Here is a 143,327-nt window from a genome sequence, read left to right on the forward strand (position 1 = left end):
TGTAATCTTAGTGGCAGGATAGTAGGGCATGATGTTGTTTCTAAGCCATGTATCTGCATTGGATTGAAATTGGGAGAATGGCAGCAAATCTGAATTTGGAATCCCTATCATTAGTTCAACCCCAGTATTGGCAAAGGCCTTGAGAACCTGAATGTTGGAGTCGTATATCCTTACATATTTGATATTGTGCAGATGAACCAATCGGGCTACTTTATCAGGGGTGGGAAGATCATCAGCATTTCTTCCATAGCAGACTCCAATTGTGACTGCCCTGCAGAGCTCTGTAATAAAAAATGACAACTTTAGCAGCTTAGGGCAATATTGTAGGAGCAATTTCAACATTTCATGGAAGCAAAATTTTTTCAACTTTTGAAGCAATGAATCCTGTTTAGAATAAACACAAATGTCACAGATTATTGGTAAGAAAAATTAACTCTTGAAAAAATATGCTTTAAGAAAAATTGATCTCTTAATTTCTGTAGGCTGTAGGCACAAAGATAAAAAATTTAAAAAGGCAACGAGTTCTTTGTACTATACCTGTACAATTTATATTGAAGTTTATACCTTGGCTTGCATTGCCACTTGGGACTAAGGGCATACACCACTTAAGTTGCAAAATATGTAATTGTGGCCTAGGAATCAAAGCAAAATCTTGGAGCCTTGCTTTGAAGCTACATCATTTAAAGCCATACAACAAAGATGGTAGGCTTAAACACTGAAAAGAGCAAACCTATCAATCATAACAAAGCATGGGGAATCACAGGTCTCTGAATCACAATGTAAGCAGAGGTTTTGAATGTAGAGACTACCTAGTTCTCAAAAGTCAAAAACACAATACAGCAAACCACTTCAGTTTGACTAGCTTTACAACGGATTGATTAAATAGAGACCTGGCAGACAGCCACCACAAAGCCAACAGAACATAAATATGACCATCAGAACACATGGTAAAAACCAAGTTGGCCTGACTTTCCAAGTCCCAACCATCTTGGGATAACAAATTAACATGAGGACACACAGATTTGATCATTTGAGTCTGAGAGAAGCCACATTGTGCAAGAAAACGATGAAGGTTTGGCCTGTATCCAGTCCACTCCTATCAATTCTGGACAGCTGGGCCCAGCACTGGGTAATGGCCCTTTTATCAGTTCCCACAAGACATCATGATCAGCCACCCCAACCAACATACACAAACCTAAATGTCTCCAATGTTGTCAAGGCTGTTTGGTGAAGTAACATTAATTTTGGCACCATCACCAGATGACAAGATGAAGGAAACCTACGCTTCTGACCACTTAGTTGCGTGATTAATCAAGTGATTCAAACTATTATTTCTATTTCTATTATTCTAGACATTATGCGTCTAGATGAATCCGATGGAAATATGGAATAATAAATTCAAAACACTATTATAAAACTGCATTGCCAGACCATTATCAAATTTCTCATCAGAGTAGTTAGCACCTACTCTCTGACTACATTTTCATAATCTGCACGCTAACTTTTGTTCAGTAACCATTTGAATGAGGTCATACACATCAATCTCCCAAGAAATATTATCTAACTCTTCACCATCAATAAATGTTGAGGTAATCATCTTTCATAAGACACATTAAATGGTTGTTGTATCTTTATCCACAGAATGTGTTACTCTAAATTTAATATCTTCGTTGGAGAAGGTTACAACGTTTCTCATCTACCTATCCATCTCATAGCTGTAATCTAGTAGGGCGCCTCTCTCTCCCAACTCCTCTGTAATTTCTTCTTTGTAGGACTCACTACCACATTTATCATCCAATCATATTTGATGCTCGCTAATCCAGCTTCCATGTCAGTTGAACCAAACCTCTAAGGCTCTAATACTGCAGTTCAAAGGATGGCTATAGGAGTTAATGGCAAAAATAACTGCTTTAAGTACTTCCCTAAAAGCTTAAATGCTTCATAAACTCAACACTGGTCATTACGTTGGAGACGCTGTCACAGTGCAATTGTTCAGTGTGACATATTGCACCAAGTTGAAATGTATACTTAGCATGGATAAAATCCAGGAATTGCACGCATAAAATAAGTACAGATAAGGAAGCCAGGGAAATAATAGATAAATAAAATCCCATGTTATTCTTGCTCAGTCCTCCACAACAAACAACAAGCAACAACCTCAAAGTCGCAGTAAAGATGGAACAACAGAGAAGCCAAACTTGGCATTAATAATCTCAAAGTAATGTACAAAAGCTATTAATTTCCGAAACCATCAACAACCAACATCTAGCAATAAGTAGCAAATCAACTTAGAAAAACTAGGGGAGGAAAAACACAAACACTTCCTTGTTACAAACACTTCCTTGCTAAGCATTTCTGAAGGAAAAAACAAAAAAACAAAAAAAGGCCTTCCTCCCTGTCCAAGTCTTGGCATTATGGGAAAGAAAGGAGGGTTTTGCTCCAAGTTACAAGATTTACAGAAGAGAGAACTGTACGAATGAAAACGATATTTGAACGGACAGAAGTTAAAGTAAACATCAAGGGAAGACCATACCCAAAAAAAAAGTGTTCGCACGGTTACACCCAACAAACAAAAATGAAAGATATCATGGAAGTATGATAACAGTAGCCCAAATCAGAGAGAAAACACCCAAGACAAACTGCAGATGAAGATTAGCTTAAAATGCTCTAAGATATTAAGCAATGCAAAAATGGGAGCAAGAAAAAAGAAAAGTAAAAAAATAAAAAGTCGGACTAAGTAACAGAAACTGAAGATTTTATGATGAGTGAAAAGAAAGTAGAAGGAAAAAAACAAAATGTAGTCAAATAACATTAAGAAGAGAGGTATGGAAGCTCAAAACCATAAGAGAAAATGATCTGAAGGGCGATTAATGCAAGACGGACCTGTATAGAAAGAAAGTAGCATTAACAGCAATGGAGTCGCAGTCACAAATGCTCTCGCCATTCTTCCCCCTTGCCACCACTAACTTTACTTCCCACCTTCTTTTTCTTTTTCTCCTTTTACTTTAACACCTCTCTCCCCCTTCACCAACCTTTTTCTTTTCTGTGTCCTGAAATTCCGATTGTAACGTTGGATTTGGCGTTGCCGAGGAGATACCTTCTCTCCCTTTCTTTACACTTGCACAGTTCCACTCACTCTCTCTCCCTCTCTCGAGCTCCGAGTGCGAGACAGAGAAAGAGAGAGAGTGGTCAGTAGGGGAGGGAAAAAAAGAGTTTGGAGGGGGAAGGAAATGGACGAGCTGGTACGGGTGCTTCTGTTGGTGTCAGCATTCGAAGCGGACTTGAGGCAGTTTTCTCAAATATGGTTTAGTGAGAGCATGTCGATCCCGTAGCTGTAGTATGTATGTCTGTTGCCTGTTGGACTTGAGACACAGATATGCATCGAAACAACGAAACACACTGACACTACACGCCATTTCAACGGTAAAATAAAAAGAAATAAAGCGAGAAATTCTTGGTTGGTTCGGTTGGCGATTTAGGTCTATTGTATCCAAAGTTCCAAATCTATAATAGTATCCAAGTGTTGAACGGGAGGACATGAAGCCTCCGTCACACCCTTACATCAACCCCATCAAGATCAAGCACACGAGTCATGACCCCCATGAACGGAGTTTGTTTTGTGATGTAGGCAGAGGGCAGGCCCCACCAGCATTCCGTGAAAGACAGTTGACAGCGAAGATGAGAAGACAGCTGGATTCTGACCATTTGATTCTTTCCTTTTGTTTCATCTGGGAGAGTAGCCTGTAGACGTATGGCTTGACGTGGACCTGGCTAAGAATTGAGGGCTAAGTTCACGTGGACCTGGCTAAACCCCATGAACGGGGTTTGTTTTGTGATGATGTACGATCTGGAAGCTCCTAGCTGGAGAATTGCTTGGATGTATTTGCATAGTGAGTTGGATCAATCTGTAAAACAGTGGTCAAAGTGACCAGGATGGAAAACCCAGTGAGGTCGCCTCGTTGCTTAAATCAGTATTTTGTGTATTTGCGAGCTAGTATGGATGTTAGAGAGTTTGAATGTGAGTAATTGCGCGTACCTGGACCCTGGAGGGGTTGATGCTCCTATATAGTTGAGTTATTGTGTCTCATGAAACTATTTCGAGATATTCAGTTTGAGTGGATGAGATTTGTTTCCGCTTTAGTTGGGGGGTAACGTACCAATCAATGAAGTTTACCGTCGCCGTCTAATCCGGGCAGGGAGAGGATAAGGCCTACCGTTACGCAGCATGATTCCGTGATGTTCAGAGTTTGTTGGGAAGCTTTTGGAATCGATTACATGTCACCTCAGTTCCTAGGCCCCGAACTGACTTAGGCACCAACGTACCTTTATGCCGAGATGACTCTATGCTTAGGTGACTCTATGCTGAGATTACCAAACATCCGAACTTTGAAAATCACTGACTAGGCTCCCCTTGCTGAGTTGTCATTATACAGGTAGATCGCGTCCACGCGACCTTTACTTACTAGGTGTGCCAAATTACCCCTCATCAGATTGCTTCATAAAAATTTAGTCAAGTTTGTAGTTAATAAAGTATCTTCTTTTTGGAAAAAAAAAATCATTTAAAAACAAACATGGTTTATGGTAATCTTTTAATAGGTCCCACGTTTGTATTTAATAGGCTATGAATAAACATGTATTAAGCTAATAAGTAAATAATCTATTGAAAATGTTTAGGAGTGAAATTACCCACTTTTTGAATCATATTTCTTGAATTAATAAAATGCCACGTGTCGGAATGATGGTAATGGGTTGTGAGCTTTAGTAATAATTGCTTAGAAAATGCCACATGTTTAGCGTTTCAGAAAATTGAGAAGGTCACATGTTTGAATGATGAGAGGTGTATTCTCATAGTGGATTATGGGCTTTAGCAGAAATTTCTCAAAAATTATCATATATTTATCTTTTCAAAAAATGAGAAAGCTACTTGTCTTAATAGTGATAGTGGACTGTTAGTTTTGACATCAACTTCTGGAAAAATACCATGTATCTAGATTTCCAAAAAATAAAAAAAACCACGTGTGTGAATAATGAGGGATATAACCCAAAAACCTTCTTTTAATAATATAAATAATATACATATATATAGGATTTCCACCAAAGGGGGTAATGGGTAAAAAGGGATGGGCAATGATGTTTTTTTACAGTCCAAGACTCCATAGTCCACCAGCTGAGATTTGAGTTTCCTCCCCCACCCCCCGCTATGAGACGACAAGTTTAGCCTTCCCCAAGTTAGGTGGTTGGTGGATGATTGATGGGCAATGGGGGGAGCACATAGTAAAAAGCGACGCAACTTACCTGGGTGAGGGTGCCTGATGAGTGGAGGGTAGAGGCATAGCCACTACCGATCTACTTACTAATCCCCAAGGACGCTCAAACCTCCCCCACTAGGTAACGAACTGAACACCACCTCATAGAGACTAGAGAGTGGTTGTGGTTCCCACTGGATAACGGTTCAAGACTTCAACCCGGGGGCGGGATGAGGAGATTTACGGCAGCAATGGAATGGATCACTACCGGTTTATCGTTTGTCTTGTATCACTGGCAAGTTGCAGCTTGCAGGGATGGTGGCATGTGAAGTTGCAGCAAAAAGCGACTCAAAAACCCTCGTTTCGCATTCTCAATCACTTCTCTACCCCATATCAAGTTCTTGCATCACTAATTCTAAGGCTTGCTTGTCAACTATTTTTATTTCAATATTATATATCGGATTAGACTATTCTTTTGGATCGGATAGGAATGATCCAAATTCAACCCCATTTTTAATCAAAACCTATAATCTGGTCCCAAGGAGATATCCGAATCTAACAAGATAGGATTGGATCATCATCCAAAGTTCCAAACCATTTGCACCCCTATTGTTGTAACATCTGCAGTCCCATATCCACATTAATTGTTTATGGTGAAAGTAGTAAAGATGCAGCAGATCGATGCATAGGGTCTAAAATGAAGAGACATCTAAGATGACGTCTGTCACTATCATCAATTAATCTGCTCCAAAACCCATGGCTGCCATTGTATAAGGAGTTTGAACCTATATTATCAAGAGAAGCTAAACATACTGCTTAGTTGCCATTAATTTCCTTTAGTTTTAAACCTCAATAAACTGAATGCACTCTTGTCCATGAGCTTGCTTGGAGAAGCATCAAAAGGCATTTTCAAGTGTTGGTGAAATTTTAGGGTTTATGATTTAGAGTTTAAATTTTAGGTTTTAGGGATTAAGATTTAAGATTAAGGCTTAGGATTTAGGCATTAGGAATTTAGAATTTAAATAAGAAATAAAGAGGTTGGAGGTGGTATAATGCATGTCCTCCAATGTGTTAAGAGGCAAAGTATTTTACCCTTATGGGGGAGGGTTTGCAGTTAGCTTGGCATGTTAGGAGCTTCCCATGTTTATATTGTCTATTGAGGGAGATGTACAACTGATTGTTAATATCTTTTTCAGAGGACACGAAGCCTGTACGGTGAATAAAAACCAATCTCAATTGGAAGTATTTACTAAGGAGGTGTTTGATACATTGGCACTGCATTGTTATTATGTTTTGAGCTGGTCAATATAAATTTTTGTAAGTGAGATTTTTCTACTTGAAATGATTTGAAAATGTTTTGAGTTGAATTGATATTTTTATCTAAAATGTCAAAATCTCATATTTCTCACACATACATTTTTTTAGTTGAAATGACAATCATATGGGATGTGTTAATGCATATTTCTCACAAAATTGTATTTATCAACCCAAATCACAATCATAAGGCAATGTCATTATACCAAACACTCCATAATTAAGAAAGTTCTCCCACCACTCAATTCACTATCTTACTCAAGAGGGTAACAATGCAGCACATTGCATGGCCATAAAAGCTCTTTATAGTTTTATCTTGTATATTTTTGCATCCTCTCTCCACTTTTTTGAGGATGTTATTTCTCATGAGATGTATTTTAAGTAGGATCAATAAATTTATCATATTGGCTTAAAAACATGAAAAAAAAGGAATGTATTCAATTGAACGCCCTAACCCTCAAAGAGTTTTATTTTATTATGATAAACATGTAGGAATGACAACGGGGCAAGGTGGGGCTGAGTTTTGTATGCCCCATCCCTGAAGTCAAATTCCCCACCTATCCTTGTCCTATACCCCAAAAGAGCTAGAAATCCCAATCCCATATTCATTTCCCCATGGGGAATAGGAATCCTCAAATTTGCCTTGCCCCACCCCACTCATTCCTACTTGCAAATCTATTTTTTTTTTTCTTTTTTTTTTGAAACCTACTGATGAAGGAAGATTTGGCCCGACTTCACAGTTATGCGACACGTGGCAAAAACAACAGTTCGGCAAAAAAAACAAGCCTAAGGCGTGAACACCAAAGGGACACCAGCGGACCGAACTCCCTACTGGGGGCCCGAACTCACCCTTTGGCCCAAAACCAGAAAGTAATCCGAACTGGCCTACCTTCAGTTCGGGATATACCTCACCGAACTGGCCAACCTTGTAACAGCTCGGGATATACCTTGCCGAACTGGCCAACCTTGTAACAGCTCATGGTATACCTCGCCGAACTGGCCAACTTTGTAACAGTTCGAGATACACCTCGCCGAACTGACCCGCCCTATAGATACCTCCGAACTCAAGACTTCGCCTCGCTCACCACTCCGCATCACCTTCTGGGCACCAAAACCAAACAAGTCGTACCATGCCTGACACTGAGGAAGTCCGTGCCCGAGGACGCCGCACCTGACTAACTTGGGATCTGACGCTTGGCGGCCGCACTCTAAACGACCACTTGCCACCGCCACTGACACCGCCATCTCCAGTTAGAGAGATAGTTAAGTAGTGACAGTTCTGTCCCAGCAGAAAGGACGACGGCCGAATTGACAAGCACAAGGGTAATCATACCCGACCTGACAAGGGCCTCGGAGCGAGTGTGCAAAGTGATTATAAGAGCCCCCTGCCCCCAACAAACAAGGTATGCAAACTTTGCGCTATCTGGTTTTATCTTGCTTTTGAAGGATTCTAACTTAAGCTTCGGAGCCGTTACACCGGGTTCCCCCCAGAGCTTCCTCATCTCCTCCGTTTCAGGTTCCCTGCTACTCAGTTCAGAAGCAAGGTCGTTGATAGCTAAGACCGGCCGGATCGCGCATCATCAACTGGCGCCGTCTGTGGGAACGCTTCAAAAAGCTTCCCTCCAAACTTCCATAACCCCTTTTCTTCAAAAAACCCAACACTCATGGCCTCCTCCAACAACGTTGGACGTGGCACGGAGACAAACACCACCGGGGAACAACTTCAAGTCCCCGTGGTGTGTGTTGGACAAGTCACAACAACATGAGAACTGTGTACATAGAGGACTTACCTCGGCCTAGTATTCTCGGGGGGACAGAGGAGGTTGCTCCCGTCCTGGAAGCAGAGTCGAGCTGGATCGACCCACTCGCGAGCTTCTTGATAGACGGAACCCTCCCTGCAGAATGCAATGTGGCCAAGAGGGTGCAGCGGCAGGCAGCCAAATACGTCATAATAGACGAACGGTTATACCGACGGTCCTACATGCTCCCCTACTTGCGTTGCCTGCGACCTGCCGAAGCCGAGTTCGTACTCCGCGACACTCATGAAGACCTATGCGGCGGACACTTGGGAGGCAGAGCACTCGCCCAAAAAGCACTTCGACAAGGATACTACTGGCCAACGATGAAGGCAGAAGCTGTCAAGCTCGTCAGAAAATGCGACAAGTGTTAGAAGCACGCCAATATCCACCATCAACCTGCCTCCGACCTCAAATACCTCGCCAGCCCGTGGCCCTTTGCACAATGAGGAATCGACCTCCTGGGGCCATTCCCACCAGCAACAGGTGGAAGAAAATTCCTAGTCGTTGCTGTAGATTACTTTACGAAGTGGATAGAAGTTGAACCTCTGGCAACTGTTACGGCCCGAAACATACAAAACTTCTTTGGGAAGAACATAGTATGTTGCTTCGGGTTACCTCGGGTACTAATCTTCGACAACGGCAAGCAGTTCGAGGATATCAAGTTCCAAGAGTGGTGACAGAACATGGGGATTCGGCAAAACTTCACATCAGTCGTGCACCCGTAGGCAAATGGTTAGACGGAAGTAATGAATAGAGCCATCCTGCGCGGACTGAAAGCACGTCTGGATCGAGCTAAGGGATTGTGGGCCGAAGAGCTACCAAGTGTCTTGTGGGCTCACCGAACTACAAAAAAAAACTACCATGGGAGAAACTCCCTTCAACCTCACCTACGGCACTGAAGCAGTGATCCCGGCGGAAATCGAAGTACCAACATTGCGACTAGAAACATACGACGATCGGACAAACGGAGATGAGTTACGTACCAACCTTGACCTATTGGACGAGGTAAGGGACCTCGCGCACATCTGGACAGTGGCATACCAGTAGCAGGTAGCTCGCTACTACAATGCCAGAGTAAAGCAACGAAGCTTCCGAGTCAGCGACCTAGTCCTTCGTAAGATTATGGTGCCCGAACCCGGCGTGGGCAAACTTGGACCAAATTGGGAAGGGCCCTATAAAGTAAAGAGAGCGCTCGGGGGGGCATACAAACTCGAAACCTTGGATGGCAAACAAGTACCTCGAGCGTGGAACATCGTGACCTTAAGGCGATACTACCTATAAACCGCTAAGCAAAGTGGACGAAATCAGGTCCTATGGGCCACGATGCAGAGCCAAGAGGAACCTCGGCATAAACAAGCAAAGAAAAGTCAGGCATATTATCAGTTCGGCAAAAAATCAGTTCACTGCAAAAGCCTTCGCGGAAAAACAGGTCGCGGAAGTATAATAACCCGGACAAGAAAGTGGCGTATTCAGTTCGACAAAGAATCAGTTCTTGGAAAAGGAACACAGGCAAAAAGATTATCTATTCCGTTGCAAGAAACAGGGGTACATTGGCCATCAGAAGGAACTAAAATAATATATATATCTTTACATGCCCGAAGCTACTTCTTCGCCATCAGAAGACACTTCAACAACACCCGAAGGCCCTGTCTCTCCTTCAGAGTCCGGCTCGCCATCGGCAGCATTGGCCATTTCCTGAGTTATACGCGAAGTGGATATGGCACTAACATCGAGGTTGTGGTACGTGTTCCGGATCATCCACCTGCTCAGTTTGAACCCCCTTCTATAAGAATCCACCATCAGATCGTCAAAACGCGGAGAGGCAATGTAGTCTTCAACGGCCTTCTTCTTGGCGTCTTCAATGCCTTGGGAAAAAATCTGTGTTCTCTCCCTGATGTTCTCTTGAAGATATTCGACTTGATGCTGCAAATCCAACTTCAAGTCCGCCATGTGCTTGACAACTACCCCCACGGCCTCGGCGTCACGCTGAGATCTTGCCTGCCTGGCCATTGCGACGCGAGCAGCCTCTCCGGAAGCATAAGCGGCCGCCTCAACAGCTCTGGTATTCGCCTCTGCAGCACGGAAAGCTTCTTCAGCAGCATGAGCGGCTGCCTTAGCAGCTCGTGCCTGTCGTGAGCTCCTCTCCACTTGGGCTGCTAAGGCATGAATCGAAGAATTCACCTACCAAAAGAAACAAGTGAGCAATAATAGCAAAAGCGACAGAAAATGAAAAAGGCAGACGGAATCTAACTTACCACCATAGCATGTGTTACGGTGCGGCAGGCAACCTGATTCAAAGGAAGATCGGTTCACACCGCAATCTCCTCAGGGAAAGTAGCCTCCCTACTCTTCTGAAGAGCGTGGTTTTGCGTCAACACGCTCCTAAACTCCCCTTGAGCTCCTAAACTCGAGGGCCCAGCCCGCGTGTGAGCGGACCCAGAGTGAGCAGGAGCACTTGAGTATGCAAGAGCGCCCGTATGAGTGGTCTCAGCGTAAGGCGCCCCAATAGTTTCATGCATCGGTGGAGTCACCTCGGGCTCCCTGGGCAGATCCTCCAGCGTGTGGTCTGGAACTTGGGGCTCCTCATCCAGGGGCAGCTCGATACGAGTTCGCTTGACGACCCGCTTCCTCCTCTTCATACCTTGGAACAGACGCCCCCACGAGTTCTCTCCGCGTCCATCACACCTGCAGAAATGAGTTTGACATCAGAAAAAATGAAGGAACAAAGCAAGCAAGAAACCGCATAGCTAGAAACCTACCCGAACTCAGGCCGACCGCAATAAGCTTGGCCTCCATTAAGTAGTGATGGCACTTTAAACCTTGTCGTGCCCATTGCCGGAGGCCCTTCACCGTCTCTTTATCGAGAGTAACACCTAAATTAGGAGCGGCCTCACCCCACCCGGTCTGAAAGGGCGATCCTTGTGCACTTCGCACACCGAAGTAGTCCCGCTTCCACGCCGGGACCTTATTAGGAAGATCGTGTAGAAGCTTAAAGCCCTGGCGAGGAGAAAGGTAATACGCCCATCTTCCCCCAGGAAGAGAACCCGCCTGTCTCTTGAGCATCAAGATGGAGGAGAATATCTCTAAGTCTAAGGAGAAATTCTGCTCGCAAAAAAGGAAAACTGTCCCCACCAGGTTCTGAATAGAGTTCGGATGAAGTTGGCCAATGGTGACACCGAAGTGGTTTATGACTTCGACGAGAAGGGGGTGGAAAGGAAGTCGCAACCCCGCAGCGAGCTGCTCTCGAAAAATCATGATCTCATCAGGACCGTGTTCCCAAGGAAAGCTACCCGAAGGAATAAAATATGTATACCCTTCAGGAAGGTTGTAAGACATAAGTATAGATTGAAGCCCCTCAGGCGTAATGGTCAAGGGACCAAACCTGTCTAGCATCCGACCTCGGCGAGAGGTAAACGCCAAACTGCCCGAAGCGGCTCGGCCTACTGCTTCATAGTCCTCGAGTTCCACCTCAGGATCACTGAGGCAGTCGGGGGGTACGGCTCGGTTTGTAAAACCTATGTCAGCCCTACTTGAAGAGTCGTCTGAGCTATCAAAGCTAGACATTGAGGAAAAGAGGTGGATTCAGGAAGGTATTCACCGGAAGAAAGTTTTGAAGGCTTTGGAGACGGGAACAAGCAAAAAAAAAACCTTGGAGGCTATGTAACCAGCCTAGACGCGAGCTCAGTAAGCAAACCGCAGAAGTGAAAAATCGACTGGGGTCCCCCACTATTTATAGCTACAGTAACCAAGAACCGACCGTGCAGATCAAAGACGATTCGACGGCCCACATTTGCGCTGACCGCACATTCCATGAGGTCGAGACGTGATTGGCACACGTCTTTCCGAAAAGAGCGAAACGTCAGCGCACGTCTTCTTGAAACCGACGTCGCGCCGACTGCGCCGCACGTCTCTCTGACAGCCGCTCGCACACGTACATCAGTGGCACACTTTTTTCAAGTTTGAATTACCCGCTGTCACGTCCCAGAGGCGTGAATTTTTGAAATTCAAAATGCGCGGTCACAACTATCAACATCTATGAGTAGTAGGCACGTTTCCCGCCTTCTCGGAAACCGAAGAACCCTGGCAAAAGCAACTCGCGCAGTCAAGATTCGAAGGACGGGACAAATCCACCTACCACCTCGCGAAACTCCCCGCACCAGGGCAAGACCCTTATTGTGAGGAGTGGGGGGCAATTGATGAAGGAAGATTTGGGCCGACCTCACAGTTATTAGACACGTGGCAAAAACAACAGCTTGGCAAAAAAAGCAAGCCTAAGGCATGAACACCAAAGGGACACTAGCGGACCGAACTCCCTACTGGGGGCCCGAACTCACCCTTGGCCCAAAACCAGAAAGTAATCCGAACTGGCCTACCTTCAGTTCGGGATATACCTCGCCGAACTGGCCAACTTTGTAACAGCTCGGGATATAATTTGTCGAACTGGCCAACCTTGTAACAGCTCGGGGTATACCTCGCCGAACTGGCCAACCTTGTAACAGTTCGGGATACACCTCGCCGAACTGACCTGCCCTATAGATACCTCCAAACTTAAGACTTCGCCTCGCTCACCACTTCGCATCACCTTCTGGGCACCAAAACCAAACAAGTCGTACCATGCCTGACACTGAGGAAGTCCGTGCCCGAGGGCGCCGCACCTAACTGACTTGGGATCTGATGCTTGGCGGCCGCACTCTAAACGGCCACCTGCCACCGCCACTGACACCGCCATCTCCAGTTAGAGAGACGGTTAAGCAGTGACGGTTTTGTCCCAGCAGAAAGGACGACGACCGAATTGACAAGCGCAAGGGTAATCATACCCGACCTGACAAGGGCTTCGGAGCGAGTGCGCGAAGTGATTATAAGAGCCCCCTGCCCCCAACAAACAATGTATGCAAACTTTGTGTTATCTGGTTTTATCTTGCTTTTGAAGGATTCTAACTTAAGCTTCGGAGCCGTTACACCGGGTTCCCCCCAGAGCTTCCTCATCTCCTCCATTTCAGGTTCCCTGCTACTCAGTTCAGAAGCAAGGTCGTTGACAGCTAAGGCCGGCCGGATCGTGCATCATCAACTGGCGTCGTCTGTGGGAACGCTTCAAAAAGCCTCCCTCCAAACTTCCATAACCCCTTTTCTTCAAAAAACCCAACACTCATGGCCTCTTCCAGCAACGTCGGACGTGGCACGGAGACAAACACCACCGGGGAACAACTTCAAGTCCCCGTGGTGTGCGTTGGACAGTTCACCATCCCCCTTTCGGTGAATGGGATCCCCAGCTTGAATGCGCCACAAGCATCCCCTTTCCTCCCCCTATTGAGACAACATTTACTGAACCGACTATCGTCCCCCTGGCAGCCAGCCAAAACCGGTTGGACGACCTGATGTAGTGCACGCGGGCAATGCAATCCCAAATGCAACAGTTCCAGCAGCACCAGCTTCACCAGCACCAAGTGCTACACAACATCTCCCAGTATCACTATCAACAACAGTTCCCCCAACTGCCATTGAACCAACCACTACTTCCACCTCGCCACCTCGCTCCGAGGCCGGTCAAGGCCTCCCCGCAGGATGGACGCCCCCACCAGGCTTGAACCCGACTCAATTAACAAACGAAATAGCTTGTATATCAGAATTGAAGCTTGGTTTTTACAAGCCAAATTCAAATAACTCGTAAAAAGCTCGGCTCATAACCACCCTTATTCACCTTTACTTAACGGAATTTCATTTATTACCAAAAAAATCAAAGTTAAGTTAAGTTTATACTTTTCAACCCCTGTCCTAATCCTAATTTCAACCCAACCCAACCACGGGATGGATTCAGGCTAACATATCCCAAGTTGCAGCTCTACGCAATGTTATTATCTAAACATAGTCTTTATTGGAAGTTTTTAAATTGTCAACATCCAACAGCTAATATAGGCTGTTGATCCAGAAGCCTAATTCGGTTTGACCCATCCCACAATCATCCTTCGGCTAATATTAGTTTCATCATACGGCATTGTATGGCAGAAACCCATGAGTAGTGAGTTTATCTGATTAAGGTTGTGTTCGAGTGCGTTGGGTGTGCTATTGAAATCAAGAAGAAACCCTATTGGTCTCTTCTCCTATAGTTCTATTCACCGTTTCTTTATATTTATTTAATTAGTTAATTTATTGTTTTCATTTTTTTTAAATTAGTTACCATTTTTATCTATTTTTAATAATTAAACTGATTTTTAATGCATTTCATTATTTCATTGTTATTTGATATCTATATTTGAAAATGTACATATTACTTATATTTTTATTATTTAATTAATTTTTATAATAAATTTATTTATTATTTAACGTTTTCATAATTTAGAAAATAGATGCCTTTGTTAACATTTTATAGGACTGAGATATATACTAAACTGAATAGTGGGGGAGGGATTGAAAAATAGCTCTGCAATATGTGATGATCATAAAAAAAAGATTCATTTATAGGATTAAACTATAAAATATTCATTTATCGGAGGTTAAACATTTAAATCACTATCGCTTTAGGCTCTGTTTGGAAGGAGTATAAATGCAAATATGTAGAGTGCAAAACCTTGAAATTTGTATTATTTTATATGTATTTATACTGTACATATTTGTATTTGTACTCTATCCAAGCTGAGCCTTACTACTTTTAAAGATAAAAAATGTAACAAACAAATTTTCATGCTTAATACTAGGGTGTGGGCAAGGATTGGTTCAAATCAGTTCTAAAACATAATCTAGAATTGACCCTGTTCTAGGTTTTTGGATTAGAACCAAGGTTCAAAGTTTCGATACCGGATGATACGCCAATAGGGCATATCAGCTTGTATTGGTACTCTTTTTTTTTTTTTTTTTTTTTTTTTTCAAATTTGGTTCGGAGGGGCCAGTTTAAGGCCAGTCTACCCCCTGAACTACTTGCCGACCCGAAACACTCTTGTAGGGGTGTATCGGGAAGTCTCCAATACAATACATATCAGTCGATACGGCCAGATACATATTGATACTTTGAACCTTGATTAGAACAACAACAACATCAACAACAACAATAATAATAATAATATAGTTCCAAACTTATATTATCATTATTGATTAAATTGAGTATTGTAATCTATAAGTTGTCATAATATATTGATATATAGTTCAAAACTTATAATTGTAATTTAAATATTGTAAATATTTCATTTTGTATCACTTAATATATACATTCAAATAATAAATTGAATAAAAATGACCAAACCATTTAAGTGACTCAATGGTCAAATGAGACCATGTTCTTTGTAACTATTAGTGCTTGGGTTCAAATATTCACACCATTAATGTATTTTGAAATTTATTTTAAGACAACTTTTGCTCCAAAGTTAATTCCACCAAGGCCAACCAACAAAAGCTTGTTCTTTGGATTAGTTAGGTATGGGTAAACCCCTAGACCCTAGAACTAGTTTGGGTAGGGGTTAGTTCCAAGAATTTAGAAATAGACCCTACATAGTAACTGACTGGGTAAGGTTAGTTCAATTTGGTTTCAAGTAAAACCTACCCATTTGGTCACCCATACCAGTTACTTGGAGCTATTCTCAAAATTTCTTAATTTTTCATTGATTAGAATTGAGATTTATTAAACAGACCACCTAATACATTGTACTCCAGTCAAAGATGCCATTGCAATACAGAGCTATTTACTTAAGCTTGCTTCTGAACCAAACATAGGCTAGTTCAGTTTTGGTTTGAGTAAGCTTCAATTATCTAATAATCATGGAGTAGGGGGCCCAAAAGTTAATAAACATGGATGGGGAGCTAAAATATAAGTGGGATATTAATGGGGAATGTGGGGATTTTAAGACATATGAGGGGTCCCCTCTAGCAACCCTGGCTCCACCCCTATTCACCAAGGTTGGGGAGTCTTACCCAATAAGAACAAGAGGAGAAAGAAGAAGGAAAAGAAGACCACCCCTAATCCAACAAATAAACGAATAGTAAAGCTCTTCAAATGTAACATAGAGCATGGAAGCCCAAATTTCATACCCAAAAAAGCTTTTTGCACATTTGACATTTATTTAGACATTAGAAATATCTCCCATACATATGTATTTAATTTAGAGGGAGATATTTTTTATGTGAATAAATGCTAGCGCTTTTAGAGTGCACAGAGTTTTTGTGGGCAGGAAGCATGCAGGATGTAAGTTCTAGTGGATCACCAAAAAATGAGTTGTGAAAGAGGAGCAATGCTAGTTTAACATGAATGAAGGCCATGAAAGTTCTTAATAAATCATAAAGTGACTAAAAATGGTATTATTATTGTTGTTGTTGGCTTTTTGCTTCATGAAACTACACAAATAGAGGTTAGCCCTATCTCCCATCCCCTTAACCCCAAATCAGGTTGCATCAATTAAAAATGGTTTTACCAATTGAACCATCATTAATTGATTAAAAATGGTCTGAAAGAAAATAAGAGAATGGGATCTGCCACAACAATAAATTTTACCAACATGCCCACACATTGCAAATATGATGGATCCCACCCTCATGGTGAGATGTGTGGACACAAACCATGTTAAAATATGTTGGGACAATTGTTTGTTATGAGCAGATCTGGCAAATAAGACATTGGATTTTACCAATGGATGATATTCAACATTTGTGATTTCAAAGCCCAAAGATATGAAGTCCCAAATTTTAAGCTTTGTGTGATTTTAGAGGCATAAAATTGTTTTGCTTTTCGCATATTATATTTTCCAAAACAACTCTTATCAATTCATATTTATCTTCCACAATCAAAACCCAAAAATAAGAGCTTACCTGCTTGCTCCCTCTAAAAAAAGCTTAATGCTAAAAAAGATGCAAACTTATTCAAACGGAGCCTAGTTTTTTATTAGGGAAAATTCTCGATCAGTATCATATACTTTGGCTCAAGTTACGATGTGGTTTCCAAACTTTAAAATGCGATAATTCAGTGCCCGAATTTTTGAAACGCAACAATGCCGTTAACCAACCACCATAAAGTGTCATATAAAAAGGCACAAATGTCTTTCAAGTGTCATATAATTTTCTTTATCAACCATCCACTAAAATCAGAAGAGACTGTCAAATTTTCATCCCTTTTAATTTTTCCCTCTAAGAGATAATCAACTGAATAGCAAACCGAACAAGAATAATGATTTGTTGAAAGAGAGGAGGGGGAGTATAGACTGAAACACCATAGTACTACACCGAGAAAATAACTCCCATTGTCGGAAAAATCAGAGATACAAAGAGAAGAAAACGATGTAGAGAGAAAGAGAGAAGTTAGGTGAGAAGGAGTGGGTGGTAAGGAGCTCCAGAGTTAAAGTTAATGGGAGTGGAAGAAGAGGCAGGTAATTGCGACGACAACAGCCACTATCATTTTCCTTGGTCTTCACTGCACACCCATCAGCTACCCTGACTTGGTGGCGTTGGTGGTAGTCTTGTTTTTGGTCCTGGTTACCAATTTTCCCAGCTCCGTAGCTTTACCTAAAGTTCACAGGTACTGGCACGTCGCATGCCTCCGCTTCGCTAACTCTCTATACTAATTATTTTACACTGTGGGAATGAAGAAATTTTCAATATCAACGCAAGTAGATGGGATTATGTAATTCCTATGTCCATAATGGGGATTTATTCGACACAGTTATCATTAGAATATAAAAAAAAGAAAACAAGATTTGGAACAATTCCAACCATGCAATGAGTGAGTTTATGACATAGAGTTGGGGCTTTATTTCATCTTCACGAGAAAGAAGATAAGAAATGTGTATTTTATTTTTAAAGATAATTTTGATATTTTAAAAAAATGCATATAAATAGGACCTATTTAATACATCTTTTTAAAAAGATCTTTGATATTGAGCTTTTAATATAAAATCTGAACAGTTTGGTAGTATCTGTATGCGTTTTTCTACGTGAGATTAAAACTCAAAAGACTTGAAAAACTTCATTTAGTGGCAGCCTAAAATCTAACTAAACAAAAATAGATAAAAAATCGATGTACCAGACCGCGCAGAAATACCCACCAAACGAGGCCACATAATTGACGATCCATTAAAGCATATACCAAACTGTCGTGTTTTGAAATTTCTGAGAGTAAATTATCGCGTTTTAAAATTCGTGACCAAATTGTCACTCGAACCAAAATGCAGAGTATTGATCGAAAATTTTCCATTTTTTTATTACCGCTTACGTCCATCATGACGTCACGGTAGAATAATAAAGAGAGTACCGGCTACCCGCTACCGCATTTTAGGCTTAAAGACAGCTCTTATCGTCGTGCTACGACTTGCGAGTTACGACCGCTTGGGAATTAGCCAGCTCGTCCAAATCCAAATGTACGTGGCAATCCGCGACGCGACGGACTTCTCGGCCCATCCATCCATCCATACGCACCTTTTTTTTTTTGACGCCTCGATAGTCCACAGTTCCATCCCTACGCACTTTGGACAATTTTTTTTTCTTAAAAAAAGAAAAATTTCGATTAATACATGTAATTTGGGTTTAAAGTCTTCAAACTTATAATTGATACTTGAATTTTTAAAATATATTAATTTAATATCTGTCATTAACTAATTGGTTAATTAATCATTAAGTAATATTTGAAAAGACCAAAATATATTTTGATTGTCATTTAATTTTTTTATATCAACCATTCATATATACATTAAAAATTACTATCTCAAATATTTGTCTTTTCTATTTAAAAAAATGGAGATTATGTTTTCGTGGACATTTGGATGATTCCAACTTTATTAAATAAAAGAAATAAAAATTTATAATTATTTATTTTTTATCAGCGTTTGAATAATTATAAAGAGAATTAGATGATATTTAAAAGATTTATATATCTTTTTAAATAATAATTAACGACTGATTAATAATAAATATTAAATTGTCATATCCATCATTTTAATGTACGGAGACCAAAATGACACTAGACCCAAATTACAGTATACTAATGTAGAATTTTCCCTAAAAAATGCTCTCGAGTCTCAAGGCGAGGTTTCCGCACGAGAAGAGAAAGCCGGCACGATTCTCTTCCTCAGATCTTCTTCTTCTTCTTCAAGTGGCAGGATCCTGAACCCCGATCTTATGACCTTTTGTTCTCATTTTCTTTTCCTCTGAACACTCTGGATAGAAGAAACAAAGCAAATATCAACATGGGGATCCCGGCAGATTTGAGAGATGCCTGGGTAAATAGAAGGAAATCAATTTTGATTGCTTCTCCTGCTGAAGAACAAAAAATACTCCGATCTAAACGTTGTACTGAAGGTCATTCAACATCTTATTTAAACCCAAAATTTCATTTTCTTTCATTTCCGTTTGTTTTTTTGGTCTTCTACTTTGATTTATATATATATATTTTTTGGCTTTATACATGATTAAGATTCGAATGCCTGTAATGAAGCTATAAAGTTCATCTTATTTCCTCTCTTAACTTCTTTCTTTTGAAATAAATCATTAATTGATTCTTTAGTCGAAAGTTTGGAATGCCTGTAAGGGATCCTCTTTCATTATTTCGTATTTATAAAAAAATTCCTTTTTAATCAGAATTATCAATAGATGCTAATCTTTCCCTTTCATTATCAATAGATTCTAATCTCTTAACTTCTTCTTCCATTTTCCACGATATTTTTATAACTTCCTGTTGGTTGTGCTCATCTGAACTACAGAAGGGGTTCGTGCCGGAGCCAAGGCAGCAGCAGTTGCATGTGTCGTCAGTGCGGTGCCAACGGTATTGCTGTCTTCCTTTTTCTTCTTTCATCTTCTATGCTGGAAATGTTCTTGGATTTTTGGTCATAGGTGTTTTTAGCTTAATATTTTATGTTTGGAGATCATGAATCCATCTACATTTATACGAAATGTTATGTGTTGTTCATTCCTGCCAAAGGGGTTGGAACTTTTATTCAATTCTGGTTGCACCTTAACCATGATTCTTCGAGACCAGCCTAAGTAACTAATACATGGATTCCATTTACAATGGCTTCCACATTTTGCTTCACATGAAGCCACCTTTTTCAGCATATATATACTTTAATGTATAAAGGTGGTGCATTCAATATTGAAGGATCTAAATTATTGAATAATCTCACTGTTTCACAGTTCACATTGTACATTCTGTAATTCATGGTCCTGTTGATGGAAGCAATGCATTTTTTGTTACTTTAAATGACGTAGAACAATCATAGATGAGTTTTGGATCAGCAAGAAAGGCACAATGCAAAAGAAGAAGGTTAGATCCCAAGTGATCCTTAATCAAATTTTGACAAAGGATTTTGATTTAATGTGGACTCTTTTCATATTTTGTAGTAAACTTCTTGTTCAGGAATTTAAGGATATTATTGAGGTAGAATAAGAATAAGTGGGGCTGAGGCTTATATTTCAAGGAATGCTATTTGAGTTATAAATAATTATTGCTCATATTATGTTATTAAAATTTAGCTCCATTTATCTTATTCTCAAGTTTATTTCTTTTGGTTCAACTATACTATGTTGTTTATAAATTTGTACTCCTGCAAATAAAGCATAGGTTTTGATGGTACGAGGTCCTCTGTAAGGAAAATAATCATGACATGATATACAAGCTTATACAAATGCCATGTTTGTCGGGTTATTAAAGAGTTTGTTCTGTTTATCTTGGGCATGACTAAGTTTGTTTTCTCTTGTGGTCCTATCATTATACATTTATCATAGCCTCCTCCAAAATAAATAAATAAATAAAACTAGTTGATTGGAATATCTTGTTTTTGTACTCCTACGATATGGTTTTTTTGTGGTGCTCAATGGCCTCTATCTCTATGAGGAAAACAATTGATAAAAGAGATGCTAACTATTGCTCAGTTGACCAAGTCTCCAGATTGTAACCATTTCTGTAATAGCACCCTTTATTGTTGTAAAGGCTTATACTAAACCATTTCATGATCCAAGGTTTTTGTCAAAACATAGATTGTGAAGTTACAGTTGCAAATTTACCAGCACCACATTCTCTGATCAGGCAAGTGGAGTTTGGGCTTAATTTTGGAACTCTTGGACCATCTTCATTTTCATATTCAGCTAAACAAACGTGAGCTGATGTTGAGAGGGCTGGGCTTGGCCTATTCTCAACTCTTTTAAGTATTTCTTATGGAGGTACTAATGACCACAGCTCTCGTTGTCATGGTGCTATACTAGCTGGTAATGCAAATAACCTTGGTGGTAGATTGGTCCAGATTTATATGCACATGCACCCATTATTTTTTACTGTTTTTGTTGTTATGTTCTTAGTGAAATTCAAATTACTTATTTTGAATCTGTCTAATGTTTTACTGGGTAAGTAGAGGATGATATGTGGGAGTTTGCAGCTTCTTGTAATTACTGTTGTTCACTGGATAGACGTGGTCAATTAGGGGGAGTTGGGCCATGTCAAGGGACAATAGCCAATGTTCCAATTTGTTAGGAAATCCCTGAAAGATTCTTAAGTAAAGTTGAATTGGAGAAGTGTAGGTGTTAACATCCTAAACACTAGGCAAAGTTAATTAGAGTATCTATTCTTATTTGTTATAGAACAAAGAGATATTGACAAAAAAATACTAAAATCGAATCCTATATAGTATTTCTTCCTTATGGAAGGCAAGATGTCTGGTTTTGATTGGAATTTTTCTTGGAATTTACAATTTCAAGGTCATAAAGCACGGTTCAGAACACAAGAGGCATAGACCTCCTCGGGGGGGAGTAATACAAGCTAAAATTGGTCCTTTCTTTTTTCCATATGAGGCATTCATGAAGTGTATGCCTCCTGTAAAAAGCATCTGAGAGGCATTAATGCGTCTCGCCTAGAGGCGTGCCTCCATGCATACACCTTCCACACCATTTAAAACATTGGGTATTAGAACCACCTTTTTGGGGTGTTGGTGTGCCACATCATATGATCAAGGCAAGGTTCAAAGTATCAATACATATGCCCCGTATCGGGTGTATTGCATTGTACCTTTTGGGGTCTGAAACACCTGTTTACAGGTTTTTTGTGAACCCCTTTTTTACAAAAAATGTATATAAATACCAAATTTTGAAAAAAAAAACTAAATAAACATTAAAAGTGCATGGTTTAATTTACTGATACACCTCTGCCAATACACAGAGGTGTATTGATATTTGAACCTTGGATCAAGGTTCTTGAAGTGGTGGGTGTCCAAGGTGATGGGACTAATTGGCTTGATATCTTTGATGGTTGCATGCCTCTGGGAAATATATTTAAATTGTTTGCTTGGTCAGCACTTCTGTTTCAGGACAAGGGAGGTGGTTGCTGTGGATGTAAACTAAACTTTGTTAGTGGAAACTGATACTCACTCTGTCTGTGTTGTTTTGATGCTGTTGTGTTTTGAGATGGTTGGTCTTTGGATTTATTCTTCTTTGGTCAGCCTCTGGTTTCTCTCATTAGGGTATGTGCGGATCTTATATTTTGTCAGAGGTTTCTTTTATCCCATTCCTTTTGGCTGCTTGTGGTTGGCTCCTCATGGAATTAGATAGTTAGTTATCTGGTTACATATTAAAGATGTTGGGTGCTGGTGTATGTGGGATATATTGGCATTGTTCTAAGTTTTGTGCTCTCTCATGCTTTTATTTTAGGGTAAGAGACTTAAACATGCCCTGAATTTTTGGAAAATGACTTAAACATACGTTGACTTTTCAGATTGGACTTAAATATACCTTTTTGCCGGTATGTTAAATAGATACAACAAGAAGACTTTTTTTTCCCTCAATTATTATATGAAATCGAAAGGTGTTCTGCATTTGTCTTTAAGCTCATGAGAGAATGATATGGAAGAAAAAAACTAGGAACTCAGAGGGATAAGATTAAAATTTTCATTTGGTATTACAGTTGGCATTGAAGTACAAAGTGTAACAAATCCTTCTTTCTAAATTCCAGAGAGAAGTAATTTTGGTGTAATTAACTCCCCCGGAAAAGAAACCCAGTTTTTATTCCTATGGTGGTGGAAGGTTGATGCCTTCTAATCTGAATAGCTCATCTATCAAAATTCTGAAGGCGTCTGAATCATACAAGTATACATCATTGATTTTTCAACCTAATAAGTCAATATGAAACAAAGATACTGATATCTTGGCAGCATTCCGAGTAACTCCTCAACCTGGAGTTCCACCTGAGGAAGCAGGGGCCGTGGTAGCTGCCAAGGTTTTTTTCTTCAAGTGCGGAAACCCCAGGACCAGAAGTAGTAGGATTCATTCTCATAATATAATAAAAATAAAATATGTCGAAATTTTTTGCAAAAACTACTGAAAAGCCTTCAAATTTCTGCTTCCAAACCAATAAAACAATGGATGGATGATGTTTTGCCTCAGGCAAAATTTCAAAGTAGCAGCAATTAAAATCAGTGGGTCCAGCATCCATCCTCACAAGAAACAAGGCCTTTTTTTCCATGATGTCAGATCAAAATCTAAACAAACAATAATTTCATATGGAATATGTTTAGTCGATCGTGATCCATTGCAAGATAGTTCTATTCAATTCAATAGGCACCACCAACAGCATCTGCAAGAATGGTAGCTGTGGAAACATAGTATTACCAGCGTTGGGGCATCTTGGCGTTGTCTCCAGTCAATGTATACATGATCCACTTCAATTCAAGAATTAGAAGGACAAAATAGGTTTTTTCAAAATTTAAATGGGTGAGTTGGCGTTAGATACAAATGTAATGCAACTTTTACTGATAGAGGGTATATTTAAGTCTATTTGAAAAACACAGGGTATGTTTAACTCTTTTACCCTTTATTTAACCTGCTACTGGTCTTCGTACAGAGTGAGTCTTTTAGTTTGTTGGGTTGCTGGTAATGTTGATTGTATTTTTGGTTGGCTTGGGGAGCGTGCATATGTTCAAGTCAAGATAGCATATGTACACATTTCTATACATACTCTGAATTTTGTGTCATTGCTTAAGATGAATATAGTAGCAGACATTTATCACAATCCAATCACAATGGATTGCTGGGTGTATGGTTAAAGATTCTGCAAAGCCACTCAAAGAAAATTGCTTTTGAATCACTTGGTTCCTTTTAGATATGCTAATTACCTTTTTTTTAATGTCTTTAGTAAGGAATTTTCTCATTACAGATTCTCTTACTTCCTCATTTGTATGTTTATAATTTTTTTTTTTTTTTTTCAGTTGGTTGCGGTTCGTGTAATCCCTTGGGCAAAGGCAAACCTCAATTATACTGCTCAAACACTTATTATATCTGCAGGTACTGTCATGGCTCAATTTGTATGTATTGAGTTTACACTTTACACTACTTTTCCATTATCTAATAAATTGTTTTTTAGATATTATGGGTATTCAATGTTCTTTCATCATAATACTTATAAAAAAAGGTGCTTTCATTACAATTCCAGACGCATGAACGAGACATAACTTGATTGTTGTCTGAGTCATGCATAGATGACTAAGAAGTTTACTTCGTTAATTTTGTCTGTTCTATAAATTCAGAAACTAAGATGATTATGTAGGTTGTTCTTGGACAGGAGGTTTAGAGCTAATTGGTCTCTATCCCTTTTGTACTTTGAAACCAATTCATCAGATGATCAGAGGTACAAGTAATTCAAGTTACCATACAATAGAAAGTATCATGTATTCTAGTCATTTTTTTTTCTTTAGATTTACACCAGGTGGGTAGCCTGTTCCCCAACCTGGGTGAAGGCAGGTATTGATCCCAAGTCTCTGTTACAACCAGCTAGAAACCTTACCAATTGAGCCATTTGGCACCTTCATATTCTAGTTGTTTAAATTCCTTGAAAGACTACCTCGTTTTCAAATTCTAGTCCTCTTTATTTCTTTTAACCAACAAAGCATTATTAGTTGAGGCAGTTCACTTATCTAAAGTGTTTAAGCATACGCCTCTTTATCATGCATTTAGAAACAAAACATATTGTAGACTCCTTTTCTTTTTTCTGTGTGGGGAGTGTGTAGAGCCTTTTTGTGTTTAGTACTTCATTTAAAGAGCTAGAGCCTAGAGGTGACTTTTATTAATCTTTCTTAACCCTAATTGGATTTAAGAGGCTAATTGATTACCGAGTTTGCTTATATTGATACTTTTATCATTACAAGGTGGTAGTTGAGAAGTCCATGTAGAGCCTATTTGGATGTGAGACACTTCCATGTAAGTATTGTTTTCAATACGAAGGATATTTTGTGATTAGAGAGTTTCCAGGTACTCGAGCACCCTTCATTATCCTATGTGTAGGGACCAAATACTCTCGAGAGCATGCATGTTGGATCCCGACTGATTATGCAGATGCTTCTTGTGGAGACCCAAATATGTAATTTGCATGTATTCATTATCTTTCTCTTTGTCATTTTGATTATCATGCCATGATTATAAACTAGGAAGTGCTTTTCTGGAAGTCACTTTCTTGGTGTTATATTATATGTGGTTTAGGAAGAAATTGTCACCTGATGCTCGTGAGTGTGTGGCATTAGTTTTTAGCACTCAAAAGTTTTTGTTTGTTTTCTTTATTATTATTATTATTATTATTATTATTATTATTATTATTATTATTATCATCACTATCATTCAAAACTTGGAGGTACACTAGACCAACCTAAGTGCCCAACCTGGATAGGGGCCAATCTCCCACCCTTCAAAACTAAATGTCCTTTGACTTTAGAAAGAAAAGGTATTAATTGAAAATGGTAAGCTGAACTTACCCTGGTGCTTTCTCTGTTGATGATTTTTTTTGGTCTTTTTGGATCAGTAAAGTACACATCATGGCTTGCACGTAATATGCTCAAAATAACTTCTTACTTCTGTTGCAATTTTTCTTTGTTCATATTTGTTATGGCAAGATGCTGTTGATGCAAAATTCCCTGTTTATGAATGCACACTTTTTTAATTACATTAAATTATAGCAGTCAGCCTACATGTTGGACTTGTTTGGAGGTAATGTTAATAATTGTTTGTATTCGTTCTTGGATACCTTGGCATCTTTGTCTCTTGCCCTTTTTGTCTGAATAAAGTTTACCATCAACCATTGGGATTTGGGAGTTCAAAACTGTCCCCCCTCCTTGTCTGAACAAAGTTTGTAGTATTAACCATTGATGGTCAAAAATCTCATTTTCAATATGAATACCTAACTTTTTGGCCATTTGTAAACAGCTTCAATTGCCGCCTACTTCATTACTGCTGATAAAACCATTTTGGAGTGTGCAAGGAGAAATAGCGTTGCAGAGTTGGAGAAAACAGCTTAACAGGTTGGAATGGATGTAACAATGTTCCTGGATCACAATGAACAGATCTGACTAATGTTTTCTTTTGGTTCTGAAAATGGAAAATGCTTATCTAAGTCATCCGTTCTACTCCCATCTTAATGTATTTATTTTCAGTTTTCTGTGTAACAAACAGGAATTGTTGTTGTGCTTTACTTTTTTTTTAACATCACTTCTTTGGTTCAGACTCTCTCTCTCTCTCTCACACACATACATGTTTGGCTAAGCTTGCAAGTCTGCAGCCTTTGAGAGTCGTAGCATCTCCATTGGAGTTTGACCTTGTTTCCTTTGGTCCTCCACCTATTGAAAGCATAAGGGGTTACCGATAATATATATTGCTAAAACTGGGTTTTTGACCTCTGACCTGTCTCATTGGAGGTCACTCAGGATATAGATGTGCACCTACAGAAAATTGGACAAAAGGCTCAAGGCCAAGGGAAGCTGAATTCGGAGGGTCGGTTTAGTTTACAGTCAGAATTGGAATGGCCTATTCCCTCCGTTTATTTGTTGAATTGGAATTAGATTTCATAAGGTATGCATATTCCTAAGAATGATTGGTATTGGGTAAAGAAAAATAAGGTTTGGGGAGGCCGGAATGGGCTATTCCCTCAAATGCGAAAATGTTACTCTGCTGGAAATGGGAATGGGAAATCCTATTCCGCCCAGTCAAACAGTTTGGCTTATTCTTATTCTGATTTAGATTCCGATTCCAAACACCTGTTCCCGTGAAGTAAATAGATCTTAAGGTCTTGTTCATTTTTGGTAAGTTATTTACCCGGGTAAATGTAGTTATCTGTGTAAATTTTTTTTTTGGGAAACACTTACCTGGATAAATGCATTTATTCATGTTCTTTTATTTTTCATGTAAATAAGGCAATGGCCATTTTAACCATAAAAATCCATTATTAAAAAGGACATTTTTGTTTCATTTAAGTGTTGGCAATTTTTCTCTTAGGTTGGAAAGTTATTTACCCATTTAGTTGCTAGTAGATGAGTATATCCGGGTTATCTAGGAAAATAAACTTTCCCTTATCCTTACATAAATCTGAAAAAATAACAATGAGATTTAGACCAATGTGATTGTCTCAACTCTTTAACATGTCATAATATATTTTATATTTCCTTGCAGTATGATTAATTAGGAAAATTTTAAAGACTAGGGTTCTGTTCACAATCACATGGTTTGAGAGATTTAGACCAATAACCCATTGTTTACTAGAATTCCTCTTATTTTGTATAAGAAGGGCAAGGTTCGCTATGTCGGTGGTTTTTTTTTATGTTTTATTTTTTTTTTTTGAAATCAGTTCAGAAGGGTTGGTTTAAGGTCTGGATACCCTTTGAATTAGTGGCTGACCCAATACAATCCCTTTAGGGGCATATCAGGAAGCCATCAACATGATACGTATCGGTTAATATATATTGATACTTTGAATCTTTTCAAAATATTGATACACCCAATACATCGGTAGGGGTGTATTGGGCAAATCGGTATTGCATTTATATATATATATATATATATATATTGCAACCAGTTCAAGGGGGGCGGTTTAGGTCTCCTCCACTCCCTGAATCGGTCAAACCGTCGATACACCCATTGTAGGGGAGTATCAAAAGGGTCCCGGAATGATATGTATCAGTTGATATGTATCGATACTTTGAACCTTAACCTTGAATTAGGGTGTTTGGAACTGTGGGTTTTTATTAAATAAATGCTGCCACATAGGCGCCACTTCAACATTTCCCCCATTATGTGAATTTGTATGCATAGGGTTTTGCAAAAGTCAATGTTCAAAGTATTGACACGTATCAACTTGTATTAGCTTATACGTATCATTTCGTGACCCCTCTGATATGCCCCTATAGTTGGTGTATTAGGGGTCTGACCAGTTTAGGGGGTGGATGAGACCTAAACCGGTTTCAGGAAAAAAAAAACATAGTATTGATTCGCCTCTACCGATATATTAAGCATATCAATATTTTGAACATTGGCAAAAGTAGATTTCAGTTTACGTGCACACCTACCATTGGGGGAAGCTTCATTTTAGCGCTTCTCCCAACATGTAGACATTTATTCACCTAATGTCTCTTAAGTGTCAACAAACGGGTTAATTATTGTTTTTTTTTATTTTACAAATAAATCAAGTACAAAACGTTTAATCAATAAACATCCACAATTTTAAACATATATAATATAATTATGGAATCGCTCTGCATTAAAGCTTGCAAATCGAGACACAAAGAAAGAGTTAAGGTACAAACAGAAAAGTGAGAACCACCCAGCATCCCTTGGCTACAAATACATTTTCGCCTGAGTAGTCGGCAGTTTGGTGGGAAGGCATCCTCTATCTCTATATACGATTATGATTTCTTAGCAATTAGCATAGCCATGGAAATTGAGTTGTCACCAAGTTTGGAATTAGCACAAACTGAGCCTAATCAAATTTTCTGTTGCTTGAGCCTTGAATGACTGTTGACAGTATAATTGTGATTTTTGAGAGATACCCCATCAGGGTTTGCATCTTATTGACAATACCCCATTGAAATTCATGGCCAAGTCGGGTTCGTATTTTTCAATCCCAACCATAACGCGGTAATTGCCTAACCTACTCAACCCATTTGACCTTTTTTTTCGTGTTGTAACTCGCCCCAAGTTGAAGTTGTATCCCTAGTCTGGTGAAAATTTGAAAATTGATTACTCCTCACGGATTCATACAAAATACAAACTCAGCTCTGGGCGGGTGGTTTAGGAATCTGGATGGTTGGGTTGGGCAGCTCAACAGTCGAGGTTTCACTGCTGACGTGGTTATATTGAATGACTAATTGCTTTGTTTTTCAGTGAATGAGTAATTTATACCTAAAGTAATTAAACTTTTTTATGGGCAAATAAGTAATTAACGAGGTTGTGACTTGTTTAACCAAAAAAAAGGGTTATGAGTTGTGAGGTCCTCTGTCTGTCCTCACCGTCACCGCAGAAGTGTAAAGATTGTTAAATCCGAAAAAGAAAAAAAGCAAGAGTAACGGTCTCGTAAATTAAACCAGAAAAGAAAAAAAAAAGGATAAAGAAATTGGAAGACAGAAATGTTTCCGCGGCCTGTCTACATTTGAATTCTAGTGCTTTCACGAGTCATCATCACTCATCAGTCATCTCTCTGGGACTCTTGTCTCTGCGTGTATTTGTGTGTGCTTACCCGCCACTATAAGGAGTTGAAGCCCTAGTGGAGAAATCATAATCCCTAGGGAAGCCTAATCTAGAGATCATGAAGGGCACCAAGCCACTGAAGCAGCTCAAGCTCTCGGTTCCTGCTGAAAAAACTCCTATCACCGACTTCCTGTAAGTAACTGTGTTCATTGCTCTCACTTTACGTCTTTCTTGTAACCCTCCGTCCTGTCTCTTGCTCTGCTTCAATCACATTGCGTGCTTATTTGATCAAACTGAACAGATCGGTTGTTCTTCATTATTCTTGAAGAGCTTGATCAAGAATCTATAAAGGATGCCTTTCAGTGCTCGCTCGAGAATTTCCTTGCTTTTATTTTGAATTTATGATAATTAAAGTCATTACTTTTTTAGGACTGCAAGCGGCACGTTTCAGGACGGCGATCTGCTTTTGAATCAGAAAGGTCTGCGGCTGATCTCCGAAGAAAAGGAAACTCGTGTAAGTTTATTCTGATTCGTATTCCATACATCATATGATTGTTTTTACTTGTTGCCATTTGCATTTACAGGTTGCCATCTATTGATTTTGCTACTTCTTGAAAAGATGAAATATGTATTATGGAATCTTTGTCATTTATTCCATTTCTTCATACCGTTTCATCTCTATTAATGCATGCAATTCATTTTTATCTAGTTAAGATTGACAAAATTTGGAGAAGATCTGCAAATATTAGAAGTGTTTAGTGGAAGTGAAATAACTTTGTCGGTAGTATTTTTCATGGTGAATTTGAAAAAATAAAAAATAGATCGCGTCTGCCAATATCTGTATCATGTGCCTTGCAAGTGGTGGAAACAGTAATGTGATATTCGGATCAGATAATCAAATCATCAGTGAACCAGTGAGGTTTCAATGCCCCAATTTTTTCACAAATTTCACAGGTTGAATGATTGAATGTCCAGTTAAACCTGTAAAACTGTAATCCAGTAAGCTTTTAAATTTTATGTCTGGTTTAGTTCTAACTTCTAATAACATTTTTTAGTCAGCTTAAATTTATATTGGAACTACCCTATGTTCCAACCGAACTTGTTAATACCTCTCATATCCTTTTGAAATTAATGATTATTTAATTTGATTTTTCTTTGTTCAACATTGCTTGTGTGTTTTCCTTTTTAATCCCCCTGTTTATGTACCAACCTGTCTTGCACTTGCTGGCCTTTCTAGTATATTTGAAATTGACGAAACTGTCTTTATGTACAGATATCAATGTTCTTGTCAGTTGTTCTTTTTTCCCTTTCTGTCTCTCTTTATTATTTTTTTTTGGTAAACATGTGGTTGTCAAGTTAATATGGTATCATTGAAATTCTTTAACTTTAAATCTGAACCTTCTCATTTTCTCTTATCACTTGGTGAATAGAAACTATTTTCTCCAATAGTCACTTGCCATTGGAATAAGTAACTTGCAAACAAAGAAGGTGACTTGGGCATTTGGCATGACATAGAAAATATTATTCTGTCATTTTTCTTTATAGTTCTTTATGTTTATCTTATTTTCTCATGAGATGTTTCGTTACTTTCTTGTTGACAGTCCTCTGATGCCAAAGAACTTGATTTCCAAATCTCATTGGAAGACCTTGAGACTATCAAAGTCATAGGAAAAGGAAGTGGTGGTGTTGTTCAACTTGTTCGCCATAAATGGGTTGGAAGATTATTTGCCTTAAAGGTCATTATATTGAAATCTCTAACTTTCTTTTCCAATTGCTATTTGATTTTGTGAACTGATTTTGAGGGATTTATCATTTTTATCACTTAAACTTTTACTAAATTTTGTATCATGTGGGCTTTGGAATAAATGAGAAGATATGATTTATGAAGTAGACCTTTAAGTTAAACGCTTGTATATTGTTAGCAGATGCACACACAATCAGCTGTGGGTTGACAAATCTTAAACGTGAAACATCATGGTTTCATTCTTTTTGTCTTTGTTCTTTGTTTTATTTTATTTTATTCACTATTGTGGGGGGCTTCCATGCACTCAGCACCATTTTGGCCAAGAAGTAAATTAAGGATACATATTAATGGATTAAACATTTCTTTGTCTCTGTTCTCATTGTGCTTATGCTGGAGAAAGATCAATGTAAATGAATAAGATATTTTAGTGGAATAATTAAAGTTCTAAGATATTTTTGGGTCTCTTTTTGGGATTAGGGTTGGGAGTGGGGAATTCCCTGCAGAACACCCACAAATGACTCTTAGGATTAAATTGCCCTAGTAAGGATATGGTATTAATCAATATATGGATTTCCCTTTTGAGTTGTTCTTCACTTCTTATTTTGTTAATTACATTGACCTTATAAATCTCTCTAAGTGAATCAGTTTAGTCAAGAACTCAAGATAGATGGACAATTGGTTGGTGCCTGGGTGATGACCATTCAACCAAAACCAGAGTGCTAATTTAAAGATAATGATGCACACACACACACACAATTAAAGGCCTGGAGTATGCCATAAAGCATATGATATAGATACAAAATATTACTAAAATAAAAACATCTATTGATGTTTTGAAAATTTGAAAGCCTAAGACTCCTAATTCTTTGACTAGTTTGATGAGTATCTGACACTTCGAGTAAATTAGGGGGAAGGGGAACCTTTTTTTTCTATTTGTTTTTTTAATACCTTCTTATTGCTAATAATTTCCCCACCCTTTTGATATGCTCAACTATGTAGAAGAGCTCTGCTGAATCTATGCTCCAGTAAAGGGGCATCTTTCAAATTAATAGGTCAATGTTTTTTGCAGGTCATCCAGATGAATATTCAAGAGGATGCCCGCAAACAAATTGTACAGGAGCTGAAAATAAACCAGGCATTGCAGTGCCCACATATAGTAGTTTGCCACCATTCTTTCTACCACAACGGGGTTATTTCACTTGTCTTAGAATACATGGACCGTGGATCACTAGCAGATGTTATTAAGCAAGTGAAAACGATTCTTGAGCCATATCTTGCTGTCGTTTGTAAGCAGGTCATTGTATTATTAAAGGATTTGCACATTTTATCATGAGACTGGATTTTCTGCAACAATGAGTGGTCTAATGTCTTTTATTTTCATATTTCAGGTTCTTCAAGGCCTTGTATATTTGCACAATGAGAGGCATGTAATTCATAGGGACATAAAGCCATCCAACTTGTTGGTAAACCACAAAGGGGAAGTGAAGATAACAGATTTTGGGGTGAGTGTCATGCTTGCAAGCTCCATTGGTCAGCGGGATACATTTGTTGGAACCTACAACTATATGTCGGTAAGTTGAACTGTTATTCTGCAGTTTTCACACTTACTCTTTGGAGTAACTGGCTTAACTTCTGTTATCTATATTTTTTTTGTCCTGTCATCATTGAACAATTAGGGAAGACAAATTCCATGTGATTTTGCATAAGTTGAAGCATTAAGACTAAAGCATTTCTATTTTGTCCTTCAGCCTGAACGTATAACTGGAAGTACTTATGACTATAGTAGCGATATTTGGAGTTTGGGCATGGTTGTACTTGAGTGTGCGATAGGACGCTTTCCTTACAAACAATCTGAAGAACAGCAGGGTTGGCCAAACTTTTATGAGCTTCTGGAGACTATCGTTGTAAAACCACCACCTTCAGCTCCACCAGATCAATTTTCCCCAGAGTTCTGTTCATTTATATCAGCCTGGTATGGATCCTTTGTCTTATGTAGCAACTAGAATGGTTCGCCTCATAGATATTTGGATTATTTTATCTTGTCCATCTCTGGAGTTTTAAAGTCAATTTTTTTTTTTTTTTGTGCCCGCATGTTTAAGGTGGTCATTTATGTTGCTACTTTATGTTCGTTAGCATATCTGTCTGTTTCTATCAAATCCTGCCTCAGTTACTTTTGTTTACTGTCAAGTTACATTATCATTGTATTATCCCAGTATCAATAATTTTTATCAGTAATTAGTGTAAATCCTTTGTTCATGACATGAAAAATCAAAGCAGAGAATACGAGAACTTTCCTGCTCAGAAATGAAAGAGGAAGACCATATGACAAAAAAGGAGGAACATGTGAAACTAAAGAAGCCAACCTTCAGTCCCTGTCAACCTTTAGTCCTTCTAGGCCAAGAGAGAAGCCAATATGCAGGCCCTGAAGAAGTGATATGATCTTGGCCTTTATGGCAGTAGCCTCCCCGGAAGGATCCAAATAAGCAGCAATCGCTTCCCCTGAATGGCTCCTAAAAGCACCTCCAATAAATCCTGTGTTTCCAGTGGAGAATTCATTAATAAATTGAGTCTACCCTTTTGGGGGCTGTTCTAGTTGCTATCCTCTCAAGATGAAATTTACTCCTCCGAACTCCTATCACAATACTAGAATGTAGATAGTTTAATGTTTAAATATAGGCTATTATATCTCCCCCTTTACCCTGAGAGCATGTTTAAATATAGGCTATCATCATCATCATCATCCACGCCTTATCCCAACTATATGGAGTTGACCACATGAATCTTGTTTTGCCAATCCGTTCTATAGCCATATCCACTGTTAAATTATTAGTGCTTAGATAATTTCGTACTACTACTACCCATGTCCTTTTTGCAACACTAGAATTCCGCTGCATGAAAGCCCCCTCCCAAATGGGTATTAACATTTCTGCAACTGATCTACTTGGAAACAAACGAAGCATTGAAGCAATGAGATTTTAAGTTTGTTTCATGCCAGACTTTATGGCATTATCATGGATGTTGACAATCTCCATTGAGATACTGCTCTCCATTATGGTTCTTTGATAAAGCCATTATCTAATGTTGGTCCCTGCTATCTGGGGTCCTGGGAGGGTGGAGAGGATACATACCTGACCTTTGGCATTTTTTTAGCATAAAGGGGCTGCTCTTAGACTCAAACCCATTTTCTCATGCTTGTCAGCCTGAGATTTTACAATGGCCCTTAGAATATCCTATGATGGGATTGTGTTTTGGTTGACTAATTTGAGTTGTTGAATGTATTTGCAGCATACAAAAGGACCCTAGAGACAGAATGTCATCCTTGGATCTTCTGGTTGGTGTTTATCTCTATTTGTTTGGCATTCTTAACGTTTTAAATTCTGCTCAACTGCTGAATTTGCTTGTGCTTGCAGAATCATCCGTTCATCAAAAAGTTTGAGAATAAAGATATACATCTCGCCATTCTAGTGGATAGCTTGGAAGCGCCAGTAAATTTCCCTAGGTAGTTCATGGTCTTGTAATGAACAATTTTGATGAGACATTGTAGAAAAGCTCATTTTGTTGTAGCAAAATTTTCATTTTAATACATAGATAAATGTGAGATGTTAACAGTGCTGACTTGAGCATACATGTAGTAGATATTTCAATGCATTGGATCAGAAAACATGCAACCGAAAAACAGTTCATGTCTGAAGTAGCTTTGAAGCAGCATTAACCCAATACAAGCAATTACGCTGTTATTGGATGTTTCTTCATTATGACAATTGCAATCCTGGAGGCCCTGTTCAGTAGGGTTTAAGGCTTTAAGCCATTAAAGGGAGCTTCAAGACAGCCATATAGGCGGTTGAAAATAATTATCAAATCTCAATACCAAATACCAGTATTGTAAGTCTTGCCAAGCCGGAGAATCATATGCATCAACCTTCACATTTTCAGTAGTCCCTTTTGCTATTTTACCCATCTTTCCTATTTGTTACTTCATCCATGAGACCATGACTAATGACCGTGAGTGTTGCCTCATCGAAGGACTTGTATTTGTATGATTTATCCATTCTAAAAATTCGTGATGGTTCATTGGTTCTTCACTTTACCGTGTACTACTCTCAGAAGAGAATTTCAAATTTCAAATCTGACGGCATTCAGCTAAACACTACCTAGCGGATCTTGCATCATCTGTCCCTAGGGACAGACTAAGTGGAACACGTCGCCATTACTGCCCGAATTTGAAACTGGCAGAAGAAAAACCCTAACGGCAAGATGATGCCAAAAGTTATGAAAAACAATTATGTGAAGCCAAATATCTTCTCCACTGTGAGCTGCTCTCTTTCCCTCCCTCCTATTCTCTTCCCCTCCCTCCCCACCACCCCATCACCCTCACCGACATCAATACTTGAATAGCATGAGAAACCCCTTCACCACTGCCATCTTGCCATAAAAACCCTGCAACCATCTGCCGTCTTGCCATTGAAACTTGTCAACTGAGTTGGGCCCTAGAGTAAAAGACGACCCTATAACCCGAGCTCCACTGCCGCTGCCCATTGAAACTTGTCAACTGAGCCGGTCTCGGAGTAAAAGATGACCCTGCATATCGAGCTCCATTGCTGCTTCCTTCTTGCCGTTGAAACTTGTAAATTGAGCGGAGTCCCAGAGTAAAAGACGACCTTGCAAACTAAGCTCCATTGTCATTGCCATCTTGCCATTGAAACTTGTCAATTGAGCTAGGCCCGGAGTAAAAGACGACCCTACAACCCGAGCTCTATTGTCGTTGCCATCTTGCCGTTGAAACCCTGCAACTGAGCTGCATGTCGTAGTTAAAGATGACCCTACAACCGGGCTCTATCATCGCTGCCATCTTGTCGTTGAGCTGCAAGCCTGCAACTGAGCCTATTCCCATAGTGAAACACGACCCTGAAGCTAGTGGAAGTGTTATATTTTGACTTATATTATTTGTCAAAATTAAGTTCCATTATCACTATTTAATAATGATGCCTTAATTGTGCAGGCTTTCTTCCATAAGAGGGAGTTTTTTCGAAATTATTCACCACAAAATGACCCGAGTTTCATATGAATCGTTGGTGTGGTGTGGTGTAGTTCAACAAGTAGTTTATTTAGGTTTTATTTTGCTTTGGTGTATATGGGGTGGACTTAGTTTTGTCTTCATGCTCTGGAGGTTTTATTCATGTTAATAGTTTATTTAGGTCTTATTTTGATTTGATTATATTGAAACAAGACAGTTAGATAATCAACGAAATCATTCAGTTCAAAACTTGGCTTTGACTTTCATTTGCCCATCATCAAACATGTTAGGAATGGATAATGAACATGTTACTTGCAACACCCGAAGGAATGGACAATGAACATGATCTATTGCCTTGAATAATTGGATTGGTCAATTACCTTGAGTATTTGTATACAGTAATTTTGGATCAGTTAGAAGTTTGATATGTGGGAAATTTGACGAATAGAAATTTTGGATCATTCAATCGTTCAATCTTACTCAAGTAGAAGTAATTCGGCAATCCATTATACAGTAACAATAACAGAAGAAAGAGATGAAGAGAGGAGTAAGGTAGCTCCATCTCATACATTAAGGTCATATTTGGATATCCAAAGATCAAGGATTCAGAGCCTTTACGATGTTGAATTTATTCGGAGAAGCAGAGATGGAGAAACCTCATACAAGAGAATTGTTCGAAGTGAGGATAACCTCATACAAGGAATTGCTCAAAGTGAGGATAGCGCTCATGATTTTTTGCTCTAAATGATGTGTTTCATCATCATCATCATGACCAAGTTGCACCAGATAAATTAGATCTGATGAAATTTGCAAAAGTTTTGAAGGAGTCCAACAGTCCCAATCATGAAAATAAAGTCAATAGAACATTTATAAAGTCTTAAAAAAGAATGAAATCCTTTAAAAGAAGAAAACACGGTCTAAACCAATCATAAATCCTTGTAACTAAATTATATAATGATGCGAGAAAAGCATGATTTCCCCAAATTCGAGTACTGAACCATTAGTAGTTTTCAAAATAATGGTTCAATTACTTGAATTTTTAGGATTTTGGAACAAACACTATAGCTCATGGCTTCAAGTTCCAAATCTTGTAAAGAAGGTAATTGCTTTGGTAGGCATTGACAATGGAGCTTTAGTTAGGTAGCTTAAAAATTGAATCCGTTGAGTTTCAAATCACAGATATACCAATTCAAATTTCAGCTTTAATATATTAGAAATAATGGAGTGCCCCAAATCAGATTAACTGAAATATTTCATAATTAACCGAAATATGTTCACTTCGTCTTTAACTACGGCATGCGGCTCAGTTACAGGATTTCAACGGCAAGATGGCAATGGCAATGGTAATGGAGCTTGGTTTGCAGGGTCATCTTTTACTCTGGGACTCCCCTTAGTTTACAAGTTTCAACGGCAAGATGGAAGCGGCGATGGAGCTCGATTTGCAGGGTCGTCTTTTACTCCAGGACCCGGCTCGGTTGACAAGTTTCAATGGCAAGATGGCAGCGGCGGTGGAGCTCGGGTTATAGGGTTGTCTTTTACTCCGAGACCCAGCTCGGTTGACAAGTTTCAACAGCAATACGGTAGATGGTTTTAGGGTTTTTACAGCAAGATGGCAGTGGTGAAGGGGTTTCTCATGCTAGTGAAGTATTGAGGTCGGTGAGAGTGATTGGGGCGGTGGGGAGGGAGGGGAAGAGAATAGGAGGGAGGGAAAGAGAGCAGCTAGTAGTGGAGAGCAGCTTGTCTTTTGTCTAAACTCTATAATCTACACTAGCAACCCAACTGAAAAAGAGTTCAGATGCATTACCAACAAATTCTAACAACATTGTCCCAATAAATCATTACAATTTGACATTAGGAACATCTCTTATGCCCTCATCTTTTGAGAAGCCATTTACTTGATAAATACACTTACCTAAGGCAACACTTATCCCGATACTATATTTATTTTTTAGATAAATAAGACAATGATCATCGTAATCATGAAAAACCATTATTAAAATTAACAATTTTATTTTATTTGAATGTCTTCAATTTTTTCTCTCATGAAAAAAAAGTTATAATTACTTGTACAATGGAAAATGAATTTTTTTTTTTGTAGATCCCACATGAATATGTAAAAGAGATTGAATATCTTGATTAATGGAAATTAAAATCTCATTCATCAACTATTTTCTCCCAAAATCAAAAAAATGACCATACCCTTAGCTACATTGACTTGTTCAGTTAGTATTGGGAGCTTCTATTAGTAATAGTAAAAGATCCCTACCAATCGAATGATAAGGGAATCGATCAAGACTCCGGATCTCCAATCCACATAAACTCTGTCCACGCCTACCCATAACACTATGCCCCATGAATTGAGAACACCTCCCCGGCATAATATTATGTAGGAGGATGAGATGTTCTCCACGTGTAACTGTAATGTTATGTGGGTAGAATTGGGCAAAATGCAATGATGCATGATTTGTGCTGTATTCTCTATAAATTCAGTGATTGTGAGTTGAGGTCATGTTTTTTGAAGTCTCTATTAGCCTTGGCTAGGGCTGTTCACGGGTCAAGTTGGGTCGGTTTATTACGATTTTTCCAACCGACCCGATCTGGTCGGGTTACCTGACATAGAAACCGAAACCGACTTAGTGTTAAGCAAAACCGATCTGATCGGTTTTGAGTCAGGTTGGGTTGATTTGGGTTGGTTTTGGTTCTAAGTTCATCCATGTGATAAAATCTTGCTAATTTTAAAAATAGTCATAAATTGAACATCATTTCAGCCATCTCCTATGATAAAATTTAAATGAAAAGTTAATCACAAAAGTTATTCATTAATCACTATTCACTAGTCCAAAGTTTCTTGCAACCATTCCAAAACTAGGTGGCTTAATGGGCTTTGAAACTTCATGTTTGAACTAAGAACTAAGTTGGTTTGGTTCGGGTTGATTTTGGTTTTCTTGTGTGAAAATGAAATCGATCTGAATCATCGATTTAGGAATTTACACAATCCGAAACCGATCTGTGCTGATGAAAACCCAACCAACTCGGATTAGGTTGATCCGAGTTTGTCAGTTTTGTCGGGTTGAGCCTTCTTATCAACAGCCCTAGCCTTGGCCCTTGGAAAATTGGAGATGAAAGACCTTTTGAAAACCCTAACCTACCAAAAAAAATTTTGAAAACCCTAGGTCAGGCTACATTGACACACTGATTTTTTGTTCGTTTCCATCACCGCCGAAATGGCGATATCCAAAAGCAGATTGAGGACAAAAGGGAACAAAAATATAAGGTGAAGGCATTATGGTAATTTAATCAGAATGTTGCAACTCGCAAAGCCACAGAAACCCTAATTTCATGACCTAGTTATTATTATAAATAGAATCCGAATGGTGAAAGGTGAAACTCCACTCGAGAAGCCGATTTTATCATCTCTCTCTCTCTCTCTCTCCTTGCTCAGTTTATTCTCTGTTTTGATACCATCTCTTCCTCATCCCCAACGGCAATCTTTTAGTCAACAATCAATCTTAAGGTTAGAACCCTACTTGGCTGTTTCTCTTGCTTCTGAAAAACTGAAAAGAATGAGAAAAAGCAGGGGTTGTGTGTATCGGTGTTGTGCCTTCGAATGCACTTATTGCCGAAAGAGTCCCCTGCAACATTGAGTTGGGGAAAATGGGCAGTTGTGTATTGTCCTTCTGTTGATACTTCAACAATCATTTTCCCCATATCTTCATCTCCTTATTTCCGTTTTTGTCTTTTGATGAAACAAATGCTAGTTGGTAGGGTTCTAGAGGTTGATGGTATTTGTACCGTGCTGTGGTATGTATCGACGTAGTAGTATTCATCTGCCATCGATCTTTAGATGTAGATATCTTTGTTGATCCATGTTTGAAGCTTTGTTAGTTCCCCAACTCCTGGCGACATCCTCTCGAGTCCCATCTGGTTTGGATTAAATAACAAGTGATGCAAGTGGATTATGTGTTTCCTTTAAATTTTAATCTACTTTTGTTGGTTAAGATCGGATGGAAATAAGTATTTCAGAAAGAAAAAAAAATTGTTATCAATCAATTGACCGCCCGCCTTTTTGTTTTGGTTTCTTGGTCGTCACATTTCATCAACTGAGTCATCACTCGCAGGTTTTCCCCTGTTCCCGTGTGCTGGGATCTTCTATTCAGAACCTTGGAGTGCTGTGATGTCTATCCTGAATCATTTCCAGAAACTGGCCTTCCCCGGTCTCGATTCCCTCACTCCTGAAATAAAGCCTCACCAAGAAGATTTCATCTCACCTCTCCCCAACTCTGAGTTGTTTTGATGGATGTGTGATTTTGTCTTAAACAACAGAAATAAGAGTAGTATGTTCAGAGCTAGTTTGAGTCGGTAATGATTTGGGCTTCAGCAATTGGCTTGTTGCAATCTTCCCATAAACCCACAGCCTTGCATGGAATCTAACTTGGCAGTACTTATCAATTTGTGACTCGCTGACACCTCCGGCGTTAAATTAATCAGTGGATTGCAGTTGGTGATGATATTTTATTGGAACTGCGCAGCATTTTAGACTTCTCATTAAGCTGTATGCTCTAAAAGAGATAAAATAAATCGGCAAGAAAAGAAAGAGAACCAGAAGAACAGTCATTTAATCTTGATTCGTCTGCCAGAAAAATGCAATCCAAGAAGCCAATGGAATAAAAATATCCTCAAAGTCTCGGTACTGATAAGAGTGAATCTTAGAAATATGGTGCATTAAGGGGAGCCAAAAGTTTCTGCTAATCCATTTAAGAGCGATTTCTGTCCATTTAAGAGCAACTTGTGTCAGGTTGATCGAGAACCATCTCTTCTGCTTTGCACTTATTGGTCACCATGTTTAAACTCTTGGTTACCTTGGTTGATCATCTTAACAACTAGAATGCTAAACCTCTTTCCATCTTTTCTGTCACTTCAGTCATGTCCTCCAAATTTATTCAATCATCAATAGAACCAGTTGGTTGAATGGACCTCAGGACAGTCTGTCTTCCTCTAAAAAATTGAACCAGGCAAGTCATCTGGCACCTCCTCATCAAGCATTACGCTTCTAACTAATTCCCCAAAAAAGTTGATCAATGTTACGATGTGCATTACATCATCAGCGAGTTTGTGTCTTCGACATCCCGGTTTTGATATTCTGTTCTTTTGGTCCACTTCTCTAATTGCTTCTCAAAAAGTTTTTTGAGGTTACAATGTGCTTTAAATTCAAGTATGTTTGGAGGTTGTTATTCTTATCATCGACACCCCAAATTAGATCATCTATTCCTTGCAACTCAGCATTCACTTCTCTTGGATCTATCAAATTGTTTGGGCCTTTGATCATATAGCATCATTATCATCTTCTTAAGATGTCAAGCCCTCTTTTCTTTGGCTTGTTTAATGAAATTCCCAGTTTAGTTACCCAAAAAACGCATTGTCCCAATAGATAAGATTTAGGAAGAAGTACGGATTTGTCCAATGGATATTTTTATTTAAACATTCAAAAGGACCACAACCCACATTCTAAGCACTAATGTCCGCCCATGAATTGGCAAATATTCCGAGCTAGCCCCTACTCGGCCAGTACTTTGAACCTATAAATTCTGACCCTGGGCTGATTGGTCATTCTCCCTAAGTTTACCCACAACTTCTACAATATCAGGCTTATCCTAATGCTCTAATTGCCACTCATTAAGTTGGTTTTTGGTATCATTGCCATTTTCTAAATTTATTGCCACACCTTGATATTTGGAGGAATAATTTCGGGTTTTATACAAAAAGGTGAATTTCATTGCAAAAAATGTCAAATGGTGTTTTTCTCTAAAAGTGATTCTCACAAGACTTGATGCATCATTGCATCCAGTGTTGCTTGAAACGGTTTGGTGCCATTAGAAACGCTTTCAAAAGATGATTCTGCAACAACACCATCTAAATAGTAATGGCATTTGATGCTCCATTTGGGGAAATTCTGAAATATAATGACTCATGAAGGCACATAAAAAAAAACTACCAAATGGGATGGTGAAAAATGGCATTGATGATGATTATCTAGAAATTAGTGATTTTTGGAATCAGTGTTTTTTTAAATAAAAAAATATAATCATATATTTTTGTATTAAAGTTATTATTCAATGGCATGCCATCCTTAAAATATGGGAATTAGTTAAAAATCAGGAAATCATCAAAAAATGTTATCCCTAAAATGTACTGATTTGAATAAACCACTCTTGGCTGATTTCCCAGAAATTGGTATAATCAGCCAACCAAACAAGAAAAAAAAATCACTGATTCTACAAATTCTGATTTAGATCCTACATTGCGCCGATTTATGAGAAAATCATCATCGATGCCAAGCATCACCAAAGAACTCAGAAGAAAACTGTAAACGAATGCTAATCCTGTTCTTTAGAACGAAAACTGTATATCCACGTTCACCCTTTACAATTTATAAATGATCATGTTAGGGGTATATGAGGATTTTTACCGCCGCAAACTAGCTTGGGGTTAACATTCTTCAGTCTGTTTCTTTCCACAGGGGAGCTTTGTCATAAACTCATAATAGAAAAAAATTGAAGAATTGTCAAAAAAGAAAAGAAAGAGGAGGCTCAAAAGAGAAACAACTTTCCACATTAACTTCTTGCAATGCTACCCATTTATTTGTTGTCACTCGTTACCATTTGATACATTTTTCCTCTAATGTTATTATTAGCTTCCCAATTTGTTTTATAAATAAATAGATAAAGAACAGAAGAAATGACGTGGAAGACCAGCACCAAACAACTATTTGATTATTTGGTTAATGAAAACTCTTCATTTTCAATATCTCAGCGACCTTGGATTCAATCTCACAATCAGTTTTCATGGATTTCTCTTCCTTCAGCACCCCAACTTAAAAATTTGAATATCTCCCATCTGATCCATAATGGTCAATGGAACAGAGACGTCATCAATTCTTTATTTCCTCTTGATGAAGTTTCAAAGGTTTTGAATACCTCAATCTTTCCTTCCACTCATTCGACTTACTGGATTTGGTTTCAGCACAGCTCAGGGAAATTTACTGTAAAGGAAGAATAAAAAAAAAAAAACAAATATCATTCCCAAATATAGCTCCTGGTCTCAATTTCTATTTTAAAAAGCTTTGGAAACTAACTATTGCACCTCAATTTCAACTTTTGTTTTTGAGAGTTCTTAATGACTTCATTCCTATTAAAAATATTTTTGTTCAAGAAACCCACCAAAAAACTTGTGTTCTTGTGAAATAGAAGCTGAAACTATTGATCACTTATTCATGACTTGTAGTTATACCCAAAAAGTTTTATTTGATAACCCTTGGAACCTTTATTTTCAAACTATATTTCAAGGATCTTGGACCTTATGTATTCAAACCCTTGAGGATTGCTCTCTTTTTATGAATGTTTTTAGTTGGGTAGCTACAGCTTCTTATTATATTTGGTATGCCAAGAATGAAAAGTGCTTCAGAAACAGGCTAATTCAACCCATTAATCTCCTGCATCAAATTAACAATTCTTTCTTCCATTTGGATCATCATTTCAATATCAATGCTCCTCCGGTTCAACACTCAATGGATAAATTTACACTTACCATATCTAACAATTTGGATCTTATTGTGTTTACTGATGCAGGAAAAATCTCAGATTTATGGTGTTCTTCTCCTATCAAAAAATTTATCTTGTTTGAAAATTTTAGGAGGTAGAACCAATCAGATCTACTCGGTAATTCAAGCTGAAATTTATGCAATTATGCAGGCTTTGTCAGAACTCACACTGGGATATATAGGAAGTTTGTATATATACAGATCCTCAGCAAGTTGTAAAGGCACTCCAGCAGAAAGCAGATCTTCTCTGGTCCTGCCATTGGCTTTTGTCTAGGATCAGATCTCTACTGTCAAAGTTTAGAAATGGTAAGTTTGGTTTTATAAATAGAAGGTTTAATACTACCGCCCACAAGGTATCCCAATTAGTTAAGTCTCACTGTCTATCATCTTTTGTATTTTATGATTATCAAGATGGGATACCAAGGGTGGAGGGCTCTATTATCTTGGTTTAGTTTAATATAATGTGTACCTTTCAAAAAAAAAAAAAAAACTACAAATATCTCTATTATGAATTGAGAAATGTGTGGAATAGAGAGTAAAAAAACAAGAGACTTTTTCACACAGGACCCATAATTTCTGCCAACCAGTATGAGTGTTCTGACCTAAAATAAAAGAGCTTTATGTCGGCCTCTTGGACGCTGTGGCTATTGAATGATGGGATTCATCTGTGGGTTGCTGGCGACTTGGCGTGGATAAGCATGGATGTCAACACTAGCTCCAGATGTGAAATCCTATTTTCTCAAATGTTATGAACTGTACTTTCAAAAGCGTCCTTATCCATCTCCTTCTCTGACAGGGATGCAAACGGATGGATTCTAATTTGAGTATATTTGAATTCGACACTATTAATTTTAAATCTAATCTGATATGATAGGATTTCGTAAATATGGATTTGAATTCAAATCCCATGAGGTAGTTGGTTCTTTGGATCAATATGGATTTGAATTCGAATCCAATGAGGAAGTTGGATTCCTTGATCTAATCCAATTTGATTTTTTTATAATAAATAAATAAATTATTAAAGGAAAAATAAAACATAACAATTTAAATAAAGAAAAACAAAAAATAAAAATAAAAATATCTTTTCAACTATTTTGATCATATATACATGTTTTTATAAAAAGAATGCATAATATAATAAATTTACAAAAAAATGCAATATAAATAATATATTTATAAATAAATAAATAACATATATAATAGACAAAATCTTCTTAGATTAGATAGGGGTGATCTGAATTCCATTCGATTTCTTATTAAATCCTATTACCGGTTCAAAGATCCAAATGTAACTATATGAATCACGAGAATATAGGATCAGACTAAGGAATGGATCAGATCCATTTGCACATATACACACACACACTCTTTCTCTCTCTCTCTCTCTCTTTACTGATTTGCATTTGCTATGAATTAGATAATAGATAAACTTTTACCCATTGTATATACTAAATAACAATTAGGGGGTTGTTCGATATAGACATATAGTGACTTAATAAAACATGGACGTTTTAATGTATTGAGCTCCCACCTTGGTGTAGTCGAAATCGCACCACACTCTCTAAGGATGTTTTGCACCGTTGTATGGATAACATGGATGCTTGTATCAAAGAAAATATTCTAAAAAGTATCTTATGAATTTATTGGAAAATTTTACATGAATAATTGCATTTAATATGGCATAAATTGGTACATAAGATAATAAATTGTGAGATGGCCTAATTCAACTTATACTATAATATGTAGATCAAACTAAGTTATATTTCAAAATGAACACTTTTTTTCACCATGACATAAATTGAAATGAACTTCAACACTATATTTTCGAATGAACCACACTACACAACAACCCTTAGATTCAAGTTTTCAACTTAAGTTTATATATCTTTATATGGCATTTCTTCATGCCCACGAGGTTTGTATAGTTTCCAAGTTCGGGTAAAAGAAAAATTAGAGATTTGGAGGTAGAGACACTTGCAGAATATTACAAATTAAGGGTTGGTGCCCTCTAAATACATCAAAAAGGTTATGTTATATCTAGAAGATCTCCTTTGGCAGAACTCCCCATGGATTCCATGAAATATTAAAGCGAAAAAAGGGAAAAAAAAAAAAAGACAACAGAGAGTACTTGAATTATTAGGGTGAGGATGGTGACTCGGATGGGGATTGCCTTATCCTCTTTTCCCTGTACAATGACCAAAGCAAAGGTTAATGCAAATTTCAAAGCTGAAAGGTGATAATTAATGTATTTAATGTATTTATAATATTATCATGATGGAGTATATTGGCCCAGCTCATATAAATAAAGCTTCTCTGACCAAGACCCTTCAAACCCCTCTCCTCTACCTTTCTCTTGTTTCCAATTTCGACCTTCAACAATGGGTGAAGGCCCAAAGCCAAATTTTGGTGATCCAATCTTGAGGACAATTCATTCATTTCCTGCCAATGCCACACGACATGATCAATGGGCAGTTATGGATGCTGATGAAGATTTTCATGGCTCTCCCACTACATCCTCCTCAGAAGTTTCAACTGCTTCCATTGCTTCGTCTTCTTTAGACTATGCAGAAGATGCCTCTTCCTCGAGTTCACAGTCGTCATCAGACTCATCACCTCCGATGCTGAACGAGCCTCCGTATGAATTATCTGAGGTGATGGCCCAACTTCCTATCAGGTGAGTAAATTAACAATCGAGGATGGGTGGTTTATACTTGTATTGATTGAACTTTGAAGCATCAAATGCTATTACTAGTACTGAAACCGATGGACCTTGTATTGTATTTGCAGGAGAGGACTTTCCAAGCATTACCAAGGCAAGTCTCAATCCTTTTCATCTTTATCTGAAGTCAGCTGCATAGAAGATCTCGTTAAAAGAGAAAATCCTCACAGAAAGAAAACGAAGTCATGTGGGTTATTTTATACCAACAAATCTTTCGCTCCTAAAGCTTTCATATCAAAGAAGACCTCAAGGACTTTTTTATCAAAGAACTCCTTAGGTAAAAGGAATAGCTTCATGGGTAGCTGTAGGGCGCCTCCAGTTCCTCTACAGAGGAACTCGTGATGTGTAATGCTATACTAGAACTAGTTTATGACACAAAATCCTCCCATGAATGGCTCAGTTTGGAAGGAATACAAATACAGATATCTAGAATTCTGGAATGCAAAACTTGTATTTTGTATTATTTTATACATATTTGCATTTATACTCTTTCCAGACTGAGCCTATTTTTCACCATCAATCACCAGCAAGGATTAGAATATGGATATGATATGTATCCAGTTACATTTAAATACACTGATATATATATATATATATAAACATTTTGAAAATTTTAAATGATCTCCTACATCTTCAACAGTTCAACCCCCACTATATCAATGCTCACCGATACCCATGTTAATCCTTGATCATTAGGTGTAATCATAGTTCAAGCTGTGAAGCAATTAACCATATGCATCTCTTTAGTACATAACATTAGAATATGGATATGATATGTATCCAGTTACATTTAAATACACTGATATATATATATATATATATATATCTATAAACATTTTGAAATTTTTAAATGATCTCCTACATCTTCTTCAACAGTTCAACCCCCTTATTGTTGGAAAATTAAAAAAAAAAAAAAAAGTATTGACTATATCAATGCTCACCGATACCCATGTTAATCCTTGATCATTAGGTGTAATCATAGTTCAAGCTGTGAAGCAATTAACCATATGCATCTCTTTAGTACGTAACATTTTAGAAATCACAGTAGACCGGGTGTCACCGTCTAGGAAAAGGAAACTGGTTTCTCTATAAATGTCCATCCATGCAGCACAGCACTGGAAACGGTGCGATACGATACTACAAATAAGAACTAGAAAGCGGACGGGAGACAGGGAGCCAAGCACCCAGTGATCCATATTTGAATCGGAAGACTTGAAAACTTTCCAGTAAAGGACCCCAAATGTCATCTTACATAAACGTTAGAGAGCACAACCCGCTACAATTTTCATGCTCGTACTTCACAATAAACATTTGGCCCGGGTTTTACTAATTAGTGAAAGCAATTAAAGACAAAATATAGGCATCTCAGTTTGGGAAGAGCCTAAATACAAATATGTTGCAGTGCAAAATCTTGTATACAATATTTTTAAATCTTGTATTTGTAATTCTTTCCAAAACTGAGCCATATTGCAGTTTAATGTCAATTGCGGAGTTGTGACAACAAACCTTGAGGTTGTGTTTGCAATCGGTGTAAATCAAGAACAGTATAAAAATTTACACTGGTTCGATTTCATTTGTGTTTGGAAGAAGAGTATAATCATGATTGACGTAAAATTTAACTCCAGTTCAGTTTTGTGTATGCTTGAATGGAATGGAGTTTTATGTTAATAATCGATGTAAAATCCTATCAAATATAAGATTTTACATCGATTATTAACATAAATACATCAATTTTATTGATGTATAACTTTATACTCTTCACTCATCATGTTTTTCAAAAAGCAATGATCACTTTCACGATTCAGTATACTGATGACATTTTACACTGATTCCAGATACAGCCTAAAGCCATGAATTTTCCTTGTGCATGATAAATGATAATTGCGGCATCTACATATCATCCACTGTAAAATGCTATCGCTTTATAGTTGCAGGTACCCCATCACTTTTGAAACGGTGCAACAATGTAAATGTCTTAATACTGTTTCAATAATGGGTTTCGACTATAATACCAGAAATACATGACACCGGAAAAACTTGCAGTCAACCAATTGGTGTGATAAAAGAGATGACCAAAATTCACGGGGTACTTTGATTGGTCAAAACTCTTTAGTTACCATGTTTTCCGGCATCATATATTTTCCCTTTATATTTGTATAGTATTTTAAAGTCAAATATATAACATATCTTAGTCTACAGTAAAAATAACAAAACTTTGAAAAAGTGCCAACCACCCGCGCACCAGCACCAATAATATATTCCAGAGAACATCCTAAAGTACAGACTGCCAACAATTCCTCAAACACAAGCATCACCAAATATTCATCAGTAACCAAAAGAAACTGAATAAGTCTGCCATCACCAAACGAGTTTTTTTTTTTTTTTCCTCTCTTTTTTAACTCTGAATCTGATCTAATAGAATCTTTCTTCTCTTTCAACATTGGTGGAGTGACAATTAATTGGAGCTAGAAACCAAAGAAATCTGTTTCCCTCATTAACAGGGTTTGGGGATGCCCAGCGCAAAGAATGGCCTTGATCAGACAATTTCAACAACGTAACAGACAACCTTCCTTGCCTAAAAAAATAAATAACTCCTCTTTTGGATTTTGAAGAATCCCCTTAAAGGGAATATACAAATAAACAAAACATAAGCATGGGTTGATCCCCAACATATAAATATGGACCTATACCATGGTTATTTTGGCTTTTCCTTATCTTCATGCCCAAATAGATGCTCAGAAGGCATAACGGTAGATGGCATCAGCTACACCATCTTCATCATTGCTGGGACCAATCGCATCAGCCACAGATTTTGACTTCTCTGATCCATTACTGAGAGCAATTCCTAGCGAAGCCAACTCAAGCATCTCAACATCATTTTCACCATCACCAATAGCCATTATCTGAAAGTCAATGTGGAATCAGGGGAACTAATGTAACTGCTTCTGTTAACCTTTTTTTTCTTCTTGAATGCTAGCAATCAAATTTAAGCATGGTGACCTCAAGAACAGTAACTTGAATATCTAAAAGCAGGCCAAGATCAATCATTGTTAAAGTTCCAAAACATTGACTAATGGCATGACATGGAACAAAGCATACAGCTAGACAAGAAAACTCTGCCTTAAGCCATATCAAATCCTGATATGATTTGACAGGTATCCTAGGGAAATGATACTGGATAAATGCTGTACTCCAGTAGTGGCATTACTACCATAATGCATTTATTTATTTATTTTTTGATGAATATGCATTTATTTTTTGTTGGATCAGTCATTATCTACAATAATGTTGAAAGATTACCTAGAGATTTATAAGTACCAAGGGTGGCTCATACCTCTTTTGCATTTACATCTAAATGATCAAGCAGCGTTCTTACTCCACTTCCTTTTGAGGTTCCAGGGGGAATAATTTCAAGCATATCAGGCTGTGCTTGGATGACACCAGCACGCCCTTTTGTTGCTTCTGACCAATATGGCCTCAAGGTAGCAGCCACCCCTTCAGCAGTATCTAAGAAAATCAGCTTCTGTGAACCCAAGAAAAGATACTGTAAGCTAATAAAGATAAGAGATTAGCAGAAGTAAAGAATTATCCATAATCGTGTTGCTCAGATGCTAAATGATGGAGTCAACTGATATGGCTCAACTAGGGAATTTTGAAAATACTAGTTACTCTGCTGAAGATGTGCAACTTTTGAGGGGGACAAACCATAGAAAAGCCTCCATGTTGATCAATTGAACTCACTAGGAACAATTTTGAAAATTAAGTAGCACCAGGGTTATGGGCAGTGAGAAACAGCAAATCCCATGGAAAAGACACTTATGCATTAGGGAACAAATATTTTATACTTGGACACAAATTTTCCCTTGTCAACAAGACCACAGTGCTTTCTGCTCAGTTGCTGGTAATTTAACATAAAGGAAGCATCCAATGAGTTGACAAGTCAACATAAATCTTTAATCTAATTAAAGTAGTTAAATCCATATGAACCCTTTTAATGATAATATGAATTTGAAGTTCAACCAACCGAAGGTGGCTCAGTTAGTAAGTTCTCTGGCTGGTTGTAGTGGAGATTTATCAAATCCCACTGTCACCAAAGGCTACACAACACCCCCATTGTGTAGCCCCATGAAACAACAAGAACAACAACTTTTTACCACATTAGGGCCAACTTGTCTCTACCTGTATCTCAACAGCAGCTAAAATGTGTTCAACCGAAGGCATAACCTCTGCCTGCAAAGAAACAAACAATTTCATAAGAACCATAGATAATGGGAAAATTTCTCACTAAATATATTAGTGGAAGAAAAAATGGAGAGTGTATCTTGGTACCTTTGGCTCATGATACACAGAATGAAGAGAGTCAACCAAAGGATGATCAAACAGTGTTAAACAACGATCCTGACTAAATGCAATAAGAGGAACCTTGTTCTCCCATGAGTAAAGAAATGCCTACAGTTTAGAAAAAATCAAGAAGTTAAGGCAGCATGAAACAAAAGAGGATACTGATAATTCTTTAAGGAACTTCAGTTATACAGAATATTTATAGATATTAGCAAGTAACTTGAGAATTATACATGTTCGAAACTTGAGATAAATAAATGCTATCATCTCTTTGAATGTAATTCCAACTGAGCAATATCTCATGCTCTTCTTGAAGCCTATTCAACATCTAAGGATCTCATTTTTCCACACACTAAGACCAAGGATTCTTAATGAGTGTATTTCTAATTCAAATAACGTGTTTTATCCATAAAAAAATTATTTAAGTAACAATATGCTTCGAAGCCTTTCTCATGTAATCAAAGTAATTATAGTATAAACATCAAAATTGGGCACCTCCTTATGGGCAAATAGCATGTCTAGTAATTTGGATCAGTTTGCCCAGGATGATTTTAGGATTAAGTTGGTACCATGGTAGATCTCTCATTCTGTAACTCCCCCCCCCCCCACCCTCTCGATGGGACCCCCATCTTTCGAGGGGCTAGCTTTGTTTCTTTAACTCTGTTTTCTCCTAAGAAACAAAAGGGGAGGGGGGGTTAGGGGTCATGTGGCAACAGCTGAAGAGGCTGAATTGAATGAGTTGTTGCTTGGTCTTTAGTGGATAAATGATCATATACAAAAATATTTAGGGTTATAGTCATCTGCCTAATATTCCATTCAGCCATTAAGGAACTCACAACTTAATTACTAATAAAGGACAAAGCAAAAAGTCATTTAGTTCAGCCACTTCAGTTGTTACCAAGGGGGCTAGCACGATGTGTAGTAGAGTTTACCCATATCCAATGAGTCACATGTGAGTAAACCGAAACTTGAAAGGAATCAAAATTCAACATTGAAATTTCAATATCTAATGCAACTTTATTCATGATTTCTTCATTAGCAGCCAGCAAGATCATTAGGTAATGCCAGATGCCAAAGTAACACAGACACAGCCCAGGTGGCAATAACCATGGAATCTGACAGGATTCCAGCAACAACAGTCCAATGTTAAGCATAAAACAGCATAAAATCCCAACCATCCATGGGCAGAAGTACTACTTCCTGGCATGAAGATATAGAAGGATAAAGACAAGACACAGCACCAGGAAAAAAATGAACCAACACCCAGAGAAAGGCAAGCAACACAAGCTCCAGTACAACTGTATCAGAGTATTCTACTATAAATGATGTACATCAATAGTTGCTACTAGTCTAACACTATGGAAGAAAAAGCAGTTACTAGTTAACATGTTATGCATTTTCTATAAAAATGATTCGGAAGCAACTGATTCAGTTATTTGAATCTCCCATGAGTAAAAAACTACTGGTAGTTTTTCTTGACGTAAATCCAGGATGATATGAAAAAGAGATCCTTTCAATTGAAACAAGTAGGATACGAAATTATTTAGCCACAAAAAATTCTGTTGCCGGTAAGTACTACTAGCCAGAGACCAAGTTATAACTTGAAATCAGAAGAACTATTTCGAAACAGAAAGCATCTACCTCTCTACAGACACTAAGGTCCAAATTTCTTCTAGAAATTTCCCGACCTTGTCTACCATAAACAAGCAATCCCTGGAACAGGAATACAAAATAAATGGTAAGAGACAACATCTTGTGAATAAAGTTACCAGAATTCTTTAAAAGAGTAATATATAAGCATTTTCCAATAACATAAATGCATAAGCAAGCATTTGTTGGTTTAAACAGATGTTTCGTTTGGCTTCAATGTGGATAGGGCATAACAAGTATTTACTCACTAAAATGAACATTCTGGGATGATACTATTTGATTGGTAATGACTTCATCAAACAAAAATAAGATACTATTATAACCTATGAATTCTTTTCAGTGCTATACGTTGACTAGTCAACACTTCACTATCAATGTTCTCTAGAAATTAGCAAAATTTTCTTCACTATAAATCATCAATAATACTGCCAAAGCAAAGTACGAGAATGCCGGCTAAAATAAGTCCAAAGGTGTACAAGCAAAATTTAGAACATGAATGTCCATATGCATATATATCCATTTCTGTTTTGCTTCATTTTATCTGGTGGTAAATGCCAATGAGTTAATTCATGTGTTAAAGGATTAACAAAACAGTATATAAACAAGTAAATAAACCTGTAAGAAAACCCCAGGTGAAAACTCTGAAACAATGCCATCCTTTCCAGTTAAATCTACCATCTTCAAAGCACTTATAACAGCAGGTCGTGTCTGTTTACAAAGACAAAACAAATAAATTGTTACCAGCAGGTCCTACTTCCATTTTCTTTTGCAGGCAACAAGAGCACAAAAATGAAATTGCATTCTAAGAAAGTAAGAAGACAATATTGGTCATTTAATGCAGAAGAAATGATAAATTGTTTATGTTGAAATGTGTACAAGCTGTTTAAGAAGACAGATTTTCAACTGAACAAGAGTTAGCACAACCTGTGAAGGCACTTCCACACAACTGACCCCAAGGTTAGTGAACCAAAGTTAAAAAGGGAAGATGCTATTTCTTCTCACCTTCCCAGTGGCTATAACCACTTTTACTCCCCTTGATACAGCTTCTTTCAGAGCTTTTGCTGTTGTTGAAGAAACTTGACTTTTACTGTTTAGCAGTGTACCTTATATTTGTATAAAAGAGCAGATATAAGATAATGGGGAATTTCAGGAAGCATTCAACATCATGTTCTGTATAAGCTCACCATCCATGTCACAGAAGATATGGCTGAACTTTGGTCTATAAAATCGCAGACTGCCTTCTCTCTTCCTGTCTTCTAACAGTTTACCTGTAAATATTCTCAAACTGCCAATTTCTTTATAACATCTTATGCCTCTAAAAGTATTCAAGAGTACATGGAACCACATATAGGAATGAAGTTGATATTACGAATTAGGTAAGGAGTGAGCATACCAGCTGAATGTTCTTTTTGCAAACTTCCATTAGTTGCAGCATCATATGCACTCTGAATTAAACCTTTACCCTTCCATCCAAGACTTTTCAAGATAAGTTCCTCCTCCCTCTCCATTTCTTCTTCTGCCTCATCACTGATCTCATGATCAAACCCTAAAAGATGTAGCAACCCATGAACCTGCAATAAAGACAACAATTTATGATTCTTCAAGTTATATACAAATATTTCCAGCAAAGGTGAGTCTCATTATCCAGAACCCAATAGATTGCTCCTGATCTTCCTGATTTCCCGTGAATCTCTTCTGTTCTACTGTTTCAGTTTCAAGTTTTCGACATGCCTTCAAACAACCGAAAAGGTGAAGGTTGCTGATATTCAGCATGTTTTCATCCACAGAATAAAATTGCAAGATCTCTGCGTGTGTGCACACACACATGCGCACGCATGTAAGGTGGGAAAAATCCTGCAAGATCTTGGTTGCGGTTCATTTTATCAATTAATTAAGTTGCCAGCACAAGCCCCAAAACTTTCATTTAGTGATAAGAAATCTTTCTCATGAATATCAACTGTACTTTCATTTTTCCACACCCAGCAATTAGATTTCATATTACTTCATTTTTCCTTTAACACAATTCTTAAGATATCTCACATGAAAGGAATGAGAGAGGGGCCTGAACATTTTAGAAAAGGTAATGGCAAAATTGATAAACAAGTTTGACAAAAATGACCTAGAGTGGCATCATATGTGACAAAAATAATTTAAACAAGCAAACAAAATGTCCTAAAATTGGACAAAATTGGAAATACTGCATAAATAAATGAAATAAACAGCTTGAAAACAACAATAGGAAAGAAAACATAATGCAACACCAACCAAGAGGATGCGTATCTCATCGAGAAGAGTATGTCCTCTTTCCTCTGCTTGTCTTGCAGCTGTCTCAACAGAAATGACTATGTCACCCAACATAAGCTGCAAATGTAGGAAAATTAATTGATGCAGTTAGTCAGGTGGATAAAAGGACAGATTGAGAGAGGGTAGTTGATAAAGAAGTTCAAATTAGTAATATATTGAAATTATTCTTTTTAGATGGTTAGAGAGTGAGAGAGAGAGAGAGAGAAAGAGAGAGAGAGAGAGATGGATTTTTAGTTGATAAGAATTATTAAGAGATTTCTATAAGCATATGAGATAGCATGGCCTTCATTTCATGACATTAGAATTGAGGGATTTCTGCATTAAAAGGTATGTGTTGTGGGTTATTTTAGTTTATATGACAAAATTGAGAGGAAGGTATGATTACTTTGGTGGGTAAGAGCAGATTGAAGGATGTTGAAAGTTGTTTTGTTTGTGGGCTATCTCTTATAACCTAACCTTTGTACTATCCCTTTTTTATTTTTAATAACTTACTATAGAAAAAATGATAAGCATTTCAGTTAAAAAAATAAATCCTTACAATGGGGAGGTCAAGCCCAGGAATGTGTTGTGACATGGAAAGAACATCAGTAGCATGGTCCTCATCCCTCCAATCTTTATTAAGTTTCCGAATAAACTCATCATTGCAAAGAAGGATTGACAATTCAACATTCTCAAATTCACCAACATCATTTATGCTGGTATCTCTTGTTTTATATACAGAATCTTTTAGACCATCAAATGCCAACTTCATAGCCATAGAAGCATTTAATTTGAGCATTTCTGCAATACTCTGCAAGAATTGAGAAAAGAAACATAAAAAAAAAATGAACATATTAATCAAAGAAAGACAGAAAATCAACAGAACAAGCAAAGACAAAAACATTCTTCCTCTGATGTCTCCCTTCCTTCTTGGCACAGAAGAAACAAACAAAACTTATACCTATTCCAAACAGCAAGGTCAGGGATAATTATATAAAGTTTTATCAGTACTAATCATAGCAAAAGAAGTGAAAGAAAATATGTTAACATTTACTTCCTAATATATGAGACGGCAGCTAGATACAGTTCTCCAGTAAACTACAGTAGCTAATTTCTAACAATATATTAGCAGCTTTTAACACTCCAGTTGTTCAGGAAATTGCAATTGAAAAAAGACAATGATCCCAAGGTAGGGCCAACATATGAAATTACTTAAAGAATTCCAATATGCTAATGCGTATCTATAATGCATTTAAAACTAATTCAACCACTGCAGACAGAAACATATAATTAGAAGCGTCAGCATCACAAACCTACCCACTTACAAATATAACAGACATCGCCCGGAACCCTCATATTTGTTGTGTGAAAGTATTTATTTCGAGCATCAAAATATATCAAATGAGCAACCAAAACCTCATTTTGGTTCTACTTCTTTTTTCTTTGATGCAACAGTGAGCTTGAAATCCTATGGTTCTACTTCTTTCTTTGATGCAACAGTGAGCTTGAAATCCTAAATTTACATGTTTCGTAAAACCATTCACAATTTCCAGATTCGGAAGAATTTCTTCCAACAGTCACCCGACTTCTCTGTATAAAGCCTCGATTAATGCCACAAAAAGAGAGAGAGAGAGAGAGAAAGAGAAAGAAAAGCATGTAGATAAATGACAAACCAATTATTCTTTTTCTATATAGAAGATAAAGGATCATTCATCAGAAGAAAATACAATTACCAGAATTTCAGGATCGTCTGGCAATTCTTCTTCGATACAGATTCTGACATTGAGCTCCAACTGCTTCTCCTTCTTCTTGAACGGCTGACGCCGCGCCTTTCTGTACCCTCGCTGCGTAGCAAAATTCCCTCGCAGAGGTCTGGAAGACGTTCCATCTGCTCGACACAAAACATGAAATCTCCGACGAAGAACTAAAGAATCTAAAGAGGAGATAACGGAACGAGTGGTAGAAGGAACAAAATTCGAATGCGATGGGGAACGAAGAGGAAAGCCGTTGTTTGAAGACGATTTAGAGGCGAGAGGAAAAGCACGTAAGAGGACTCGCGCCATTCGGCCGAACAATGGATCAAACACCGGCGGGATGGTTCCCGGCAAGGATTTGGACGGCGAATGGAGTGGTAGGGAGAGAGAGCGATGGAGAGAAGAAAGGCGAGGAGGCATTCAGCTGAAAGGAGAAAAGTCTTGTTTGGGCTATTATTCCGCTTATGGAAAGCGATAGCCACACGAAGATCCCAAGCCCCTCGTGCTTCCTTCAGCTTTCACCAACCACCCAGCACAATGGGGAGATGGGGGAGAGATGAATGTGAATGAGCGGCCGAGCGGGTAGACGTAGACTAGAGAGACTAGAGAGGGTGTGGAAGAAAGTCGGAAACTTGTCTCTGCTTTTCTCTGGTCGATCCAGGATTAAACCATACAAGAAACAAACAAACCACTGGATAGAGTATGGTCAGCTCGGTCTTTCCCAACCCACTACTTTGCTACGAGGTGTAGTGGGAAGGAGCCCTGTTTGCCTTGGCCCCCCCACCCAAGATTTCTGGGCTATCAAACTTTGACTTAGACTTAGTCATGTGAGTTGTGACGTGAGCTTTTTTTTTATTATTTATTCCCTCTTTGAGTGACTGAGTCCTGTCAAGCTCAATATTTTTGTTTGCCAAAAAAGAGTTGGGGAGAATAACTGATCAGTGCCCGCCGTATAGGATGAATCCCGACGGTGAATTGATGATGCGGTTTAGAGAGGCTATTAGTAGTATACAGAATTCTGCATTGGGTTGTATCTAATGGGATTCTATTTAAGGGTCGTTTGAGTCGTGATCATCAGAATAGAATCAGAATCAAAATCGGAATTAGAATTGGGATGGTCTATTTTCAAACCTCTTTGGTTTAAATAGGAATTGAAATTGGAATTAGAATTAGTGGAGTGGGATCTCAGTCCAAGGGAGAGGAGGGAATTACCATTCTTTCAAATAGGGAATGCTATTCCACCAGTAATGGGATTGGGCTTCTAGTTCTGCCCAACCAAATAGTTGGATGGCCCTAAATTACAATTAGGGGTGGACACAAATCCAACTTTTTTAGAGCTCAGCTTGTGAGAAGCTCAATTTGATTGTCTAAATCAAGTTTTGAGCCAAATTTGGCCTCAATATATAAGTTCATTTGTTTATAGAGCCAAGTTCGAGCCCAATGAAGATCATAAACTCATGAAGCTCACAAGCCTAATCGAGTTTATGTTATATATAATATTTTTAATTTACATGTTTAGTAATAAATAATTTTTAAATATAGTTTTATATGTATAATAAGAAATATTTTTATGTATATATATATAATTGTTTTTATGTATATTTTTTAATATATATATATAGATAGATAGATAGATAGAAGGTTGGAGTAAACCTCAAATAGGAGTAAACCCAGAACACACCAGAGACAAACCATTTCATCAGTACCTTTCAGAATGGTTCTACTCGTTACCTAGCCATCTCTCCAAAATGGAGAAAATCTACATGCTCTCCAAAAGAAATGGATCAATGGATCTTTCAAAAGAAAAAAAATCCACCCCTTAAGAATCATTGAATCAGCTTGTAACATCCTCAAAGAATATTCAGAAATAGCAAAAGAAGAGAATGAGCACCCTGACATAAGGTCGAATCCAGTCACTCCCTCATTTAGCTTGTACATGGGTGGCCCATTTGATGAAAAATCAGGTCATGCAGGAATTAGATATGTACTCAAGAGCTCAAAATCAAAAGCAATCCTGGAAGTGCAAGGAATAGCATGCAAGAAAATGGGAGCAATGATGTAGAAATTAGAGCTTTAATTCAAGGTTTGGAATCAACAACCTGTCACTATTGCAATCATTTACTGGTCTGCTTAGATACTCAAGGACTGGTTAAGAAACTCAAGAACCATTCTCTTGATCACTCATGGGTGGATCAACTTCACTTGGGTACCATTCAAGCCAAGACACAATACTTTTAGTCAATAGAATTTGTATATATTCCTCGTACAAAAAAACAAACTAGCTCACTTCCTAGCATACAAAGCTTGCTTGCATCGAGAAACAGAAAGATGCCATGTTCTTGATTATTTTGATGTACAAGCTTTGAATTGTTAATAGAACAAGAAACCTTACTAGGAAAAAAAAAAGAAGGTTAGCTTACTATTAAGCTCGAGTCAAGCTGAACATGAACATATGAGTTTTTTTCAATTGAGTTGAATTTTGAGTTCATTTGTTGAGCAAGCTCAAATAGCTAAATATTTAGGTCGAATTGACTTGAATCCACCCTTAATTATAGCCACCTCTTGTACTATGAGATCAATGACAATTACCCCCTTCAACTTTCATTTGCAACAAATATGTTTGGTTGGTTGTTAAGTTAGATGATGGAACATATTAAATTATGAAGATACCCCTTGAACTTTTTTATATTCTCTTCTCATCCATTTCCTAATTGTGCCAAAAAAAAACTATTTGGCTACATCTCCATGCTTTTCATTACAAAATGATGTTGGTAAGGTGTTGGATCATATTTGTTGGTAGGTGATTTAAAGTAGGTGTTTTGGGGATTGGTGATGAACTACCCATGTCATGAATAGCTGGGTTGTGTCCCCTTCATACTTGCTACTTGTGACATCAAGGCTACAAGTAGACTTCTGGTTGGATTCATGATTAAGTTTCTTGTCGTGCCCCCTTATACTAATCCTTTTGTGGTTAAGGACACAATTAATAGGTCAATAGCAAAGAAATCTCACATCTTGTAGCAGAAAATTGGGAAGTTATTCAAAGGTTAGAGGTGTTGTTCCCTCCACTGATCGTTGAAAGCCTCCGGAACGAAGTTGGATTTTGGAAAATTAACAGTGATGGTAGTTTTGCAAGCTTGAATGTTTCAGGATTTTGTTTTATGATTAGAGACCCTGATGGTTTTTTGTTTTTTGTTTATTTTTTGGTACTAAATGAATTAAGCTTCATTGATGTTGGTCAAATAAGAAAGAGTTTACAAAAGAGATATCACCATTTCCACCAAAGGGACAAAAAGGGAGGAAGGAGACTTCTCCATACACCTCTAGCAGGGCACAACGGACTTGCAAGTTTATGGGCTAGAACACTACAAGACCTATGAATATAATTAAACACACAACGTTCAAAACTCTTAGAATTCATAGTAATATCATTCAAGACACGTTTCAGATAGAAAGGGAGTCAAGTAGGAGACCTCTCCATACACCTCTAGCAAGGCACAACGGACTAGCCAGTTTATGGGCTAGAACACTAAAAGACCTGTGAATATACTTAAACACACAACGTTCAAAACTCTTAGAATTCATAGTAATATCATGCAAGATAGGTTTCAGATAGAAAGGGAGTCAAGTAGTAGACTCTGTAAATCCGTCAATTAAAAGCTTACAATTCGAGAAGAGACACATTCTGGTACAATCCATTGATTTTGCAAGCTGGAGACCTTCAAGAATAGCTAGAGCTTAAGAGAATATAGCAGAGTGAGGCAGGCAAGTCACAGTCGTAGCAGCTATGAAACTATTATCAGTACCTAGAATCAGAGCACCAGTACCAGCAAAAAAAAAACCTTCAAAAAGCACCCCATCCACAAAGGTCTTTGCAAAACAACTGAGGTTCCCTTGAGCAGGGCCAACCACCTGTCTTTGCTTACTGTAAGGAGTTTCCTCTCGTTGGACTAGGAGTTGGGGCGTGAGGTCCCTACACAAATGATGGTAGTAAGAGAGTACAAAATCAGGCGTTTGTACTATATCCTCAAATTTCATCAAATTTTCCGATTTCCAGATGGCCTAGACTAATAGAGCAATGGATCTTAGAAGTTCCTTTCTATCTTTTTTGGACATGTTAGGCTCAGCTAATAAAATCATCAACCAATCACTAAAGGTTCCTTTGTTAGTCTTCGGGAGCCTGCAACCCAGTTGGGATCAAAACCAGCAAGCTCAGGACAGGTTACACCATAGAAGTGAATGCTCAACTATGTCTATATGTGAATGACAGAGGGAGCAAAGGTTGGAGAGGATTACTCCACGTTTCTAGAGGTTTAAGTTTACAAGGAATTTTTCCATGAACAACCCTCCATAAAAAGTGTTTAGCTCTAGGAATGATTGGTAGTCCCCAAATTTCTTTCTAGAGCATTTGGCCTTTTTGGTTTGCCCCGCTTGTACAGTGTACTGACTACATTTCTCTTGTTATCAACCAATGGTTTTATAGTATGGTAAGAAGTTCTTACTGAAAAGAAGCTATTTCTCTCCCACTTCCAGATGTAATCATCTTTAACATCCCCTTGAGGAATGTAAATTTCCTTGACATCATTGACCATATTATTAGGAAGCCACTCATCTAGAAGTCTAACATTCCAAGTTTTAGAGGTTGGATCAATTACCTCCCAAATTCTACTGAAGAGACAATATAGAGGTTTGTCACAAGGTACTTTGTGATTGTGGCTATTAGGAAGCCATGGGTCATCCTAGAAATTTATGTCCTCCCCATTACCAAATTGCATAGAAAGGCCTTTCAGTAGAACTTCCTTGCCAGCCATGAAGCTTCTCCACCCCCAAGAACACTTGCTACAAGGTTTGGATTTTAGGAAAGTGTTGTTTCTACAATATTCTCCAAAGAGAACTTGGCTCAAGAGGGAGTCAGGTTCTGTTAGCACTCTCCGGGCATGTTTTGCAAGGGGAGCCAGATTGAATGCTTTCGGATCCCTAAACCCCAATTCTCCTTCTCGTTTGGGTTTGCAAAGAACTTCCCAATTCATCTAGTGACTTTTGTTTTGACTATTTCTCTCTCCTCACCAGAATTTTCTCATAGTTTAGTCAACTCATCACACAAAGATTGGGGTAATAGGAAGCATGGCATCACATACACAGGAATAGCTGAAATAACTGCTTTGATAAGGATTTCCTTAGCCTTGAACAACAATTGTTCCTGCTGGGGTGCTGGATCCTGGATGGGGAGCAAGTTGTGCTTTTTTCTCCTTTACTCGTTGAAGCTACTACTCCTTTTGAAGCTCTTTTATTTGTAGTCAATCATAACCTACAAAATGTTGTGTTTGAATCTTATTGCAGTCACTTGATATTTATTTTGAATGAAGTTAAAAATGTTTGCCATGAAGACATTTACTTTTTGCTTAAATATCCAAAAAGCTTTGTGCTCAGGAAAGAATTTCAAGTTCCTATGGTGTTGCAGGGGGCAAATTCAGTAGCCCATCGTGCAACTTCCCTTGGTTTGAAACTTGAAAGGTAGTTTTCAGAGTTTTGAGGCAGTCCCCTTCAGGCTTTCTTCTGCGTTAAATTATGATTTTCCAATGTCTATGTTCTACTCTAGAAAGTCTGATGTAGAGGATTGAAGACTACCCATTGCCGGCCTGGGCCGAACAAATGAATTGTTTGACGACCTGAGATCTGGTTCTAAAACTGGGTTTCAAAATGGTCCGTTCTCCATAATAAATATTCCATGGTGAATGCCTTCATAAATAACCACATCAATGGATGTTATACCATTTAGTACCAATTACTTTAGGTTCAATTGACCTAAAATTTTGCTAAACATAAGCTCTATAAACCTTGATTTTTTAAACTACCTTTAAGATTTAAGAAATTAACTAACTATATCTCTATTGTTTTAGTATTGTCTTAAAGTATTTCTATTTTTTATGATAATTGTCATACATTTTTTTTTCCGTTATAGACCGTTTACACATGATTTTCAATGTCATGAACTGTATTTGCAAGGTCACCCATGTGGATTAGAGATAGTTGGACGGGTTGTTAGAACCGTTGGCTGTAAACATGGGTTTTCTTACATAAGATGGATGAAGTTATATAGTGGAGAGAAGAGGGAAAACGAAGAGGGCTTGCAGAACCAAGGGTATTTTGGTTCAGTGCTTGGTCTGTAAACATGGGTGGTTGATGGGCACGAGGGTTTAGTGCCTCAAAGTGCACCAGCAAGGGACACTTACCATGTAATACATGGAGGGGGCGATGTAGAGGGAGAGGGAGGTGGAGAGGGGAAGGGGGGTGGAGGAAGAAAATCATTAGATGGATTGCATAAAAATTGTCGAAGGATTGCAAATGAGATTGTTCGAGCTTGCAGGGGAGATGGAGAGGGATAACAAAGAGGGGAAAGGGGCAAAGGAAAAAGATCACCATCACTACTGGAAGTTGTAGCGACGGCGGTGGTTTTGATCAGTTCTCTCCCTTTTATTATGTTCTTATTTCTAATGGGAAATAGAATCAGAAGCTGGGGGGTATTGGCATAGCTCTCCATCCTCCTTTGAGAAGGTTCTCATTTGAGAAACAGAACCGGTCACAATGGGCATGTTCCTTGTCAACTTCGTGCTTACTAGACTCTTTTGGGAAGGTTCTCCATTAAGAGAGGCTATCGTAGGTGAAGAGAGGGTTAGAAGGGCCGCTAAAAATTGTGCAACAAATTTATTCATGCTCTCAAACATGATACACCTATAGCCACCATCTCTATCTTTGCCTCTTTTCTTATTCATGCTCTCGATTGAATCTTTAGAAATCACCTTCGGAGCAAGAATTTCTCGAGACGAGGAGGCTTCACTTCAAACAACAAAGACCATGTTTTTTGCTCCCCTTCTGATGACGGAGAGCACCTTCAGGTCTTGGAATTCAATGAAGGCAATTGTTCTTCTTCCATATTGGAAAACGGTCACCTGAAAGCTAAGTTCGTTCCGATAGAAGTCACCAAGGAATTGATGTTTTTTGTAGCCACTAGAATGCCTATTCTTCTTTATCAACCTATTCAAGGACCTCACCTAATAGCTTAAGCTTTAGGTTAAATCATTATTTGATATGGTATTAGAGCCACTTTGACCAAGTGGTCTAATGTTCAATTTTCATTACCCCCATTATAATTAATTAAGTTTTAGCACGAGGGGTATGGGTAGGCCTATACTTGTTCACACTTCGCGTCCAATGGGCTTTCGTGTAAGGGGGTGTGTTAGAGAATATCAACCCATCAAAGGACCTCACCTAATAGGTTGAATGGTTCTTTGAGATTCTTCACTGTGGGCATAGCGATAAGTGTCTTCATGGCATAAAAAATAAGAACAAAGGCTCATCTTCCACAAGGGATGAAGGGAACTTTTGTTCCTCCATTCTCTTCTTCTATATTTTCTCTTTCGTTTCCCAGTCGATTCCTGACCCTCCGTTGATTGAGCGTATGAGGGTTTTTTTTTTTTTTTTTTTTTTTGCAGTTGCTCGATAGGATCGACTTTGTTCATTCACTAAGTATTCAATGGTTTAATTTCTTCGTGAGACAGGTTTAGAGTCTCAGCTGCGAAGGTATTCCTCCCGAGTGAACCTAAAATTAATTCAAGACAAAAGCTTGTAAGAGAAAAAATTTTAATAAAAAATACTATTTTCCAGTTTGAAACTTTAGATTGAAGTGAAAAGAATCTGATAACCTCACCAAAGAACATCTTCTCGATTTGTCTCTTCCTCAGCGAGTTAAGATCTCCAACTGAACAGTAATCATGATGAACCCATCAAACTTATCACGCGGTGAAAAGAAGTCCTCGGAGCTTTGGAAGAAGTGAATGGTTAAACTGCTTCAAGACTTCTCTTTCGAACATCTCCACACTCGCCTTGTCAATCAACAAATTTGACAAGGCGAGTGCCCATTGCCCAAATCATATAGGAAGGTTCTCCACTCAGAGAGGCCATCATCGGTGGTGAGGAGAGGGTTAGAAGAGTTGCTAAAAGCTGTGTAACAAAATTATAAACTCATCCTCATCCTAACTCGCCACACCAAGGTGTTGAAGAATGATGGAAAAAAGTCTTTAGAAAGGTTTAGTCAATTGATAGAAATAATAGGATACTTTAAAACAATATTGAAACATTAAGGATATAGTTAGTCAATTTTCTAAACCTTAGGGGTAGTTTAAAAAATTTACCCTTTATTTTTTCACTTACTTGTAGGATTAAGATTAATAGGTAAAGGTTATAACGCCCATGCATACCCATCGCCCTCACGGACCACAGTATTCAAAACCGGAAAAAAAAAAAAAAAAAAAAGAAAAAAAAACCTGGGAGCTTGCGGGTTTAGGTTTGTGTAGAAGCATGTTTGCAAACTACCGCATCCCACACGTATGTGGGCCTCGTAAATGGGTTGACACTTTGATCAACTGATGGTGATGGGTGCTGTTCTGGGATAAGACAACATTGCCGTATTGAAAATGGCTAAATATTTGACCGATTGCAATTATCCATGATATTTGGATGAATCATGGCCAATCTAGGAGCGGGGCCAGCAACTGAATGCTCCAGATTTACAGTTGGCATTCCACGTGTAGAGTGTAGAGTGTTGGATGCACCAAATAACGTGATGCTGTTAACATGCTATTTCTAAATAATGTGTACACGTTATCGTCCTTATCCTTTTGTATCCGACAGACGGGCTTCCTGCGGGCTGCCCGCCTGCCCGTCGAGAAAGAAAATCGTAAATAATTTCGTATTTATAGACTGCACTACCAATCAGTTCACTCCCACCGGCGATCAATTCAGCAAAGCATTAAAGAGAAGGAGAGCGAGTCATCGAGAGGGAGAATGAGGGAGCCTGGAAAAAGTTCCAAAACTCATCATCATGGCAAAGCCACCCAAGGCGTTCGGAAGGATCGGAAATCGGCGACCGGAATGAATGGATCGCCGAAGAAGGGAGGCCATGGCGGCAAGTTCACATGGTCCGGTGATGGATACTCGCATGCCGAGATTGGGTTCGAGAAGGAAGCTGTGGATTTCAAGGATCCCAATTTTGAAGATCCAGCGGACGTCAGTGCCACTGCCTGATGTTACTTTTTAGTCTTTCTGTATCAGAATTTATGTGTAAATATTGTTCCATCTGCTGCTGCTACTCTTCGTACGAATTTTCTTCTTCTTTCCTATTTTTCTGTTTTTTTTTTCCGCTTCTGAATTCTGAGCTTATCTTTCCGTTGGTCGTGTCCTCTAATGGCCCTAACCATCTGATCGAAGATGATTCACGATTTGAGCGAACCCTAGGGGCACTCTGGATATTCTCTTGATCTATCCATCCAGTATAACCATTACTCGAATGCGGACTTGCGGAGTTTGGACGGGATAACGATGGGTTCACTCTTGTGCCTAATAATGGAAAATTGGAAATAAAATAATAAATAGACTCCAGTCCAGAACCAGAAGAAAACCGAGAATCATCAATGTACAAAAGAGAGCACCAGAGATTGATACGATGCTATCCTCTTTGAGCTAAAACCGTTGGATGGATGGATTGGTAGGACATAATATCCTTGATCGCTGATATGTTATGGTATAGACTACATGTAACAATGGTGATCGGTGATTGTAGTTTTTAGTGAATAATGGGTGGTCGATTGAGGGTCAGTGTGGTAAAATAAGCAATCTGGATTGGAGTTGGAGGGGTTCGCATGTCTCTACCCACATCTCGTAGGAGGAAAGAACACCCCTAAGCCCTAACCCTAAAGTCCTTGCCTTTGTTTTCTAGTTTGCTGTCTGTTGAATCTAAACAGTTTGCAGTTCACTGAAATTGAAATCGAAATCAAGCGGAGTAGGATGAATCCAAATTTATTTGGGGTTCACTGCGGGTTGCCGTCGTGCTACTCTCTCTCTCTCTCTCTCTGCCTTCAGAGACTCTTGATATCAAGCAGTAGTGGTGCAATCAAGGTATGGAAGTAAAGATAATCAGGGGATCTATATGCCTGTGTTGTATATTTCGATTGTTGGTGTAAGTTCTGTATCCTGTGAGCCCGTGACACCTTATCCGGCCCTTATCCTGCTGTTTATGGGTTACAAGGTAAAGCGAAACGTAAATGTATGGATGGCTCATTTTTATGTACGACGGTAACAGAGTTTTCTGGGAGGCGAGGTGAATTATAGTCTGCTATTTCCATTATTTTATAAGGCTGTGTTTGTTCCGAAAGGAAAGGTAGGGAAACACAGCAAGGGAAAACAAGAAAAGGATCACATATCATGATGCAAATAGCACCGGAGGATTTTTATCAGTCACAGATAATTGGTGTTTGCAGCAGGTCAAGTCAGGAGATGAATATATATAGTCCTCTCCTTGAGTAGTTGGATAGGAAGGATCAAGAGCTTCTATATTTCATGGAACATGTCAGGGAGAGAGACCTCTCTGAATGCTGACTCCATTACTATCTTTTTCTCGACTTTTGATCTGATCGGTCTAACTTCTACCACTGATCCGGTAAATGATTTTGTGTCCAGTCCGAGTTGGACAGTATTGGTCAGGACTCAGAAGTTAGCTTTGTATATTTAAGACCCAACAAAAGCATGCTGCATCGCTGAATACCAATACTTGCTCCTTCGATCAGAACAAGATTGTAAAAAGAAACAGCTAATGATGAACATGAACCTGACCTTTTTGTTAGCTCAATGAACGATTTCAATTAAAATTATAACCATAAAATCGACTGATAAAAGTTAGTAGAATCCGTAGAAGATTGCATTTCTATAATAAAATGCATGAGATGATCATAGAACTCATTCATGTGAATTCACCACTTAGGACAAGTGATGCATGTGTGACAACTCTAGAGGCCCTCCAAACTTCATGCTGTACAAACCGCCATGCTTCTAATGTGTTCAAGCTTTTAGCCTTTTCAATGGCATCATCTATCCCCGGAAATGATTTAGATCCGTAATCATCATGCTTTGATGGACCGTAGATCTGCAAAATTTATAATAATGGTCAAATTTTGGTCTATTCGAATATTTTTCACAAAAAATGCATATTCATTAATCGGATGATAATTCTTGCATTAAGGTCCAAAGAGGGGTTGCAATGTTGTAAAGTTTTGAGTACTTTAGTGGACGAAATACATACCAAATGCTTATACCATGGTCTTCCAAACAGTCCATCTTTGTCTGTAAATGCTCGCTCTGCCATCATTAACCTGTCATTGAGCTCTCTCACTTTGATGGGGTCCTTCTTCCACATTGATCTCCAACCACTGCTTTCTTCTAATGCCTAAAGCATGATATATTGATATTACCATTATTCAATAACCAAACTTGCTAAAACATGTCTTTATCAATTGTCTTAGAGAAGCTTATTTAGTACCTTTATTTGGCTTTTGATTTTGGTTGCTGCTTTCTTGAGTTTGCCAATGGACTTGTACAATGGAATGACAGTGACACCTTTTCCAGAAACCTCATCTTCTATTTCTTTTGCACTTTTCTGTTATTTGAGACTATCAGTTGCATTTTATTAAATCATGTTAGCTGAATTTGAGTGCATATCTCATGCATGGTTATGCAGTGAACTTATGCACAAAGGCAACTTTGTGCGCATATATAACATAGTTGGAATGACTTAGGCATACTTCAATAATCCATCCATATATCTCTCAATACACTCAACATATACAAGACGGAGAAGTAGACAGACTGATAGAAGTTTTTATCTTTCCCCACATACCTGCAGCTCACATGCATAGGAAAGATAATTAAAAGGCAAGAATTCCTCATCGGCAAGTTTAAGAGCAAGTAATCCCCAGATGCTTGCCACTGTTTTAGAAAAAGTGAATATAAGAAAGTCAGGGGCTATGGTTTTACAAATAGGACTAACCAAATCAAAGTGGTAATATCTTTTGGAATGCTATTTGGGTATAGCCCTTCGATATTTTTTCCAAATCGTTAAACTGACTAAATAAGGTAAGCATTTGGAGTTCAATTAGCATATCAAACCATTATGATCCCGTCTTTAATTGAATGGGAAAGGGATGTCAGCCCTGCAGTATTGATGTACACTGAATCTATTTTTAGCATATTACTAGATATATCAAGTCACTTCACTGCAATCCAGAAATATGAACAATGAATATGATATTGCCATTTGTTGTCAGAATTGAACAATGAATAAATCCTTAATAAATACAAGAAATACCTGCTACATGCCTATGGAACATTGGGTCACCAAATTTCTCCATCCAAACAAAAGTATCGTACATTGAGTGGTAGACAGGGTATGCTGCATCAGGTACAGACTTACATTAATCAGCTATCCAACTATACTAAGAAAGGTTAGTTGCATGTTAACTAGATCACCAAAAAGAAATGTGCCAGCTATCCTCTGACCATGTAAATGCAGGCTGTGTGAAAGTTGTTCTATATTTTCTCACTTGAATGAGAGAATTGTGAAAATGTGGTAGAATCGTGAACATCTATATGTAAATGCGGGTGAAACACATGGTCATAGTTTTTAAGGCGCCAAGGCGAGACTAGGCAACAGGGGGGCACCTTGTCACCTAGTCACCTAGGCAATGGATTTTTTTAAGTGAAAAATACATATCCTAGGTAGTTCCCTAGGTTCCGTAACCATCTTTCCTTAATAACTATCCATAATTTTCATAAGAAAATTATAAACTTCATGTTTATGTCTAGAAAATCAACATATTTATGAGAAGAAAAAGAAGAAAGAAAAGAAAATTCAACAAATATGAGGACTGAACCCCTATTTTTGTTATAGGAAAAGAAAAAAAGAAAAGGCGGAAGAAGAAGAAGATGTGGAGGAAGAAATGTGTTGATTAGACAAAACTTTAAGTTTTTCCCTTACTTGTTGGTTCAAATTCTGAAGTCTTTGAGTGTTCAATACAGCAGTTAGCAATGTTTGTGTTGATTAAACCCTAACAAATAAAAATAATAATAAAAAGAAATTAGTTTATAAACACAAAAAAATGAATGTTTTTGTTTAATAATGTCTATTTTATTATAATCTCAAAAAAGTAACAGTTTAAAAGTATTTTATGACACAATACAAAACTGCTAGGTGACTGGGCGAGGTGAGCCTCCAAGGGCGCCTTGTCGCCTAGGCGTCGCCTTGACAACTATGTACATGGTCTGTATTCACACAGGTCTAGGACATGTGGTGAACCACTATTGGGGATTCAGGAATGCAGCTAGCAAGTAGAAAATATGTAACCAGCAGATTCAGCTCAAAATATAATGATACATAGATCACAAACCATATATTTCTGCAGATGCAAATACTAAAGGCTCATCACTACATACCAGCAATGATATATGTATAACAGTTGAAACCTCTTTATTACTTTGGAATAAGCCCATGACTAAAGAAATGACGGTTGAAGCCACTAATGGTAGTAAAAAGGGAAGTGGCTAGGTAACAAAGAACATGGTCAACATCTCTTCTTCAAATGCTTGTATTAGAAGGTTCACAATTAAAGAAATATAAATAGATTAAGCACTTCTTCTAGTTTTTAGCTTGTCTTGAATTGACTAGTTCAAGCCTTGATAAAGGATGGTTGACTCAGGCTGTTAGACAACATAAAACTTTGGCAAAATCCTGAATTTGTTGTTTTAAGCTCATGTTAGGGTGTCGCATGTAAGCAATGTACTTTATCAAACCCATTTCGTGAGAAACGAGTGAGGGTAAGCTACACATCATCATCAAGGAACAATATCTTGCAGAATATTTAGTCACTCAAGAAGCGGGGAATGATTTCGCCACCATTTTGGATATGTAAGTAAGTCCAAGAAACAAATATTCACCTAGCAATCTGTAACTTAGGAATTTTGGCAGGTACAAGCATGATATTAGTAACAGAAGAAAGAGAATAGTGAGTTTGGAAGAGACTTGATGGAAAAGGAAAATGCTAAGAAAATTAATGGGATGTAAACTATGGTACGCAAGAAATAAAAGACAGAGATGGGGTAGTGACAAAATATAAACAATGAAATTTCATATGCTCAGAAAATAATAAACAGGATAATTTTGATTAGATTTGTTTTAAGAGAGGAACTAGCAAATGCAATTAATGGATAGAGACCTTAAATAAGATTAGATGGAAAAATTTAGAAACAATTCCAAAAGAATTTGGATAATACATGGCTTCTTAAATAGTGAAAATTTGCTTGAAAGAGGCAACTTAAATGATCATGTAGGGAAAGGATCTTAACATGTAACAACATGCAATGGCTTATATTAATGTGGAATATGAATATGAATAAACAAACAAAGGGAGATTTGACTTTGAAAACATTTTTGTTGTTATGAATAGAAAAAGCATAGAAAGCATAGCATTAAATTAAAGTAAACACAGAATGCAAGAAGTACAAAGTTCGAAAACTTGATAACAAAAGATAACTCTAGGAATGACCAATACCCAAACCAAGTTCCTTGAAAATATATAAATATATATTTGAGGCAAGAGGGCTGTTGTACTATATGCTTGCTGGTTTATATTATAAATATAAATACACACATACACACTTTACACAGTGACAATGCCTACGATTTCTCAAGAAAATAATAAAATACCTTAAAAGAAAGATGAACACTTAATGATCAAATAGGAGACAAGGAAATGGTAACTGAAGCTAAATAAGATCTGTTATGAACTTCACTTATGAGGGAGGAAGAACACAATGTATATAGAACCAGTGTTTTAAAAGGCGTGGGAAGCGTACGCCTAGAGGCACGCCTCTAGGCAAGGAGCTTCCAAAACACCCTGAGGCGTATGCCAGAGGCGCTGATACCTCTGAGGCGTATGCCTCAGGTGCAAGAGGCATACACCCCATACGCTTTTTTCATGAGGCATGCTAGAGGCGTACACCTCATGCACATCTTATATAAAAAGATAGAGAAAAAAAAAGAAAAGAAGAAAAAAAGGAAAGGAAAAGAAAGGAAAGGGAAAGAAAAAGGAAAAGAAGAAAAAAAAAAAAAAAAAAGAGAAAAGGAAAGAAAAGGAAAGGGAAGGGAAGAAAAGCTAAGGGGAAAGAAAGTGGTTTGCCTCCTGCCCCTTCAGCTGGGGGGCTTTGCCCCCCTTTTTGATGCAGCCCTTTCAACTAATGTTACGCATCTTTTTCTTAATATAAAATATTTTTATTAAAAATAAAGAAAAAATGAGATCCCCTCTTCCTCTTTCTTCCTCCTAACCCCCTCCTCTTAAGGAGGCTTACGCCACTTTGTGTTTGGGAGGCTTACACCTCTTGTGTTCTGAACTATGCTTAACGCCTCTAGGTAGTGGAATGCCTCACATCACGCCTCCGCATTTTAAAACATTGTGTAGAACTTGCAAATGGAAAGAGAGATGAAAGTAAGAGTCTAAATCATGTTAGATGTATAAGAGTGACAATGGAAGAGCTTTCGTGAAAGATGAGGAAGTCAAGAAAAGGTGGAACTATTTTCAAGTATATTGCTAAATGAAGAACTTGAGGGTGGAACTTGACGCAACGGGTGGGTTTCTCTATTGCGACCGGGGTGACCATGGTTCAAATCTTGGAAACAGCATCTCTGTTTAAGCAGGGGTAAGGCTGCATACATCTGTCCCTCCCCAGAAACCGCATCGGTGGAAGCCTCGTGCACTGGGCTTCCCTTTTTTGCTAAATGAAGAGCTTAGGGAGAGTTCAAACACAATAGGAATTAGAGCCCTTGTTATCACAATATAGGTCCATGAGGTCAATTTGCCAATAGTCCTGTCTTCCAGAAGTAAAAAGAAGCATGTCAACATAGAATACCTTCTTTCTTCAGAATAAGGTGGGAAAGAAATGGTTACTCCAGAAATAGATCCTACTAGATAATGTTTTCAGAAAGGTAGCTAATTTTGTGGTCTGCATTCCATTTATTTCTTCATGTCATATGTGTGTAGAGAATACATATGGTATGTACCCTGCAGTATCTTATTTAAGTAGATAAGGCTTCCCCCTTCAATTTAGTTTATTAAATAAATTAGAAAGAAAGTGATACACACACACACACACACACACATAAAAGCTATCTATATTCCAATCCAAGACAAAATGGAAATATAGTGTGCCTAAAACCAAAGGCAGAATGGAAAAAGATCTTGGAAATAGCCATTCAGATTTTCTGTTAGTTGATTATATTGCCATTTGGCTTGCCATATATGAAATGACACAATGAAGAAAAGGTTACAATTCATTTTGATATTCTTTAGCATGAATGCACTAATGCCTGGAGCTTCTGCTTGTTCTATTAAATTCTTGTTTGAACCATTTTCTGTTGAGTTCAAGATCTGGTTGGAATTAATTCAAATATTATAAATTATCTTCTGCATTAAGCAACCTAAGAGGAAAGACATCTCTCCTGAGAGTATAGTGTCAAATTACCTTCATGTTTGCAGGATGGTTCTTTTCTATTTCTCCTTTCTCTTATTTTCTTTTCTTTCTTTCTTTCTTTTTATTTTTTTTATTTGCAAATAAGGGTGGGAACATGCAAAGCTTGTCAGAAAGAGGCATCTTAAGGTCCTTGCAGCATTTCTACCAATGAAAACTTTTGATATTTATTTATTTATTTCTGTCAAACAGAATAAATAAAGAGAAACTTGCAACAAGAAAGGTGATAAGTACCTCCCCCAAAGAACATGTCTACAGATGGAACTCCAACATGCTGGACAAAAGCTGCATAATCTGAACCACCGGATCCTAGCCTCCCAATCTATGGTAGGAGAAGATTTAATCATTAACGAGTTGATGAGATGTATAAAACTCATTTGGGTTGTAACTTGCTGACTTATTATGAACTACGGGAAACATCTACTGTACATGTGATTATTTCTTCCTTCTTTTCTTTATGGATGGGAAATCAGTCCAAGGTTCAGTAGTTAATACTTAATATTTTGTAACTATGAAGGCAGGATACAATCCTGGGTCTGGAGTTTGACTCCTCCAGATTATACCAACTAAGCCACCAACACCTTTTTCCCACATTTCTACCCCGAGAACCATATTCATCTCTTTTCTTTAAGGTATTTATTGAACTTATATCACAGATGAAGTTATACCCATAGGAGAAATGCTTACCACTGGGGAATCCCTTGTACCGATCCATGATCCATATACTGTTTGTGAAGAATTATCTGGGTCATGAACCTATGAAACAACCAAGAGTTTGATCATGTGAAGTGAGAGAAAAAAACAGTACAAACATCAACACCTAGTAGTATTACTGCTATCATTCATACTGCTACCATAGCTCTTGTTGATTTTGCAATTGCAAACACTGTTGCCATTGTTTATTCACAAGTCCAAATTATAAATATTTATTTATGTTCAATTATGTTAATGTATGTGCATCATATTGCTTATGCTTTTACAAATGTCTGATACTACCTGTTGAGTGACTTGTTTGAGTAGTTCATCAAGCTGAGGAGTCGCAGAGGCATGAAATCCTGAGCCAGAGACTGCACAATCGGCATTCAAATAAGCAACAACCCTTGAAGCTAGCATTTCCCTATTCTCTTCAACCCATTCTGTTGACCCTACCTGCAAAATTCTGGACTGTTTACATGTGCCAAGTGTAAATGGTATGTATTTAAGCATGAGTTTGTGGTGTGTATGCAGATCAAAAAGAGACGGAAGTCGAGGGAGAGACCAAGCCATACTCCTCAGCATCCCAATTGCACAAGACAATTGTTCGTTTAGGTTTCCACCCTTTCTTCTGTAGCTTCCCTAGTCTTCGAGCTATCTACACTTCAAAAAATATAAGCATAAATTGATAATTGAACATATTGATTGTTTTAGGAGTAGAACATAGTGGTCGTTTGCATAACAACAACCAATTTGCAACAAAACCTTTAAATCCAAAATCACCTCTAGTAATGCTGCAGTTCCACTGTTAGGGTCGACTGCACCATAGGTCCAAGCATCTCGGTGGTTACCCAAAATAACAAATCTATATGTAATCACCATCATGTGAGGAAGACAAAATGAATATTTTGAGGTAAATTAGGAACTGAATTCCGTAAGTCGGGTGTAGTTAAGGTTACTACTACTCACAATCTCATTGTTTTCTTTATTAAATAGATAAAAGGTATAGCTAACATAGATGATAATGATAAATAGAAAGTGGTTGTCATGGAAGTGTGTAAGGCAATTTACGTTGATCTACACAGTACGCACCTAAAGGTACAAAGAAGATTATGATAATTTACCCTAATTTAGAATCAAAATCTCCAGAGCACCACAACATAATGTCCGCTTTTGATGATTCATAACTATGTAGTATTGTTGATGGCATATTAACAATTTACCAGATTGTTAAGCAGTAAAATCCGCTTTGTACCTTAACTTCCATACCATTCACATGGTTCATAACTAACTGATATGATAATTCAGTATGTGGATAGCTGTTTTGGATGGGCCACAGCCATAACACAACAAATCGACTGGCTACAGACTTTTAGCTATCCAATCTTCACCCATATCTGAGGATCAAAGCCCTCTGCTCGGCCTGAATTTTCTCCTATACCCAATTTTTTCAAGGCGTGGTGAACCTAGAACTAGTTCTAATGTTCAGAGGATCCAAACCATCATATCAAGAATATTTCCAGTAACCAAATAAGTGAAAATCAATGCAGGAAACAAAGGACAAAAATCAGAGGCAAATGACAGGGGGTGATGAGTTGAATGACACGGACAGACAGATAAGAAGCAACCAGCAGGCAGCATGTAATTTGTCAATAATTAAATTGTCAAAAGAAGCCTAACTGATGTCGTTTTTTTTTTTATATTTTATTAACTATACCATGTGGAAGGCATGGAAAGAAACTAGGTAATCAGAAATTATGTTTTTGAATGATATCAAAGCATACCGATCGGGTTCTTCTGCACCTTCGATTACACCAATAACATTTTGGATAGTAGCTATGATTTGATTTCCCTGAAAATTAAATCAAAATCCCCGATTGAGTAAAATGCCAAGCTTTTAATGACTACTCTGCTCAGACCAGGAGAGGATATTGATGATCCCTGAGCTCTGAGGCAATCCGAACAGGAAAGCATTTCCTGCTACATCTCTGGAAAATGCAACTAAAGCATATAATAATTGCTAACTTCGGTCATCTTTTGAGTACTACAATTTTCAGTCACTTACAGTGTAGCTGAGATTCAGAAAACCAGGCCCAGGTCCAACCCTGTAAAGCGGTGCATCTGCGCTGCCCTGCCAATCATCATTTGCTACTTGTCCACCGATGGATCTCATGATTATATCACCATCCGCTGCCGATACGGGTAAGGACGGTATAAGCGGGACATCTCCTCGCCTCTCAACTTCATTATTGGACAGCCTCTCACAAGGACTAGTACTAGGCCACCCCGGCGTCGTAGGATCACCGGCGCCACCGTACACGGTGCCCACCTGGACCCCACTTGGAGGCATCCATTTGTCATCCGGAAACCACCTATGACTTGCTCCTCCGCCGTAGTCCTTCCTATCAGTAAACACTACTACCCCAACGGCGCCTGCTTCGTATGCATTCTCTACGATGTCGCCTCGGTATATCTCGCCGTACCTGGCCAAAACTACAGTACCCGAGACATTAACTCCCATTTCTTTCAATGTCACGTAATCCTCCACGCGTCCATAATTCACGTACGCAGCAAATCCCGCTGCAGTACCCGATTTGGCGTACGCGTGGAAGGTGGGTAGAACTTCGTTCGCCACGTCGGGATACGGGCCGCCGGGGTATATTTCCTGACGGAGGTCGAATGTAGTTGATGGGTCCGGTGGTGGGCGTGTCAGTTTTAAGGTCCTCGATAGAGGATACGTGAGGGACACGTCATAGGATACGATATGTGATCGGAGATTGTAGGAATTGAAGGTGGAAAGGACGTAAGCGGCGGCTTCGGCGTTGGCCTCGGAGCCGGCGACATGGGGTCGGCGGGTGAGGGCGAAGAGGTGCTGTGATATGGTGGCGTTGTCAGAGAGGGACTTGGAAATGTATAGAGAGTAATAGGACGATTTGGGAGGTGGGGGCGGGGAAGTGATGATGAAGAGGAGGATCGAGAGAGAGGTGGTGGCTATGAGTAGCGCGGTGGCGGTGGAGTTGATTCTAAACATAGATGGTTTTGTGGGCATTGAGCGTCTCTCCTGTAAGGATGTCATATTAAGTTGGGTGTGGTTGTGTCTCAGTCTGTTCTGTGTATTTTTAACTCGGAAGATTTCTTTCTACTTTTAAGCGCAAAAGCGAAAAATGCCTGGATTGCTCTTTAAGCTTGAAGGCAAAAAGCGCTCTCATCTGATAGCACACATCTGGGATGGACATGGCTTAGGAGGAGAGCCCACCTGGACAGACAAATGTGGTTGCAGAACCACGTGGCTTGATAACACAAGGTTCCAGATATGTGGTGTTATCGCTCGCTCGTATCATACTTATATAGACGAGAAGCAGCTCTCTAATAATTATTAACCTAACCTACCTGTGTTTCTGAATTAAATTCATATTTGTTTTGTAATTGGTAATGACTAATGACTAATGGCAAACGAGGGTTTGGCACATTGGTTAGCACTAGCACTAGTAGCCCTGTAAATTGTTTTCTTTTTTGTATGGTCAAAGTTGGTGCAGACAAAACCTTTTTTCGCTTTCTTTCATCTGTTTTTATTTTATAGAATCAGTCAAAAACTTCACGAATTTGACAGTTATCTGACTGGTCGGAATACTTTGTCGTCCAGACTCCAATTCTTTCATCCCATTGGATGCAATATCTTTGTCTTGTAATTGAGTACGCGTATCCCATTCCGTCTACAATTTGATAACTCCCAGAAAACAGAGTTTACAATCAGGTCTCCACCAAGCTTTTCTTTGTTGTTTTTTTATTATAGCTGCAATTTGATAATTTTACAGGTATAAATCCTAGTCATTCATTTGCTCTTATCTATCACAGTTGTAGACTCTGTTGTGTTCACAAAAGTTTGGTTTCAAACCGGAAATTCAGGTGCCTCCACTCCTCTGAAGAGCCTTCAAGCCATTAATCCCCTATTGCATTGCATCTGCTCCTCTGAAAGACCATTCTATCCTTTGTGATCTTTGCCCACCCCAACTCTCATGTCACTTGGCGGCATTGCAAAGTGCTGGAATGTCGCACCAAACTCAGCGGAGCCACAAAAGCACATTCCAATATTGTAGATATGACAGAAGGAAGTGATTCACTTCCTTAACGGCTTCCTACTTGTTTGATAAGCTGAAGACTGAAGTAGTAAATCAATATGAATCTACTGGCTACTGTGACAGCGTCTTTAACACTAAAAAGGTCCATATATGACTGATTTGTCAATAAACACAGTTGGGCTTACGCAGTAGTTGAATTCTCCTTGCTGTTTAACCTACACGAAGCTTTTAACTACAGAATGTGGTTTTGGAAACGGCTGAGGTGTAATTAAGGACTAAAATTGATAATGGAAGTTAGGCCTGCAAGGACTAAACTTCAATACAGGAGCATCACTAGAAAACTGGCCAACCTATCAGTATTACATTACAGATAAGAGGTTATTTTTTCTCTCTTTCTAATCTTTTTCTTTTAAATTCTAAATGGGATTTCCTTGGACATTTTCAAAGAGTACTCCATGAAAATGTAGTATATAAAGTGCAAGGTGGCCTTCCAAAGCCAGGATCACTTAAAGAAAACACTAACTGCCTATTTGTTTATTATTTTGAAATAACAATATAATAGGACAAGCCATACCAATAAAACCAATATAACGACTGTTGCTGCTGATGATGATAATAAAGAAAGAAATAAGTTATGATGAAAGCTTATCCCATTCTTTATAAATAGGGCACACCCCCAGTGAATAGACCATATGTGATGTTTTGAAAAGAGAGACACCCAACCTACATACTTTAACAGGGGCACCTATTGTCTCTCCACAAGATATGTGGTCCTTTATGAAAATTGGGATGTGCCCTAATCAACACTTGTCTTTCTCTTGTGTAAAGAAGTGAGATAAAGTCAAAAGGGAAGCATAGAGAAGACAGAATGGTCGGTATGAGTACATATGACACTGTATTATGCTTTTGAAGGTTCCACATAGCTTTCCAACCTTGCATATTCTTAGCGGTTACATAATAAAACTGATAAATAGAACATGTAGAATGGTGACAAGACAGTGCTGACAAAGAACCGACGGTGACAGATGATGACAATGACAATGATAAGAAATATCTAAGAATTTAAGATTTATGAATCTGCTGTTGTTAGGGACAGATTGAAATTTGTAAAATGAAAAAGACAATGGCCGGTGTTTGAATAATAATGATCAACCAATGACTGATTTCTTTCAAAAAAATATACAAGCCACTTGAAAGATGTTAGAAAGCAGCTTAATTCTACATCAAAAAAACATAGCAGAGGATAGTAATAACATGATGAAACAGGAAGCTTTTTTTCTGAATCATCAGTGTTCAGAAGAATACTTCCCAAGGTCAGCTTGTAATTTACATTATTCAGGGTGACATGACTGCACGGTTGCGTATTCGACTTGATCGCCTCACGGGAGTTGTGATAATCTTCATCACCTCATCTCCATTCCTACCCTCCTATTCATGCATACAAATCAAGCAAATTATAACAAGAGCGACTAGTTGTTGTAGTAAATCAGGTCATCTTAAAGAATAAATGATGAGACAATGTGAAAATTGTTTTTCAACCATAAAATCTATCATAATAGGAATCATGAGTTTGATATTTATCTTGTCTCAAGATGCTTCTAGTGCAACAAGCAAAACTAGTAGTTCAATGAGTTAGTTTGTATTTTCAGTAGTACTATATTGGTCGGCAAAATATATAGGACGACCTAATCTGAAGAAAAAAAAAAAGAAAATAAAATGATGTCCTGGTCATTTGATAATGTCATCATATATTGGGAAAAGAAAGCCATGATATGGACACCAAAAACATCCATAAAGGGTGATGTTACATTGTAAAGCATTTAGATGCTTTGGTGCATAATGTTTTAGATATTACGTTATTCAAGTACTATTATGTGATATTGATGCTCTGCCATAACATTTAATTGGTTTTCTGTTATATAATAGAATAACATTGTTGATTATGTGATAACATTATATTGTTAATATGATAATAAACTTTTTAACTTGTCTTTTGAGTAGACTTATTATGCATTAAAGATAGCATATGCACATCAATACATGTACATACATGGACGTATCGGCATAGAGAAGCATGTACAAAAGGAACAATTAAATATTTGTATTCATTAGTTCAGGATCCATTCCAAAATTAGTGTAATGAATAATGCAAAACGGAACTTTCACTTCTCCACTCCCTTCTTAGTCGAGAATCATATTGTAGGCATAATTACTAATTAGATGATGGAGGTGGCGTGAATAATTGAATGTGTTCCTGCTTCTTCATAGTCTAACCAAATTGTGACAGAAAAAGAGCAATCAGAAGTACATGAACAGAAAACATAGAATAGCCAGTACACGGAAAACAAATAGCAATAAAGTTCTTACCTCTTTCTTCACCACAACCTCCTGAGCAGTATAGCTTCCAAATGAAAGGGACTTTGTGGCTGAGAACTCGGAAAGAGTTTGGAATGCCTGCTTAGGAGATGAAGGAATCCGCCTCCTTGATCGCTTCTCTTGAGAGACAGAGAAGTTGCTTTCTATACCTTCGACATTCTGGGGCTTCAGACCACAGCTCCTGAGAGAGCTACTGAGATCTCCCAGCTTAGATGAAGGGATCTGCCTCCCTTGAGACATAGAAAATTGGCTTTCTTCGCCTTCTATCCTCTGGGATTTCATACTGCAGCCCTTGATAGAATTACTGAGCTCCTCCACTACAAACTCTTCCAGCAACTCCACTGTCGGTGCACTACCTTGATTGATTTCTTTGGAGACTTTCCCCTCGGAATGAACTGAAGGTGAAATACTGACATAAGAATCAACCTTATTGATTTTCTCTTCTTCTGTCCTGGGAGATGGTGAACTTCGGTTATCTACTATCATTAATCCAGAAGATGCAGAATCCTTTGGAAAGGTCTTCCTATGCTTGAGATGGAGAACTCCCAAAAGAGTAGATACCAAACCCACAGAAGTCAGAAGAGCAAATTTAAAGACCGAGTCAACTTTCACAAGTTTAACATGCTTATGCTTAGACTTTTCGTCAATTCCAAGGGAGTTGAAGATAGCATGTTCTCTACCCTGTGGTGCAACATTTCCATGCATCCCACCAGGAATATCCTTTGCTTCCTCCATTGTATTCTCAACCACCATTTCTTCCCCAATGTCCTGATGGGTGTCTCTTCCGGTTGCTTCTGCATTGGTTACATCCTTTGGTTTTTCCATTTCAGAAACTAATTCAGCAGCATTAAGGTCATCTTTCTCTAAATTCAGCTCTTCCTCTGAAAGACTGGAAATAGAAAAAGCTGTATTTTGCTGGTCCACCCAACTCGACATGACTTGGGCTTCACAAGCTGGAAAAGGTTCAGAAATCTCCGACACTTCAGCTGTCTGAGCAGAAATCTCCCCTACTTCCTCCGGTTCATTGTCTGAAACCTGTCTAGTTTGTCTACCTTGTTGGTTGGACACTCCATCCTTCTTACTAGTTATCTCCCACCTTGTTTGCAAACCCTGTTCAAAAATTCTTTCCTTCTCATTATACACGTCACTAACCCTCTCATTGGGTTGGATGATGCCCACAGCATTTTCTTGTTTTCGGTATATAAAATTACCATCCAATCTAAAATTCTCTGCAGCAACTTGGAGTAGATGGCACTGGATCTTCTGGTAGCATACTTTGAAATCTTGTAAAGCTTGAACAAGAGGGGGAGGTGTGGGAGAGTTCATAGAAGATATGTACAAGGTAGAAAGGATCACAACTCCAAAGAGAAGCAGAGATTTAAGTACCTCATTGAAATGCCCGTACCTTTCTTCCAATTCTAACTCATTAACATTTTCATCCTTCTCCTCCCTTCCGTTATTATCATCATCTGACGGTGGCCTAGGCCCCAATTTTTCAGTGCTAAGATTCGACCCTTGTTCTTGCTTAACAGAACTCTCTCGCGAAGAAGTGGAGGACGGGGAGGATATAGAAGCGTACGCGTCAATGGACGCTTCACCTTCGATCGGTTTCTGGGTTTCAAACGAAGCATATCGATTGCCTCCGAACTCATCTTTGGCTTTTGCCGGTTCATTCCGTCTGCGGATATATTTTTCAAGCCGCTTGTTTGGTCTGTACCGAAGGAACTTGGGCCTTGGCGAGAGGTAATTTGTTAGGGGATCGTACGGCTGGGAAGACGATTCAGGAACAAAAGCATTCTGTTGATATTCATCTAATTCAGAAGCCCTAGACGAGAAGTTCGCATTCCGGGACGAATAGCCAATGCGACTACAGAAATCCGAACCTGCAGGAGGGGTTTCGGCATCAACATGAGGGGTTTGCTGGACATGAGAAACGGCGGATAACGGTCCAGAGTGATCATTCCTCTCGGCCAAGATCTTCTTTCTTGGTAAAGAAGCCTTTAAAGCAGCGGAAGTCGTCGGCGACATGAAGTTGTTCGCAGCCAATATATTCGGGTTCTATGAATTGGAATCCAATTTGGCGAAAGCTTTCGTTATTCTCGTTAATCTCTCCACCCTCTTTCAAATAACAGATATTTTGTTGCAGAGCTGACATCCAAGAAAAGATTAACAATAAAGAAACCAAATTTAAACGAAATCCAGTATAGGGAAAAGCTGAAGCAACAAAGGCAGAAAACAAGATAGCACAAGGGAAGAAGAAGAAGGAGAGTTAAAGAGCAAGTTTACCAGATGATGAGATTTTCGGAATTGAAGAAGGTCTGATTGTGTTGTGGTGGTGGATGGGAGGTTCTTCTTAGGAATAAAACCATCCGTTTGATTGTGTCCGTGTGTGAGAGAGGCGAAATGTCATCCAGCAGAAGCCTACGCGGGACAGGAGAGAGGGAAATGTGCGTTGGACATGGTAAGTGGTAAGCATTCGAAATTTGAACTATTATTTGACCGTTGAGATACAGTAGTTGGCGGCAAAATTGATCTCGTTCAATTGGCCCCGGAGGCTGGACCAGACTCGCGAGGGCGGAGCGCCTGCGCTTGCACTCTATACACTCCCAAACAATAATGAAGGCAACTAGGCCAGATTATTGATTAAAGCGCCATTAAATGAAGGGATGATGATGATCCAGTGGGACAACCACTACCAATAAAAGATCTTAACAGTCAACGTGGTTGGGATCGTATAGAGAGAAAGAAGTGACAATCAGGAATTGAGGATGCTTCTCAAAAACTGAAATATATATTTATCGGTTCGAAACCTGGGATCACCGTATCACTAACTATAACCGCACAATGAGAACATCTATAGTATTTGCATGTTGCCATTGGGGTAGAGTTGCATCCCATGTAGTATCTTGTGAATAGGTGTGGCTAAATTTCTTATTTATATGAATTGGATTGTGATGCTGGAAAGATATGATACGAGGGAAACTTATAACAAATCTTGGTCAAAGCCTTTCCGATATAATGTTTTTTCAACATGATATATTTTTACATCATTTATGATATATAATATATTATATGGTTATATATTTATTTTTGATATATATTATTAATATAAAAGATTAAAAAATTGAATAACAAAACCGGTCAAAAACCAAACCAAATCAATCAACTGATTAGTCAATTGGTTTGGGTTTGATTTTTATTTGCAGTTTTTTCAAAAGTTGATTCCGTGTGTAGGAATGACAATGGGACGGAACGGGGCTTGGTTTTGCATGCTTCATTGCTATCCTTGAACTGAAATACCGCACCCTAATTACTCTTACTTGCAAACCCCGATCAACGAACACAAAACCTAGGTCCAATGAACACCCCTAGCTGTGAAGCTATTAATGGAAATGCTTTTGGAACCTATACTAGGTGCAAATGGCGAATGGCATGCATGGCCTAAAATGCGAATGGTTATGAGTAGGGGTGATCATGGGCTGGGCTTTGCCCATATGATAAGGGCTATATCCTATGTCCAGGCGGCCATTGTCCTTCTTTTGGTAAACGTACAGGTTACATTGTCCATTGCATCATTCCCAACATATCTAGTCCTATAAAATTATTAACCAAGGAGCGGATAACATGAATGCTAATCCTTTTGGACTCTTTTGTCTTCTCCTTAGATTTTGGAAGGAACTCAAAGATCTTTATAAAGAGATGAAAATGCTTAAAATTACAATACAAATACATGACATAATACAAGGTTTTCCACCCAAGACATTAGTATTTATACTCCTTTGAAACTGAGTCCTAACAAAGGATACAAGTACTATAAAATAATACAAAATATAAGGTTTTACACTACATATTTGTATTTGTATGTATTCCTTTCAAATCGAGCCTTTAGGCTATGTATAATTTGAAGGAAAAGAAAAGACAAGAAAACCTATATATACAAAGTGTTGCAATTGGGCACAATTCAGATTAGAATTAGATACATATATTGAAATTTCCAATTTGACTTTGATCTGGAAATCCGAAGCATCGGATAGATTCAGATATGATATGGATTTACTCCAACTCCACTCTATGTTAATAAAATAAAAATTAAGAAATTTTATAATATATGAATAAGGATGCAGATTTTAACATTCAAAATGAGTAATCAAATGGAGTAACAGATCATCATATTGACAGCCATTCCCATTGACACAAATATTCGGTTCAGGTCCTAATCAGTTCAGAACATCCAAGTTGTAACAGGTGATGCAGACGCGAAACCAATATATATAATTGGGTTGGTTGTGTTGGGTTCTATAGGCTCTGCCCGACCCATTGACAGCCATAGTCTGATCATTTGTTTGTACAGGTATATAGATGATGGGCAATATGAACCATCTTTGATTCTTTTCCTTATCTTTCGATATAGAAGGACTTTATTTCCTTTCAAGTTTTAAATACCTCCTTCACTGTCACTGTGTTCACTGTGCATGAATTTAACTTCCCTAAAGCATTCATTTTGTTAATTATTCTCTTGACCTATCAAACTGAAACATCCATTATCGGAGAAATAGTGTTTTGCATGTGATCGTTATCTGCTGCAACCAATATTGCAACAGGCGAGGGCCCATTTTACAGAAATTGCCTACACCGAAAGAAAATTACAATTTTGCCTCTGTCGGTGAATTTTGATGAATGCCGGCCGACTGATTCGGTATGATGTTATTTAGGAAGAATTAATTACTCGTAATTTTGAATTTTCTTGTTTACAACAAGAAAAATGTGCCTTCTATGAATATAAACATTATAATTGTTTAGTACGAAAGAGTTCACTCCAAGTAGAGATCTAAGGGTCCATTTGGCTCATGGGAATAAAGGTTTGAAATAGGAATCAGAACGGTCCACTTTGATTGAAATTGAAATTTTATTTCGCATTTCCTGTTTGAGGGAATGGTCATTCTCTTCCCCTCCCTGTGGAATGAGAATTCATTTCAGTTAATTTTGATTCGAAATTCAATTCTTATCTGAATCAAACAGACAGAAGGAACAGAGGACCCTAAAGCTATATTTGATTTGAAGGAAAGGAAAAAGTAGGGAAAGGAAGGAAAGGGTATAGAAACCTTTAGAAATCTTGTATAAATTTCCCTACATTTTCCTTCAAACCAAACATAGCCCAAGTGTGACCGGCATAGAAAATGTGACAAAAGGTTTAAGTTATTTTTTCACACTTGGTATGAGGAGCAACATGTTTTCATCATGTTCTAGAACTTTTTTATGGCCTCCAGTATCAACAGCTGCACTCCACTGTTCCCTGAAGTGGTCTCTGCAGAAGAAGACAGTGCACCGTGATGGTTTTAAAAAGATGTCCATGTTGCACTCAGTTTGTTAACTGAATTGATTGGGAAGCAATTTGATGAATCTGACTGCATTTTAGAAGAAAATACTAATATATAAACAGAAGGGACCCATGTTACTATTCTCCATGTCAAATGGCTCTACGACTAACTTCTTCTAAGTATCTTGAGGATCGAGAGAAAAAGAAGCGCTTATTCAAATTAACAACCCCTGTTACTAGGGCTGCAAATGGATCAGATCGAATTTGAATTGGATATATCCAAATCCGATTCGACACTGTTTATATCGCATCCGATCCTATTCAAAGATCCAATCAAATCTGATAGGCCTTGATTTGAATTCAAATCCTATCAGTAAATTGGATCTTCATATCTGATCCGATCCAACTTGTTTTCTTTAAAAATTAATAAATTATTAAAAGAAAAATAAAATATACATATTTAAACAAAAAGTATAAGTATTTTTTTTAATTATTCCCATCATATATATACACGCTTTTTATAAAAAATAAATAATATAACAAATTTACAAAAATAAGATATAAATAATATATATCAAATCGGATAGGGGGTGATTCGAACCCGATCCGATCCAAAGATCCCAAACAGGGGTGATCCAAATTCGACCATATAGGATCAGACCTCGGATAGGATCGGATCAGATCATGGTCCAATCCTTTTGTACCCCTGCCTGTTACTTTTATTTTTCTAAATTATTCTTTTTATTTCCTTCCCACCATCCCATTTTTCTTAATTTTCTTTGACCAGTTAAATCAAATAGAAAAAAGACACAATGAATATTTACATAACACCCCCTAAATGTGTGGGGCGACCTATATATGGGGCCTATTGCCACGAACAAGGCCCATTTTTAATTGTGTTTCTTTCAAGCATGCATGGAAACAAAACAAAGATGAAACTAAACCATCTTTGTTCATAAAATTTTAGTTGTGCAGTTGTGCTTGTTCAAAAAAAAAAGTTTTTTTTTTTCACATAATGTGAAAAAATAACTATGAACCACTCATCCACCCCGTTAAATGGCATGCTTTCCAATTTTACCCCGGGCAAAATAAGATTTTGCTTGAATAAAATAGCAATTCAATTTTATTTGTACTAAGGGGTAATTTTAATCAATGAAAATTTATCAAAATTTGACCAACTAATGAAATTTCATCAAATGTCACAATGTAGAATTTGTCTCTGAATGAAAGTGCATATAAGTGCAGCACTTGTAGGAGCCTTTGAGCTTATTTTTATCCTGCCCTTCCATTTACTTTAAAAACATCCCATTAAGGGGTGTTCAGTTCATGGTCGTATTCTTGTTATCATCTGGATCATAAACATAACCAGCATTCTATATGCTATTTGTTTAGGGTTGCAAGTTGGGTAGTTAACCGAATTGAAGAATCTTAACTACCTTGAGCTTGGTTAGGGTTAAGGAGAATTGAAAATTTAACAAATTCCAAACTCAACCCGATACAATTTAAGGGATGCAAATGGATTTGATCATATTCAAATCAAAGTATATTTAAATCTGTTATGATACATTATAGATTCAATTTGAAACTTTGGAAAATCCGATTGAATCTTATAAATATTGATTTGAATTTGAATCCGATATGGATGTCAGATATCCAAAGCTGATCCGGATTGGATCATGATCTGATCCATTTTCACCTCTAAATTTGTTTGCAATTGATGATTCTGGAATCAATAATATTAATCTATGTCTTAAGAACCAACAAAATGGTTTGTTTATGAACACAACTCTTATGAACACTAAGCACGCACCAAGTAAATTTTTAGACACCTGTCCCATAAATAACCCCCCGGCCTACATTTGGGTTTGACTATGATATCGAAAGAACATGATATTAGAAAATTTTAATTTAATCAATTAATATCATGAAAGATGAGAGCAATCGGGTGGTGTTTATCACAATTCACATGTTTTGATTGGTCAATGCTCTTCCAATACTATGGGCCCGTTTGGCAAGTCTTTTTCGGAAGATCTTCTGGTAGCTCTGACAGTCAAAAGACACATTGAGCTTTTTCATGAAGATCTGAGCAGCTTGAAGCTAATTTGGCAGATACACATTTTTTCGTATGTCTTTACGTGTCTTGCCGTGCAAGAATAAAACATGAAAGATGCAAAAAGTTTCATTTGAAGCTTCCCAAAATGGGTTTCTCATATCTTTTCGGTGTTCCGGCTTTTGGCCACTAGATCTTTCGCAAAATAAACAAAAATAAACCAAAAATTGATCTACCCGGTTTGTAAACAACCGAAAGACCGCACAAAAAGACACACCAAACGGGTCCTATAACTTTCTAGTATCATAGATTTTCCTTACATATAAAAGAGTGTGTGGAGAACAAAGTTCTCTCACCACAGACGTTAATGGGAGTCTCCCTTCCCTCCTTCATACATGTGAAATGAAACCCCTCTTTTTTTTTCTTAATTTTCTCTATCAAAATCACCATTGCTCTTTCTTATAAAAGCATTCTTAATTCTCCCTCCTTCCTCCAAAAGTCAATGTCTATAACATCTCTCCTCACCCATTAAATCCCTTATTTCCTATAAAATATATTTGAAATAATTTTGACCTTATTTAATAAAACATGTATATAAATTAGATGGGTTGGATGTGGGGTTAAAGGCTAACCCTCGACCAACCTTGAACAAGGACCCTGGCCTAACCAAACTGATGTAAAACCTAAATATTCCAACCTACCAAATCTATCTAAATTCTTATTCGACCCCATGCATTTGCATGTGGTTATTTGCCAACACTTTTGCATGTTCATTCATTTCTTTGTCAGATTTCTTATTTTTTCAAATAGTTCTCAAAGAAAAATTAAATATTTTAGTTTTACTTAGCAAAGAAATAAAAAAATAAAAATGTCAAAAAAACAAAAAAAAAGTCTAGCCTGGTTCAATCCACGCCTAAGGCTCGGCTTGTGGCCCAAGCCCACAGCACATCCTACAGCCCGCGGCTCAGAACAAGCGCATATGGGCTTGGGTCATGGGTCGTGTCGAGCCGGCCCCCCAAATTATCTCTTGGGAGGGCGACGCGGCTTAGGACGACCCACAATCCACAGGCGAGCATGACTCATTTTACACCTCTATGCCAAGGCGTTCGGCATGCCTTGTTAATACTAGCGTACTACCATGTTCAATTGTATCCAAATGAATGGGGGATTCATCTATTTATATAAAAGGGGTTTCATCCAAGAACTAACACGTTTATTATTCTCACATGTGGTTGGACCTCAGTCCACTTGTCACACCCTTGGTTGACACGTTGTGTGCACATGATAGTTAGTATGCCTATATCAGCTCATTAGATCCAAGTCAGCTCATAGCTCGTTAGGACCAGGTCAACTCGTCAATTGACAATTCCGCCCCGCCCCCCAACATGCTACCACTTGGCCGTCGGTTTTCGCTTTATAGTGTCTCCATTTGATGATCATAGAATCAAAAATTAAGCAAAGTACATGTATACCTGAACCATAGAATCATGAGTTTAACAGATTGTTTTACATTATGTGGCTCAAAAAAAAAATCATTTTCAAAGGGATGGTTAGTATACCACTTTTTTAAACTATATGTGAACCGAACAACACTACTTACTGTGTGGTCTCATATACACGGTTGTTCACACATGTCAGGGGACTAGTTTGTTCTAGAATTGTTGGAATATAAATTGATGATCTGGTGGAGCCTCTTGGGCTTAACAATAATAAATAAAACTAATCGTTTTCATTTGAATCATTTACAAATAAGATTCCCTTGTAAATCCTTATACTGGACCTAAAACACCCAGACTTCCACAATCTACATTAAGAGCCCGGCTGACTCCATTTCTGTAGACGTGCACAGAACGAAACAATTCGACCAGATCGATGATCATCACTTGATGCTTACTCTAGGCTATCCACCATTGACGGTCTTGAGGGAAAAGCATGTAAGCGCATGGTTTGAATTTGATATTAAAATAAGTGCGGAACCGTCCCCATGATCCAATTTGAATATATTCACCTCCACACACAAACATGGAGAGACCGACCCCCTCACAGCAACCCAATCAGCCACCACCCAAAACCAAAACAAAAGCGGAGATCAACTAATAAACACCACCTGCTTTCTTGTCTTATCAACTAAGGTTGTAGGCTTGTAGCCGGTATTCTCAAACTGGAAGTCGGCCTTGAACATCTGTCAATATTCCACCTAAAAGAAGAGACAAATTAAGCTTATAAAATGCTCTTCATGAACCAAACTCTAATTCTCACACACTAGTCATTTCTTCTTCTCCTTCCGACCTTCCCAGCTCTCCATCTCAATGCCGACTTCTCAACATACTTGGTGTATTGTTGTCCTTCTTCTCATAAATTCAAGCCAAACACTGTGCCATACCAATGGTATCCGACCAAGGAAGTCGGCAGGTTCGAGCTTATCGACCAATATGACAAATACCCAGTTGGCAGAACAACAATTCATGAAATGGGTCACATTTGTTGGAAGCCTCAGACACTCTCTCTTCTCCACAGCAAAGAACAAACTCTTCCCTTCTTATATTCTTACTGTTCATAAAAACCCGGTTGCCGGAGATTTTACATCGATTCAAGATGCCATTGATTCACTTCCATCCGTTAACCTTGTGAGGGTTGTTATCAAGGTCAATGCCGGAGTCTATACGTGAGTACTGAGTTCTTGATTCCGTATACAGTTTTAAACTGCGTTTTGATTCTTTTGTTTTGTTTTATGCCAATTGATCGAGCCTGCTTCCACTCATTGATCATGAGAGTTGAAACTTTGTCTATATTAATTCTGATGGGATTGATTCTTTTCTTTTTCAATATGATTGAAAATTTTGAAAACACTGGAGTTTCATGGAACGGAGCCATTTGCATGCATTTGTTTGTTGCTCTGTCCTTACGTATCTGATATCTGATCAAATACCATGAAAACGGGTCTGGCTCAAATACAATATTTACATTTTTTTTCTTGTTCTGTTTCTTTGTGTTCTATTCTAACTACTGGTAAAATCTAACTTGGGTTTGATTCCATGATATGAAACTTGTAGGGAGAAAGTGAATATACCACCATTGAAATCCTTCATAACCATAGAAGGAGCAGGAGCGGATAAAACAATTGTCCAATGGGGAGACACAGCTCAAACACCTGGGCCGAATGGACGACCCATTGGTACCTTCAGTTCTGCAACTTTTGCCGTGAATTCCCCTTATTTCATAGCTAATAACATTACTTTTAAGGTAAAACTAAAGGACTTTAATAGATTTATATATATAAACTCCATTAAGATTAACCTCTCCCCACACCACACCACCCCGAAATCTCTCTCTCTCTCTCTGAGAGAATGAATATGTGGTGCAGAACACAACACCCCTACCGCCACCGGGAGCAATTGGAAAGCAAGCAATAGCATTCAGAATTTCCGGAGATACGGCAGCGTTCTGGGGCTGTAAATTCTTGGGCGCACAGGATACACTCTATGATCATCTAGGTAGACACTACTACAAAGACTGCTACATTGAAGGCTCTGTGAATTTCATCTTTGGCAATGGTCTCTCACTGTTTGAGGTTAGTCTCTCGTATTTTTTGCATCATTACTCTCTATGTTCATGAGTTCATGTCTTTTCTAACTGTATCAATCGATCCTGTAATATTAGATTCTCACTTTCTAGCATAATCTCTTAACTTGAAAACAAATCATCTATTTTGTTTTTTATTTTATTTTTTAACTAACAACCGGAATATGACAAGTCGTTTGTTTGTGCAATTGCTTTTAGTTAAAAAGTGAGAGACCCGGCAATAAAGTTTGATACTTTGTTTTTTGTATAGAGACCATTAATACCTAATCAGTTTCATTACTAATAAAATATTAATGAAAGGACAGCTCCTCAATTAGTGTTATCGAATATGCAATTTCTGGACCCGACCCACAGCCACAGGCCACACCCACCAACTTTTCACAAGTCTAGGCCAACTGGCTTGAATTGTTTTATATTTTGAGCCCAACCCATGTGAGCATCTCCCATCCATAATAAATTGTGTGCTACGGCCCAAATGAGTTCAAGCCCAACTTAAAGATGCAGACGATGAGCTGGGGCCTGGGGCCTGGGGATGCCATACATTGATACCAATATGAATACCTAATTAAACCTAATTTAAGTGCATTTGTAGGCATTTTTGTTATATGACATGTGTGTGTATTTGAAATGGAAAGGGCGTTATAAATGCCCAAGGGCCAAGGCCAATGAGAAAGTTACTATTCTATTAATGGTTGTTATGGTCACGTTTGTTACTTGACAGGATGTAATGTGCACGCAATAGCTCAGAAATATGGAGCTGTGACTGCCCAAAGCAGGATGAGCCTCCTAGAAGACACTGGGTTTTCATTTGTCAACTGTAGGGTCACTGGCTCAGGAGCTCTCTATCTTGAGAGGGCATGGGGTACCTTCTCCAGGGTCGTCTTTGCCTATACCTATATGGACAATATTATCATTCTCAAAGACTGGTATAACTGGGGAGACCCTAACAGACAAATGTATGTCTCATCTCTCTCTCTCTCTCTCTCTCTCTCTCTCTCTCATGCCATCTCTTATTAGTAATAGTTACTTCTCAACAAGTGCAAATAAAAAAAAAAAAATCATAAAGAAGCAAGCATATTTAATTGAGGTTCCTGGCACCACCACCGCCCCATCGTGGCCGCCACCAACACCTGACTTCTGAGTGGGGCCGACCTGAAGCAGAAGGCCACTTCTGATTTCTGAGTTCCCCTGTGCCAGACTCTGAACAGTCTAACATGAGCTTGAAACGTCGAGTGCAGGAGTCGGAATTCACAGACCTACCAAATGTCGCCATAGTTTTATACTAACATAAAGAAATTAAAAAAGAAAAGGGTGCAAGCTTCAATTCTGTCCAACTCATTCAGACCTTTCAGATAAACCCCTGCAGTTTGTTAATTAAATATTGTTGTAGGATTGTATTCTATGGACAATACAAATGCACGGGACCCGGAGCAAGTTTCGTGGGAAGAGTTTCATGGTCAAGAGAACTCACCGACGCTGAGGCCAAGCCTTTTACTTCACTGACCTTCATTGACGGATCTGAGTGGATCAAATTCTAATTTATATTAATACATGTCTCCTCATTAGTTAACTAATCAGCAGTGTAAAGTATTGTTTTTAGTTTTTACTTGTTATATCTATAGATACAGCAGAAGTAGGTAGTCAATAATAATTTTGCTTCATTTGGATTGGCTTTCGGAATCGGAAAGGTAGTGCGTTCGATCGATTCTTTTATGCGGTAGTTTAAAAAAACAAAAGGTGAAGACTGAAGAGTGAGGAAAGAATGAAGACGATCGAAGACCATTCTGATTCTGTAACTCAGCTCCCTCCCCACCTCTCTCCGCGCGCATTCAGGAATCAGGAATATTGAGGATAAAAGTAATCGTAAAGTTAATCAGAGTACCTTTATTCCAGTTTTTGGGCACTTGTGTTTGGAATTTGGAATTTGGAATAGAATGGCAAAGAGCAGAAGCAGTGGTGTCGTTTTCCTTTTCCACGTAGAATGAAAATTTTTGGAACTGGGCCTTCCCGCCACAAGTCACTGCTCCTGTATCGTCAGACTCTGAAACGACGCCATTCTCATTCTGTTTCTGTTACGGGCTTACGGCTTACGGTTACGGAGGTCAAATTGGTATCTTCTCTTCTGTTTAATCTGTTTGACTGTTTATGTTTCCGTTCCGTTCCGATCCTAACTTTTTTGAAGTCCATGGAATTAAAAATGTTAAAAAAAAAAAAAAAAGGAAGAGTTAATCCACTGCAATCCCCAACCTTTCAAAGCCTTGATTTGCTTTAATTATGGGTATTGGTAACCTAAAAAACTGCAGCCCTCTAAATCTTCGTAAAGTTAATAATATTTATCACGTTAGCTTTTACAATAAATATTATAATAATACTGCCGTAAATCTCTCTTTTCTAAAATAACGAATGCAGAACCCAGTGGGCGAAACCAGTAACACCCATGTCTTCACCACCCATCCAATTATCTCGATCGTAGCAACTAGCAAGAGCTTTCAATTTCTCTTTTTTGACAATTTCTTCGATAAAATAAAATATTATCTATTTATCGAATTTCTTTTCTTTCATATTTATTTATCGAATTTTAAGTCGATACAAGCGGCTTCATCTATAGTCTATAGCCGAGGCGCTGTAACTCTGCACTTGGCAAAAGCTTCACTACTGTTTATCCATACAAGAATATGAGTATAAGAAATTGTATTCTGTACCCTGGTGGCCACGAGAAGAGCTTTTCACGAGCTATTCGAGCTCAGCTCGTAAAAGGCTCATTTTGATTCGGTTTAAATTGAGCTTTGAGTCAAGTTCAAGCTTGATATATAGGTTTATTTGCTAATTGAGTTAAGTTCGAGTCTAGTATAGCTTGGCTTGTGACGCTCGCAAGCTTAATATAATAAATAAATATTTTTTATTATAAACATGCATACAAATAAAGATATGTAATAAACAGTTTTTATTTTATATATAATATTTTTATTTTTTATGTATAATAGTAAATAATTTTTCGTATGCAAAATAAAACATTTTATATGTATATTTTTTTATTTTTGATATGTATAATAATAAAAAAAATTATAGTTCTTAATTTTTTTATGTAAAATATAGGGGTGTTCACATTAAATGTCAAACCGACGAAACCAACCCAACCCAACCCGAGTTGGTCGGTTTCGGTTTGTATAAAAAAATAAACCAACAACTCGGTTCAGTTTCGATTTTCATACAACTGAACTGATCCTCTATGTTTAACTTCATAAGTAATTATTAATTAGTCCTACCCTATATGTTAAAGGTTGATGATATATGTTATTTGTGTTTGTTTGAACATTGAAAAAAAAATGGTTATTTATGATAAAAACTAAAAACGTAAAACCAATAAAAATATAAAACAATGGTACAATATTTAATTCAGTTTGTTTAAATTTAAATATATATTGACAAAAAAATTAGTTTTGCATAAAATACTAATCGATTTAAATATATATTTTGATTTTACATAAAAACCAACAAGAAATAAACTTAAACATAAATAGATGTTTTAGTTTAATAAAATAAAAATTAGTTTTACACTTCTAATAAAAGAGCAAATTGCCCCATTTTTTGGACTTTTCATTAGACATTTTTACCCCTTATCTAAGCAACATACAACGGGCATAAAAAAAGGCATATATGTCCTTTACTCTAACTCCAAAAACTGCCCACTTATAACTGTTCAAAAACTGCCCATGAATTGTAAATAGTTTTGTCTTGGAGATACTGTCACGTGCAAATGCATGTATATAAACTGATAAACCGACCCTTCATGTTTGGGTCAGTTTTGTTTCAGGGTCGGTCAGTTTCGGTTTAGTCAATAAGTAAACCAACTAGGTCAGGTCGGTTGAAGAAAATGACACAAACCGACCCGTGAACACCCCTAGTAAAATATTAAAATTATTTTTATATGTATATTTTTTTATTTTTTAGAAAAAACTTGGCTTGTAGTTGAGCTCAAACTTGCGAGCTTTGAGCCGATCCGAGCTTGAGCCTAACAGTTTTAGCAAGCCAAGCTCAAATAGCCAAGTATTCAGCCCGAATCCTCCCCTAGTAACCGGATGAGAAGGAATTAGATATTAGTCTTCTGAGATTAATACCATTTTTGTCATTTTTCCTCTAACTAAGACCATTTTTGTCAATTTAGATATTAGTCTTGTGATGACAGGAGCAGCTGGATAAATTCATAAATCAAGCAAAGACTGAGAGTGCCGAGAGAACTTGACATTTTTTAGGGTCAATTACAAAGTACCCTCATACTATGGGGTCAATGACAACTACCCCTGATCTTTCATTGCAACAAAGATTTCCCTCTACTATGGGGTTAGTGAGAATTACCCTAATCTGAACTTTTATTTGTGACAAAGACCCCCTGAACTTTCACCTTGCAATAAATACCTCCTTTTGTAGAATTTCGTCGGGTGACTTTGAAAAAGATTTTTATTTGGCTGCCTAATTTTTTTAAAATTCCCAAACCATCCTTTTTTATTTATTTTAACAATTTATAATGTGACCTATTTTCTAAATATAATATTGAATTTCTCTTATCCTTGTAGTCTTGCAGATTTTTAGTTGGGTTCATTATTCAGATGAAATGATAGAGGTTTCTTTCTAATAGATATAAATTTAAGGATTCATTTAATTTTTCTTAATTTATTAGAGAAGGGAGCGGATAATTTTTATATTTTAAGATGAAGAGAGACATTCACATCACTGAAATGAATTAAGAATTTAAAGAAATTTGTTTTTCTATTCTAGCGGATTATTTTTATTTTAGCATGTTTCATATGAAGAAAATGGAGATATTTTTGGGTCAATTAGGATTTAAGAGAAAATGACAAGGAAAAGAAAATAAGGAAAATTAATGCGAGTATTTTGGTAATTTAACATATTTTATCCTTTTTTTAGTTTTTGAAAACAATGGAGATACATTAGAGCAATGGGATACGATTCTAATTTCTCTCATGAACTAGTGATGTTAATGACTTTAAGGGGGTGTTCTTTTTTTCGGATTTTGAGAGGGGGGAAAGTTGGTCAATGGGATTTTGGTTCCCATTGACCAAAAATCCCATGTTCTTTTTTCAGAATTATGTGGGGACCCGAGAAAGTTTATTTTCCTAGGCGATACCCATCTCCTATGTGAATAAATAACTTTTCCACTTAGAAGGGAAGTTGCAAACACTTGAATGAGACAAAAATGAATATTTTAATAATGGATTTTTATGGCTAAAATAGTCATTGCCTTATTTACATGAAAAATAAAAGAACATGGGTAAATGCACTTACCTAAATAAGTGTTTCCTAGGAAAAACTTACCCAAACAACTTCATTTACCTGGATAAGTAACTTGCCAAAAAACAAACGGGGCCTAAGAATAAAGGGCTATGAGATGGAAAACAAAGTTGAAAGACCAAAATATTAAATTTGTTTGAAGTGACCAAAGAAACCTATGTTTCAATTTTCTGTCATAACAATGGAAGGGGGCGTTGCACATAGAGAAGAGGATTTGAGGTAGACGAAGAGTTTTCTCACTTTTGTTATTTCCTAACAAGGGCAATCAGCAATTTGGAATCCAAAAACAAATCTGAGTCTGCTCCTCATAGAATGCTCGTCACAGAGTCTGCTCCATGAATGATAATATATAAGTACCAGAGATATCCCCAATGTGCTTTGATCGTGAGGTTGGTTCGTGGAGCTCTCTAAGAAGAGCAAATCCAAATTCCCAAAAAAAAATGTTTTCTTCCCACTCACTGTTTATGCTATTAATAACCTAAAATAGCAAATTTTACATTATTTTTTAACACTTGTACTATCCTGTCCCAAATTTTTTATGCACAAAAAGACTTAAGCTCAGTTGTGTATAAATATATTCTAAGGAATATTAATATGGCTGCTCAAACCTTTAGCGCAAAAAGCTAAGTAGTGAGAATCCTATTCACCCAATTCAGGTACTCATCTGAACTAAATGGGTGGGGAGAGGGGAGAATAGACCATTCATATTCCGATGGATTTCCATTTTGATTCAAATTCTGAATATGAACCAAATGGACCTTAAAATTTCAAAATTTTAATTTTTTTTTAGTGTAGGCCCTCCTTTTCCAAATAATATTCTGTACCAATCTAAATCAAAATCCTTGAGCCTTTGGATTTTGCAGACAAGCCACATGTTGGATTTTGCCAGCTGGTCGAGATGGCAGACCACGACATGAAAAATCAGGTCGAGCCCAAATTTGTAGTGAGGGTGGAGACTGGAGATATCTCCATTCCCCCATCAGGAACCCGGCCAAGATTAATCGAGTCTTGAGTTCTGCAAAATGGCCCTCGCCTCTCCGCTATTATTGGATAGGTAATTACACTACATTTCACCACCACCCAATGATCCAAATGCAGAGAACACATCCCCCGCTTTTTCTTTTAAGCTACGACATTTTCACAATTTAACTCTATTGCACTTACAGTGACTGAACGTTTGTGCAAATCGATTATTCTCTCCAACCTTTTCCAATGGGAACAACATGAAACAAGAGATGCTCGAATTCCAAAGGGAATCGACTGGACTCTGGTACAGGTTCTTAACAATTTGACAGGATCAAAAGATTCTTCTTCCTTCCAAACACGGTTCCACTTCCACCTCTGTAAACAATAAAGCCATCTCCATAATTGCCTTCATTGTTCAAATACAAAGAAATTCAAATCAGATCTCATTTGTGAATATACAAAACACTTTTTTTTTTTTGTGTTATAGTCGCATAATTTCATATTTCATACAGGTTACACTGAAAAGAGTTTAGAACATACAAGGGGAAAAAAAAAAAAGAAAAAATGGACAGATTATCATCTTCATCTGATCATCTCCCACTTCACCATCTCCTTTGAAAGTAGTAATCCCTCTCTGTTTCCCTAACAAATTCGGCAGATCTATCTAACCTGCCCATTACAGCATTCTTAAAATTGAAGGCTTCCTGGACTTGAGAACAGGAACGCTGCATTCGAACTCCACTCAGACTAGCTCTTGACTCCACCATTTCGTTCAGTGAAAGCCTCTTCCTGGGACCCGGCTCTGGCCTTTGCTTTGGAGCACTGTATGACCTCACCTTTGCCTTGAACGACTGTGTGTCTGCCATGTAGTTCGGGAAGTTTGAGTGTCCCCGGAAGAAGCTATCGCCGCACACGCTCTTAGCAGGAGTAACGGGTGCATTGGACCCACCGGAATTTACAAACCGAGGGGTGCTCTGTGCGGTGGAGAACCTACATTTGTCGCCAGTGAAGCTCCAGTCGAAGTCCTGGAAATTACGGCAATCCGGTATAGAGAGACGAGCAGGAATCTGGCATAGAAGGGGAGAGGAGACCGTTTGATAAGTTGGGTCTTCGCCGCACTCCGACATCGAGGTGTTGGTTCTACGGGATCTCGACTTGGGTCTTACTGTATCGATTTCGACAATCTTTGGGCTCTCTTCGAAGGTGGTGGTGGCAGGATCAATAGATGCCGATAGCCTCCGACTGTGAAAAGATGCAGTGTGCTCGCTTCCTGTTTCGTCGAATCTTTCCTGAAAATGAGAAGACACGAGAATTGAGAAGAAATGTTTACTAATGTACCAAATGTGCTAACAGTGTCGGACTTTGTAAATCAAAACTCCCCCCAAGATTCTTACAATAGATTTGCGCGGTGGTCGGGTTTCTGGCTGAGATATGTGTTCTCTGTTGTGGAGAGTACGAGCTTTCTGGGATCGGACGGTGGCCTGAGCTCTTATAAGAGCTTGCATACTGTGAAGAGTCGCAGCAGCCTGCTTACGAACGAGGTAACCTCTAACAAGTGCCTGTAACTTAACCAGACCCTTTAAAGCTCGAAGAGCCTTTCTTGCCTGAAACAGTTTCGAACAGAAACAAATGATGAATTCTGATGAGATCTAATTACTGAAGTAGGCTAGGAGAAAAAGAACTAGAGAATTAGCCACTAGTGCTTTAACAGATTAAAGGAATTAAGATCAGTCGAATATGGTCTGATTAGTTGCGACAATGTGAGCAAACGAAAGTAATACAGGAAAAGGAAATCAATCAGCCCAAATTTGAATAAACAACCTCCAAACTTGGAACTAAAGTCAAAGAAGAAGAGAACAATAAAAAAAGCAGATAAACGAAGAACTGGACAATTTACAAATTCAAACAAAGAAGAGTGTACCTAAATACTAATAACCATTGCTTGCCCCAGATTCAGCTAACCAATAATGAAGCAGAATAAGATCAGTAAAACTAAATCCTCAGTCGAGAGAGCAAACAATTCCCATTGTAAGAATCAAAAGATAAGGGGAAAATCTCCAAAGAAATCAAAAACCCACTCACCAAATACCCCCGGAAAACAGTCTGAATCTTCGCAGCGGCCAAGTTTTCCCGCCTTCCACCAAACGTCATCCCTCTGCCCTGGCTCGTGAGCCTCACAACGGCCGCCGCCGCCTGCGCAGCAGCAACGGCAGCATCAGCTGCGGCAGCCGTCGCCGCAGCCACAGCAATTGCGTGCTTGTTCTGCTCCTTCTCGGTCTGGCTTGAATAAGACCTCAGCCAGGCAGCATCTACCGAAGGTACATTGGGCGGGATAATAGCTGGGATCTGGCTCGTAGACACCGCATCCCTCCCTGACTTCCCAAAACTCCACCTTCTCTTATCTTTCCGGTCGCCGGCGTTGGAATTGTCTTTATGGTCCTTATCTTTCTTCAACCCTAACAAGCCCCTCAGCCATCTTGTCGCTCTCCCCATTTCCCGATCAATGAGAAGAACCGAACAAATGGAGAGATACACTCAATAGGCCCAACAGATGGAGAAAACAGTAAGGGGTGAAGTACAATTACAGGTAAAGGTTTGAAAGGAAAACTGTGTTAAAGCTCTAGAGGATCTTTCCATGTTGCACAGACATTGAACTGAGTAAACAAGCGAGGAAAACTATATAAAAAAAAAAAAAAAAAAAAAAGCAAAGTTGATAATAAGAATAGTAAAAAAAAAAGGATAAAGAAAGGAGATTTTTTAAAAATAGAAACCTGTCAACACCTCGTGAAGAACTGCATTACAGGACAAAAAGATGTCACAGAAGAAAACAGGGGTCCAAGAATAAAAGCTTGAAACTCAAATTAAACAAACAAATGGAAATTACAGCCAGATCCAAGCACAGTGACCCTTTAAATAATAGAAATCATCTCAGTGGGAGCGAGTAACTACTTCCTTAAATTCAAAAAGAGAAAAGGGTAAAAGAAAAAAAAACGATTTTTAATTTGCTTTGACCACTAAGAAACTAGAAAAGCTCTCCACCTCTCTCTTTCTCTGTATAATTATTGTATCACACTAGCTTTCTGGAGCGACGTGTCCTCAAAAAAATAAGAAAGATACCTCACTGTTCTCAGCTGCTGACAATCTCGTGAATCTATTCAGTTTTTATGCTCATCTTATGAAGTCACCCCCTCTTATTTTTCTATTTTTATTGTTTTGGTAAATTATTTTTTCTATTTGTGATCCGTGATTTGCAAAAACAATTTCTCCATTTTCTGTTTTCAGCCACTTGAAATACGAATAAAATTACCCTTTTTTCCTCCAACTTAAAATACCGAAAATTCATACTCGACCTAAACACCATGGTAGATGGTGAACCACAGCCATTAAAACCCAGCCATTAAGAGGATTTTGGTCGTTGATCTTCAGCAAATCTGAACTCGTTTAAATTGTTATGGGAATATCAATCGTCTCGGACCTCGGTACGGGTATTAACCCATAATAATAATTTGTGGTAAAAAAAGGAATAATAGTAAATAGGGACGTTTCTGTAAATTTATATGATCCTACTCGATTCCACGGCAGGTGCCTATGCAAGATGAGGTCCCGCCCTTCCAATGGAGCATGAAAGTCCGAGATTATTTTAGGTTGGGCCGTTGGGATGATTCGTATTAAGATTTTAAAAGTTGCTAAAGATGGATATCAATGCTTGTTCTTCCAACAAAATTGGGGCTTTTTAAGATGAGGTCTCAACCCAAAAGTTCAAATCAATTTATAGAACTCTTAAGTTAAAAATTTAGAAATGGCTTCTGAGTTTATACCAATCGGTCTTTGCAACATGGGTTATAAAATATAAAATTATAAAAGTCTTGATTAATAAATTGAAGCTTCTCTTAAATAGAAGGGAAAATTTGTTATTAGTATCCTGTAATTTGGGCCTAGTGCTCTTATTGGTCCTTAAACTTTAAAATGCGACAATTTAGTATCTGGACTTTCAAAACATAACAATCCAATACCTGTTGTTAACTCGTTGTTAACCAGCCATTAAGTGGAATTCGAAAAAGACATAAATGTCCTTCGAGTATCATCTAATTTTATTTATCAACTATCCAAACATTGACAAAAAATTAACAATTCTAGATCCTTGCCTCTCCTATTCAAGAAAGTTGGGATCAGAATACCCACTCAAATGTGATCCCAATTTCTTGAATGGAAAATGTAAAGATTTGGGATTGTTAATTTGTTGTTAACTTTATAGATAGTTGAGAAAATTAAATAACACTTGAAGGGCATTTGTGACTTTTTCAAATGTCACTTCACGGCTGGTTAACAACTAATTAACGGTAGGTATTGGATTGTCACGTTTTAAAAGCTTGGATACTGAATTGTCGCATTTTAAAGTTTAGGACCAAAGTGGCAATAGGCCCAAAGTACAGGGTAATAATCGGGAATTTTCCCTAAATAGAATTATCTCTATCAGCCAAAGTGTTTTTATTCTAAAAAGGGTAATATCGTACAACTTCTTACTTGTGTGTGAAGTGACATACTATGTATATGTTTGGAATCGATGCTACAGTTAGAAAACCATGTTGTATATGTGTGGGCTAGAAGTACCATTTTCTGAGAAAACGGTATTTTTTTTTTTTTAAAACATTGTTGCCAGGTAGTACATTTCCTAGAGCAACAACAACACATTCTGTTTGGTACTAGTACTCCATATCTGTTTTCAGCATTGGTACCCATTATAGGAAGTCCACGTCACTACCACATCATATTGTTGTTGGTAGCAACAAGCCCCAATTTGAGAAAACATCGAATTCAGCATTGTTCCAAACCACACATTCTCGATTTTCAAGGCGTGACTTGGAGCACCATTTTTTATAGAAAAATGGTTCCAAACATATTGGTGTATCCTAAAACACCGATTTTTTCAACGTGGCACTAATGTGTCACCATTTTCTGGAGCAACGACACCGGTTCCAAACACCGAGTATATGAATCACAAGGCATCCAGTGGTTTCATGGTAGTTAAGTTAGATGTAAGCAAAGCTTATGATAGGTTAAGTTGGATTTTCTAAAAAAAAAGGACCATGAAAAATTTAGTGTTTGGAAGAAAATAGATTAACTAGATCATGAAATATGTCTTTTCATTTTTCCCACCAAATCCTAGCCAATGGCTTTCCTTCTAAAAAATCTTTCCCCAAAGGGGGCTTACACAAAGAGGCCCTCTGTCATCTTAACTTATTGTCTTGTACTTAAATGTATTTTCTAATATTCTAAACCATAAAAAAAAAAAAAAGTATCATGGATTTTCTAAAAGAAAGTGTTCCATTGGGTGCCATCTTCCCTTACGAAAAGGCCTCAAGCCAACACATGAAATATAATAAATGTGAGGTTTTCTTCAATTCAAACATGCATGCAAGGCTTAAAAGATTAGTTATCACTTGCCTTCATTTTAAGAAAGTTGAAAGACCTTCTGTTTATTTGGGACCTTTCCCTTATATTGGAAGAAAAAGAAAAACAAATTTTCGAATACTTCATTGAGAGAGTAACAAACAAGATTAAAGGGTGAAGAGGCAAACTTCTATTCCAAGCAGGAAAAGCAGTTGACAAATTCGACCGTGGTCCTGCCAATTGCTTTTTTATGTTTTTTACTTCTAAAACATATTTGTGACTTGATGAAAAATGTAAAAAGGTTTGTGGTAGGGAGATTATGAAAAAAAAAATAGATGGGTTCATTGAAATAAAGTGTGTAACAACGAGAACAATGGAGGCGTTGGTTTTAGAGGCCTTAAAGTTTTTAATTTGGCTTTGTTAGCTACGTTAGTTTGAAGGCTTTGTAACAAGGTTTTTAAAACTGAACCGGATAATGAATCAGTCAGGAATCTGGTTCCTGAGTTGAATGGTCCTACCGTTTGAACCAAACAGATGGCTCATTCTAACAAAAAATTAAAGAAATTAAAAAATGACCAAACTGTTGAACAGTTTGATCGCCTGGATCAGCGGTTTGCTGACCAAATTAATGGTTTTTGACAAAATGACGATTCTGAGATAAAATGGAACTAATCACCTGATCGGTTCCCGATTTTTTCAATCCCACCATCTGGTCCGATCCGATTACCATGCTTTCTAATGACTCATCCAACATGTGGGCTTGAACACTCAAAACAAAATTTTTCTCAAATGATTCTTTCTTTCATGCAAAAATGGGAAATAAACCATCTTGGGGTTTGAAAAGTGTGATGATGGACGGGAGGCAAATTCTTGAAAAAAGAATTGTTTGAAAAATTAACAAGGGTAAAAAAATTAATATATGCGATAGTCCTTTGATTCCAAATGTGGAAGGCTTCAAGCCCTACGGTCCTAGACTTGCTTCCTCTACAAATTTAATGGTAATTGACTTAATAGACCGAAGGCAATGGATATTGGAATTGGAATATGGTAAACAAATTTTCTCTCCCTACATTGCACGGAAAATCCTCTATATTGACATGTCAGCCAATGGGTGGGATGATAAAGTGATATGGACAGGTAATAAGAAAGGTATTTTACAATAAAGTCAGCAACCTTTGTAGCAAAAGGGTGCTAGGGTGAAGGTGCTTCTGGGCGTATGCCTCCTAGGCTGTGTTTGGTTGTAATGTAAATAAATTTGTACTGATATAACATCGTGGCAGTGCAGATGATTTGAGTATAAATTCTGATTTATTTTGTTTGATTGCATTACAAATGAAGTAAATTAAAACATGAAGAAGAATAAAATTAAATTAAATAAGAATATATATTTTTTCATTTGTACTGTCATACATTTATACTAGTGCAAATAAAATTGCACTGCAACCAAACACAGCCTAGCTTAGATAAGAAATTATGGATTTTAATTTGGAGTCTTTAGATTGAGCTAAAAGTGAGGTAATTTATCTCGAGATGTTGTACAAACAGTATAGATGTTAAAGTAAATATGCAAAATAGAGGCTTATCTTCTTCGGCCTACTATATTAAATGCATTTGTACTAGTGCATTTGGTTGGGTTCACGCATTAGGCTAAATCCAAAACAAGAAAGAAACTTTCCATCCTTTGATAATTGGTTCCAATTTATTTTAGAAAGCTTGGGAAAACCAAACTGTGTGATTTAATTTCAAACATTTGCATTATGCTTTGAGAAACATGGAAAGATGGGAATTCTTTTGTGTTTGTTCAGATGGATACTAACCCTTCGATTGTAATCAACTCCATTCACAGTCGTTTGTTCCAGGGTTAGAGATGTTCTCTAGTCCTTATTTTTGGATTTCGTGAGATGAATATTTTTGGAAAATAAATACAAACAATGGGTTTTTAAGCCCAAATAAGGCTTCTTTTAACATTGTAGTCAGAGATTTTATGGGTGTGTGTTGGGGTGAGGTTCATACCAGTTCCAAGCCTCTTCTCCCCTTCTTGTTGAAGCAAAAGCTATGTTGGAAGCGGCTAATTTTTCTTTTGAATGAAACTTATACAGGATTATCTTTGGATCAGATTATTTGCAACTTGCCTCTTGTCTCAATGGGGGAGCTAAAGAGATTCACCGGAAATCTCCAGATGTGTTCCAAGAGACTAGTAAAGTTTGTCTGGTGTTCGAGAAGCTCAAACGAGGCTACCCATGCATTTGCGAAACTAGATTGGAAATCTTCTTTCAAATCCTTAAAAGTAATTCCTTTTGATTTGTCTAAAGCATTAAAGTTTGATTTGTCTGGGTTGGAAATCTTCCTGGTTTTCCATATGGGGCCTATACTACAATACTAGAAGCCACTGCAGATAAAGGTGGAAATGAATCGATCTTTTCACGAGTTATTCGAGTTTGGCTTGTGAAAAATTCGATTCAGTTTAGTCTAAACTGAACTTAGAGTCGAGTTCAAGCCCAATATATGGGCTTGTTTGCTCGTTGAGCCGAGTTCAAACCTAATGAAACTCAACTAGAAAATGCAGGGGAGGTTTCAGCAATTTACCCAATTTTTTTTTTTAAATAATACCATTTAATGTCCTGAATTTATTAAAAGCATCAACATTCACATACTAATAAAAAGACCTGCTCATGGGACAGGCTTTGCCTCTTTATCAACAAAAAATGTGCAGACCCGAGCCCGGCCCGACCATTGGGCCTAGAACTTGGGTATGAGCTCGACCTTTATATAAAGCCCAAAGCCTGATTTATACACAAAATGTCTTCTTTTCAATGTACTTTATAAACTAATATTATATTAATTTAGTAATAATTTAATACACTAATTTGTATTTTTTAATGGTAAATTAGTATTTATTAATAATTTAAGAAATAAATATATATTATATATTTATTATATATAACATAAGTACTTTCTTATTATATGTAATAATATCAGGCCGAGATCGGGCCCAGGCCAGGCTTATTTGAGAAATGATTGGGCCTAGTATTTAAAGCCCAAGTCCGAACCCACGAGCCTACAATTTTATTCAAACCCAAAAAATAACGGGCTGGGCCAAGCCGTCAAACTACCCAACCCATGAACAGGTCTACTAATAAATCGGATTTATTTAATGCAATATTTACTCAAAGGAAAAAAAATGTTTAGGAAATCAATTACTGTACTCACAAAATTGGATGGGCAAAGTTGTCCTTTAAATCAGAATGCAATTAAAAACCTTCTATTATTTTCGGTATAAGATAATAAAATAAATAACAATTGTCTTTCTCAACAATTTCTGTTACAACTTTGCTGCCAAAATAAGTAGTAAAATAAATGTTATTATTTGTGTCTTTTTTGTTTGTTTGGGTAAATTCCTTAAACCTCCCTTAGGTTTTTTGAAAAGGCCTAAAACCTCCTCTTAACATTGACTTTGACCCCTTTTGTTACTTTACTGTTAAAAAATCTAACATCAACTCATCAATTGCTAATATTATGGATTTAAACATATTATAACATCAATTTTACCCTCATATAAAAGCATCAAATGTTTGATGACTGAAATACACTTAAACCTATAACCAAAAAAAAAACCCTTCAACCTCTCTTTATCTAAAAATGGGTTTGTTTATGCAGTAAAAAAATGAAAGATTAAAATATATGTACACGTATTAAATAGTTCAAGGGTAAAGTTAGAATTAGAAAAAAAAATACTTACTTGATTGGAGGAATTAATGGGTATAATAAACATTTAATATTCTATCCACTATGTAATGGAAGGCTCTAAGTCCCTTTATCCCCAAAAAGTCGGGAGAGGTTTAAAAGTTCAGGGGAATTTTAAGACCTTTTCAGAAAATCTATGGAGGTTCAAGAGATTTACCCTTTTGTTTCTTTGGAATCTGAAACTCCACCCTTTGGTTTCACTTTTCATAATGGATAGTTAAGATTTTTTATAAAATTTTCAGAAAATAAAAAGCGGTTATATGTGGAGCCATCAACATGTCATATGCATATGCTTGGCATTGATGTCATTTTCTGTGAAAACGGCGCCACATTGGTGCTATCTCAGAAAAAAAATGGTGATTCAAAAAAGGTCTTTTTATTTGGCATCACTTTTCAAGAAAAAAAAAACGTTATTCCATACCATACATTAGAAAATCGGAAAAGTGTGGTATGAAGAAATGTCAGATTCAATGTTTTTTTAGAAAACAACCTATTGTTGCCAGCGGTGCAATAACGTGGCATCAACGTGATATCATCTTGGACATTGACAGTATCGATGCCAAACAAAAAAAAGAGTCATTTTCTAAGAAATCGATGCAACAGACCTCATGCATACAACACTGTTTTCTCAAAAAACATCTATGAAACAATGACATCGATGCCAAACACTTACTAAACGGTAAATGATTTAAAAGAGGCAATGCTACTATGGATTAACATGTTCAATTAGTTATAGGTAGAGGTGCAACTTGAGTTGAGTTGGATTAAATATATGTTAAATTATAAATGGGCCCGAGCCCAAACAGATCATAATGTAGTTGACATTCTTCAAGTTCAGCGGCCCAACTTTCACCCCTCCATCTTTTTAAGCTTCGAAGGATTACCATCACCTCGGGTAGTAGGCAGGATACGGTGTAATTATGACCTTTTGGGGCCAACATTTGCTTGCCATGCATAGTTTGTTTTAAGATACATTGAATCTAATTTGCTCCTCACAAAGGGCGTTGCACATAATTTTACAGCACTTGCAATTGCACATCGAGAATATTTCTGTATTTATACATTGTCATTCATGTGGAGATATTCTCAATAATGCATGGCTGCAACTGCTATGAAGTTGATGTAAGGAATGCTTTGTGAGGAGAAAAACCAAATCCTAATTGAACGCAAAACAGTGAATCTAATAGACTTTGGTTAAGGGGTAACAGGCTGAAAGTCTGAAACTCACAACATACGTAATTTACCTTTTTAAACTGGTCACTCCTCAGTGCCCAAATTCTAGAAGCATGTTAGATCTATTAACCAAAGCTTGGTATATTTAATTTGGGTTGGCGAACTCAATCTTGATCTTAAACCCAAATTGTACTCTAGGCTGCATTTGGAAATGATGTAAATGGAGTGTAAATCTCGGTTCAGAGTAAATTTGCACTCTGGTTCACTTTTGTCTACGTTTGGCAACACTAAATTTTTGCATTGACAAATGACAAACCAATGCATATTTATATTGATAATATGATGTAAAAGTACATCAATAAAAAAAAAAAAAACATTTACATTCAAGTGAGCTTTTGATAAAAAAAAAAAAAAAAAAAAGACATACTTTGTTGGAATTCATATTTACATCCATTATAGTTAAAAAACTGTCTGATAAGAAGATAAATATATTGATGCAAAACTAATCCAATTTTACAATTTATATATTCACATTCACACTTATCTCATTTGATTTTATGGAAGTGTATCAATGATTCAATGCTATTATCCCCACTGACCACTGTTGTTGAAGTACTGATCAGATGAATAGGCATGCAAAGATTGATTCAATATAAACAAAACAAAGATTGAGAAGAAAGAAAAGACAAGACAAGAAAGAGAATAAAATAAGATACCAAAGTAGCGAGCAAGTAATTAACAGTAACACCACCTACAGGCTACAGGCTACAGGTGATGGAACACATGTCATCTGCTATCCCCAAAGCCAGAACAATATAATCCAGAGATTAAAACTCAACCAACCACCCTTAGTTATTGGTCTTCTTTGGATGAGCCCTTGGTCCAGGACGACAGTGTCGGGTGTCCATATTCTAGCGAAATGTACTATGTGGTACATTTAATTGCACGGCAAGGGCCAAGGTGTGACCTGGTCATGCGAGAGCGAGATGTTGTATTAATTGGATCCATTAATTCCAAGTGAACAATAGATATCCCATGGCCATACACTTATTTCTGACATGGAACACTTGTCATCTAGTGATTGCACACTGAATGCATGGCTTTTTGTCAACTTTTTGATGAGGGCTAATGAGGTGGATTGTACAAAAATTCATCATTGGACCCACTACTGCACTCCACCCTTCATGCAGATGTAGGTGTTCATCCATCGTGTGGTGATCAGAGATCACAATTGTGAGCTCATCGAGTTTCCTCTGTACATGCGAAACGAAACTCGGGTTCGTTGGGAGGGTCTCAAAATTTTGCTTTGGACATTAATTTTAATTATTGTGATGATTAAGTCCCTGTTGGAGGATTAATATCCTAATTTTCCTTCCTTGATTGTTGATTTCAGGACATACATACATCTCACGATATCGATTCTCCCATTATATAATAGGATTACCTCAATGGCAATGGGTGGCAATCAAATAACTCATCTTGTTGCTACACATGCTCTACCTAGTTATCTATCCATTATGCCTATATTTGGTCTTGCCCACCCTCTTTTCTTATTGATGATACTTCAACATTTCTTTCATCATCACTAGTTAATGAATGATTTGCACAAAGTCCCAAAAACCTATGCAAATATCATGGCATGACAACCCATTTTAGTAGCTTTTTTTTAGATAGAAGTTTTACTTTTATAATTGTTTATTTATAGAAATGAGTAGCAAAATAAATTTGGTTTTTATCAAACATGTTATAATGCTGATTTAAATTTTGTTTGGTGTGGGTTCAGCCCATATTAGGGGCCCACCCCACCTTTTCATGCTCCCAAAAGGATCCGTATTATAGAAGCCAAAAAGGCTCCCACCTTTTCTGATTTGGGTCTCATTTTTCGTAACCGTAACCACAGTAGCACGACATGAATGAGGAGAAACGGAAAGAGAAGAACTGAAGGTTTTTTGGGTTTTGAGTTTTGAGTTTTGTAAAGAAGAGAAGAAAGAGCCGGTTCCTCTTCATTCAATGCCAAGTTCATATGTGTTTTCAATCCCGTTCTTGATGAGATTAAGTGTTGGAGTTAAGAATCTCACTCCAGTTCAAATTTATTAATTCTTCATTCTTCTACTTATTAGTTCAGATTTATAACAACTTGGTGAGATCTAAACCTTTGTTTTTATTATATTCACCTTGCATTCGATGGTGTTAATGGTGTACTTGTGAGCTAAAGATTATTTCATTGATGTTTGTAAGCCTCTAATTGCAACTAGAGAATACTATTGTACCCATTAATTTTTGAATTAGTAAAAGACTTTTACGGACCTTAGGTCCCGTGGTTTTTCCTGAGTTTTTGGGTTTTCCACATAAAAACTCTATGTGCTGTTGTGTGGTGACTACCATTTGCATTTTTTTGTTACTTATCTGAATTGCTTATTTGTTATCATTGTTGTTAGCAAATCCGTTTTGACATGAAGTTAGGGGAAATGCTCTTATTGTCTTGAGATTGTTTTTATACTAATTTATGCTACTGCAGTGTATCCTTCCCAACAAAATTCTTTCCTAACTCTATCATTTTCTTCTAGTTCTAAATATAGAGGTTAAAGGAACATGATTGTGATGTAGAGGGAAAAGAAGCAAACATTCGAATTGAATAGGTTTTTCATTAGTGTATCCAATATCACATGCTATCTATATCTATATTAGATAGAGTTCGCCTCCTCTCACCTCAATGCTTGCATTTATCTCTTCCTCTCATTTCTCAGACATGTGGGTACTTATTTTCAAATTAAATTATTAAAATATAAGAAGTCACATAAAAGTCCCTTTAAAGCATAAGTTTCTCCAATATAGTCTCTTATTACTTTCTATAATAGAAGTACTTCTCTCTCTCTCTCTCTCTCTCTCTCTCCAATAGTAGATGTTTATAACATATCCTCACTCCCAATTGGTGGTGGCTAAGTTGGTAGGATCTCTAACTTGTTGTAGTAGAGACCTAGGATTAAGGGGATGATGGATGGGCTACCCCATGTTGTATTGGGTTAAGGACTAACGCAAGACCAACCATAAATATAGACATTGATCTAAACACAACCTAATGTCAAAATCCAAATTTGACCAAATTTCTATTGAACTCCATGCATTGCATGACTTTATTTCCTTGTTAATATATTAAGCTATGCACTCTATTTAGAATCTCAAAGAAGCTAAGTGAACATCCGCCAATTATTTTATATAATTAGGAATAAGGGTAAAGCTTAATTTCAAGAAAAAAAACCATGTTGCATTTGGATAAACTTTAGGATATGCACTTTTAAAGCCCAAAATCTCCAATTTAAACTTTGTGGTTTGGGGCTTAAAAGTTTTTGGCTTTATATTGTAATATTTTTTAAAATTTTATTAACAATTGCTCAAAACACTTAATGTTCAATTTTGATTTTCCACAATTTATCATCATCATCATCCATGCTTTATCCCAAACTATATGTGTTCACCTATATGAATCTTGTTTTCACCAATCCATTATATTTACCGCCATATCCATTTTTAGTTCATTTTTGGTTTTCCACAATTCATTATCAACATCCATTCTTTATCCTGAATTATATGGGTTCAACTACATGAATCTTGTTCACCAATCCATTTTATTTAAAGTCATATCCATTGTTAAATTATTAGTGCTCAAATCATTTCTTATTATTTCTACCTATATTCTTTTTGGTTTACCTCGAGCTCTTCTAGCCCCTTTCAAATTAAGGGAACCTCAATTAGTTGTCTACTTATCTATGGTTGTACATGGTTCTCACATGTAGGGACTTGCTACTGGCAAAGCACTCCCATTCCAACGGTTGATGACTCGATTTGGGTAGGGTTTGCTACCAACAAAACACTCTCAACAAGCCATTGAATTACACACTGGAAACATCTCCCTTGTCATTCATGGGGAGGAGTCCGGATCTCCTACCTACGTGTATTGTGGGTAGGCATGGACAGAGTTCTCATGGGAAGGAGATCCAGTGTCCATGGGGAGATGTTTTGGGACAGTGGTAGGAGCATTTCTTAGGAACTTGTTTGAGGTTGGTTCTCATCGATATAATTCCTTTTTCTACATCCGCATTCATTGTCTAACGTGAGTTCTAATATCTTCCTCATAAAATTGATCTTCACACCCACCTTGCAGCAACACATTGAAAACATCTCCATACTATTTTTTTTATTCACGAGGAAATGTTCCTAAAGCTTAGCTTGTAAGGAGTGCAAATACAAATATATAGAGTGCAAAATTTTATATTTTGTATTATTATATATATATATATATATATTTATTTATATTGTACATATTTGTATTTATACTCTTTCTAAACTAAGCCTAATGCATAGTTGCAAGTGATGTAAGGTGGGTGTCAAGACAATTATATGAGGAGGAAATACGTGTTCTTGTCTCCAATTTATCATTATCGTGGGGACATCAATTTCTCTTTTTCTAGGTACAAAATTATATTGTATTGTTTAGCATCATTGATAGTGTTATTTTGTTAATGCTTACGGTTTTCAATTCGATAAACTATTTAGTTTAGTTTGGCCTCTTGAAAAATATACAACTTATTTTCAATTTAATTCGTTGTGATAATGATTGAACTCAATGAATTATTGCTTTGCCCTTTATGTGTAAAAATAAGTAACAAATCATTTTCTAACAAATAATAATAAGGGGGTGTTTTGTAGTGTGAATGAAAAATTGGTGGGTGTGGACTGATCCACACCCACACCCTATGGCAGGACCAACCCACACCACATCATAGTCCATAGCTATTTTGAATTGTGGACAAACCAAAGTCTACACCCATAGTGGCATTCTGTAGGTGTGATATGGATCAATCGATACCATACTTTTTGATTTCATGTATTTCATATACATTTTATGAATGACCTACACATTTAATCACAAACATCTAATTTTTACATTGAATGTGATAAATATATTGAAAAAAGGCTTCAATAAATTAATATTAATTTAAAAATGATAATAAAATAATATATATATATATATATATATATATTTTTTTTTTAAATATTTAAAAATATTATTTTATTAATAAAAACATAAAAAATTTAAAAGTTGAGTAAAATAATTAATAGTTTATTGATAAAAATATTAAAAGTAATATTTAAACAAACGATAAAACAAATTATTGCAAGATAAACATAGCATCAAACTATTTATGCAAACTAATAATCCATTAATTCTTATACTAATTGTAAGACAAGCATAGCATCAAAATGTTGGTTAGGTAGTTTCTTGAAATGGTGCATAGATAAACCACCACACATACAATTAATACTTAAATAAAAATAATAAAACCACCATAGATACTTTCCTAACCATGAGAATTTATCGTTACTACTAAATTTGGGGTATAAACGGAACCGATCCATGATATAACATAGACCGGTTTCATCCACAGTCAGCCAAATAGGAAATCCATCCCGTAGACTAGAGCGGAAGCCCCCGTGACCATGGTGGAATGATCATTATTCACGTACTTAATTTGTTAATGATATTTAATTAGACCTTCAAAGCCATAACATCAAGCCCATGGCAAAATTCGAGACTTCTTGCGACAGATTGACCTTTTAACTGATCAAGATATCATAGATATCGGTGGGTTGTGGGTTGGTAGAACTATGATGTTTGAAGGCCAACCGTACCCAACTTTGAGAGTTGGACACCTGGCTACAGCCCAGTTTAAGTCCAGCCCAAAAACACCAATGAGGTGCAACTTGGCAGATCTAGTTAATGGTAGGGATGCAAACAATTCGGATCCTGTTCACATACTCACAGGACACTAAAGTTGCACATTGAAAACATCTCCCCTGTATTCGTATCTGCATATTAGCATTTATGGGGAGATTCTGTCAATATGCAATTTTAGTGATGTGTAGCCATGTAGGAGATCCGATCATATCTATTAAATGGTATATGATTATTCGAATTCGAATTCAATGCTATTAAAGGTGATTCAACATTCGGTTTATTTATAATTGGATTAAATATGACTTGTCCTATCATCTTATTAATAACATATAATATTTTAATATTTTTTAGTCTAATTTAACATTAGATTATAATCCGAATTTGATTCAAATCCGCTAAATATCTGATTGATATGATCCGATTTTAATTAGAATGTAAAAAAAAAAAAAAATCAAATTCAAATACAATTTGATTCACTTGCATATAGCAGTTCGGTTTGATCTTTTCTGCCGAAGGAGATTGCTTGAGTACTACTTTAAAGTCAGACAGTCTCTGGCCCTTTTTTCTTGTGACTTCCTTTTTCTTCCATTTTGTTGTCAAGGATTTTGTTCTTGACAGATGACTGCTTTGCTTTGACGATTCTCTTAGATCAATTGTAGGGTCTTGAATTCAGTATTTCATATAAGAACCTTTTGATTTAGGTTCGATTATAATATAAAAAAGATAGGATATTCAAAAAATAACTGATCAATAAACTAGAATCCTAATTATAGTAGTAAATTTATCAAAATTCATGAATGAATTTTGATTGATCAAAACTCTTTCTGTATCATATGTTTTTCGTATCACAGAGAGATGGTCCTCCTTTTGCAATATCTATTTTACATGCATCAAAGCCTCGTACAGAAGCGAGGTATCTACTTTACTTTGTTTTTCTTCTTTTTTAAGCCACATCTGCTTTATATATACGGAATACGTTTTATTTAAAAAATACATAACATATGAGAGAGTATAATTTGGCAAATTGTCATTGACTATAATATTGCTTGTGATTTTGTGAAGATTCGGTTGATAGAGTTATAGATTTCTTTTGTCTTTGAGGACAAAAAATTTGTAGGTTACTGGAGAAAGAAGGAACGGTAACACTGGATTTATCCATTTTGATAATTCAGTAGATCTAAACGTCAAGTTTTACAGCCTTTTGTTATTTTTTGAACATTTATATACCAATGATTTCTAGATAAAAGCTTGAAGAGAAGAAAAATCATGGTTTTTTAACTGCTATTGATTCGGACGATTGGACCGTTCGGTTTGGGAACTGTCTAGGTAATCAGCTCCGTTTTATCCCAAATCCAGTCTTTTGGCCAAAACCTGTTGAAAAAGTCAATAATTCGTTGATCTGGGCAATCGAATTATCGACCCGTTGGCCTATTCAACTGTTTTGATTGTTTTTTATTTTTTGTCAAAATGAGTAATTCATTCGAAACAAATGGTTGAACCATTAACCCAGATACTAGTGGCCAGAACGATTCCATTTTCAAACCGTTTTTTAAAACTATGAAAAAACATTCTAAAATTTTCCAAAATAAAATAATATAATCAAATATGAAAGGGTAAACCGTGACACAAAAGTTGTACAAATAATTCACTAATATCACAATAAATTAGGTGTTGTGTAATATATCATTTGTCAAAGGTCTAAGGGTAAAAAAAGTGCAAACACACAAAGCCCAATAAAATATCAGTGAAATGATTAGGGCACATCATATTTTAAAGGGGCACATAAAAGATGAATCCATTGTTGTGATAGTTTTATCCACAATAGGTTATACTTGATTGATGCATTGGAACTCACGAGTTATTGGATTGCAGACATAACCCAAAACTCATTTGTTTATTGCTGCCTAATAATATATGAAACCAAAAATGCAATAAATACAAAAAAGATGTTCTCCCTTTAGGTTACTTTCATTTAAGCCAAGATGCTAACAATAAAGTCAAAACGTTTGATTTATCTCACATCAAATTCCATTATGTATTGGAAACATTTCTTTAGGTTGTGTTTAGAATCGATGTAAAACATCATCGGTTTAAGAGTAGATCGATAAGGTTTTGTATTGAACTGTATAAAGAGTGATCGTTTGAATTTTGAAAAGCGTAACAAGAAAAGTGGAGTTTTACACTGATTTTCTTGATATACTATTTACATCAATAGTCGATGTAAAACTCTATTTTAAATAAAGTTTTACAGCCATTTACAACATAAAACTCCACTCTATCCAAACATATACAAAATCAAATCAAGAGTGGAGTTCATGTTGATCTTGATTTACACTCATTCCACATGCCAACAAAACTAAACCGACATAAATATGAGAGATGTTCCAAATGCAGCCTGACACTCTCTTTGCTAAGTTTGGATTTACATAAGGCTTCCAAATGCAGCCTTATGAATAATAACACAAATATGAGAGATGTTTCTGATGTGCTATTAAGACTTGTTATGCGATTGGTGTGATGAGAGTTCTTTGAGGAGCAAACCCGGACTTAGGCCTTTATTTTTGGTTTTAGCAATGCATGACACTGTCTTTGCTAAGTTTGGATTTACTCCTCACACCAATCTCTTGAATTCTCACAGGGACATTTTCCATACTTGCAATTTATCATTTATGAGGAGATGTTCCTAATGCAATTCCAGATCACCTGTCCACAAGAACTCTGCCCAGGTCTACCCACATAACATTGTAGCCACACATGAAGAACATCCCACATATACCCACAACACACTACCCCGTGAATTAGGAACATATTCTTTACATAATACTATATAAAAGGATGAGATGTTCTTCATGTGTGACTGCGATGTTATGTGGATAAATGTGGGCAGAAATTGTCTGAACAGGAGATTCGGACTCTCCTAATGCACATCTTCAACGTGCTGTAATATTGGTGTGAGGGGTGCTTTATCGGGAACAAATCTTGGCAGCAAAGGAGAAATCAAAAGGAAAAAAGAAAACATTAAATCTTCGTACCAAACACTACCCTAAGGTGATGTGCTCAAATCACTTTCGTTCTGGTGAAAACAAAATAAAGGAAATAATTGGCAATGAAATTTGACTTTCCAAAACCAGAGGGTCCACAACTCAATCCCACTCACACACCAACACCAACTCCTATCTGCCATCTCCCCTCCCACGCCTTGATTAAAATAACGCTTTTTTCTTTTTTTTTTTTGTTTTTAATTTGAAAGAAAAATCATCGAAACTGCTCCGAAAAGAATCCAAAACCAGCTTCCCTGTCCGGATAAACGCGTGAGCGTGACCCCCCTCACCACCCCCCACCCCAACGCCTGACTATTGCCGACTTCTCTTTCTCTCTCTTACTAATTTCCCTGTAAACCCACCGACCAGAAACCCGCGAAACCGCTTTCGTCTCTGGTTTTAGGGTTTCTACGCCCTCTCTTTGGATCCATTTTCCTGGTATTGAGGCGTTCGTCATCTAGGGTTTCTTTCAATGTTTTAGATTAGGTCTTTCTATCTATCTCTCAGGCTTGTCAAAAAGATAAGAAATCTGTCCTCTCACTCACTCCACCGAGTCTTAGGTTTTTTTTTTTTTTTTTCTTTTCCTTTTTCTGCATCAATCATCACTTCTGGGAAGTCTTTCTGTGCGTGCGACATTTTCTTTTATATTGGGTCGTGATGGCTGTTTCTTCTTGATCCCAAAGGAACGATTTAATTTTTTTTTTTTTTTTAATTTTTTCTTGGTTTTAGGGTTTCGATCTTTCAAGCTTGGCTTAAGTTCTTCAGGAAAGGCTTTTTCTTGATGGGTTTTTGGTTTCCTTCTTTACTTTCGTCTTCTATTGGTGTTCCGACCTCATCGATCTGATCCAAATACTGTCTTTTACGTGAAATTGCTTGCTCTTTCTCACACTTTTGTTTCGATCTCTTCCTTCCTTCCGTGTCTGGAAACCGGGGCAGTTCTTTTTTCTTTTTTCCTTTTTCTTCCTTGGGATTTTAGTACCATTTTCCCTGTTTTCTTTCGAGCAGTTTTGTTCTTTTGATCAGCATCTCTATAGTGTTTCTTTGATATTGAGATGGTGAATTCCGAGGGTTTGAGTGGTTCTCCGCCCCCACAAGCGGTAAGGCAGTATGGGGTGACGAAACCGATCTCTGTTGCTGGGCCAACGGAGGCGGATATCCAGAGAAGCTTGGAATTAGAGAAGGTGTGCATTAGGTTCTTTGTAGAGTGTAAACTATTGCATTCTTTGCCTTTCTGTTCGCATTCTGACACTTTATTGCTTGCCTGCAAGTTCTTGGTTGACGTTGGACTTTATGAGAGCAAGGAAGAAGCTGCTAAGAGGGAAGAAGTTCTTGGTCAGATTGATCAGGTAACCAACTAACTATTTTATTTTATTTGTACAGGCCTGTTAACCTTACGAAAAAGATTGGTCTTTTCTCAATTTAAGAGCCAAACTATCAGGTTTTTACGTTCTTAGGTGCGTAATGTGGAATATAGTTCTTCAACAACTTATTATGGATAAGAAAAAAAGTTCGTTTTCTGAAACAAATGGAAATTGTACCGAACAGTTGGGTGGAGATACGGAATTAATCATTGTGTATAGAATGGTATTTAACAATTTCTGAGATACAGGGCCACTTGTTATTTCCTTATTGTAAAAGATGGCATGCATGCATAGAAGTCATGTAGTGGTAGCTCAGATGTGGAAGCATGTTATGCTGCATTAGCGCTTGGGTTTTGAATAAAAACTAGTATGGTCCTAAACTGCTAATAAATTTGGATGCAGTAGAACTGGTAATAAGAAACACCGTGGTTCCATGAAAGTGAGAAAATGCAACTAATGACTGTCATGGAAAAATGACCATCAGATGTATCCACAGGTTCAACTAACAGTACTAGAGTGAGAGATTTGATAAATTAGAGTAATGATGGTAATGTGAAAACAATCTCTAAACAGTGAGAATTTGGGAAAATGCGGTGTTTCTGTTATGAGATGACAGAAATAACCTAAGTTCTATGTTTCCTCCAGTGTTTTAAAAGCGCAAGGCGGAAGGGCCAACTTACGCCCGAGGTGAGAGGCGCATGTCTTTTTGAAGCAAGGCACAAAAATACAGAAAATTGCCAAAAAAATAAAATAAAGGTCAGAAAATTCAAAGAATTGCCAAAAAAAAAAACATAATATTAATAAGAAGTATGAACTTAAATTTTAAAATTAATGGTTTAAAAACCTATTACCTAAAATTAAAATACATAAATATAACATGTAAAGCATATTCAAATGAAAATTTAAAAATAAAATCAAACATATAAAACATTTTCAAGCATGTAAAGCCCACAATCTCTTTTTTTCCTCAATTGCATTACTTCAAGTAGCTAATGTGATGTAAAACATATTACATTCCTGATTTTATGACTTGCCTTTGTGCTATGCCCCTTGAGGCAAGACCAAGCAAGTCCATGTTCAGGTCTTAAATTCTTAATTCTCACACAAAAAATAACGATTTTATAATTTTAATTGCCTTTTAAGAAGATATCTTATTGCTAATGTTTTTTAGCTATAACCTATAAAGGGTAGTAATTTTATACTCTTTGGGGTCCTTGTCAGTTGGGACCTATTTTCTCTGGTTTGCTGGGCACTTCTTCAGCTAATGTTCTGTTTTTCTGTTGAAGGAAGAAATTTTGTTTTGTTTAGTCAGGTGGAAAAACTGGAAGTGGATAAAGGGCCAAAAAATATGAGAAAAATGTTAGGTGAATTAATCAAAAGGGATAAAAACAGTTTACTTGTTAGAATATTTATTTTTTCATTAATAAAAGGCAGAAAATGGTAAAATGTTATAAATATGACATGGGCAAAGGTTTTGAATGCAAAATTTTTCTCACAGTGCCTAACATATTATTCTCTCTCCTTTTAGCATTTTTTATTCACTTTTGCATAATTTTTAGTGATATATTGTTCTTCTTGTAATCTATTGTAGCTTATTTATTTATTTATTTTTTTTTGTGATGGTTCCCCCCTGCGTTTTAGATTGTAAAAGGTTGGGTGAAGCAATTAACTCGCCAGAGGGGCTATACAGAACAAATGGTGGAAGAGGCAAATGCTGTCATATTTACTTTTGGGTCTTATCGATTAGGGGTAAGAATGAGATTTATATATGTTTTACGTAGAAACATCTAAAATGCACTGTCAATGGTTCATATAAACCTCATGTTTCAAAAGTGGAACTGCACACCCGTGATATTCACACTGTGTTGTTGGGGATTGTTAGTTCTGAACTTTTTTTTTGTTTAATTCTTATATCTTAAGTTTTGCGTTTCTTGTGATTTTTCAGTTGTATATCTTGTATCATTGTTAGACAACATATTTGTTCTAAAATTTCAGTTTGAAGCCATCATTCTGAGAAGAAATCAGCTATTATTTAGGTAGTCAATTTATCCTTTGTTTCCTGATTTTGACCTTTACTTAACCCTTGAAAGCTGAGTTCTTAATGAAAAAAGAGATGGAGAAACTGAGAGATAGATAGTGTAGATGTATTTTTGAATTTAGATGGGGGGATTTGCATACTCTCATTGGATGGTTTTCAGTTTGACAGAGTGTGCAGGTGAGTCTGCCAGCTTGTTCTCTTGGCATTGCCAAATGACTGATTCATTTGAAAGTGAGAAGTTGAAATTGGAAGAAAACTCCTCTTTTATGACAAGTATCAGTAGCTTTAATATGTTATGAATGTCATATAATGTACTTTTAGTGCTTTTCACTTTTGCAGGTCACTAGTCATCCACTCGGTTCCATATAATGTATTTATTGCTAATTTGTTATCTTAACAAGTTGGGCTGAGAATCTTTATGTTGGTGATGGTGATGTAACAAGTTTGTAGTATTACACTATTATGTAATAAAATTGAATTCAACACATCTTTATATTCTTAACATTTTACTCTTATTTTTGTAGTAGAAAAAGGTTCCCCGGTTGGGCCAAATCGGGAACTTCCCTACATGACCTGCAATGTTTTCCCCTTGCTGAGGGATGATGCGGTAAACCTGAGCTGTTAAACCAAATGGGATGCCATCTTTCCTAAGAAATGATGATTTGGAATGCATGTTTAAATAAAAAGGCCTTCATTACCCACCCTTGGCGTTTAGCTTTTGAAATTAATTGAATCATGCATTGCTCATTTATTTGTGTTTTGATGATGAAACATGTTAGCGTTAAACCATACTAAGAAACCACAAACCCCACTTATAAAAATGTTTTATTGTATGCCTATCTTCAGTGAACTGATTGTCAGTTGCAATGGCACTAGTTTGTTTGATTCCAAATTTGAAAACCTATAAAATGCTATAGGTTTGCTGAATTGTTGCATAAAACTGTAACTAAGATTGATATTCATAATTAAACTGTATCTAAGAGTGATAAGGAAGTTACATTTTAAGTATTCTAAGTAGTTTGATTTATCTTCAAACTTATAATACTCTAAATAGTTTTGACTTATCTTCTAACATATAATAGCTCTGGTCAATCTGGTGTTTTGGTGGGGGGGGGTTTAAGAGATCATGATGTTGAATTTTTGATGAGCTATTCTGGTCCAGCGGAGCTAATTCATTAAGAGATGAGCTCTTAGCAAATCTACGAGAGCAAAAAACTGACCTGTGGAAGAGGATGGTATGGTTTTTTTGTTTATAGCAAGGGTCATTGTCCCTTTTTTTTTATTTTTTTATTTTTTAAATCTGGTTCAGAGGCGTCGGTTTAAGGCCTGTCTGCCCTTTGAACCATGATCTGATCCAAAACACTCCCTGTAGGGGCATATCGGGAAGCCCCCGATACAACGCGTATCGGCCAATATGGTCCGATACGTATTGAAATTTTAAACGTTGGTTTAAAGTGACTGCAAAGTGGTTCTAGGTTGGCCCCATTCTACTTCTGAGGGCGTTGGGAGTATATTTCCTCTAAGAGAAGCATAAATTTTAGTTGCCAATCTAAACTGCTTGTTCTAATGGATATCCAGGTCTGCCAACAGTTCAGCAGATATCGTAACAAAATTAGGGACCAATAAACCTGATTTAGACTGGGGATTGTTAGGCCCAGCCGCCCAGGTGCCATTATGCAACCGTTGTGCCTTGGTCTTTTTGAGTTTGTATGTCATCCTTTGGCTCTTTGTAACCTCTCAGTCCTTTGCTCCTACTTCCTAGGACTGTTGGAAGATGAGATCTTTTTATTTGAAAAGCTGTCGGAAGATGAGATGTTGTTACCATTATTAATCATTCAACAAACTTTCTGTTATTGGTAAAAAAGAGATGGTGCTGACTTCTCCTATATAAGTGTTTGAGGGCAAGAAGAGAAACTGGGGAAGTTAGCTGGGGTGGCAATTTTGATATTGCAGTGGTATTGGAGAAAGACAACCCCAAAAGAATAGGGCACAATTGGGGACAAAGATTTTGTCTCAGCAGTGGTTTTCTTTCTATGTTTTCTTTTATTTTTGTGTAATCTTTTAGTATTTTGGTGTTTATGTTTTCCTTGTCATACATATATGATAATGTATTCTGTTTTTATATACAAGCAAAATTTTCTTCCGTTTCTTTGTTTTTCATTGTAGGATAACAAAGTTCATATTGACTCAGTCGTGCTTCTGTCTCTAGGCACTCAGTTGCTTCACTGCCAAAAACTGCCATAGTATTTAACACTGTTATTTTCTTACATTGATGTTCTTTCTTGTGCTTAACTTGTGTATTCATGAATATGTTCTTTCTACCATGATGATAGGTACATGGTCCTGGGGCTGACATAGACACACTGTGTGTAGGACCATCTTATGTCAATCGAGAGGTCAGTCATAAACTTATTGATCTTTAGTTTGTTTGTTTTGTTGAATCCTGGCATTGTTTTGGGTGATTTGAAATGCACTAAATGTTGTATTGCTTATTTCAGGAAGATTTCTTCATTATTTTGCATGGTATCCTGGCTGGAATGGAAGAAGTAACTGAACTGCAACCGGTTCCGGATGCCCATGTCCCTGTAATGAAATTCAAATTCCGAGGAATTTCAATCGATCTTCTTTATGCAAGTATCTCTTGTCTGGTTGTTCCAGAAGTAAGTCTGAACTAGTCTATCTGTATGCTTATGTTGTTTCTTCTTCTTTTTTTTTTTGTTAATTGTTGTTTCTTTTTTCTTTCTTTTCCATGTTTTCCTTCCTGGTTCTGTATAAAGTATCTTACGTCTTTGAAATTCATTAATAATTTTTGAATTGTAATGGTCTTTGGGAGCTTGAAGATGGTGTTTCAGTTCCATAGTTGGGTTTGGAGAAAAATGTGACATAACATTGGAGGAAGGCCTGCATTGTCTCCCTTTAGAAAGCTAAATCAAGTTACTTATAGTTTGAGTTCCCTTTAGAATGTGAAATCAAGTTCCTGGTTTTGGTGCAAGTCATAAAAGTTAGATTTGATTATAGTGTCAATTTTTAACTTCACCATTTACTTGCACATGCACACATGCATAGCACGTCCCCTTGCACTAGTGTGTGTATGCAAATCTGTAATAATCTATTATTGTTCACTGTTTATTTTTATTTTAACAAAGCTTTAGGTACCTATTCATAATGGCTGAATAGGCTGGACTGAATTGCCTATCAGTTTATCTTTTGGTGAATAATCCATAAAATAGGGTTCTAGCTTCTTAATTGCTGAATGGCATGTTTTGGTTGCTACTTACCTACCCTCTGAATATTTCTTTATATGACCATTTTAGCCACTAAAATGCAAACTGATAAGCTATTAATTTCAATTGATTTTGCATTCATGAAGCAGTGCCTAGTAATTTTAAAATTCTTAGCCATCTTTTGTTCTAATAGCCTTCTAGACCAGGGGAGGTATAGGTTCTCCATATTGCATGAATTCAGAAGAAAGTGAAGAAAAAGAAAGGTTCAGAAAGAAAAAAAACAGAGATGTCCCTCTCTATTTTCATCCATGTTTTGCTTTCTTTTAGTGACTGGTTTTATCTGTATTATCTTGAGCCAGTCTGTTATGCATCACTTCAATGTGTAGCGACATGCCTATTGCATGCAATACTTCTTTTTTTTTTTGCATTTGGATGCTCATAGTTATTTGGTATGGGGCATGCTTAGTATCCACTAAAATGTGTGATGTCTCTTTTTGCAATTGGAATCTGTTATCTGCAGTCTGATTATAACTTTACCTCACCTTGCATTCCTCAATTTCACTGATGCCAATTTTGTGTCCTGGAATAGTTTGTCGTTATTAAGAGCATATCTAATAATTTATTTACATCTTGGTGAGTTTTTCAGTTTCTTTGATGCATTTGTTCTTGAGAGTAAATTTTGTCTTCCCTTGATCTTTGTGTTTCTTGTGTTTATTCATCATTTTGGATTGGCTATTTCTTTAGAAAGAAAGCATGTAATAATTATACAGTATAAAGAGAACTGTGTCATGGCTCTATCTATTCCTTTTAGCGTGCTTGAATTCTCTACTGAGCTTGTTTTCTTGCGTTTCTTGTTGGTTATGTTGGATTTAGAATTTGCCTGAAGAGAACTGTGTCATGGTTCTATCTATTCCTTTTAGCGTGCTTGAATTCTCTACTGAGCTTGTTTTCTTGCGTTTCTTGTTCGTTATGTTGGATTTAGAATTTGCCTGATGGTTTATTCATCATGGTACTCAAGGTTCAAGGTATTGATACGTATTGGCCTGTATCGTATCAGAGCCTTCCTGATATGCCCCTACAGGGGGTGTTTTGGGTCAGCAAGTGGTTCAGAGGGTAGCCCAGCCTTAAACCAGCCCCTCTGAACCAGATTCGAAAAAAATAAAAAAAAGTACTGATACAGGCCTATACACCCTACCGGCGTATCACCTTGTATCGATACTTTGAACCTTGATGGTAATTACTTCTGCCCATTTTCACATTTCTTGTACTCATTCTTTTTTCTCTCTAATATATTTTATTTTATCTTTTAAGAAAAAAGGTTAGGTTGCTAAAATAACCTAATGTGAATTATGAGGTGCTTGGCACAACTTCTTTTGTAATATAACACCTATTCTTTATCATATATTAATAAAATTATTACAAGTTAAACAATATAAACATCTCTGCATTCTAATTATCTTGTCAGACTTGTTGAGTTCTTGAGTAAACTGTAAAATGGCAGGTGTAGTTTCTTTTTGAACTTCAGTTGAGGGGTATTCTTGTCATTTTTGTAAGTAATGATTAAGATTATGGGAGCACAGGATGAGCACTTTTATGAACAACTAATCAGTGATAATCTGATCACTTGTTAATAATTGCAGAATTTCAGAATAAGTAGGCCTACCAAAAGTGAACAAAATAAACTAAATGAGGGGTAACCACTTAAGTAATTAGTTTTAGACAGCTAATCAAGAACAAGAGTGACTAATCAGTGATAATCTGATCACTTGTTAATAATTGCAGAATTTCATAATAAGTGGGCCTATCAAAAGTATAACAAAATAAACTAAATGAGGGATAACCACTTAACCAATTAGTTTTAGACAAGCGGCAATGTTTCAGACTTCCAAATGTCACCCCAGTATGTTTAGATGTGGGTGACATGCCGTGATAAACTGGAATTGATTTGTGGACATATTTGATTCACAGGTTAGATAGATGATGTACAGTTTTTTGTTGAACTAACTGTTTGTACAGGACTTGGACATCTCACACAGATCAGTGTTATACAATGTTGATGAACCAACTGTCCGAAGCCTCAATGGCTGCAGGGTGGCAGACCAGATTCTACGCCTTGTTCCAAATATTGAGGTGAAAATTTCGGCTGTTTGTCCATGGAATCTAATTTGCAGGCACTCTATTCCTTATCTAACTGCCTTCTTTTCTAATCTGTAGCATTTTCATACCACACTAAGATGTTTAAAATTGTGGGCTAAAAGGCGTGGGGTTTATTCAAATGTGAGTGACTTTGTTTCAGATTTTCTTGTTATCAATATATCAGTTTATGAATTATGATTTATTGTTCATTATTGTCTGCAACCTTCAGGTCACTGGATTTCTTGGTGGTGTGAACTGGGCTCTTTTAGTTGCTCGCGTTTGCCAGCTCTATCCTAATGCAATTCCTAGTATGCTGGTTTCCCGTTTTTTCAGGGTTTATACCCAATGGCGTTGGCCAAATCCTGTGATGCTGTGCCCAATAGAGGAGGATGAACTTGGGTTTCCTGTGTGGGATCCTCGTAAAAATCCTCGTGATCGTACTCATCATATGCCAATTATTACACCTGCATACCCTTGCATGAACTCTAGCTATAATGTCTCAACAAGTACCCTCCGAGTTATGATGGAGCAATTTCAGACTGGTAACAAGATCTGTGAGGTAAGAAAATAATTAGTTTGGTGCATTCTAGTTGTGCAAACAGTTTGTTCATACCATTTTCTTGTGGTGCTGTCTGTGTGCAGGAGATTGAGCTAAATAAAGCCCAGTGGAGTGCATTGTTTGAACCATATCTTTTCTTTGAAACATATAAAAACTATCTGCAGGTTGACATAGTTGCAGCTGATGCTGATGATTTGCGTACTTGGAAAGGTTGGGTAGAGTCTCGGCTGAGACAGCTGACTTTAAAGGTATACTATCTTCTGAAACTTTACTGTGAACCAAGGGATTATTATAAATGTTGACCCAGAAGTATCATTAAGAACTTGTTGAAAGAAATGAAGGCTTTTTTCCTCATCTTTGTTCTCCATGTATTTATTTGCACTTGCAGATAGAGCGGGACACATATGGGATGTTGCAGTGTCACCCGTATCCAAATGAGTATGTTGACACTTCCAAACAGTGCTCGCACTGTGCTTTCTTTATGGGGTTGCAAAGGAAACAAGGGGTGAGAGTCCAAGAAGGCCAACAATTTGACATACGTGGGACAGTAGACGAGTTTAGGCATTCAGTAAACATGTACATGTTTTGGAAACCAGGGATGGAGATTTATGTTTCACATGTTCGTAGAAAACAGATTCCTTCATATGTGTTTCCAGATGGGTATAGGCGTCCTCGGCCATCTAGGATATCAAGCCAGTTGGCTGATAAACCATCTCGGGATGATGATGAGACCAGGGCTGGATCAATGGAGAGAGGGCTCAAGAGGAAAAAAGATCCTGAAGATGGTGGTGTAAAGCCAGATAAACGGGCTTCCTTAAGCCCACAAAGGCATGATTCTCTTTCTCCAGAAATTAGAAGCAGATCTGGTGGAGCATCTCAGTCCAGCACTATTGAGTGTCGAGGGGAGTTTCTGACAACAGGAATTCTGGATAAGAATGCTTACCCTGGATCTTCAGACAGAAAGTTGGGGACAAAAAAGGACACTGCACAGGATGATGTGCAGCCAGTCTCAATGGATGATTCGTCTTCGTTTCTGACTGATCATCATCCCACGTGTGAAGAGAACAGTAAACCTGGCATAACATATCAATCCAACTGCGATGGGGTCAGTGGGAATGGATTGGTAGGTGACTCGGAGATTGCTCTTGTTGGTTCTAACAGAAGGCCGCTAGAGAATAAGGATGTGAAGCTCAACATTTTGGACAAACAGGTTTCAGCTATTTCAAGGCAGGAATCGGTTGCCCCTTCCACAGAAGATTTATGTCAAATGGATGGTGAGGCTAATTCTGTATGGAGAAGGCTTACATGGGCAGGGGGTGACGTTGTGGATGAAAGGGAGCTGGTTAGAGTTGAGCAGCAATCACTGGCCACTGAAAATGCTGACGGTGCTGGTTTAGGAGATAATAGCATCGCAAATGCTGCACGTGAGGTTAGTTCCTCTGAGGAAGTCCAAACAGAATCTGTAGCAGGTAGCGGTGAGAGCACTGCTACTGGGGCTTTGAAGGAAGTGACAACTACGGCTCTTTGCAGGTTGATCCATGTGGGGCAGGCTCAGAATCACTTTTGGACAATGGGTGCCTAGACGGGAGTGGGATATTTCAGAATAGTTTGACAGAGGAGCTGGAGGTTTTGGATTCTCTCTCTACTCCAACCATCATTTCTCCATTCGAAAACTTATTCTTATCACAGTTCCCCATAAATCCTCAAGACCTAGCATTTTATAGAAAGCACATAATTTTACCCTGTACTGACGTGTGGACTTTTGATTGCTCCTCTTGCATTTCTGCTTGAAGCCAAATGCTGCACTTGGAATGGTGCTAAAAGCTCGGAGTGGTGTTAATAATTCAGAACCTGTGCCAAAACCGGTGATAAGGCATGTATTCCTGAACTCTATTTTTTTATTTTGGGGGGGAGGGGTGGGAGTGTTTGTACTGTGTTGTCTTTATACTATCCGGTTTTGGTCGTTTGTCTGGTTATTTATGGCAGGTTGAGTTTGACGTCTACAGCTTGAAGAACCGATGCTGAGCTGATCAAAGGTGCTTTAGAAGCATATGGTGGTCAGATGGAAAGCCAGCATGGTAAGTATCGAATTAATTGCTGGCTTTCATTTTCATTTTTCAGGCGTGCATGTGTCTTTTACGGACTGGGAGCTGTTTATTGGTGATCAAAAGAGATGCCAGAGCGAAGCTTAATGGTTACGTGTACAGTCGTAAATGTGTATTATTGTTGGGCTGCTGGAGCTGCGATTGAATAGATCACACTTGGCTCCCTTGGATCTTGGAAGAGGTGTTGGGTGCTTTCAAAACTTCGCAGTCCTATGATTTTTCTTCCGTTTTTCTTGGAGGTCATGGCCATGAGCCCATGATATGGGTTATCAGACTTTTTATGGGAAGTTGCATCTTATTTTTTTTTCTTTCTCTTTGGGAGGGAGAAGGGGGGTTGGGGTGCTTCTGTGAATATATATGATGTGGTGGTAGCAGTAGGTAGCTGAGGAAGGGTCTGGTATTCCGAATGACTATTGCTTCTCTGGGCTGTTGCCCTTTCCAAACTCGATGTAAATTGTAAATTTGGTGCTATTAATACAATACTGGTACCTTTTTCGCCTCGCTCGTTCTGTACATTGTGAAATACAGTTTTGCTATCCTTGTAGAAATCAGAAATCAACAAGTTATTTGAACTTAATCTGTCAACCGCCCGATGTGCATAATTACATTTAAAATGAATGTGGTTGATGTCAAGGGAAAAAAATAGGGGGTAGTGATACTTAAAAAAGGACCGATCTTTTCTTTGTGACCGAGAAGTATCCAATGTTTAAAGACTCGAACACTATGCTCCTTTTCCATTATTCGCTTAATGCCTATTGATGTTTGATTAAATGTGATAGTAGGAGTGCACTTTTCATTGTTCTTGTTGGTATGTCTCTCATAGATAGAACATACAAACCAAGAAATCTTTTCAATTTTGTATTTTGTAATATACTCATATTCGTATCATCCGTAAGGCAAATGACGTGAGATCTTTCTCATAGATAGAAAACATCGTGATCATCCCAAAAGAAAACAGAGGAATATCCATTTAAATGTTAAGATCTTTCTCAATTTATAGCAAACAATTAGTGATTTTTCTCATTTTCTGTTCACTGTACCTAAATTTCTCAAACACCCACGAACTGAGTAAGGGAATAACAATAGAAAATGATGAAAAATCCCTAATAATCAGGAAACGGAGAATCTCTTCAAAAAGTATGGCCATGGATAACTGAAGCCCATCAATATACTGTTTGGACAGAACATGGAATCCCACGTTTCTGATTTTAAACAGCATAACTGGGGTTCCATGTTTTGTCCATTCTCTGTTTGTGTAAGTGCGAGAAAAAACGATGAACGCTCAGAATTTGGATTTTATTAGATAGAGATTGAAGGAAGATGGCAAAAATGATCTCCAAAAATAAGGATAGTTTAGGTTTTAGAAATGTTCGAAAATGCACATGGCATCACTTATCTGAGGGATTGGTAATGGCTGAACTCGAGTGTTGGAATTTGAAAGTACATGATATTTCTCTGTGGCAAGTGAAAGTTCGGGCCCTTAATGGTGTTGTTTGATATCCCTTCCATTTCCTTTAGTTTCTTTCAAACCAAACACAATTTAAGTATTATGACCCCCAAGTACAGTGTGGCTTGTAGTTTCCTATAATTTTCCCTTAAAAATTATCAACACAAGATGCCTTATATAGGGCATCTTGTATTGGTCTTTGAAAGCTAGTAAATCCCTTAAGTGTTTCCATCTTCTAAAACAAAAATAGATTTTAATAACATGTCTTCATTTTTTTTTTTTTTTTGTGATGTTGCGATTTTAAAAACAAATGAAAACAAAAGCATTCATGTTTTTAATGTCAAATATAGCAATTTAGTTTTATATAAAAGTTTGTACATACACAAAAGGCAAATACTGGTATGCATTCCCGTAACCCCCTTATATATTGGTATGCATTCCCCGTAATAACACGGTGTCCGATGATATTTGTGGTTGAGGTTTCTCACTTCTCCTATGAATGACAGTGATTTCCACATGATACCATGCAAAATAAACATCTTCCATAGATATGTGGTTGGTTATTTGGTTCTTTTTTTTTTTTTTTTTTTTTTGTTTTTTTAGGTATCATGCCTTTTCTGTATCATAGTTGGACTCATTGGGAGGGGGTAAAATTTGAATAGCTGGCAGATCAGAAATTGGAATCATTCATTTCAGAAATGGGAAGGAAAACACAGTTTAGTGTCATTTAGTAAAAAGAACTTGAGAAAGGGAAAAGAAGAAGCTATGTGCATTTAATTTAAAGGTAGTGAATATATGGGACATATCTGATAGGAGTCAATTTGAGAGGTCGGTGTGCTAATGGAGTTCTATAGAGAATCGATAAAGAAGCCATGAAAGAGGCATGTGTGAAGGAGATTGGCTCCCCTTTGGCAGAGACATGTCATGCCAATTTGAGAAAATTGGGCAAGTATGGGTGAAATATCTCTCAATTGTTCTCGTGGCGTATCCTATGCATGTTGCTTCTGAGGAAGACAAGAGCCCCGTTTCGTGGAAAAGGTGCCTTTGTTTTGCTCCTCTTCTTCCATTTTTCTACACACCATGATGAGGATTGGGCGATAGTGCTCTTGGTGTTTGAATATTGCATTTACTCTCAGATTATATGTATTGGTTTTTTACTTTTTAGTGCCATCTCTCTCTCTCAAGTATTTTATATTCCACTAGTTTTTAGGACAAAGCTCCCCAACAGCCACTAAAGCCCAGAGGTGCACCTTGGGCGAATTTGATGATCTTGTAACCAGTGTTATTAATCCACACTGAGACTTCGGTAGATCCATCACCTGATCAAAATTATGGATTTGTTTCACAAAAACACATTGGCTTGGTCAATGAGCTGCTGTTGATCAACATTAAGACCATATCCATGAATTCTGTTTCCCTATTCCCTTCTGTTTAAGTCATGTTAAGATCATATCCTTTGTTGAATTATGGGAGCTTAAATCATTTTTAACCACTACTTAAACCTATGTTCTTTTTTGTCTATCCCTAATCCTTTTAGCCCCCTTCCACTTGCAGCATGTATTGTCAAAAATATAATTACAATCATGTATCTTTATAATTTATATACTATTATCTAATTACAATATCATGGATTAATTAACCTGGATTAAACACTGTCCTATAACAGCTAATAATCAACCTGTAAGCTGTAACAACACGATACGAATCTAGCTAATAGGTTAAAAGGAGATTCTCCTGCTAGCCTCCAAGTTGTGGTTATCCAACCAAACTCTACAGAACTTGTGGCTGTGGTGGGATGTTAACCGGATTGCCGGGCCGGGTTCAGTAAAATACATCCATTTTTCATGTGGGAATCATGTGGATAAAATAATGGTCCCGATCCATGACATTGTTTTTGTCTTTTAGTTATCTATATATCAAAAAAAAAAAAAATTTTTTTGCCTTTAAGTAGAAAAGTGATTATATAATAAAACCACTAAATGAAACTAAATAGAGGCTACTTGTTACAAGTCATCTAGTTCAGCTACTTCAGTTTAATCAAAACAGCACCACATCCTTTATATTTTCTCCAGTTAGGTTTGGAGGTCCTTTCAGCATCTACTTTTCATAGATACTTTGGGAAGATCGCAAATGCTGGTTTGGCTTTGATGGTATTTGGAAAATATGTAAAATGGCAGAAAAATTTTCATTCAGAGTTGGTCAGTATTAGAAAGGTAGAAGATTTCAGTGTTGGGGTTCATGTTTGTACCTATCACAACTAAAAATTATTTAGCAAGACTACAAAATTATCATTATAAATATAAACCAACTTTGCATTTTATTAACAAGGCATTTGAATTTATGATGAACATTTTTGTATATGCACTCCTCCCAAACGAAGCCTAAGTAGAAGGAAAAGGAGACAAATGTGCTAGTTGCTTTTGTATTGAAAAACAAAATCATTCACATTGGCCTAGGGGTATTCTTCCACTTGAATTGTTTTTCTTCTTGTGAATTTCAAAAAACAAATTACAACATTCTAGTTTGAAAGCAAATTCAAATTGTTTCTTAAATAAAAAACATGGAAAACATACTGTAAGTGTGTTTTTTTTTTTCTTTTTAAAAGCAAAGCAAAAAATGTTTTATTAAAATTTCAGCATTAAAACATTTTTTTTTTTTTATTTTAAACCATATAATGTACCTCACTGTGTTCAATTGGCGACCTGGGTGACTAGGGTTCAAATGTTGGAAATTGACTCTCTATATGTGACATGGTAAGGTTGTGTACATCTGTCCCTCCCCAGTCTCCTCATGTACTAAGCATATCATCATCTTTCATGAATTATGCAATATCTGCATGTACTTTCATGCAATATCTGTATTTACCTTTCTTTTTCAAACCAAACACAGTGTAAGATTAGTTTTTATTTTAAAAACCATACCATCCCTTTGATGGTTTCCATTTGTTTTTGATTTTCAAAACAAATTAAAACACATTTATAAGTTTTTGTTGATATAACAATTTCAGAAACAAATGAAAACAATGTAGAACAGCTTCAAAATTAAGCTTTGAAATTTTGTTTTAGTTTTTAAGAAAGAGAGTGATTACGTGCATGATTGAGAAGGATGATGATATACGATGAAGGGAAGGGGGATTAGGGCTTATGAAATCTGTAATGAGTACTAGTAGCAAGGTTTAACATTTCGATACGCCTCTGTGTATCGATAAAGGATTATCGGAACTTAAAAACACATGGAAATTCTTTTGTTTTGTTTTTTTTTTTTTTTTTTTCTTTTAAAAATTTAGTTTTTGGAGAGTTAAAAACATGTTTTTATTTTATTGAAAAAAGGTAGGGTCCCGAAATAGCTGGAAGTAAATGTATGGAGACTCAAAAGATAGAATACAATACATGAGATACGGAGCGGGATACAGAATGTATCATATCAAAACTTTAAACATTGAATAATAATAGGACCTATTTCAATGGTGTATGCATGTATTCTTCTTGCTCTGTGCCTGTACCTGTAAATTATATAGGATTAGATGTATGTGGTAATTTGTTTTTGAGAGAGAGGGCGACGAAGCAAAGCATTGGGCACTCTCTCTCTCTCTCTCTCTGTAGCTCCCAGGAGCCAGGACTCTGGATTTGAGACCTACCGGCTACCACCACACATTCACTTATGAAGACAATAAATATCGTTTGTCGGGATAGGGCAAGGTAAAGTGAGAGAAAGAAAAAAACAAGTAGCCCACTCACAGTTCCACTGCTAGTCTGTCCCTCTCTAAATTCTTCTGCCTCTCACAAAACCGACAAACATACGCCTTTTTCTTTTCCTTCCTCACTGTCAGTTTCCATTTTATCCTAGCTAGTCGCAAAAATCCACTCACTCCTCAGTCCTGAAACATGAAATTTCTCCACCACATTTTTTTTTAAATGGAAAAAATAACAAAAATATTCTAGTGGAGACCCAATAAAATTTAGTGGGTGATTGGTGCTTATCTAGAAATTTTGTTTTCTTCTGTGTTCATCGGCCGCTTCTGGTTGGGAAACAAAAAAAAAAATTCAACGATGAAACACATCAGAATATCGTATTTAGGAACTCGGGAGGGAGAGAGACACCTAATTGGGTCTGTGTAAGTAATGGGGCTTCCATCTGGGTGGCGCTTACACTTACCGGCCGGGATAAAGAGTTGGGCGGTACATGATTACATTTTCTGCGGGTGCGGGTGGATGAGAAACTTATTTACCCTCTAGGCCTCTCTACTCTGCTCTAGGGATAACCGATAGAAAATTTATTTTCCGTGGGTCTCATTATAGTGGAGTAAGCAGGTGGGCAATTTTTCTGTTGATCAACTTAAAATAATTTTTTTTCAAGATACGGGAAAACGAACGAGGCCTCAGTGTCATATGATCGTTAAATTGGAATTGGAGTTGGCTATTGTCAAACCAAAGTGAAATTAGAAAATTTGTTGTTGAATCAATTGACAAATAACTGTGCATAAATCTTACCTATAAGACAACAACTGAAATTACATTGCTCAGGAGGAGACCATCTGGAACTCAGACCTGTTCATCAATTTTGAATGGGAGTACTTAATAAAATAGGCTTACTAGGAATCATAAATAATTTTGGATTTTGGATTAACAATATTTAATTAACACAACATCCCCCTCCCCCCTTCCAAATTTCCAATCCACTTCTTGTACAAAAAGTGCTCAGGCTTCTATTCTAATTCTAATACAAGAATAACCAATAGTTGTACTTCACAACCCAACAACATTAGTGTTTATTGTTGGGAAAAAAAAAAAAAAAAAAGGTCAAGGATGTTCTAATCAGTAACCCTCCAATTTAAATTTAAATTTAAATGAAGAAGAAGAACAACTACACTATGAGTTTAAGCTTGGTGGAGATCAACGGCTTCTCTTCCACGCTATCACCTCCGACTCCTACTTCTCCACGCACAGCGCATGTAAGCAGCTGTGCTCTTTTTGCCTGAGCATCCCAGTCCGTTGTCCACACTACATACAACATGAGTCCAGCACAACAAACCTGAGCAGACAGCAAGCCCAACCAAAGCCCACAAAAGCCCACCCCAACCCAAAACCCAAGCCCAATTGCCACCGGCATCCCCACGACATAAAACGCTCCCAGGTTGACGTTAGCAGCCGTGGTTGGCCGTGCAGTGCCCCTCAGCACCCCACAACCAACTGTTTGTGGACAGTTGCCAATTTCGCAAAGTCCCAGGATGGGCAGAGCGGCGGACGTCAACCGTAGGATCTCCACGTCCGAGGTAAACATACGGCCCCACTTGTTCCTCATCCCCCAAGTGAATGCAGTGGCCGATACTCCCATCATAAACGCTACCAACACCGCTACCGCCGCTGACACCCTGGCTTTGTTGGGACGGTTGGCTCCCAGCTCGTTTCCTACACGTGTTGACACGGCGAAGCCCAGGGATGACGGAAACACGTAAATCAGAGCCGTTGTTTGTATCAGAACGCCCATGGAAGCTACCGTCGCTTTCGGGTTCGTCAACAGTCCGCACAATACGATTATAATCTCGTACCACCACCACTCCAGGCATACGGACACGCAGCTCGGCCCCGCCAGTCGGAGAAGAGGCTCCCATCCAGTCAAGCACTCTCGGCTCGGCGTTATCCACGTCGGCAGGTGTAACCCCGTAGCCCACACGTACCCAACCAGGAACAGCAGTGCGAACAAGTTCGAAGCCGCCGAAGCGATGGCGACGCCGGCTATCCCTAGTTGGAGGTGATACACCAAGAGGAAGCCTGTGGGTACGAGGAAGATCGCCCCGGCCAATGACGCTAAGGTGAGTGGGTGGGTTAATCCCTGCGCCCGGAGATAAATGCGGACTGGGTGCAGGAAGGAGTTGGTGAGGAGGTCGGGAAGAGAGAATAGAAGATAGCTCTGTGCGAGATTTGTGATTTCAGGATCCAGGTGTAAGCAAAGAAGCAGCTTGGACATGCTGAGCCAGAGAAGAGATATGGGAATTGAGGAGAAGAGTAGAAAAATTACAGAGCGATGAAGGGTAAGGGCCAGAAGCTTGGGACGCTGAGCTCCAAATGCTTGCGCACATAGAGGTTCCATGCCCAGTGCTAGACCGGAAAGGACAGAGTAACCGGTGATGTTGGCGAAGGCTATGGCAAGGGAGCCAGCAGCAAGTTGTATATCACCGAGGTGGCCCAGGAAGAGCATGGAGAGGATAGAGCGTGAGTAGAGAAGGAGCGCTGTCAGGGCGATGGGGAAGGAGAGGTTGATGAGGGATTTGGCTTCTGTAATTATATCAGAGATTGTGTGGTGTGGGAATTGGGTTTGTTTCTCCTGAGCTGGTTTTGGATTTTCTGGGTCGTCATTGGTGTTGTTGGGTGGTAGGGATACAAAAGCCAAATAGATCTTTGTGTTTGAGGGCTGTGCTGGGTTTTCGACCACAGCAGTAGTACTGGTTGTAGTGGAATTCGGACTGCACATGGCGATGGAGAGGTAGTCTAATATCTCCTCCTTGCAAATGATCTCTAATTTTACTTCTGCAGTTGTGCAGCCGGTGGGAGATACTCTCATGAAGAGCACTCCAAGTCCAGGAGTCGGGCTACCTCCCTTCCCTCCTCTGTTTTCCCTCCCAAGAGATAAAAGGGTCTTATCAAGTAGCTAGCTGATGAAGAAGAAGGAGAGTATTAATATAGTGAGCTGGAGTGGCTTATTGATGATTTTTTTTTCTTCTTTTTCGTCGTTTGAGAAAATGAGAGAGAGAGGACGCCGGATCTCCTGTCCTGCCCACAAGAACTCTACCCACATAACACCACCCCCGTGCATTGGGAATATCTCCCCGTGTATAATAAATACAATGTATATGTATGTAGAGAATGAGAGAGAGAATATCGGGACGGTCCAACGTGGCCAATGAGATGGCACTTGGCAGCAGGTTTTCTTTCAAATTTCAATACCAGGGAATATTATATAATCCAAGTCGTAGTCATTAATAAGAACAAACAGGCGAATTCGTCTCTCTCTCTATCTCTCTCTCTGTCCATTTTCAAGAGGTGCCGTCGTCTGTGAATTCGTCTCTCTAACTCCGGCAGGTGTGCATCGTGGAGGAGAAACCCACTGCGACGGAGTTTTAGCCCAGGGCTCAAACCGTGAAATCACGGCCTTCAATGTTTTGCTGTGGTCCCACCTTCATGTCCAAGAAGCGGATTTTTCTTGTCCCAAGCCCCAACTGTTAATTTTCCATTAAAACTAAGGGCCAGTTGGGTTTGCCTAAATGGAGGTTTGGAATTGGAATCGGAATGGATTATTTCCATTCCAACTGTTTGGTTGGATGGAATCTGAATCACATTCCCATTTCTGGTATAATGGTATTGTTCCACTGAGGGAATGGTCATTTCCTCTTCCCCCAAGTTCCAAAGTCCCATTTCGGATGATTCCAATTTTCATACCGATCCCTTTCTGAAGTCTGAAACAAACAAACTGTGAGAATAGACCATTGGGATTCCAATTTGGAGAGATTTTGATTTGTAAACCATAAGTACTTTTAACTTACTACCTATCTATCCTCCAATTCAATTATATTGTTAGTAAATCAGTAACATAAATAGGATAGTAGGATGGCTGGAGAAGGCAACCCAAAATTGTCTTTGCATTTGATTTTGTCGCGTTAATGTCCTCTCCCTCTCTCTCTCTCTCTCTCTCTCTCTCACACTCTCACTCTCTCATAGAATCTCAACTCTCAACCAATCAGCTGTACAATAAAGTGTGGTACTGTGGCAATTCGTTAAGTGAAGTAGATGTGATGAAAAGCTGTCCTAAGCCAACTCTAAAGTTTTAAAGAGGTCAATGAGTGTACAGTTTAGATGGTCGGTTGGCATCCCTTCCGCTTTGGCCCCAGTTGGGACCAAAGCGGATGCCATAGGGGCTAAGCTAATCATCCAGACCCAGGTAGCAGCTGGGATGCATGCAGCCGCACTGGGCTGGCCTGGCATTAGACTTAATTAGACCCTGCTCTTATTTGATAATACATAAGCAGCGTAAGCCAACAATAATGAGAGATGTATCACGGAACTAGTGCAGAAAAAAGTGTAGGACATCCCCAAGTCCCCTAATATGGGTTAAAGATGTATATATTAACCATACCAAATATAAGTTTAAAAGAGGTTTTGTGTGGTATGCAGCACCTTACCTACAAACCCACCATGAAAGTACGTTGGTCCTGACTCTTTTTTATTTTTGGTAAATAAAAGGTATATTCATTGAACAACTAGATAACTAGAAATAGAGCATTTATAATTTATAAACAAGAGACAACCTATAACAGGAGCAAACACCCACCAGCAAGAACAAGGAAAAAAGGCTCAAAGAAGACAGACAAACAACACCGACAACTGAAGAAAAACAAAGAAACTAACTATATACAAGGACAGCAATAAAGCACCAGTTAAGGGCATCAAGGCATGTCTTTCTAACTTGGTGTCATTTTATTGAAGGATAGTTTTGTTTTTTCTTTTCAACTTTTTTTTTTTTTTTTCCAAGTGAGGTGAGTTCATGAAAGTGCAACATTAATAGAGTTCTTCAGAAAAGGTAAGTGTTACTAAGACATGTCAACTAATAGAAGAAATTTTAGTAAATATCCAAAACTGAAGGGAATTTTTAATAATTCTTAGGTGGTATAAATTAATTTTATTCATTGGGAGAAAAATTAAGTTGAAAACAAATTGAATATATGGTTCTGTTTGTTGGTAGTGCAAAAAAAAAAAAATGGAAATCTTAAACAGTTAATAAAATAAATAAATAAGGCTCTATTTATTTGTAGTGCAAAGCTGAACAGGATAGAAAATTATTTTCACCCAGTTTAGGTTTGCATATGTTTGTTTTAAACCAAGATTTACTCTTATTTGATTTAAAATTTGTGTACCTTTTTTTTTTTTTTTGTGAATTTTGTACTCATTGGCATTGCAAATGTTGCATCTAAAAAACTGATGCAAAATTCGCTCCTCCTTCCCCCTGCTACCTTTAATACTCTCACATACAAAATTGGGGAACACAATTCTATTTTAATCCTCCAAAACAAAAAAGCCTACCTCTCACTTTGATCTTCCTTCATACAAAGTAGGGAGTAGGGAATAGGGACCATATCATTTTACTCCTCATCACTAGCAAACAGAAAAATGTCAAATTTAAAGAAAGCACAGGTAAACCGCCAGAATTTACACCGAGTCCACTCGCACTTGCATGCATTTACACCAATATATATATATATATGCAAGTGAAATTTGTACTGCAAACAAATCGAGTCTTCAAAAGGTTTGTCTTGGGAAAATGCTAAGGAAACTCAAGTCTGTGAAAGGACAAAAACAAGGACACTTTTTCACATGTATATGTCCTAAAGAGCTTAGGTAGCGCCATTTGAGTTTCTGTAGCATTCGAAAATGTCACTACAAGCCAGCTAGGACATAAATCTATATCCTCAAGAAACCCCATAGTATTTTGGATCCATCCACATACATATAATGGTGGTTACAGTCAATTTAATCTCTCTTTCTCTTGACTCTCCACAGTTAGTTCACATCAGAAAGCATGTTGTTCTTGTGAATTGATAGAATTTGGAAACCTTTATTTATATCTACTTCCGTCTTTGTACCGTGGAGTTTGACCCAAGAGAGACTCAGGGTGTGTTTGGTAGTGTGGTTTCTATAAGGTATAAGGTATGGTGTGTTTAAATCTATCGGGTCCCACTGTCCTGTCGTCAGAATAATGAGGTTTGCACTGTGTTATGGGTGTATTATTAACAGAATTTTAAATAAATTAATTGTTCACTCAATTATTATGTTACTTAATAATCCAATTTATCATGACGTGGATTGATCCACAAGATTTTGTCAATGAAGAGAATTTGTGGTATTTTGTTTTTCAAAAATAATAAAAAGCCAAATTTTGTGTTTCAAAAAATCCACCATACAAAAACACCCATCATCGCCAGGACTTTAGTCAGAGAATTGATGGGTGCAGGTGCAGGTGGGATTCGATCCCAAGACCTTACCATTTACCAATCAGCTGGTTGGCACCTTGCAGTGCCTATTTTGTATAGATTAAAGTGTTAAAGAGCAACATCGTATTATCTTGTATATATACGGGAGAAGTCAGCTACTATCTTGTATATAGCCCACGACATTTGATTCATTGCTGTTAGGGCTGTCGTCAATGGATCAGATATTGGTCCAATTTGATTCTGATCCGGTCCAAAACGAGTTCATTACGGATGAATCAGGTCCAATTTAATCTGATGAATATTTTGGGCCACTTTGGATTGGCCCAATTCAATGTGTAGACCGTTCAATCTGTTCAAACTGGTTTCAATTTAGGTTCAACCCAACTCTGATTTATTGAAACCCGTACTCTTATATTCTATCAATGGACGAGATCTTGATTCAACCTAACCCAGTCTGATATAAATCCATAATAAGATGGATCAGGTCCAATCCAATGCAATGAATATTTTAGACCATTAAATTTGGACGAGTTTTAGTTTAATATGTCTTGTTGGTCTGTTCAATCCGACAAAATTGATTTTGATTTGGGTGGATCTGATCCAAACCCGGTCCATTGACATCCCTAATTGTCCTGGCCCCACTTTACGACACCTCGTTCAATTCAAAGTGTAGCCACATCAATACACAAGGGTCATGACATATTCACCGTGTTAGCCCAGCATTACAGCTGAGTTTTGTCTTTTGATACATGGGGATCTTAAAACGTGTTTTTCTAGTGTCTATTTTTTTTTTTTTTTTTAAATTTTTTTCTTTTGATTTTGAGCTTAAAAAACACAAAGTCATATACTTGGTTTTGAAAATACATTGATTCTCAAAACAAGGACAGAGAAATATGTTCTTGATTGTGTGGCTTGTTTTTAACTGAAACTAGAAAGTAGAAACATGTTAATGAGAGTTTCTGGTTGTGTGGTTTTCTTCTAATTGTTTGATATTATGGTTTGTGAAGTATACAGTATATATTTAGATGGAGATTTTAATTGAATGGATACTATTCCATCTTTCTTATTCTATTTTTCTATTTTTCTATTTTTATTTTTATTTTTTATAACAAATATTAAAAATGGACATAGAAAATAGAGGTGTGCTTCAGTACACTGGAACAAATGATACCCTTTTTGGATTTTCATCAAATATAAGCTTCTGACATTCTCATATGGGGCCGCCTAGCTCAGAATCTCAGAAGCCGGAACCTAAAAGCCCTCCCAAACGGAGTCTGGATTTCCTGCGTCCTGCCCACAAGGCCACAATACACTAGTTCGGTATATGAAGAACAGATGCACCGAAATAGTGTGTTGTGGGTAGAGGTGGACACAATTCTTGTGAATAGGAGGAGATCCGGAGTCTCTCAAACGAGTACTAATACATAAATGGCTACCTTCAGCAATATGCAGCTTGTTTCAACTACAATATTGTGGATTTAGATTTTCTCCTCAGAGAACCCATCTTACAAATGATATCTTACAAGCACGAAGATGTTCCAGATGTACGGCTTGGGAGGAATGCTCCGCGAGGAGGAAGTCCGAACTTCCCGCCAGACTTTATAAGTCGAGTTGAAACGTAAATCAGAGGAATCTTAGGCGGTTCTGATTTCTGAACACCAATCATCGATATGTTGCATTAATCCAATCTCATAATACTTGTTTATCTTATATAAATGAAAATATAATGTTGTTGTTTGTCAACCATGCAATTCCTCGCTCACCGGCTTGCAAGTTGCAAGACCTACCGCCTTGTTACTTGGTAAGCCAACTGACAAGCTCGACCCATATTAATTATTGGTACGTCACACCTTCGATCTCTTTAATTAGAGGAAACACGTTCTGCTATCTAGATATTTTTTCAGATGGTGGTCTGGTCTGGACGTGAAGCCAAGACAAAAATCTGTACTTGGGTTTTAATTAGAAGATGATGTAAATAGGATAGACAAAAACATATGCGCACATGATGTGTAGAAGCACAAATGAATAAGAAATATTGCAGTGGTGGGCTTCAAAGTGGGAAATCTCAAGAAAGAGAAAAAAGGGTAACACTGAGAAGGTGTGTAGAAGGAGGGCTTACACCGTTTGTCTCTGGAATCCTCAGCAATTAGAATATATCGATTCGTACAGGATCTGGGATTCCGATTCACTCCTTTTCCATTTTCCTTGTAGTCAGCTGCTTGCTTGCTTGCACTGATGAAAATTAAGGAAGAATGGGAGGGAGGGAGAGAGAGGAAGAGCACCCTTGTTTCTTATTTGTCATGAGAATTATCAGATCCATCGAATCACGTCACACACTACTAGCTAGTGGGTCTTCATGTAAACCCACGGTCGTTAAGTCCTTTCTAGCTCTGTAAAGATCATTTTATTAAATAATATAGTAGTTGAAGAATATGAACTAATTAAGGATACTCGAGGTCGAGGATGTAGTTGAAGGTAATGAGGGTACTTCTCTTTTAATTGATTAATTAATCTTCAGGTGATAAATAAGTATCAAAGAGGATGATTTGAATATTCAAATACCATGGCTGTTGTCCTTTATATATACTTAAATTGTAAACTATATATGAAGTGAATATTTGCTTTGGGGTTTTGGTCGTCCTTCCTGGTCCAAAACCAAAATTTGATGAACACTACCAAAGCCACCTTGGTGATTCAGAAATTGCCGGTGAATTTTCTGTTTGGTTGCATTGCCGGTTTCTGAGAAATCAATCAATAAATCGCTAATACTATATTTGGTTTGAAGGAAACAGTAGGGAAACCTTCATAAATCTTGTATAAATTTTCCTATATTTCCTTAAAATCGGGCTTAAAAAAAGGAATCACCATTTTTTATGATCCTCTTTTCAAGCCAATTCCAAATACTTATGTTGTGCCATGTGATGCGGATAGGGGAGATATTCCCATAAAATAAAAATTATTGCTGACTACCAAACAATCTCATCCTCAATGGCCCACAGTTCCATCGATTTAAAAAAATATTCAGTTGTGGGCCGAAGGCCCATATTACTAGGCATATCAAACGATCCTAACGGATCTACAGACTACAGTAATAATAAAATAAAAGAAAACTCCCAATTGAAAGCTCATTCTTTAAGCCTATAATCAATTTGATCGCATTATGGGATTGGACGTAATGCTCTGGTAATGTGTTCCGTCATGACTAGGAGGAAAACAAGTCAACTATATACACCACAACTAATATATATATGATAAAATTGAATAAAAGATGATATCTTATGTTGACCCTTTAAGTGAACTAGCCTACATTGTTTTTGTTTTATTTAAAACCAGATCTGCGAATCCAAATTGGCACAATCGAAGGCCCATATCATCAAACCCCATTACCAATGAAGATCCAGCAACAGGGAGTTTCATTCCTCTATTTCTTTTTGTTGTGTTTTGGGGTGAAACAATGGTTGCCTTTGATCCACAGTCCACACGCCAAGCATTAGCTTTTAAACTTGAGCTGTATTGCTTTTTCATGGGCTTAAAATATAATGGGCGAAAGGCAAATTGGATCAGCAATGATGTGGGATTAACTGTTACCGATTAATATAATGATTCCATAATCTGAAGATGTTTGGCCTCTTTTCCATGATTGTTTGACTTGTATGTTCTTAATTAAGTTCAGAGAAGATAAAGTAAAAAAAAAAAAAAGGAGTGAATAATTGAAGGAAACTTAACAAAAGAAGAAGCAGGAGAATCGTACTGAAGATCCT

At 37.5% G+C, this 143,327-nt stretch overlaps 10 protein-coding genes, 2 long non-coding RNA genes and 1 other non-coding gene across 16 annotated transcripts in view; 7 read left to right on the plus strand and 6 right to left on the minus strand.

The window, feature by feature from the left end:
* LOC148842487 (glucan endo-1,3-beta-glucosidase 13-like) overlaps positions 1-3,409 on the minus strand; it is a 5,669-nt gene extending 2,260 nt beyond the window's left edge. Inside the window, exons 1-2 of the mRNA XM_088958099.1 lie at positions 2,884-3,409; positions 1-281 (exon numbers count right to left, since the gene is read on the minus strand). The exon at positions 1-281 is cut by the window's left edge and continues 988 nt beyond it. Coding sequence (XP_088814225.1) covers positions 1-281; positions 2,884-2,944 — 342 coding nt within the window. The 5' untranslated portion in view covers positions 2,945-3,409. The remainder of the gene's footprint in view (positions 282-2,883) is intronic.
* A 15,857-nt stretch (positions 3,410-19,266) lies between these two features.
* LOC148842488 (early nodulin-93-like) lies at positions 19,267-26,792 on the plus strand. The gene is made up of 4 exons (XM_088957128.1): positions 19,267-19,627; positions 20,029-20,090; positions 24,514-24,589; positions 26,498-26,792. The coding sequence occupies exons 1-4, from the start codon at positions 19,516-19,518 to the stop codon at positions 26,587-26,589; spliced, it is 342 nt and encodes a 113-aa protein (XP_088813254.1). The 5' UTR covers positions 19,267-19,515; the 3' UTR covers positions 26,590-26,792.
* Positions 26,793-29,569: 2,777 nt separating this feature from the next.
* On the plus strand, positions 29,570-35,166 carry MKK6 (MAP kinase kinase 6). The gene is made up of 8 exons (XM_088957129.1): positions 29,570-29,938; positions 30,176-30,260; positions 31,348-31,482; positions 32,560-32,784; positions 32,879-33,061; positions 33,239-33,462; positions 34,776-34,821; positions 34,901-35,166. Exons 1-8 carry the CDS (start codon positions 29,865-29,867, stop codon positions 34,991-34,993), a joined length of 1,065 nt encoding a protein of 354 aa, XP_088813255.1. The 5' UTR covers positions 29,570-29,864; the 3' UTR covers positions 34,994-35,166.
* Positions 35,167-39,869: 4,703 nt separating this feature from the next.
* LOC148842490 (uncharacterized) lies at positions 39,870-41,201 on the plus strand. Its single transcript, XR_016103109.1, has 2 exons — positions 39,870-40,018; positions 40,623-41,201. It is a non-coding gene; the product is annotated as an uncharacterized LOC148842490 (long non-coding RNA).
* On the plus strand, positions 40,075-40,216 carry LOC148842491 (small nucleolar RNA snoR135). Its single transcript, XR_016103988.1, has one exon. It is a non-coding gene; the product is annotated as a small nucleolar RNA snoR135 (small nucleolar RNA).
* Positions 41,202-46,430: 5,229 nt separating the features above from the next.
* On the plus strand, positions 46,431-47,059 carry LOC148842492 (uncharacterized). Its single transcript, XR_016103504.1, has 2 exons — positions 46,431-46,775; positions 46,889-47,059. It is a non-coding gene; the product is annotated as an uncharacterized LOC148842492 (long non-coding RNA).
* Positions 47,060-49,034: 1,975 nt separating this feature from the next.
* LOC148842493 (haloacid dehalogenase-like hydrolase family protein) lies at positions 49,035-57,677 on the minus strand. Its single transcript, XM_088958850.1, has 12 exons — positions 56,828-57,677; positions 55,654-55,905; positions 55,077-55,172; positions 54,205-54,382; positions 53,996-54,079; positions 53,814-53,914; positions 53,427-53,519; positions 52,803-52,874; positions 51,150-51,269; positions 51,000-51,050; positions 50,155-50,343; positions 49,035-49,723 (listed from the first exon to the last, which is right to left on the minus strand). The coding sequence occupies exons 1-12, from the start codon at positions 57,266-57,268 to the stop codon at positions 49,556-49,558; spliced, it is 1,845 nt and encodes a 614-aa protein (XP_088814976.1). The 5' UTR covers positions 57,269-57,677; the 3' UTR covers positions 49,035-49,555.
* A 9,840-nt stretch (positions 57,678-67,517) lies between these two features.
* On the minus strand, positions 67,518-77,265 carry LOC148842494 (Peptidase M28 family protein). 2 transcript variants are annotated; one of them, XR_016103128.1, is made up of 12 exons: positions 76,014-77,265; positions 75,733-75,800; positions 74,732-74,813; positions 74,514-74,606; positions 74,252-74,404; positions 73,943-74,011; positions 73,490-73,577; positions 69,045-69,128; positions 68,577-68,665; positions 68,220-68,349; positions 67,983-68,126; positions 67,518-67,826 (listed from the first exon to the last, which is right to left on the minus strand). XR_016103128.1 is itself a non-coding variant. In XM_088957130.1 (12 exons), exons 1-12 carry the CDS (start codon positions 77,022-77,024, stop codon positions 67,644-67,646), a joined length of 2,181 nt encoding a protein of 726 aa, XP_088813256.1. In that variant the 5' UTR covers positions 77,025-77,265; the 3' UTR covers positions 67,518-67,643. The 2 variants fall into 2 exon arrangements, 1 of the variants encoding a protein (XP_088813256.1); XM_088957130.1 differs by having other exon boundaries at positions 68,220-68,336.
* A 1,803-nt stretch (positions 77,266-79,068) lies between these two features.
* LOC148842495 (uncharacterized) lies at positions 79,069-82,858 on the minus strand. Of its 2 annotated transcripts, XM_088957025.1 has the most exons (3): positions 82,690-82,858; positions 80,395-82,551; positions 79,069-79,455 (listed from the first exon to the last, which is right to left on the minus strand). In XM_088957025.1, the coding sequence occupies exons 2-3, from the start codon at positions 82,429-82,431 to the stop codon at positions 79,363-79,365; spliced, it is 2,130 nt and encodes a 709-aa protein (XP_088813151.1). In that variant the 5' UTR covers positions 82,432-82,551; positions 82,690-82,858; the 3' UTR covers positions 79,069-79,362. The 2 variants fall into 2 exon arrangements, with proteins under 2 accessions (XP_088813151.1, XP_088813152.1); XM_088957026.1 differs by having other exon boundaries at positions 80,395-82,781.
* A 7,218-nt stretch (positions 82,859-90,076) lies between these two features.
* Positions 90,077-92,890, plus strand: LOC148842496 (putative pectinesterase 53). The gene is made up of 5 exons (XM_088956718.1): positions 90,077-90,435; positions 90,824-91,013; positions 91,135-91,345; positions 92,074-92,308; positions 92,743-92,890. The coding sequence occupies exons 1-5, from the start codon at positions 90,080-90,082 to the stop codon at positions 92,888-92,890; spliced, it is 1,140 nt and encodes a 379-aa protein (XP_088812844.1). The 5' UTR covers positions 90,077-90,079.
* Positions 92,891-98,074: 5,184 nt separating this feature from the next.
* On the minus strand, positions 98,075-101,061 carry LOC148842497 (protein IQ-domain 26-like). Its single transcript, XM_088956914.1, has 3 exons — positions 99,711-101,061; positions 99,023-99,232; positions 98,075-98,917 (listed from the first exon to the last, which is right to left on the minus strand). Exons 1-3 carry the CDS (start codon positions 100,119-100,121, stop codon positions 98,231-98,233), a joined length of 1,308 nt encoding a protein of 435 aa, XP_088813040.1. The 5' UTR covers positions 100,122-101,061; the 3' UTR covers positions 98,075-98,230.
* Positions 101,062-116,918: 15,857 nt separating this feature from the next.
* LOC148842498 (nuclear poly(A) polymerase 4-like) lies at positions 116,919-128,638 on the plus strand. 2 transcript variants are annotated; one of them, XM_088957948.1, is made up of 13 exons: positions 116,919-117,895; positions 117,983-118,060; positions 119,717-119,824; positions 122,447-122,509; positions 122,612-122,773; positions 125,354-125,467; positions 125,552-125,614; positions 125,703-126,032; positions 126,116-126,280; positions 126,421-127,461; positions 127,563-127,658; positions 127,826-127,905; positions 128,019-128,638. In XM_088957948.1, exons 1-13 carry the CDS (start codon positions 117,767-117,769, stop codon positions 128,041-128,043), a joined length of 2,454 nt encoding a protein of 817 aa, XP_088814074.1. In that variant the 5' UTR covers positions 116,919-117,766; the 3' UTR covers positions 128,044-128,638. The 2 variants fall into 2 exon arrangements, 1 of the variants encoding a protein (XP_088814074.1); XR_016103291.1 differs by having other exon boundaries at positions 127,563-127,905; positions 128,019-128,088.
* A 5,524-nt stretch (positions 128,639-134,162) lies between these two features.
* On the minus strand, positions 134,163-136,406 carry LOC148842499 (protein DETOXIFICATION 51-like). Its single transcript, XM_088957949.1, has one exon. It carries the CDS (start codon positions 136,143-136,145, stop codon positions 134,448-134,450), a length of 1,698 nt encoding a protein of 565 aa, XP_088814075.1. The 5' UTR covers positions 136,146-136,406; the 3' UTR covers positions 134,163-134,447.
* Positions 136,407-143,327: the final 6,921 nt, after the last annotated feature.

The sequence above is a fragment of the Nelumbo lutea genome, chromosome 8, assembly GCF_056320005.1.
Source record: "Nelumbo lutea isolate HS-2025 chromosome 8, American lotus-T2T, whole genome shotgun sequence".
Classification (NCBI taxonomy): Eukaryota; Viridiplantae; Streptophyta; class Magnoliopsida; order Proteales; family Nelumbonaceae; genus Nelumbo; species Nelumbo lutea.

Excerpts from the sequence above, each read along its gene's own strand:
- LOC148842499 (XM_088957949.1), bottom strand. The coding sequence starts at position 136,145 with ATGAGAGTATCTCCCACCGGCTGCACAACTGCAGAAGTAAAATTAGAG.
- LOC148842495 (XM_088957025.1), bottom strand. The coding sequence starts at position 82,431 with ATGTCGCCGACGACTTCCGCTGCTTTAAAGGCTTCTTTACCAAGAAAG. Across the intron at positions 79,456-80,394 it reads AGGTTGTGGTGAAGAAAGAG|GAGGGTAGGAATGGAGATGA; the intron begins GTAAGAACTTTA and ends ATGCATGAATAG.
- LOC148842493 (XM_088958850.1), bottom strand. The coding sequence starts at position 57,268 with ATGCCTCCTCGCCTTTCTTCTCTCCATCGCTCTCTCTCCCTACCACTC. Across the intron at positions 52,875-53,426 it reads CACCTGGGGTTTTCTTACAG|GGATTGCTTGTTTATGGTAG; the intron begins GTTTATTTACTT and ends TTCCTGTTCCAG. Across the intron at positions 51,270-52,802 it reads ACCTTAGTGTCTGTAGAGAG|GCATTTCTTTACTCATGGGA; the intron begins GTAGATGCTTTC and ends TCTAAACTGTAG.
- MKK6 (XM_088957129.1), top strand. The coding sequence starts at position 29,865 with ATGAAGGGCACCAAGCCACTGAAGCAGCTCAAGCTCTCGGTTCCTGCT. Across the intron at positions 32,785-32,878 it reads TTGCTGTCGTTTGTAAGCAG|GTTCTTCAAGGCCTTGTATA; the intron begins GTCATTGTATTA and ends TTCATATTTCAG. Across the intron at positions 33,062-33,238 it reads GAACCTACAACTATATGTCG|CCTGAACGTATAACTGGAAG; the intron begins GTAAGTTGAACT and ends TTTGTCCTTCAG.
- LOC148842496 (XM_088956718.1), top strand. The coding sequence starts at position 90,080 with ATGCCGACTTCTCAACATACTTGGTGTATTGTTGTCCTTCTTCTCATA. Across the intron at positions 91,014-91,134 it reads CTAATAACATTACTTTTAAG|AACACAACACCCCTACCGCC; the intron begins GTAAAACTAAAG and ends TATGTGGTGCAG. Across the intron at positions 91,346-92,073 it reads TCTCTCACTGTTTGAGGTTA|GATGTAATGTGCACGCAATA; the intron begins GTCTCTCGTATT and ends GTTACTTGACAG.
- LOC148842494 (XM_088957130.1), bottom strand. The coding sequence starts at position 77,024 with ATGACATCCTTACAGGAGAGACGCTCAATGCCCACAAAACCATCTATG. Across the intron at positions 73,578-73,942 it reads GTACAAGGGATTCCCCAGTG|ATTGGGAGGCTAGGATCCGG; the intron begins GTAAGCATTTCT and ends CTCCTACCATAG. Across the intron at positions 67,827-67,982 it reads GACCATGGTATAAGCATTTG|ATCTACGGTCCATCAAAGCA; the intron begins GTATGTATTTCG and ends TAAATTTTGCAG.
- LOC148842488 (XM_088957128.1), top strand. The coding sequence starts at position 19,516 with ATGGGGATCCCGGCAGATTTGAGAGATGCCTGGGTAAATAGAAGGAAA. Across the intron at positions 20,091-24,513 it reads TCGTCAGTGCGGTGCCAACG|TTGGTTGCGGTTCGTGTAAT; the intron begins GTATTGCTGTCT and ends TTTTTTTTTCAG. Across the intron at positions 24,590-26,497 it reads AACACTTATTATATCTGCAG|CTTCAATTGCCGCCTACTTC; the intron begins GTACTGTCATGG and ends ATTTGTAAACAG.
- LOC148842497 (XM_088956914.1), bottom strand. The coding sequence starts at position 100,121 with ATGGGGAGAGCGACAAGATGGCTGAGGGGCTTGTTAGGGTTGAAGAAA. Across the intron at positions 99,233-99,710 it reads CTGTTTTCCGGGGGTATTTG|GCAAGAAAGGCTCTTCGAGC; the intron begins GTGAGTGGGTTT and ends AAACTGTTTCAG. Across the intron at positions 98,918-99,022 it reads GACCACCGCGCAAATCTATT|GAAAGATTCGACGAAACAGG; the intron begins GTAAGAATCTTG and ends TCTCATTTTCAG.
- LOC148842498 (XM_088957948.1), top strand. The coding sequence starts at position 117,767 with ATGGTGAATTCCGAGGGTTTGAGTGGTTCTCCGCCCCCACAAGCGGTA. Across the intron at positions 117,896-117,982 it reads GAAGCTTGGAATTAGAGAAG|TTCTTGGTTGACGTTGGACT; the intron begins GTGTGCATTAGG and ends CTTGCCTGCAAG. Across the intron at positions 127,906-128,018 it reads GTGCCAAAACCGGTGATAAG|GTTGAGTTTGACGTCTACAG; the intron begins GCATGTATTCCT and ends TATTTATGGCAG.